The sequence below is a fragment of the Bidens hawaiensis genome, unplaced genomic scaffold, assembly GCF_021521415.1.
Source record: "Bidens hawaiensis isolate Kalapana, Puna unplaced genomic scaffold, B.hawaiensis_p1.1 tig00003356_1, whole genome shotgun sequence".
Lineage (NCBI taxonomy): Eukaryota > Viridiplantae > Streptophyta > Magnoliopsida > Asterales > Asteraceae > Bidens > Bidens hawaiensis.
In genome coordinates, this window is record NW_027491185.1 from 2,163,568 (window position 1) to 2,307,746 (window position 144,179).

The following is a 144,179-nucleotide window of genomic DNA, read 5'->3' on the forward strand; positions in this document are numbered from 1 at the left end:
TAACTGACAAAACAGGTGGTTAGGTGGGTCGAATTGGGCGGGATGACAGGTTAGGATGGCGTTTGAAAGAATTTTGACAAAAATGGGTAGGGTTGGAATAAACAGCTTATGAAATGTCTAATTTGGGTTGGAATTGGTTTAATAAAATTGCCGGTATCATATAAATATTATTCGGGATAATGCTACTGATTAAAGAGAAAATATTGAAAAAAATGATCAAAGGAGAAAAATCAACGTATTTAAACTAGGGGATAAATTAGGAAATTAATAAATGTTGTGTAAATATAATATGGCTATCAGTTGTTGATTGTAATCCTTAGACTAGTTTTTAGATGACTAGGAGATCATATTTTGTAAGTGGTTTTCTCACTTTCTGGTTTATTATTTTTTAAAAGATTAATGACATGTGCGGTTACCTACAATGCATGCCCAATCTCTATACCATCGAATTTCCAACAAATGGTATATGTAACACCCTTAAAATTTATGCTATTTTTTCCTGTTTTAAACCAATTAAAAAATAACACACACACATGTGTGTGAGAGAGAGATTGTTTGCTTACAATTTGTATTGGTGTGCCAATGTGCTTACGTGCCCATAATCATAGGTGACATATTAATCCATACTAGCTGAGTGCCCGCACAATGCAGCGAGGTATGTACGTAATTTGACATCGAACGTATAGTATGTGTCAGTACACACGTCATCTGATGACAGTGTGCACGTAGCCCGAAATTTGACACGCAACTCGTGCAAAGCCAGTCGCGTGTAATCGAAAATTGAACACTCGTAACCGGCCCGGAATGCACGTTACTGCCATTAAAACATGCTTAACCAACACCACGCGTGTAATTCATAACGATAACCGCTGCAGGGCACTATGTTGAGTACTTACCAAGATTTGGTTATGTGCGCTACGTGGTGTTGAACACGCGTTTATCTGACCCGGTACATGTAAACAACGACATCTGCGTAACCGGTGACAAAAATCAAGAAGCAAACCCGAAATATACAGTAATTTCAAATAAATCACTTTTGTAAACCAACCCGTTTTGGCCCTAAACCCGTTCCGACTCGACATCGGTCTGACCTGGCCCCTATCTACTCGAATCCGAACTAAATTAACCATTTTTCTTGTATCAACTTGTTAGACCCCAATCATCATCATCCTCATCATCATCGTACTCAGTATATCCCGTCAATAACAAAGCTATGGTAGGGTCTGAGGAAGGTAAGATGTAGACAGCCTTACCTCTACCCCATAGGGATAGATAGGCTACTTCCGGTGAGACCTCCGGCTCTATAGTAGTTTTGCATCAAGCCTTGGACATAAGACATGCCGTCCGATGGGTACACGAAAGTGACGAAGTTGCTTTGACTACAGAACCATGCCTGCCTGTTGGAGCGAATTGGATGATCGGGCCGAGGGCCGCCCCCTCTTCCCCTCACTCTCTTTTCCCTAATATGAACCTTGAGTCATCAAAGCCTTTCTGACTCGGCATGGCCCGGTCGCCATACGCGGCTGGCGCTTCAAAAGGCGAAACTCTCGTCGTAGTTTGGCGACCTAAGGGGCAGACATTTTTTGTTATCTAAAGGCGAAGACTCGGAAGTGGGCGAACACTCGGCCCAGCGGGCGAACATGCCGGGCTTCGGCTCCGCGCACCTGCTGACACCTTTCGAAGCACTTTCTAGACACATAACACTCAACCATCGGGACACCAACCGATTGGTGTATGTACCCTTGTCTTTTGGCTATCAATGCCACCACATGATGCCTGATTAACCTTCCGCTACTTTTAACGTTATTTTCACGAGATTAGTAAAATAACATCAAAATTAGTGCAATTTCACTTTTGCCCACCCGAGGGTTCACACATATATACATTATATGTGTGCACCGCAAGCAGGGCGTCACTTTTACAAATGACCCAAGCTCACCCGACTCGACCTGCTACCAGTTCTACACGGTAATCGCGTAACATGTTAACTTTTTAAAACTAAAAAACTATAGAAATACCATACTCAAATTAAAGAGAATAAAATACTCGTTTTTATGATGTAGTTATTTTAAGAAAAATATTAACCTGTGAAAAGATATGGCCGTTAAAAAGTCGATGGGTAGTTGGTTTTGAATTAGGGGTATATGTGTAACTATTATTTAAATTTACAAAAAAAGTAGTGAATTTGAGGGACCAAAGTTATAATTATATTTTAAAGGAATGAAAAAACTTAATTACCCTTAATTTTTATATTTTTGATGCATTGTGTGTTGTACATAAAACATTGACTTTAATACCTCTTAAAATTTAAGAGGTTCCTCACTCATGCTTTATATACAGTATATAGATATAGATATAGATAATTCGATGGGCTTGATATGATCCTGGCCCGATAGGATGAAGCCCTAAATAAAATGACTTATGGTCACCCTTCAAACCAAGACATCTATCATATATGGTGGACCAACCAACTTATATGTATGTGTATATTCACATAAGTTTGGATATACAATGTGAGAAATGACCAAGTTACATAATAATGTTATTATTGTAAAATTTAATGCAATACTAATTTAAAGAACCCGAATGATCAATGTGAAAAATATAAGAGTGGTTTAGTTTTAGTTTAATGGGATAACTTGGAGTAGTTAACTTAATTTTTATCATTATCTTTTATTTGAAGTTTGAAATATGTTTTGTTTATTTTAGTTGGAGTCAAATAAGTATTTTGAGTTTGAGTAGGATGCACTTTGTAAGACCTATATAAGCCCATTAGTGTTCTTTCGTTTTAGTATGTATTTCGTTCTTGTTTACTATTAATAAAAAGAGTAGCATAATGTTTATGTAATATCGCCTTTGATGTTCTTGATTCATTTGTCTAAGGTTTAACAATTATTATAGTTGTACCCTTTTAGTGGTGACTGGTGAGTAAACTTTAAACCCACACTAAGTCTTAGCTTCGACCCAATATGTGATTTATTACAGAAAGCCCAATTCAAGAAACATAGTGTGGCCTAAAATACATAGAAGCTGGTATAGCCAAATCGAGCGAAGGCTTGCTTATTACTTGACTCGTTTATACCTGAACCAAACGAATAAAATTGGAACCGAGCAAAAATTGAAACGAGCCAAAATTAATCGAACATTTTTCGTTTGAACATCGAGCGATTTTCGAGCGTTATTTGTTTCTTTTTTACTTTAAAAGTTACAATAAGAAACATGTTTTAAAGGTTGTAAATAATATATTTTGTAAATAATTTAGTAGTTTCTTGACACACGTGCAATAAGCTGTAAATTTTTATAAGAAAGAAGTTTAAAGTGAGATATAATGAACATGTAAATAAACTTCTAGTATTTTAAAAACTTGAAACGAACAAATGAAATTATAAAATAGACGAAATATGAAAAATTTTAAAAAGTTAAAAAATTGTAAACTTATATTTATGTAGGTTGTCTATGTATTTATATATTTCTTCATATATAATTATATATAAAATAAATTAAAAATATTCGAGCCGAACCAAACCGAGTAGACCTTTGCTCGTTTACAAACCCGATCGAGAAGAGTGGCTCGTTTACAATCGTGCAAAAAAAAATGAGTGACCATTTTTCAAGCAACTTTCGAGCGAATGACAAGCGAGTTCAAACGACGAACGATTTAGACGGTCATCTATAGAGTAGACACTAGACCCACACAGATTAAACTATTTAAAACTCATTATGATTATATGTTCACAAGCCCAATATGCTTGGTATTGGCACATGACCCAATTGTAACTCTGGCCCACAACCCAACGGACTTGCAACCCAATTACCCCATTTGCTATACTTAGTTATCCTATCTAAGTTAAAACATTTATTGGATTAGTTTTCAAATCCTAATCCATAGAGTATACCCCTCATTAGGATCATGTACATATGATACCTAAACCACATTAATAATAATTGACTATATATTTGAGCTAAAACATTTAAATTGAATTGGCTCTATAATCCTAACTCTCATGGGTTTGGATCAGATACAAATAAAATTAACGTGTTAAATGTGAGAATCAAGTAGAGTAAATATATATATATATAAGTAGAGTAATTATGTAATTATATCATAAATCCGTTTAAGTTTATGTGGACAATTATATCCCCAAATAGCTGTTAATTGGTCAACGATCCATTAGTATTTTGTCCCTTGCGTGTTTACTATTACCATTGAACGGCTTTAGTGGCTTCTGTTAAACCTTAGACAAGTGAATCAAGAACACCAAACACGATATTGCATAAAACGTTTATGCGACTCTTTTCATTAATAGAAAACAAGAACAAAATACCTTCTACAACCTTTCTACTCTACGCAAATAAAACATTTGATGGGTTTATATAACACCCACAATCTAATTCTACTCAAACTAAGAATCACATTTAAACTAGACCTCTAATTTATTTAATAATACATAAAAGATAACTAAGACACCAAGTTATTCAACTTGGTCCCTGAAATTTGGATCTCCACCAAACCGCCCCTTGAGATCTTCCGTACCACCCTTACACTTTTCGTATTAGTCATTCGGGGTCATTTAAGTTGGTATTGCTCCAAGTTTTACACTCCCTCTCAATACCAACTTCCGTTGTTCCTCCAAGATTCTTCACACCTTGTAAAGCTCTAACTTCTTTGAGCTTTATTCTTGGATTCGACTTCATCACACTACCTTCAAGTTTCTTTTTCCCGTTATCAATTGAGCTCATTTCGAGATTATCACTGTTTAGAACTGCATCACCCAATTTTAGATAGGAAACGACTTTTGCTTTCTTAATTTCATGACCAACTATCATGGTACTTAAAGCAATTCTTCCATCTTCACTTAATGCATGCTCCCTCTCGAACTCAACTCCTTCATTTGTTCGTTCATTCGGATAACCTGAACTTTGCATGAACCTCATGCAAACTCCAACAGCAACTTTGCTGGTTTGTTGATTTTAACGCTTTCTATTCCACCATGACCACTCGTAACATGAGACAGAACTAACTGCTCGTGCACTTCATCCAACACGGTTTCTTTTTCGTCTTGATCAACCGTACTTTCTTCTTCAACCATGATTTCCTCATCATCTAGATTCAAAATAACAATAGATGATTCTATGGTTACCTTTAACGACGACTTTGGCACCACTTCATGATCTGTCCACCAACAGGAGCCTTCTTCAAACCATTCATCTACCAGGTTTGGTTTGAATTCGGTGTCAACTGTGTATTTTCCTTGAACCTCGGCCATATTAGCCTCCACATCCCACGGTTCTTCTTCTTTAACAACAGCTGCATTACCTTCCTCCTTAGGTTCTCGACAGTATTTTGCCATATGCCCTTTTTGTCCGCATTTATGGCACCTAAACAAAAACTTTTTTGGTTGGTACCTTGATTCCTTGTCTCGGTTCTCTTCGTCTGATGAATCTTCTTCAGAGTTGTCATCTCTGCTCTTTCGGCTCCATTCTTTCTTCTTCGATCGTTCACATTTCTCGTTCTCCCGATACTTACTCTTGCCTTTCTCGCTATAACGGTTCCTATTTTTGTTGAATTGATGCTACTCCTTTCTTCCGACATACAAGGCTTCGGTCTCGGTTTTAACTGACACCCCGATTAACTGTTTTGCCAAGGCTTATTGTCCAGCAAGAATATTCTCGAACTCGATAATACTCGGTTGGGTCGCCCACCCTTGAATAGCGGTAACAAAGCTACATACTCCGGCCTTAAACCATGAATGAGTATCCGCTTCATACGAGCATCGTTAACCCGAGACTGTGGATTGAGTTCTCCAATCTCGTGACACAAATTCTTCACTTTACGAAAATATTGTGCGATTGGAAGATCCCCTTGGTAAACCATCATCAACTCACCTTCGACTAACTGCAATCGAGCATCGTTCTTCTTCGTAAATAAGGTCTCCAACGTATCCCACACTTGCTTTTGGTATTCGAGATATTGAATGTGATCAAGAACATCATCATCCACCGTTGTCTTGATGATAAACATCGCCCAGCCCGCTTTCACCTGCCACTTTCCGATACTACCGTTAATATCGTTCACAGGTTGTCTCGTCTCGGTACCGTTCGTTACCTTCCAAATATCTTGACCTTGAAGATACGACTTGATGCATGTCGACCATTGTTTGTAGTTACTTTGGTTCAATTTCTTGATTCCTCCAACGACTTGAAATTCTGCCATCGTTTCGGTTACGAGATTCTAGATAACTTCAACTCTTCGATAGGATTTCTTTACTTCAATCGGAAACTTTACTACTCGAGAACGGTAACACTTGAACCTGATCCGACAAATAATACAACTGCCAACAACGTTGCCTTTGGTTCGAAAATATATCGAAACCACCATATATTTTTTTATCGGCCGGCTATGAGTTAACTTCCAATAATAATAATATGGAGATGATGACAATATTAAATGGATGTAACATGTATATTCTCACGCGACACACAAATCCAAGTTTGCAATTAAAGTATGTGGTAGTAGGTTAATCTCAACCACAACGTCACAAATAAACAAATAAACGATTGCACTTTTGTGTGTGACGGCAATAACTATTCACCACTATTTATTCATCTTTAAATCTTAACTCTGCCCGACCGAACAAACAAAAATGACTTGACTAACCTCAACTTCAGGAGGTAAACAAGGACCTTTCCTTGCTTCGGATATCGGTTTCTTGGCCTCTTATGCCTTTGATTGGAACTACTACCGCAATCAACACTTGCCACCGTTCGGAAACATGAGCCTGGATCGTTAGGCTCTGATACCACTTGTTAAACCTTAGACAAGTGAATCAAGAACACCAAACACGATATTGCATAAAACGTTTATGCAACTATTTTCATTAATAGTAAACAAGAACAAAATACCTTCCACAACATTTCTACTCTACACAAATAAAACCTTTGATGGATTTATATAACACCCACAATTCTAATCCTACTCAAACTAGGAATCACAATTAAACTAGACCTCTAATTTATTTAATAATAAATAAAAGATAACTAAGACGCTAAGTTATTCAACTTGGTCCCTGAACTTTTGATCTCCACCAAACCGCCCCTTGAGATCTTCCGTACCACCCTTACACTTTTCGTATTAGTCATTCGGGTCCTTTAAGTTGTTATTGCTCCAAGTTTTACAGGCTTCTCCCAAAAACATATGTGTGATTGTTTCAAGTTGACTAAATGCTGTATATTCTAAAATAAATTTTGACTTTACTGGTTTGTTTTTGACTTGTTAATCATTCTTATTGTAGCTAGCGATCATGTCAACATGTGGGTTGTTGTCAAGGGGCGTATATATGATTAAAGCCTAGACATTGTGACATCAACCTATATAAACTTTGACTAACTAAATCTTAAAACATGGAAAGGCTTACCTGAGAGTACCGGATATATTCCGTTCAATAAAATCGAAAGGGAGAGAAGCAAAGAAAGATCTGATACTGCATCTGCAACTCTTTCGTCACTCGTAAACAAGTATGCAATGTTTTTCCGGAACACCAAACAGAGAACAAAGAAGAATGCGCCTATCACGGTTGAAATCCCCATCACCAGTATTATAGAAAATTTCACTGCTTTCGGGTTTCCTTGCCCTAACTCATTCGCCACCCGGACACTTTATACATGTTAAAGTTACAATATAAGGCGTGTCAGTCAAAAAAACAAAAATCAGAATTTAGTGCATGACACGGAGTTTAATTTGCGTCATTTTTGCAACGTAATTGTTTGATAACTAACCATGAGGCAGCGAAGAAGCCTAGGCTAATCATGAACTCCCATGAGTTAATGTTCAAGCTGTAGAAGAATTTCAAAAAAGTGAGTTAATAAGTTTCTTGTGTATAAAATGACACGTAAGGGAGAAATAAGAATATATATGTGTCGATACCAAATGGAGAAGGCGGAGATTGCGACCTCAGCATTTGGCATGTATCCAGCAAGCAAGACCAAAATGGCATAGTACCATAGCTGCAAGCTACATATGTATAATGACCGTTAGAGTGCATTATACATTTGAAGTTAAAACAACATTTAATTTATCATCTCTATATATGAACAAATGCTCCCATTACGAATACGACCCTCGTTGTGTATCTTGATTAATAAGTCCGAAAAAGTAAGCAACAAACTTGTAGTCATTTATCAGCTATATATTGACAATCACAAAAACTTACCAGAGCATCGCACCACAAGATATTGAAAGCTTCACAAGAGGCTTCAGATCCTTAAAAGCAGCAATTGTGAATCCTTTCCAAGAATCAGGGCACCATCCTCCAAAAATGTATACCAGTTCTCCGATTACAAGGAACCATGAAGACACCGAGAGTGCAATCATGGCACCCGAGACCCCCAAATTCAACTTATACACAAAAAGCAATGACAAAAGTATATGGATAACGAATTGAAAAACCGAAAGCCATGCGATAATCATGTTCTTTAACTGTGCTTGTAGATACATTTGTATAGTCAGGCTAAAAACATAATTATAGACATAAGGGATGAACCATAAAGATATGTATCCACCACTGTTTGCTATTGAATCTTTCTCACCAACAAGTTTAAAGATTTGGGTACCAAAGATCAAGATTGGGAGCAAGATGGTCAAAGTAATGAAGTCAACGATCCATGATCGTTGTAAGTGAATGCCCATCATGTGGTGTTGGCCGGCTCCAAATGATTGTCCACAAAGGGTTTCGGTTGCACTAGACATCCCTAACTGCCGATCAAATCAAAACATAAGGTAAATGATAATCACGTTACATTGATATCATATATATGGACTTAATTTGCTACTAATATTATGGAGGACAGAGTATGGTCACGAACTTACAAGTATTCCGTTGATAAATCGGACGCTAAGTGTTTGAACAAGTGCAAAGCCAGCGAGATCTATGCCGCTGACATGGCCAATACATGACTGGGTGACAAGGATAGTTCCGAATGAAGAAACTCTTGATATAATGCAAGGCAATGCGACCCTCCAAATCTTCTGTGATTCTTGCCATATCCTTTGTTGCAGGGGACCTTGTTCTTCTTCTTCTTTATGTCGAAGAAGATTTGTCTCTTTCTCATCATCCATCCTGGAAACGATAATTGCACAGACTAAGGCTTTTGAATAACCCAAATTAGCATGACCAATGTGGGATGGAAAATGACTCAGGCTTTTATCGAGCTACATGAAGTTAGTTTGTTGTACTCGAGCTTATATTGAGTTCAAGCTCGAGCATACAAACAAGTTTGAATCAAGCTCGCGCTTATTAGGAGTTGGTGTGAGATTTTATTGAGTCTAATTAGCCATTTGGGGTTCAAATATACATGTGTGCATACACTTATAACTGAAATACAATTTTGAATTATTCAATTAAAGTAACTAAATGTTATCTAAAATAAACATTTCAGTATTGCGTAAACTTATTTATAATTCAAATCATATATAGTTCAACTAGCTTTTGAATCCGTGTATTACACGAGATTTGTTAAATGATAAAAAAATAAGTGTTGCTATTTGAAATAGATAAGCAAAATTAAAGGTAAAAAGAAATGAAATATATTGTATAAATAGTAACAATCAAAGCTCAAACTAACTAAGTAGGCATTGACAACGTATTATTGAATAAAATATGTAATTTTAAATTTGACATTAAAGATATAAATAAACACGGAATTCATATAATTAGTGTTTTAAGTGTTTTTATTATATATAAAAGATGGAATGATTGAAAATTGTTACAATCAGGGCTCTAAATGATAGAACTCGGGATTCACTGTTTGCATGCATGAATAATAATAAAATAAAATAAATAATAAAAAAAGAAACGATGAAGAAACTTACTAGCTAGTATAGGAGAGAAGAAGCCACAGAGAGTGTTTTCGGTTCCATATATGTTGAAATCATGTTGTACTAAATGCATAGTGAAGGAGATGGTGTGGCCTTTGCTCATTCGGCCACTCTCTTTCTTGGAGGGATTGTGCTTTTGTGTTGTCTAGTGCAAATATTTTTGTTTTCATTTGCATCAACCAACATTCAAAAAAGAATATTGCCTGCTTGTTTCAGGAGATGATCATGAAATAAAAAGCTAGTAAAAGTTCTCAAAAATTACAAAGAGATATTAATTATTATGCCAAAAAAAAGAAGTTAAATACATGAAGTTATGAAGAACTATATATTATTAGAATGAATAACGAAGACCATATTACGGTTTTAATCCTTAATTTTAAGAAATTACACATCTTGTTCTTACTATTTGCTCGGTTGCTCCGACCACCACCACCACCACCATCTTTGGTTAACTCTTCGGCCACTACAAACGCCTCTGATCATTTTTCTTGTCATATCCTCACTAGAAAATTCAAACTCTGGTCTCTAGATTCAATTTCAACTGGCACCATGTCCAAAACATCAATCTTGAACCCCCAAAAAAATCATTTTACTAGCAAAATCATTATCAAGTTAATTATAACCAAAATTTAAATTAAAATCAAGTTAGAGTTACAATATTTAAAAGTTCAAATCTTTCTTGTCATTTTCTCCGTTTATTCTCGCTAGAAAATTCAAACTATGATGTAGATTGAAAGGTTACATTCTAAGCCTAGTAATACTCTAATTTGATTATCTTTAAGTAGCTGGTTTTTTTAGTTGGCCTCCTGGTACAATGACGTAGGGTGATAGTTAATGCTTTAGATCTTATGGTCTCATGTTCGAAACGTGATTCAAGGAGTTTTCTTACGGTGATGGATTTTCTCATTGTTGGTGTTCGTGAGTGAGTGAGGCCTAGAATCTCAAACTCAGTATAGGCGGTTAATAATGCTAACTTTGGTATTAGAGGTAATTCCAAACGATGTTTAAAAAGGGGAAAAAAGTAGTTTGGTTTGTTTGATATTTAAAGATATACCTTTTTTTTTCTATTCACATTTCTTCTACTTTTTAATAGTTATGTAGTTGCTTAGCCAGATTTTGAGGTATGATATTTAGTTCAAAAGCATTTGTGAAGGAATTGAAATGTTTTAATTTTCAATTTGAAGGAAGTAAACTCAATACGAGTGTAAGGCCGGGTGTAGTGAGCGTTTTGCCCATCCAAAAAGCACCCGTGCACACAGCCCTTGGGGCGCTTTAGGCTATTTGTGGTGGGGAGTGTTTCCCACAAAGCGCCGGGTGTGGGTGTTTCTGGTCAAACTAGCCGTTTGACAGTGGCTTCTTTATTTAAAAAAATGAATTAATATTCCTATATAATCACCAAAACTTCTCATACTTTAATAAAAGTTCTATAAATCCTACAAAACTCTACAACAATCTTCATAAATTTTTATACTTACTCAAAACACCAACAAAAAGGATTCTCCATTTTCCTCCGACATAATCAACCGATATTTGGAGAATAATGAGTACACGACAAATGACAAGGCAAAGAAGGCAGTTACGAGTATAGTTACGATCGCGTCAAAGTATATGCAATCTCTTGATTCTCCTCGCATGGTTTTGAGAAGAGAATATATTGAACGAGATCGTTTGGGCGCGAATGATCGTTTGATGAAAGAATACATGATCCGTCGAGATACAAGAACCCGGAAATTTTTAGATGTCGCTTTCGGATATCTAAACGTTTATTTTTGCGCATTGCAAAAGATTTCAAGCGCGAGTTTGACTACTATAAGCTGAAAAGGGGTGCACTAGGATTATTATGATTCACCAATATCCAAAAGTGTACGTTAGCGTTACACGTGCTCGCCTATAAAAACACGACTGTAACATTCATTAATTTTTCAAACTCGAAAACTTGACCCGTTTAATTTTCGGACCTTCTTTTAATTGATCGTTAACCTTATTTTACATATTTTATACTTTAATCAAAGTGTAGGGGTTAAAACTGTCAGTTTTTAAACTTTCTACGAAAACTTATTATTTGCGTAATCGCACGATCAAATATAATAAAGTTCTTCATTATTATTATTATTATTATTATTATTATTGAATCAGAAATTATTCATTTCAAGTAATTAACATTATTTTCATATGTGCAAATACTTGAATTTATATTCGTTTCATTATTTAAATATGTAATCGTTAATTTGACAAGTTGATCCGAGTATGTCTAGATAAATATTTTAACATGTAACATAAATAGTTATAGTCATCTTAAATTAATTTTTATCCTAAGTATTTTACTTGGCATATTTTATTAATAGAAAAACATCTTTCTAGCTAATTCCAAACACAACTCTCTCTTCAAAACTTACCAATTTAACCAATTTCTAATCACAACTATAAATACCTTTTATTTTCATCAGATTTCCTTTACTCATTCATCTCTTCTTCTCTCCATAAAACATTTTTCCATGTAAGGGTTTAATTTATGTTTGCATATTTTCTTTGTTAGTGATCATGTTTATGTGTTTTTCTTATTATGCTTTATCTTTTTTTATTCTTCTCTCCCCCTCTCTCTCTTTTTGTTTATATTCGTTCTAAAACCATTATATAATCATTTCAATGTAAGGCTCCAGACTCAAGTGTCATACTTTAACGTTGTATTTACTCATAAACATAATTCTGAATATCATAGTGAATTAAAACTTTTTGCGGAATATAAAAACATCAACTATTCATTACAAAATATTCAAATCTTGTCTTTATACATAACATATGACATCATAAATGCAACATTATAACAATCCCTCATCCGATGCCAACCTCTTCAGTTCATGCCATGTGGCTCCCTCAAGCTAGCTGATTTAACCTATCTACTTGCGTGAGTACTAAAAGTTAGCTACGCTAAGTGAGTTCTATTTAATCAGGCAACATATATTACATTCACATTCCTACATATACGTATCCGAAGATACATATTACATACTTAACCTGTTTTCTTTCTTTCATACATGCATGCATACATACACACATACATACATACACACATACATACATACATACATACATACATACATATATACATACATACATGCATACATAGATACATACATGCATACATACATACATACATACATAAATTCATTCTTTATACTTTCATACTTTCTTACTTTTATACTTTCATACTTTCGTGTTTTAACTTATTTAATACATACATAATTATCTCTACGTTTTAAAGAGCATTTCACCCTACTTCCTCATTATTACAGTACGGTCCCTCATTCCTTGGATATTATCATGGTCCGGTCCTTACATGCCTCAGATATTATTAGGGTTCGGTCCCTATATGCCTCGGATATTATTAGGGTCCAGTCCCTACATGACTCGAATTATTAGGGTCCGGTCCCTGCATGCCTCAGATATTACTAGGGTTCGGTCCCTACATACCTCATGTATTATTAGAGTCTGGTCTCTTCTTCTCGTTCCATACAACCATATATACTTTGCCTTACAACCATGCATACCATATATACTTTTAGTTATATATATATATATATATGTGTGTGTGTGTGTGTATTCATATACAACTACGTACATACCCTTGACCCTTTCTATATCATTCATAAACATTCATATAGCATACGGTTACCACTTAAGGTAAGTGTATTAACTAGACGCATAGGTGTATGCACACAACCCTTAAAAACATAATAGAGAATAGGGGATACAAACTCACAAGCGTCCTAATTCTTTCTAAATTGATTGTAACACCTTTCTTCAGCTGAGCATGGATATCTGCATAACAAATATACGTGTTAATTAACTTCTTTCTATCTAAGTCTTACTACCTTAGTCAATTGGGGTCACTATTTATTTTTTCTTTTTAACCGTATTCACATGGTAACCGACATTCACCAAACGAATCCAATCAAGATTCGCCCAACGAAACAAATCGACATTCACCAAACGAATCGAATTGACATTCGTCAAACGAAATAAATCGACATTTGCCAGGATTGCGATTCAAACTGAGTTTCTTTTTCTTTCCGTTTTAATCGTCTCCATCAACCCCTTATGACATGTTTTACCAATATAACGAGTTCCAGGCTATAACAACATCTTATACTAGTTTTTACTTGGTCCGAACGTCACCTATTTGTCCTGAATCGCACCCAACGGAAATCCCTAACATGTAGGAAAGCATTTATAAAAATGATGAATAGGGTATGTCGGCCGATGTTAGACTAATCAGTTATCGTGTTCATTGACGATATATTGATTTAGAAATCGTGTTCATTGACGATATATTGATTTATTCTAAAAGCGAGTCTGATAATGCTGAGCATCTAAGAGAAGTGTTGAGATACAGAAGCAAGAGAAACTGCATGCTAAGTTTTTGAAGTGTGCATTCTAGTTGCGCGAGGTACAGTTTCTAGGTCACATAATCAATCCCGAAGGAATTACTGTAGACCCCGCTAATATTGAAACAAAAAATAATTGGAAGACCCCACTAAGATTGAAGCAAAAAAGAATTGGAAGACTAATGAGATAAAAGTATGAGTAGTTGGATGTAAAGCCCGTTCCCGGTGCCCTACATTGGACGTTGGATTTACTCATAAACATAGCTTTAAATATCAGAGTTAATTAAAACTTTCACGGAATAATAATAATAGTCAACCATTCATTACAAACATTTTTAACTTGTATTTTAAAACATAACATAAGTGGTAATATCAAAACATCATGACAAAAGTTCAGAGGCCAGCCTCTTCAATCTCTCCATGTGTCCTGCTCAAACCAGCTGTCTCAATCTGTTAACCTGCGTGCATACTCAAAGTCAGCTACGCTGAGTGAGTTATAGTTAATCCCGGTTTATCATAATAATAATCATGGTGTTTTTATAACTCTGATCATTTTTCTTAACTACGGTTCTGATGAAATTTTCTGCTGCAAAATAATTTAATAAACACCGATACCACCAATCAATGTTCATGGCTCCCCTCCCGGGGTATAGGGGTCGGGGTTGGGACAGCTGAAGTGGTATCAGAGCCACTGGTTTAAGAAATATAGGTATTTTAATAATACCTAATCTTAGAAATTAATGTTAGGAAATACATGCATTAACCTATGTGTTAACTATAAAAATAAGATTTTAACCACACGTGAAAATAAGTACTATTCTCGTTTGGAGTTCGTTGTTTTATGTTTTTGATTAACAGCATGAGTGAGCTAGTTGATGCCTTTGAACACAAATCCGTTAACTCCACGGATATAGAAGAAGAAGAAGCTAGTCAACAACAACCTGAACCCATGATCTTTCAAGCCCTACCTGCAGAAAAACCAAAGCTTAAAAGAAGAAGAAGGCTCAAATATTGGCAACGAGGATTGAGAAGAAATAAGAAAGGAAAAACCACAGTCAAACAACCAACTCAACCACAACCTGAACAACCAACTCAACCACAACCCGAACAACCAACTCAACCACAACCAATAGAACCACCACCAACTTTACCACCACTCATGTCAACAATACCAATGGAGGAGCGACTAGGCACATGCCTAGATGAATGTGAATTATTTCAACCCATATTCAATGATATAGGTGCAGGAAGCTCCAGCAACCCGAATATAACAACTCAAAACCCAAAAATACATTTCCCCATGATGATATTATCAGTCAAGCTCAAATGGAAGAATGGTGGACGAATGATTGGCAATATCAAACAATGATGTCAAATCCTTATGCCCCATTCCAGGCTGAAACCACAAACTACCCCACCATGACACTGGAAATGACGGCTGAGCTCCGCCATTACGGGGAAGAATTAATTGATACTGGGAATAGAATAAGAAATATGGGGGAGAACTTAACCTGGAAGTACATATGCGTCACTACACACCTTTCTTACATACATACACTCTATTTTTTATCAAAGAAATTACGATAATTAACATATAAATATGGGGGAGAACTTAACCTGGAAGTACTACGACCAACAACCATACATATAACCCATATATATAATATTTATATGTTAATTATCGTAATTTCTTTGATAAAAAAAGAGTGTATGTATGTAAGAAAGATGTGTAGTGACGCATATACATAGTGTGTAGATGTAAAATATAGTGATGCATATATATAAAAAGAGTAAATGTCGCAAAGATCGACGATTTTGACATATTTTGTGCCTATGTGTTATTTATGCTTATGTGTTATTAATATCTTACTTACCTTATTATTTGATTACGATATTAATAATTCCTTTCTCATATGTAATTCAGATGTCGAATGAGCATAATCACGAAAATGAGCACAATCACGAACATGAGCATAGTCACGTAAATGAGCACAATCACGGAAACGAGCATAATCATGAAATTCATAATCAAGAAGCTCATCTGAATATGAATGCTATTGAAAACATGATATCTCTAAAAATCACTGAAGCAATTCCTTTAATTGCTGATGCTATTAGGCAACCTGTTTCTGTAATTAGGCATAAGACCGAGAGTAATAAATGTAAGTCTAACAATGAGGCTAGTCATAGCGTGAATGGAGAAAATAGCAACCCATTACCCAAACAGTCAAAAGTTCATGGTTGTACTTACAAGGATTTCTTGGCTTGTAAACCAACCGAATTCTCTGGAAAAGAAGGACCTATATCACCACTACGTTGGTTAGAAAAGACAGAAGCTATTATAAGAATCAGTAAATGTGCTGAAGAAGATAAAATATTATATGCTTCTAACCTCTTCATTAATGAAGCAATGGAATGGTGGAACACGGTCCTCCAGTCAAAGGGAAGTCACATAGTTTATACTATGATCTGGGAAGAGTTTAAAGAAATAGTAGAAAGAAAATTTTGTCCTCCTCATGAAAGAGAGAAGATTGCTACTATGTTCTTAAACCACAAGACGGAAGGTGTGAAGTGTCGTGAGTATACGACAAAATTCTTCGAATATGCAAGAATGGTACCGGCTTTGGCTTCGGCAGAGTCAGTACTAATTTCTCGTTATATTTGGGGATTAGTAAGTGAAATCCGCTATCTGGTAAAGTCAGCCAGACCTCAGACTATTGAAGAAACAGTTGAGCTAGCAAATAACCTGACAGACGGATTAGTCCGAACTCAGGAAGAAAACAAAAAGAAAGATCTAGCCCAGAAGATTACCCAACAGTTTCAGAAGAAAGGAACAGGGCAATCCTATGCTCATCCTTTCTGTAGAACTTGCAGAAAAAGGCATTCAGGGAGATGCGCTTTTAAGAAAACTAAGTATTGCATTTATTGCAAAATGGCTGGACATACGGATGAAGAATGTAGAAGAAAGGAAAGTCGTGTTTGCTACAACTGCGGAGAACCTGGCCACATCCGTCCAGAATGTCCAAAGCTGATAAAGGCGCCTAACAGCAAAGAAAAGAACACAGATGGACCTAAGAAGAATGCACGAGCTTTTCAGCTTACTGCACAAGAGGCAGCAATGATCCCAGACGTCATTGCGGGTACGTTTCTTATCAATAACGTTTACGCTAAAGTATTGTTTGATTCTGGAGCAAACCAAAGTTTTATAAACACGAAGGTTTGCCAAGCCTTAAATCAACCATTAACCAAACTCCATCAAGTCTGCACAGTAGAAATGGCCGATGGAAATTCCATTCATATTCATGAAGTACTCCAAGAAGAAAACATAAACTTACTAGGCCACCAGTTTAAAGCAAATTTACTCCCAATGAATCTGGCTGGATTTGATGTTATATTAGGAATGGACTGGTTAGCAGCCAATCATTCTCGAATCCTCTGTAATACGAATTCTGTTGAAATTCGCTCACCAACAGGAGAAATTATTACAATTCAAGGAGATAAGATGCTCAAGCTTAGAAAGTTTATATCAGTAATGAAAGCGACTAAGCTATCTAAGGAAACAAGGCATAGTATATATGATTTCTGTAATCATTAGCGCCAAAGGAAAAGAGCTAAAAGAAATTCCGGTAGTATCGGAATATCCTGATTTATTTTCAGAAGATTTACCTGGGCAACCACCTGATCGTGAAGTTGAATTTAGAATCCATATAATACCAGGAGTAGCGCCAGTTGCTAAAGCACCATACCGATTAGCGCCAACAGAGATGTTAGAATTAAAGAAGCAATTAGATGAATTGCTAGAAAAAGGTTTCATACGACCTAGCTCATCACCCTGGGGAGCACCAGTACTGTTTGTCAAAAAGAAAGATGGGTCAATGCGTATGTGTATCGATTATAGAGAATTGAATAAAGTCACAATTAAGAATCGGTATCCCTTACCTAGAATTGATGATTTATTTGATCAACTCCAAATAGCTCGATATTTTTCTAAAATTGATTTAAGCTCAGGATACCATCAATTAAAAGTTCAAGAAGAAGATGTTCCTAAAACAGCTTTTAGGACAAGATATGGTCATTATGAGTTTATAGTCATGCCATTTGGTTTAACTAATGCACCAGCTGCATTCATGGATATGATGAACCGAATATGTAAACCATATTTGGATAAATTTGTAATCGTTTTTATAGACGATATACTTATTTATTCCAAAACCAGTGAAGATCATGCTAAACATCTTCATACACTTTTGACACTATTGAGAAAATAAAAGCTTTATGCTAAATTCTCAAAATGTGAATTTTGGTTACAAGAAGTACAGTTTCTAGGACACTTGATTAACCATGAAGGTATTCACGTGTACCCTTACAAAATAGAAGCTATTACTAATTGGGAAATTCCTAAAACTCCTACAGAAATTCGAAGTTTCTTGGGATTAGCAGGATACTATAGACGCTTCATTCAAAATTTTTCCCGAATAGCAGTTCCGTTAACCAAGTTAACGTGTAAGAATGTCAAGTTTGAATGGGGACCTAAGCAAGAAGAAGATTTTATAACTTTGAAGCAAAAGTTAACAAATGCCTCAATACTTGCGTTACCAGGAGGAACTGAAGATTTCACAGTCTGTTATGATGCTTCTAAATCAGGATTGGGATGTGTACTAATGCAACGTGAAAAATTAATTGCTTACGCATCTAGACAATTAAAGAAGCATGAAGAGAATTACACAACACATGACTTAGAATTGGGAGCAATAACTTTTGCCATAAAGATCTGGAGACACTATCTATATGGTAGTAAGTTTACTGTATTCACAGATCATAAAAGTTTAAAATATATCTTTGGGCAAAAGAAGCTTAACATGAGGCAAAGACGCTGGATGGAAATTCTTAGCGATTATGATTGTGAAATCCTATACCGTGAAGGTAAGACAAATATAGTAGCCGATGCATTAAGCAGAAAAGAGCATGAGAAACCTAAAAGAGTACGAGCTCTAAGGTTAGAACTTCAAATCAATTTAATTGATGAAGTAAAGAATGCTCAGAAACAAGCAATAGAAGAAAATAATATTGCCGATGAGAAAAGAAATGGTACCATTGATCTACTTGACAAAGGAAATGATGAAATTCTCCGAATGGGGAACAAGATCTGGATACCAGTTATAGGAGGATTACGAGAAAAGATTCTCGAAGAATCCCATAAGTCCAAATACACAATGCATCCTGGAAGAGATAAAATGTATCAAGATTTGAAGAAAATCTATTGGTGGATAGGAATGAAAAAGGACATAACTAGTTATGTTTCAAATTGCATAACTTGTTCACAAGTTAAAGCAGAACATCAAAAACCATCAGGATTACTTCAACAATTAGAAATGCCATAATGGAAATGGGAATTAATAACAATGGATTTTGTTACCAAATTACCTACCACAAGAAAAGGTAATGACACAATCTGGGTGATTGTGGATAGATTAAGAAATCAGCTCATTTCATACCGATGAAGGAAACTTTCAAAATGGAACAATTAGCTAAGTTGTATGTAGACAAAGTTGTCTTATTACATGGAGTTCCATTATCCATTGTATCGGATCGGGATAGCCGTTTTACTTCTCATTTTTGGAAAAGTTTTCAAGTAGCTATGGGAACAAAATTAAACTTGAGCATAGCATACCATCCACAGACTGATGGTCAAAGTGAAAGGACCATACAAACACTGGAAGACATGCTAAGAGCATGTGTAATATATTTTGGTGGAAATTGGGATGACCATTTACCACTAATAGAATTCTCCTATAATAACAGTTATCATAAAAGTATTAATGCTGCCCCATTTGAAGCCCTTTATGGACGAAGGTGTAGAACACCAGTGTGTTGGGCAGAAATAGGAGGAAAACAATTATCTGGTCCTGAAATCATACAAGAAAGTACTGATAAGATAAATCAAGTTAAGGAAAGATTAAAGACCGCACGAGATCGTCATAAAAGTTATGCGGATCAACGACGCAAACCATTGGAATTACAAGTTGGAGACAAAGTGCTACTGAAAGTATCTCCATGGAAAGGAGTAATCCGATTCGGTAAGAGAGGAAAGTTAAGTCCAAGATTTGTTGGACCATTTCAAATTATCAAACAAATTGGACCAGTAACCTATCAGCTAGAATTACCAGAGGAAATGTCAGGTATACATGATGTATTTCATGTAAGTAACTTAAGGAAATGTTTAGCTGATAAAACACTAGAAGTACCCCTTCAAGATATAAAGGTAAATGAAAAGTTGAAATTCGTTGAGAAACCTTTGCAAATTGAAGATAGAAAGATCAAGAATCTCAAGCATAAAAGAATAGTTCTGGTCAAAGTGAAGTGGGATTCAAAACATGGACCAGAATATACTTGGGAATTGGAATCCAAAATGAAACGGAAGTATCCACACTTATTCCAACCAAATCTCGAGGACGAGATTCAAAATAAGAAGGGGAGACTATAACAAACCATAAAATGAAAGTAAAGAGATAAGTGAAGGAAATTTCATCCCACATTGGTGGAGGAAAGAAATGGAGAAGGAACCACCATAGTATAAATAGGTTTGTAAACTCTTGTCCCACATCGCTAGATTAACAAACTAGTGAGCTCTTTATAAGAAAGGAAATTTCTATGTTAATGTTCTTATAAGACATATCACACCCAGTGGTCCTAGCGGAGGGTGTGAAGCACCCGAACGCGCACGTGCACGGGCACGGGCTCAGGAGATGGGCGCAATGTGGCGCTTTGATGGCGCACTTCGCTCGCATCGCCGCGAGCCGCATTAAGGGCCGCCTTAGTATTTTTGTTGGAAATTAAAATAAAATAAAAATCCTTCCATCGCGTACCGCGACGGGTTTGGGTTACCCATCGCGTACCGCGATGTGGAGGTTATGTAGAGGACACGTAGCATGCCACGTACCAGGCCTAGGGCTGACTCAGCGAAGCTATAAGATGCTTCGCGGTACGCGACGGCTTTCTATTTATGGCCATCGCGTACCGCGATGGGGTCCGAAACTTACTATAAATAGAAAGGCAACGGGACTTCATTTCTTCGCTCAAAACTTTCTTTCTCTCTGAATTCACACACACATATAATTATATATTAATAGTATTATACCGAGTTATCGCAACGATATCCTATCCGATCGAAAGAAGCTTATATACATGAATCCAAAAGCTCTGCCTGTTAAGGTATGACATTGTTCCATCGTGTAAAGTTTCTAATCTCGTGATTATCGTTATGATTATTGGTTTTATACTAACTTAGACATACTACATTGTGTTTATCCTAGGTGCTTAATACCAGGAGGTGTTCTTTAATTGTAAACTTGCAAGATGAGACATTCGAGTTTTTGTACAACTCACATTTGTGTGAGACAACTATTTTTTCGACACTGTCATGGTGATTTCAAAACCTACAAAACCCATGATAGATTGTCTAAATGGTTTCAAATATATTTTTAAAAGTATTTTAAATATATTTTTAAAAGTATTCTAAATGGTTTCAAATATATTTTAAACATGTTTCAGGTGACTTGTTAGGGACAAAGGAGTGATGCCTGCGGGCTTCCAGCTTAAATAAGTGGCTTGTCACCAGAATAAAGAAACGTGTTTTGTGAATTAGGGTTTAACCCTATAAAACTTATGTTTGTATCAAAAGGGATTAAATTCCCGGTTTATCATAATAATAATAATAATAATGGTGTTTTTATAACTCTGATCATTTTTCCTAACTACGGTTCTGATGAAATTTTTCGCTGCAAAATAATTTAATAAACACCGATACCAGCAATAAATGTTTACTGCTCCTCTCCAGGAGTATAGGGGTCGGGGGCTGTGACATAGGTGGTGTATGGAATATGTGAAATGAATGGATTATGGAGTAATTATTGTTTATATTTGATGGGTCATGGGCTTAAGCCCATGGTCTTTTCTTCTTTCCTTTTTAACCCAAGTCCATAACTCATATCTATTTAACCCAACACAAGCCCAACTCATAATAACTCCTATTTTATTTATTAAACGAAACGAGAAAAACGGGATGTTACACACCACATATGATTAGCTCCAACAAAACATATAATTCAATACAAGTTGAGGAATGGATAGTTGGAGTGTCCATGGGTTCCATAGATTTTTCACCCTACTGACCATTTAAAAATAATAATAACACAATAATCGGAATCAACAAATTTAGCCACGAACCACCATGAATTCAGTTTGTAAATAAGGAATGCAACCGCTAATGTGGTTCGTTTGACCGCTTAGGGTGTCAGTCGTATGATAATCGTGTTTCTCTTTGGCCTATAAGATCTAGTACTATGTTCTGGTTATCCTCCAGGTAAGAAATAACGTCTTACCTTGGGTTCTTGGAACCGTTTTGCCAATGCCCGACTCACAGTTCTCTCCCCATTCTAGTTACTACATGAACTTGTCGTAATACCTAGCCTTAAATTGAAAGAGTAAAAACAAACACTAGGGAGTTCTTAAAGAATTTCCCAACAATAAAAAGCAATCTACTAATTTAAATCAAAATATTTTGAGGATGAGACATAACCTCGGAGTTGTGTTTGTGCATGATAATATAGATAAACAAATAATTTATTAATTTACTAGGTACGTTGTAAACACATAAGTAGAACACATAAGGTAATGAAATAAGCACGTATAGGGTCCTAAGCATGTTACTAGGGCACCACTAACGACATATCTTAAAACCTTTGGCTCTAATACCAATTTGTCACACCCCAACCTACGACAGAAATTCCAAGTGCGAACCGCTGGTTCACAGCTCACAATGTACTATCATGTAATGTTATTAGAATGTGAAAATATCTATTTAATAAATTTAATTAACCAAATATCCAAACATCAATCATGTACATCAACTTTTAATAAATGGCAAAACAATCCCAAATAATAGAAAACAAATTGTCTTGTAAAAACTTTTATAATTTATAACTTAAAGACATCTCTATGTTTTTCTTCACCTTGATAATTAAGCAACCTGAAAAACTACGAATGCATACAAAATACATATATATGTCAACATGAGGTTGAGTGAGAAAATAACTGTATTTGATATAATATAACTATAAAAATGCAAAATGTCTTTTGTGAGTATAAGCAATCAAACCATGAGCAAATATGGATGTCGGTAAAACCATTGCCTAGCGAATCGGGATTTGACTACTACGAAGTCGTATGATCATACTATATGTGACTATGATGCACCTCTTCGAATGCGATCAAATACAACAAACAAACATATATCAATTAAGCATTTAATTGTTACACACACAGATTCACAGTTTGCTAATAAGAATACTAGGTATTAGGTAAATAATTTAAGTATGCATAAGTTCCCAAAAGATCTAAAGTAAGTAAAATTAGGAGAGTGATTACTCACCTTATCAAATGAACAAAAGAGACAAAGTGATGATAAAATAATGAAACGTTCAAGCTCTTCAAGATTTACCAACAAGGATCGATCCCTAGGTAAGAATGATAAAATTAAATATAAACTCCATAGGACTTACAATGGATTTGGGTTTCAATGATGTTCAAGTAAGACTTTTGTTATTTGAACTATTATTTTATATTATTGTTGTTATTGTAAAAATATCATTATTTCTTTTACTAATTGCAAAATCTTGATATGAGATAAATATAATATATATAGGATAATTTATACCTAAAAATTTAATATACTTATAGTAAAAATACTTAGGTTAATATAATACAAATATTACTATTTAACTAAATAGCTACAATATATGACATATATATATATATATATTTGATAATAGTGAAATAAATATTTATTTTAAATATATAACGAAACTTTGCTTAATAAAAATTGATAAAAACACGTTTATTTTATTTATTATGACCTTTATTTAAAACATATTACACACACACACATATATATATGTATAGTTTTGACAAAAAGAAATGGAAAACGTCAACTCTAAAGTGCCGGTTTCGTAAAATATTACTTATTCATCAATAATATTGATTTTTAATAATTAAAACATATAAAAAGATCAAATTACCCAAAATACTTGCACAATTGGGCTGGTGTCTAACTCAGTTATAAGATGAAAACAATTATTTATAACACATATGTTGTTCATCCACAAATTCAAAACAAAACCCTTGAATTGGGTTTAACTTATTTGTTCATTGATTGGTAAAATTGATTTATGGCTAAAACTTATTGATTAAAAACGACCTAAAACCATATTGCAATTGCCAGAAACAATCACGAATTGAGGGTGAACAATGAACACCAACCTTGCGGCCCAACTTAGAACAACTTAGAACAGGGCGCTAGGCTACTTCTATGACACAATTGCTTGAGAGGTTTAGGTTGCGAGGTTAAGATGAAGGTGTAACTGATTAATTATATTATTAACATTTTTATATAGAAGATTACAAGTGCACTAAGTCGGTTTTGTTATTTTGATAAACTAAATCAGTTGGTGATCTCAATTCCTAATTAACGCGTCAGTGTAGGCCGAATTAGGTATGTAAAAGATTTGCCAAAATCAATTTTGATTATATTACGACAATTAAGGAACAAGAAATTGAAAAGGGGATGGGGGTATTTGCGACGGGGGATGATGATAAAGATGATATAGTATCTTCTGTTAATTTTTGCAAAGAAGTCCCTCAAGTTTGGTTGTGGATACATAAGGTGGTTAGAGTTAGTTCAGGGGTTGTTTTTGCACAAGATTAATAGTTATAGCCAAATAAATATTAAAAATGAATAAAATAAAACATAATTACAAAAAGTGCGGAATTTATTAATTACGCACTAGTCAGGTAACGGCTATAAACATAAAACGAAAACAAACGAAATGTAACAAACAATAATACGAAATAATACGAAACATATTGTTGAACGAATATCTTGCATAAGACTAGGTATCTTCGGCCCACGTGCTTAACTTGATCAACTTTACTTAAAAAGCTACTTGTTCACATGTTCACTAGGACAATTACTCCAACAGGTAACACTTAATTTGAAATTTGCTCAGAATTTTCATCTGACTTCACGTAAAACCGCATGAGACGTTCTGAAGCCTTCTTCACCTATGATTGTAAAGTAGAAATGCCGATTTTTGTCAAATATCGAAAAAAGTAGCTCAAAATGGAAATCCAATTAGTTTATTGTGAATCTACCTCATCATTCCAGTTTGTTCTCCAAATCATATATGAAAGCGCAATAGTTTGAGCTATATAACCTCCTATCATTCCAATCCATATACCCTATATCAAGTAAATCAAATTAATCATAAATAATCTAGACTATAACATTAAGATTTTGGTTTCTAAACATTGAATTTTATTTATGTACCTTAACTTGTAGAGACGTTAAATATCCAAGCAAAGCTGCCAACGGAACACCAATCAAGTAAAAGCAAATGAGGTTAATGATTGCTACACTTGACTGCATACCAGCTCCAATTGCCACCCCTTGTGAGTTGTGACAGTATACATTTTTTTCTTTAGATAATGATAAAAAAGAAATACATAATGCTAAAAAAAACCTTTGCTTTAATGCGGGTTAGAATATTTGTTAATAGAAAATGGGTACGAGTCAGAACGACTATATATATATATATATTCTCCTAAAAGCCATTAAAAAGTTGACTAAACGTTGTATATACTATATTCTACCATGTACTTTGACTTATATCGGTTGTCTTTTTACTTGTTACCCAATGGTTATTGTAGTCAGTGTTGCAAAAATCCTGACTAGGCATCGATTAATCACTAGTACTCACTTCACTGATTAATTTTGGGTTAATTGACTAATTAATCGGTCAATGGTCAAATCCGGCCAAAATCAGGATTAATCGGCTTTTTCTCATGATGTTCTGGCCAAAATCGGTGTTTTCGGCGAGATTCCGGCCAAAATCAGCTATTTCCGGCGAGATTCCAACAAAAATTAGCGGTTTATAACAAGATTCCAGCTCATATCCGGCCAAAATATGTTTGTGTATGTATAAAACTGAAAAATTACATAAAAAATGTGTGCGTATATATAAAACGGTAAAATATACATTAAATTATGATCCAATTAATTCCGATTAATCTCGAAACATCCCGATTATTCACTAGCCCCCACCCCACCGTCGACTAATGACTATAGATTTTTACAACCATGATTGTAGCTATTGATTTTGTGAGCACGGTGAACTTTAACGTATGGGTTGTTTTCAAGGGGCATATTTCGCATGTACCTAAACTAAAAAAACATTCCTGAAAATTTAAGTGCGTGTGTGTGGGTTGACTAACTAAATCTTAAAAATGGAAGGAGTTACCTGTAAGTATAGGATAAATGCTATTCAACATAATTGAAAAGGAGAGAAGCAAAGAAAGATCGACTACTGCATTTGCGATTCTTTCATCATTAGTAAACAAGTACGCAATGTCGTTCCGGAACACTAAACAGAGAACAAAGAAGAACCCCCCTATCACGATCGACGTTCCCAACAACACTTTTATAGCAAACTTCACTGCTTTCACGTTTCCTCGCCCTAACTCATTCGACACCCGGATACTAATTTATACATATTAAAGTTACAATATAACCCGTATCAATTATATGAAAATAATTCACATGTTTCTATATAGTAACACAATATTGGTTTTCTCTATTATTTTTGGCCATCATATTGCAAAGTGTTGATAACTTACCATGCAGCATCTAAGAAACCAAGGCATATCATGTACTCCAATGTGTTAATGCTCAGGCTGTAAAACAACCACAAAAATTGAGTTTAAGTTTTTGTAAAATGATCCATAAAGGGAGAAATAACAGTGCATGTGTTGATACCAAATGGAGAAAGCTGATATTGTGACTTTCGCGTTCGGCAGGTATCCAGCGAGTAAGGCCAGAACACCAGAGTACCATAGCTCCAAGCTATACATAATAATGGTTATTCATAAGGGTTCTTGAATCATATGTTTATCATAAGAACTTACCCTATCATAACACAAGAGAACACTGAGAGCTTCACAAGAGGCACCATATCCTTAAAAGCAGCAACTGTGAATCCTTTCCAAGTATTCGAACACCATCCTCCAAAAACGTATATCAATTCCTCAATTACAACAAACCATGATGATAAACAGTATGCAAGCATCGCACCAGCGACTCCCAATTTCAAGACAAGCACGAAGAGCAGTGACAAGAGTATGTCGTTTACTAATTGAATTGCCGAAAGCCATGCAACAATCATGTTCTTTAACTGCGCTTGGAGATACAGTTGTATAGTTATAGCAAAAACATAGCTATAGCAAAAAGGAATCATCCATAAAGATATATATCCGCCACTGTTTGCTGTCGCTTCTTCCTGACCCAAGAGTTTGAATATTTGGGTACCAAATATCAAAATGGGGAGCACAATGGTCATGGTAATCAAGTCAAGGATCCATGATCGTTGCAAGTGAATGCCCATCATGTGGTGTTGGCCGGCTCCAGATGATTGTCCGAAAAGGGTTTGGGTTGCACTAGACATTCCTATCTGTTTATGCATTCGATTAAGTATGCCGACTTTGTTATTAATAATACAAATAAAAGTGCATGGTCAACTTACAAGTGTCCCGTTGATAAATCGATAGGTAAGTGTTTGAACAAGTGATTAACCAGCAAGATCTGTGTCGCTGACATGACCAATAAATGATTGGGCGACAACAGTAGTTCCGAATGAAGTAACCCTTGATATGACACCCGGTAATGCAATCCTCCATATTTGTTTTGATTCCACCCATATCCTTTGCGTTAGGTCACCTTCCTCTCCTTCTTCACGTCGAAGAAGCCTTGTCTCCGTCCCATCATCCATTCTGAAAATCAATCAATTATAAATAAGTCACTTGGGTTCCTGGAAACAATATTTAGAGGTTGTTAACGAGTTAAGCTGAGCCGATCCAAGGCTAGCTCGAGCTTGACTCGAACTCCATATTGAGCTAGCTCAGCTCAAAATTGAAATCAAGATGAAATCTTAAACTCGAACTTGACTCATTTAAAATCGAGTTGGCTCGCTGAACCAGTTTGACTCATTTTTACAATTTATTTACAATAAGGGCCAATCATATGAAGGACTAAAAATAAAAGTTTGCTTAGTCAAAATGTCAAGTATGTAAGTTACAAAATTTATTAATTCTTTCATGGGATTACCCCTTTATAGGGTAGGAGGATTCTCCACCTTCATTCTTCACGTGGGACAAAGAAACAATGAATAATGTTTGAATTTTAAACAAAAAAAAAAGATAATTGTTGGACGTTTTATAGGATTATACAATGCGTCTTAACACTTGTGATAACTTAAATGTTGTTAAAATATATGATGACAATTCAATATCAAACACATATATATGTTATAAATGGGCCTGGATTATATAAATGGGCTTGCACTTGGAGTTGGACAACCGCTGATGGGCTTGGACAACTAACGGGCTTGGAGTCTAGAAGGTGGGCTTGAACATGTGGAGCATATAAAAAGGAATTGAGAGACGTGTTAGAAAAAAGAGAGCTCATATCGTCTTTACGAGTTGTTTCATGATCTTTCACTCTCCAAATATTGTTTCTCTCAAGTTAGGGTTTAACATCGGTTACACTGAATTATATTCGATTAGTATTGTTTCTTTGTTGGGTTGTTTAGTTAGCAGATCATCTTGTTAATGATCTGTGTTGGTTTATGTATTTCGAGGGTGATCGGTTTTGTTTCATCTTGATTTCAGATTTTAATCAAGAATTCTTTTAACCCTTTATTATTTGAAGAACAATAAAGGTTCATTTGTGTTTTGTGACATGGTATCAGAGCCATGGTCGGCTCACGTCTACTCGGAAGAGAATTAGGAATCAGGGTTTCGTGTTCCAAGAGTTTGGGCTATTTGGGTGTATTCTGTCTTCTGCTGTGTTGGTTTATTCTTAATCATTGTTTTCTTCGATTCTTGGTATCCATGGTGTAGCAATCAGGTTTGGCTATGAGTCGCTTCATCTGGTGATTTTGAGATTTGTTCTCTACGATTGGGAGGAAAGAACCGATGATTTAAGGTACTTTTCTGTCATTGTCCCTGAATCATTGTTGGTCACATCATATATGTGGAGGATCACCTCCGACACATCCATGTTTTTAATCTGAACTAGGCCTTGAAATCCTAATCCTAGATTCTTAGTTGCTTTTACTGTATCAATTTATGGTTAGTTGTCGCCTTTCAAATTGGAAAATTGGCAAACACATAATTAAGTTTATCAAGCGGAAGTTTATGGTTTTCTAAGATTAAGTTTATCAAGATTTTGATGATTGTAATTTTATCCGCTGCGTGTTAAAAGTTGTGCTGAAGCTATCTATAAGCATTGTTGCTAAAGTGTGTTCTTCAAATTTGGGGCCAGTTCTTATAGCAAATTGAAATCCGGCCGAGTAGAAAACTCCAAGATACATTGTATTTTCAGTTGGTCTCAGTTGACTTATTTCTTGGTGATTCTTGGATTTGTGTTTGATTCACAAAATTTGTAAAGGAAATTGCAGTGGTGAAACTTCAGTACTTGATGATCATGATATTTTCATGTTTGATGTATACACTCAAAAGTCAAACCCAACCACTGTGAAGATTGAAGTGGCTCTTAAAATTTGTTTTCTATGTGCCTCTACATTCATATTACTGTAAGTTGTTTGCTTGTCTTAACTTTGTAGGAACTTGATAATGCTTGATCGATTAAACTAATGGTTTTCTTCTGAAATATAAAAAAAAAGGTTTTAAAAAGGTCAAAATATCTTTCTTGAGTTTTTTATTATTGTCTAATATGGACTCTGTCTTTTTTTTTGAAATATTTATGTTAAATTTGTTTTCTATAAAAATGTTTGAAATGTGTGAAAACATCAGAGCAAAGTTATAGTTTTCGTTTTGAGTATTTTTTTATGACATGTTCTCTGATTTGTTTGACATATTTGCTGAGGTGCTGGTATAGTCTATCGTTACCGTTGGTACTTTGGGGAAATGCATAAATATATACGTGTTAAAGTGTTATTCATAATTTCAAGTAGACAATTCTTAAGGAATGGTTTTTTGGTAAGTTTTCAAGCATGTAATCTGGATGCAAATTGGTTGTCGTGTGCTCTAGGTTTGTTTTTCTTTAAATTTAAAAAGAAATAATAACAATTTTGTTTTTAAAATTTATTATTATTATTTTTTAAACATAAACTTAATTTGTATCTGTACATGAATTTTGTAGGCCTATTTAGTTTGTATTAGGTTCTCTTCATTGTTATGATTTAGTGATTCTTTTTGAATGATGGTTGCTAGTATGATGTGTATTATGTAAAAAACATGTAATGGTTAAATACATAGACACTAATGATATTTTAGCTGTTGTTTGATAAAATTTCTTACTTCACTAAATATGTTAGGTTGTTACTTGGTGAACTTGGATGTTTTATATCTGGAATGTGAACTCCTCAACTTTGTATTCAAAGTTTGTTAACAAGTCCAGTTCCTAAATTTTTTTAATGAAACTGTGTTTGAATTTGTCGCTACAACTGTTTTCTTTGTTGTTTACCTGGTCTTCATGTCTATGTGTCATGGTTGTAGAATCTTGTAAACTTTGTTTTTTGGTTAGTCGAATTGTGTGGTTCATATATTTTTTTTAACCAAGTAGTGTTGTCAAGATAATTTCTTGAGTGTTTCTGACAGCCACAAGCGATGTATATTTTTCTCGTATGTGAGGTATGCTCTTTCTGGCTGTTTCTTTCTTGTCAGATATTTCTTTCTTGTTTGATATAGCTTATGCTTTCAGACTTGTGTTTTGAATTTTGTGATTCAGTTTTTTTTAGGTTGTAAAAGTTTTTGCTTGATTCAAATTAGTCTTTATGTTCTTTACATGTTTTATATGTTTCTTGTGAAGTTGTAAAAGTTTTTGATCAAGTCAAATTAGTCTTTATGTTCCTCACAAGTCTTTCAGAAATGGTTCTGAAATCTAAAAGTCGTGTTGACTTTTTTTTTTTCTTATAAAATCTTTTAAAAGTCGTTTGACTTTTGTCTTATCAGATATGTTTCTATATGTTTCTGATATTGTTATTGAATCTTGAGATTCAATGTTTGTTGTGAAGTTGTAAATGTTTTTTTCTTGTGTCAAATTAGTCTTTTTGTTCTTTACAAGTTCTTCCTTTTTGTAAAGTTGTAAAAGTTTTTGGTCAAGAGAAATTAGTCATTATGTTCTTCACAAATTTTGTATTCAGACGTGGTTGGTCTTGAAAGCTGTGTGGCTTTTATTTTTTTATCAGATATGTTTCTGATTATCTTGTTGAATCATATGATTCCTTCTTTTATCTTAATCAGAATTTGTTCTTCTACGCCCTGCTTGCGGTGCGCGCATATAATGTATATATGTGTGAACCCTCGGGTGGGCAAAAGTAAAAGTGCACTAATTTTGACGTTATTTTACTAATCTCGTGAAAATAACGTTAAAAGTGGCGGAAGGTTAATCTGGCATCATGTGGTGGCGTTGATAGCCGAAAGACAAGGGCACATGCACCAATCAGCCGGTGTCCCTGATGATTGAGTGCTATGTGCCTTATGTCCAAGGCTTGATGCAAAACTACTATCGAGCCGGGGGTCTCACCGGAAGCAGCCTCTCTATCCCTATGGGATAGAGGTAAGACTGTCTACATCTTACCCTCCTCAGACCCTACCATAGCATTGCTATTGGTGGGATATACTGAGTACGATGATGATGATGATGATGATGATGATGATAGAATTTGTTCTTCTGATTTCTGTATCTGTATTGTTACAGAAAGTTTGTATGTATTATAACATATCTTGGTCTTAAAAGTTTTTTGACTTTTTTGTTTGTTGAGATCTATGTCTGGTATGATATTTGGTATATAGTCGTACAATTCTATGATGATTTGTAAAATGTGTATGGCTGTTTCTATTGTGTAGTATTTGTTGCATGCTATGGTATATCATGTGACTTTCTTGTGTTTGCTCTTTGTCAATGATGAATTCAAAGTTCATTGCTTGATTAAGAATATATTTGTGATAACTGTGTCAAGAGGGAGTTATTCCATTAGAAGTTTTAATAGCTTGTATTATATTGGGTGTTTTATAAATAATTAGAGATTGGTTCTTGCTACCTTTCGTTTGTAATAATTGCAAGCTACGTATGATTCGTTTGCTAAAACACCGAGTTGTAGTACTAGTCTTGTTTTTCATATATTGATTAAAACTCTCTCAAGTTTTGTTATTAATGTCTTCTATACTTGAGTATTAAATTTGAAGTGAGCATGGGTGGTTCTTGTTTCATGTTTTTTATGTGCATATTCTTATCTGTGTCACCACTTTGTTTTTAATCTCACAAACTGAAACTTGTTTTTTAATTGGGTTCTTGTAATGTCAAATATTTCTGACTCATTAAAAGTTGAAAGTGTGCTGATTTGAAGTGATCATAATGTTTTTGTAATTGTTTCAAAGCTTATCATGGTTTAATGTTGATTTTTGACCAGCAAGTTGGCACAGACAAGTGTCTTCCTAATTCATGTGTTCTTGGTGAATTTGACTTACATGTGCTGTCAAACATATAGAGCTTTTTTAAATGAAAACTGAGTTTTATGGAAAGAAACAAGTTGTGGTTTAAATGTGATTAAATTCATTTAATGTGTTTGGTTATTGAATTGAGGGGGATGTTAAAATATATGATGACAATTCAATATCAAACACATATATATGTTATAAATGTTTCTTTTATAATGATCGTTATTTTTGTATTTTGCATTTTGTTAATGGGCCTGGATTATATAAATGGGCTTGCACTTGGAGTTGGACAACCGCTGATGGGCTTGGACAACTAACGGGCTTGGAGTCTAGAAGTTGGGCTTGAACATGTGGAGCATATAAAAAGGAATTGAGAGGCGTGTTAGAAAAAAGAGAGCTCATATCGTCTTTACGAGTTGTTTCATGATCTTTCACTCTCCAAATATTGTTTCTCTCAAGTTAGGGTTTAATATCGGTTACACTGAATTATATTCGATTAGTATTGTTTCTTTGTTGGGTTGTTTAGTTAGCAGATCATCTTGTTAATGATCTGTGTTGGTTTATGTATTTCGAGGGTGATCGGTTTTGTTTCATCTTGATTTCAGATTTTAATCAAGAATTCTTTTAACCCTTTATTATTTGAAGAACAATAAAGGTTCATTTGTGTTTTGTGACAAATGTGAATAAGTTTTTCATACGACATTGCTTAAAAAGATCACACCATGATGACAATCATTTTTTATTTTATTTAGGTGTACATGTCATCCTCCTCAGACCTTATTAATGGCATTTATCCTTGGTAGGACTTATGACTGGGTATGGTTGTTTGTTGTTTTCTTTTTTCTTTTTTTTTTTGGTATTGTATTGTTTTCCATTAAAATGAAAAATTGTGTTGTTATAGCATTTATATTGTGTTGTTTTACCATATAATCGTGTAGCTTTACAATTATAGTGAAGATTGTGATGTTTTACCATTTAATGGTACCAACACAATAATAAATGATACAACAACATATTAAACTTACACAACTTCCAGTTAGCGAAATCAAATGAGCATTTTCCGAACATTTTTCTATCGAGCATTTAGTGTTGGGTAATTTGGGCATCCCTTATGTAAGCACTAAGGTGGTTAAGTGTGGCTAGGAATTGAGTCCGAACAAGAGTGGCTGTGTGAGGTAATTTGTTTATGGAACATGGGTTTTGATTTTTTACAATTTACACAATTAGCTAGGTAGTGGGCTTGGCTAGTAATTTTATTGTATTGGTAGGAAGCATGGGTTTCTTAATGGAGACCCAAATTTAATTTCCACTTACAACACTATGGAGGGGACATGGATGGCTTAATGAAGGAAGAGTACTGAGACCTTCAATCTTGAGGGCGCCCGACTTTCATCTCAAGTGGGCCTTCGGCATGTGGGTTTTCCCTAGAACTGGAGATAAGCTGGAGGCGCTTAAAGGCTCCCTACGGTTGTCAGCTAGCAGTGGCCTTTATACCATTGGGTTACCTAGGCATTCTATGTTTATGCTTGTTGACCGTTCAACATTTTTGTTTATTGCATTGGGCCAAGTTTACAATATCCAAAATTAGATAATGGTTTAATGTAATTGTATATTTGCGTATAAATAGTAGTTATAGATATATTATACAAATATGTAGAGTAAATTAAAAAAATAATTCGAGTCAAAAGAGCGAGCGTACCTTGGCTCGTACTCGACTCGTTTACAAATCGAACCAAGCCACTCTGCTCGTTAAAATACCGGCCGAAATCGATTAAGCATTTTCCCTACATTTTTTCAATTGAGTGTCGTGCAAGCTTCTAACTTCGAACAATTTGGACAGCACCAGTTCAATATATAACCACAAATTGTGCAAAAGCTACTGCAACCAATCTAGAAGATTCATTTATGTGTGTTTTTATTTGAGATTCGAGGAGAAGGATGAGGAAGAGGAGGAGATATAACTTTTAAAATACATATTGTTACGATTCATTAAAAGATATGATATTCTTACTTGCTAATCAAGAGTTTCCTCTTGGGTGTATATAAATATATGAAGAGAATTGTTATCATAATAAAACCCTAAACACACACATGTGTTGGTGCATAATGTCAGTAGTTCAGTATCTCGTGTTTTGTATGTGTCTGTAATCGTGTTAGATTGTTTGTTTTGGTTTTGAATATTGTTTTACACAAGTTCGCCTGGGATGTAGGCGAACTTGGAGATAAGCGAAGTTATGACAACTTCGCCTAGTATGTTAGGCGAAGTTGTCGAGGTTTATTTAAACCTCACTTCGGCTTATCTTGAAAAAGTTTTTTCCGAACGTGTATTGGTGATAATTGAGATCACGTGTTGAAGTGTTGCAATACAATCGTGTTTATTAGTATTGTGACGTGTGTTTGTTTATCGGTTCAACGTATTATATATCTTACGCTCGTATCGTATTACTTGGGGATTCCGCACCCTTGTGTTACGAGATACTCCTGTAAAGATCCGGCTGGGAACCTACAATTGGTATCAGCGCAATTGCTCGTGATTGTGTGGTTCGGGATTATCACACGGGTGTTAAGATCGTTCCGTTCGACTATTCGCGGAACGAGTTTACGTTGAAATATCTAGTTTTTATGTCTTGCCCATCTCCCACCATCAAATAAACCCCAAAACACCTTCGCATACCTCACAATACATCCAATTAAAACCTGCAAAAACTCGTGTTCATCAGGCGAAGTTTCCGTCATCTTACGTAGGGTTTAAGCGAACTTATAAGGTTTAAGCGAAGTTATAGTGAAGGCGAAGTTAAGTACAAGCGAAGTTAAGACATAAGCGAAGTTAAGACACAAGCGAAGTTAAGGCACAAGCGAAGTTAAGGGATAAGCGAAGTTAAGGCACAAGCGAAGTTAAAGCACAAACGAAGTTAAGCACAAGCGAAGTTATAATAACTTCGCTATCTGATCACTGTTTACAAAAAAAAAAACTTTCTTTGTATTTCGAGTCGCGTTTCTTTCAACTATGACTTCAATAAACATCACAGAACTGGTAAAAATGGAGGTTGAAGCCGGTTCAGCAACTAAAGCTCCAAAATGCTTAAGGGTACCGATTTCGTTGCATGGAAAGATCGGTTTGAACAGTATGTGAAGTATCAAGATGCTAAGATGTGGGTTTGTATTCAAGACGGATACATTCCATCAACATCCTTGTTTGAAGGTCGTGAAAAAATTAAGAAGTACAGTAAGATGGAAGAGGAGGAAAAGAAAATGTATGAGGCAGAGAGTAAAGCTCATGCAGCAATAACAATGGCTCTTCCACAAGAGATTCTTCATACCTTCAAGAAGTACAAAACTGCTAGAGAGCTATGGGAAGCACTAGAAAATAGATATGAAGGTAATGTGGGGATACGTGCTTACAAGACAAAGCTGCTAAAAACCCAATTCTCTGTATTCAAGTATTTGAAAAATGAATCACTTGACGATATCATCACAAGATATTATCACTTGAGACCGAACTTAGTAATTACTCCATTGAATACAAGGAAGAAGAGATAGTAGAGAAACTTCTTGATGCTCTTCCACCGAAATGGGAAATGTACACTGTTCTGATGAGAGAAGATAAAGACTTTTCCAAGATTGATTTGGAAACAGCGGTCAATAAGTTACGAAATTTTGAACTTAATATGGTTCGGAAGGAGACACCAACTGATCAGGTTCAGGATCCGGGAATGTATGGTGCGAAAGTCACTCCAATCTCAAGTTCAAAATCAGAATCCTCTGCCTACTACTCAAAGGGAGAATCAAACTCAAACTCAACTCGTGATGGTCATGTGATTCTCAATATGGATGGCGACGTATGTTTCATAGCTGGAGGTAGTAATCCTTCAAAACCTCAAGCCACAACTGGAAATTTCTCATCAAATGTTCCGAGCTACAACTACTCACAGATGCCCATGAGTGTTAAATCAGCTGAACAGCAGTTTGCTCTCTATGCATCCTTCATTGCATCTTATGAGAACTACATCAAAGGTAAAATAGTCGACCCTGCAACGTTGGATGAAGACTATGATCAGATCGATGCTAATGATTTGGAAGAGATGGACCTGCAGTGGCAGATGGCTATGATAGTAAGAAGGGTAAAGAGATGTAGGTTCCTGACGGATCGTACACGGGATGTCTCTAACAACGCAGGTGCGGAATCCCTGCATAGATAGATACGAGTGTAGAGTATGTAGAGATCGAACACGCAAGCAATAAACCAACCACGTTATATTGATAACAAACACGTGACCCGAGGTCACTGTTACAGACTATGACACGAAACACGTTCACTGAACAACTGAAACAAAAACCTAAACGACCAACCCATAAACTGTTCCGCTGAACAGTTTATATATACGACAACTTCGCCACAGGCGAAGTTGTCAATAACTTCGCTGATTCAACAAGTTCGCCATAGCGAACTTGTTGACAACTTCGCGTATTACACAAATAAACATAATCAAAACATAATTGCATTACAGACTCGATTACAAATGCTAGACTATGAACTACTGACACACATGTACCAACAGACTCCCCCTTGGCAGTAGCTTCATATCTTGATCTTCAAATCTTGAGTCTTGTAATCTTGCATCTCTACGCGTGCGCTCCTTCTCTAACACATACCGATACCACCCGTTGATATTTCCTAGCTTGATCCTTCCAAGCAGGAATGTAGAAGATCTTCTTCTCGTTGAGCACTTTCAGATCAGCCTGCGATAGATTAACAAGATGCATCGGGTCGTAAACCCGAAGTACTTCTTGTTCATCCTCATCTTCCATTACCGCCTCAGCTGTCTCACAATCCACGTACCACCATTTTAGATCTTTGAGCACGTCCTTGGGCATGAACTTCATCGGTACTTCTTTAAGGCACCGGATCGGTTTGTATTTCATGACCATCCAAGGTTTTCCATCAACTCTCAGACCTCTATTCTTGTCTTCGACAAGTTTCCCCTTTTGTGGTTTCAGTAGCTCAAACTTTTTCTCTTTAACGCACTCTTTCCACACGATCTTCGCAATGATTCTAGCCATGTTGTCTTCACCTCTGTTTACCAATCCCAATCTGGCTAAATCTTTTACTTCACATTCTGGCAGTGTGTTTAGAGATCTCAACTTTCTCTGGAAGTACTGAATGCCATCGTATCTCTTGATCACGAAGAGCCGCAGCTGCTCGTCGTATAACCAGCAGATAATACCTTTCTTGGCTTCCGCGTATCCCTTAATATTGTAACTTTTTCTGAACATCTTAGGGACCGCCGGCTTCTTCGTCTTTACGAACCAGTGGGCACAACCCTCCTTCCATTTCGGTTGTTCCTCCCACTCAGCATCTTCCTCCACGTTCTCATCACCCAAACCTGGTCTCTCAACCTCCGGAATCTCATGTTCCACGGAGTCATCAACAATCTCACCTTCTTCCAACACGTTTTCAACCGTAATCTGCTCTCCAATCCTCTCGATCTCATCAACTGGCAACACATCATCTTCAATCATAAACTCATCATCCTCCTCATCCAACTCTTTCAATGCGTCGATTACATCTTCAACATCAGCATCATCATCACCAGCTACCACGTCGTCACCAGCTGCATTTGTAAACTCCCCCTCAGCTGTGGAAGCCCTAAGAGCCTGAGAGGTTCTTGGCAGCTCACCACCTGCACCTTCCGGTGCATTGGGATCATCGTCAGGATCTTCTCTCCGTTTCGTCCTCAACTCATCTCCCCTACACGTCTTCTCCCCCTGAGATGCCAAGAATGCCTTGAAGGCATCTATCACCTTTCCGTGTTCAACCAGGAGGGCTGCTTGTAGTCGATTGGATTCCACTAGGCTCTGAATGGTCTTTGTCTGATCAGCAACAATCTGCTCTAGTGATGTAATCCTCTCGGAATCTGAAGTAGGCGTTGGAGTTGGCGGGACATCAGCAGCAGAAGTGACCGCAGGTGGTACACTTGGTAACCCTGCAGTAGTAGTGACGGTCGACTCCACAAATCGTGCAACCACCACCGGTGTAGTAAGCGATTGGGGTGGTAGAGACGCAACTGCTGGGGCCGACGTCTCGACAGCAGTAACCTGTGCTGTAGTAGGAATAAGAGACATACCAGACAAGGCAGGTGGAGCAAAACGTACTAGCCTCGAAGATTCTCCAGCTCCGGAACCCATACCTGTCCGTTCTCTTCGTGAACGTCTGAGCACAATCTGCACCGCCTCCTCTTCATCAATTTCGTCCTCATCCTCGTCTACCGTTCTCGGCCTCTTTCCCGTAATTCTCTCCCGAGACACCATAAGTCGTCTCGCTTCAGCAAACGTTTCGTCTAGATCGGAGTCAGCTACCGAAGTAACTGCTCTAGTAACATCCACAAACTGAGGACCCGAGACATCCATATCAAACACACCCTGTACGCCAAAGGCAGCAGCAAGATCAACGTCTTCAGCAGTAGACACAGCAGGAGATACCGCAGCTGGCACATCAGCAGAGGCAACAGTAGATACAACAGGCGCAGCTGATACAGCATGTGGTGCTGCCGCCTGATGTGGCTGTGGGTCTCTGAACTCGTCCCCTCCTGCAGGAACATACCCCGGGTTGATAAGATACCCGAATAGTGGAGTATGCCTGGGACGCAGCTCAGGCTTGCTACGAGTGCTCGAGGTGCGGCACTGAGCAAAGATACGTTTCGTCACGCATTCGACGTATCTTATTGGGCGTCTTTGCGGTAGCGACGGAGCGACATGATTCAAAATCATTTGTAAGAAACGCGGATACATAGTGAATCGCTCGCGCGCCACAGCCCTTCGCTAACGATCGATCTCGTAGAAAATTAGCTGACTAAAAGAATATCTGCGGTTGTAAGCCAGCGCTATCATGGCCGACTGCATCGTCGCGCCCATCCCATCTGTTCCTGCCTTCCTGCCGGACATGCACACAATCAACACATGCATCAGGAAGCGCCACTGATCCAGCAGAAACCCTTTCCTCCTCTGCGAGTCCCCCAGCGGACCCGAATAACCCATCCTCAAATAAGCTCCATCCCGGAAAGGAGCTACGAACTCCGTTGGGTCATCTATTGTTTCTTCACCGAACTGCAGAGCCAACCGTATGTCTTCCGAGGAAAACTGTATGTTATGACCATTTACGGTTGCTCGCATCACCGGAGGCTCAGGCCTGCAATCATAGTACACTGTCTGCCAAAAGTCTTCAATGTTAGGCAGAGAAATGGGCAGTGTATTTGTGAGCGCGTGAAAGACTCTTGATCGCAGGAGAAACGTGATAATCTCCCTGTAGTCTTCTACGCCTCGTGCGTCTGGATCTAAAGTGATGTACTGGTTATGTGCTGGAAAGAATTGTCTTTGATCATCACCGTCGTCACCACCAGCACCTCCAACAGCAGCCATATCTGCACAAAACAAAACAAGTTAGAGAACAGTTAAGCAAGTAACAAGTTCGCATTGTACCACGTGCGAAGTTGTGATTAAACCTGTACAGGCGAACTTATAGGTGAGGCGAAGTTGGGAACAACTTCGCGTCAACTGTAAGTTCGTCTAAAAACTGTTAAGTAAAATGGTATAGGCGAAGTTGATGATAACTTCGCCTTATCACAACATCGCCACTGGCGAACTTGAGTTCAAGGCGAAGTTACGGATAACTTCGCCACAGGCGAAATTAATCTCCTGGCGAAGTTGTGGACAACTTCGCCTAAACCTTAACTTCGCCTGAATCTGAAACGGCGACTGTTCAGATTCAAAGGTTTAGATCCGATGTTTTCGGACCGATTTGACGATCCCGCAGTGAAGAACAACATAGATTAATGATATTGAGACGTAAAGGACGTCCATGAACACGTAATACTCGGTTGAAAAACTAGGTTTTGAAGGTTCGACGACCCGAGGTCTCGAACCGGGTACAACTATAAAGAACGAGTATGTTTGGGAATGATATTGACAACACATACCGTGAATTAACACAAGAAACTGGAAACAAACGATCGAAATCGGAATGTAAACAAGATCGCCGGAATACTTTGGTTTTGATAATAAGTTCGCCGGAATTTCGAAAATAATGATACTGTTACTGTATCAAAAGCCTTATATAGGGCAGAGTTGGTTCAGGCGAAGTTACGCTTAACTTCGCCTAGGCGAAGTTAAGCACAACTTCGCCAAATTCAACAACTTCGCCCGTAATTTCAAAATCAGCCCTTTAAGTTTGAATAATCTTGCACTTAACATTAGAAATTTCCAAAAAGAGTTAAACAAAAATGATCATGTCCAAGTAACCAGTTTTACAATAACACAACTACAAAAATAGAAAAACTTATAAAAATTTTAATGAATTAAGGGATCAAATTTCAGTCTAGTCAGGGACCACTATGTTTTAGAAAAAATCCTAACAGGAATCATACTAACTATGTGACTGTCACTTGGATCCGTGTTTAGCTGTATTATGACATAGAGAAATAGGTTGTAAGCATGTAAATAATTTAAATGGTTTTCATCGTTTCTGTGATACGGATTAAGGTTCAGTTAAGCTCAAAATTTTAAGTTGGCAACAACTCAGAGATAATGATGTCTTCTATCTATTCTCCAAGCGTATTTGGCTATACCCAAGTCACCCCGAATTGACTTCGACCCATAGTGTCTGATTAACTTGTATATACTCGTTGTCTGCTTCCCGTTCTTTTCTTACTCCAGAATTGAGAAGTCTTGATTATTACTATGTCTCATAAGTAAAAATATAAATTTTTTTTTTTTTTTAGGCCAAACATTCTTATTGACTTCGGAGTCCTAAACCACTGCAAGTCCCGAATCTGGATCACTGCAGTGTCTTGAAATGCTTTCTTCACGGGAATCAGAACACTCACGGGCTCGTGTATGACTGGGTAGTCGCTTTTCTGCCTATCATTCGGAAAGATATGTGTGAAGACATTCAAAACTCTTAAGGAGTTTCCACGTAAATTCGAGTAGTTTAAGTTAGTATCACATACACTATTACGCACCATGAAAATTTACCATGACATACAATGACTGTTCTAACGCCTTTTAAGCCTAATAACTTCACTAGTTAAGCACACACAATCAGTATATATATCATTTTCCAAGGTTGGATCAATTTTCTGTTAAACACAGCAAAGAACTTCATACGAAGTATTAGACTTGAAAAGTAATTTCATTTCCCTATAAAATTTTGATTTCAATCGCCCCGATCACGTCAAAGTCGTCAGGTAAACGGCTATCCTGAAGATCCAATGGATCAACTGGACCGACCACATACAAGTATGTGTCCTTCTTACTAAGAATGACCGACTAATTTTCAGCAACTGAAAGAACACATGTCATAACTGCCCCGGTCACTTTCAGTCTTCCGGTTAATGGCTATCCTCATTCTCTAAGTCGAAACGAGGACCAAAACATATCCGAGGATATGTCCATCAAACTGAGGTAACCGACTAATTTTAAGCAATAATGACACAAAATTTTTAATAATTTTTTTTTTTTTTTTTTTTTTTAAATAAACACAAAGGCCTGGTTACTCGGGATTGATCATCCCGTTCAGCTCAATTAGGTTTTGAAATCTGGATTTATCAAACGCTTTTGTGAACAAGTCAGCAAAATTTTCAAGTGTATCAACTTTTTCGATCTTGATCAGTTTCTTCTCAGCACAATCCCGTATGAAGTGATGACGAATGTCAATATGCTTAGTTTTACTGTGCTTCACGGGATTGTTAATTACTGAGATGGCGGCAGTGTTATCAATTAAAATAGGAGTGAGTAAGAAATTCAGACCATAGTCGCGTAATTGTTGCTGAATCCACAAAACCTGAGAGCAGCAGTTGGATGCTGCCATGTATTCAGCTTCGCATGTTGAAATTGCAACTGATGTCTGTTTCTTGCACTGCCAGGAAACTAATCTTCCTCCAAGAAACTGACAGCCTCCTGTGGTTGACTTCCGACTCTGATTGCATCCCCCATAATCAGAATCTGTATATGCCACCAGTTCAACGTCTCCTCCCTTCGGGTACCACAACCCCAGCTTCGGCTTGCCCTTGAGATACCGTAGTATCCTCTTTGCACCTTTCAAATGAGATTCTTTCGGATTTGCCTGAAAACGTGCACAAAGACAAACAGCAAACATTATATCAGGCCTAGAAGCAGTTAAATACATTAATGAACCTATTATTGCCAGATACAGAGTTGGGTCCACATCTGCGTCACCATCTGATTCAGCACCCAATTTGTGATTGACGCAGATTGGAGTATCATATGGAGAACTGTCCTCCATCTTGAATCTTTTCAGCACATCATGAACGTACTTCGTTTGATGAATGAACATCCCATCCTTCTTCTGATCAACCTGCAATCCTAGAAAGAAAGTTAGTTCACCCATAGCACTCATCTCGAATCGTTTCTTCATGACAGCTTCAAAATCCTGACACATGGATACTCTTGATGCAGCAAAAATGATATCATCCACGTAGACTTGAACCAGTAGGAAGTCACATCCTTCTCTCTTCACAAACAACGTACTGTCAATCAATCCCCTTTCAAAACCATTTTCCAGCAAGTAGTCCGATAACGTTGAATACCAGGCACGAGGTGCCTGATGTAACCCATATAACGCCTTGCTCAACCTGTATACGTGATCAGGAAAGTCTGGGTCAGGAAAACCCGGAGGTTGCTCAACATACACAACCTCATCAACTTTCCCATTTAGAAACGCGCTCTTCACATCCAACTGAAATACCTTCATCTTTTTAAATGCAGCAAACGCCAAAAACAATCGAATCGCTTCTAACCGGGCGACAGGAGCAAACACCTCATTGTAATCAATACCCTCTTGCTGATTAAAACCTTTAACAACCAGCCTCGCCTTATTTCTTACGATAATTCCCTTATCATCTCTCTTACACTTGAACACCCATTTTGTGCCTATAGCATGCACATTTCTTGGTTTTTCAACCAAGGTCCAAACTTCCATTTTCTCGAACTGAGCCAACTCTTCTTGCATGGCCTCGACCCACGAGCTGTCCTTTAAAGCCATTTGATAATTCTTTGGTTCAATTTGGCTTATAAAGCAGGAGTACAAACATTCATTCATTATACCCGTTTCTTTTATGCTTGTAAAAACACAGGTGTGCTCATTCAAGCTACTTCTGGTTTGTACACTGGAGGACACATCACCTATAACGTTCTCCAATGGGTGATCTTTGTGAATTCTCGTGGTCGGAACAGCACCGACATGTAAATTGTCTTCCAAGTTTGAAGAGATCTCATCTATGGTTGTTTCTGGCTGAGAGTGAAAAGGATTGATAAACTCATCTTCAGTTGAGGCCGCAGGGGTATCGATAGGGTTTGATGTGGAAGGTTGAGATTTCTCAAACATCTGATGTTGCAATAGATTCTCTTCCTCATCAAGTATCATCTTCGTCACAGCTCTTTCGTCTTCTTCAGAAATTTCCAAATCAGGTACGTTAAACGACTTAAAAAGTTTAACATAGTCGAAAAGCTCAGCAGGTCCATTGCTTGGTTTTGGCGGTTGGTAACTAGTAATGTCGGTGTTACAAACCACCTCCACCTTGCAAGTCGACGTATTAAAGACCCGTCTGTTGGGAGTCCCAACAACATAACCGACTAGGATTCCCTCATCGGCTACTTCACCAAATTTCGAGTTAGTCTTCAAAATCGAACAAGGAGACCCAAATGGTTCAAGACCGCACAAGTTGGGCTTCCTTCCGTGCATAAGCTCGTAACAAGTTTTTCCAAGTCTCTTAACGGTTAACACCCTATTCAGAACATAGCAGGCTGTAGCAACTGCTTCAGCCCAGAACATCACAGGAAGCTTCGAGTCTGCCAGCATAGTTCTGGCTCCTTCAATTAACGTTCGGTTCTTCCTTTCAGCCACTCCATTCTGTTGCGGAGTATACGGAGCGCTGTATTGATGTTCAATTCCCTTCTGAAGACAGAAGATTTCCATTTCAAAGTTCTTGAACTCCGTCCCATTGTCACTTCTGATGAATTTAACTGATTTACTCATGACGTTCTCAACTTTTGTAATTAGATTCTTCACCATTTGAGCCGTCTCATCTTTCGTTTTCAGAAAATATACCCACGAATATCGCGAGTAATCATCAGTGATCACCAAGCAGTAAGAGGTACCTCCTAGACTTTGTACATTCACGGGACCGAAGAGATCCATATGAAGTAGTTCTAGAGTACCGGCAATTGAGTTAATCTTCTTGGTGAGATGGGATTTCCTGTGTTGCTTTCCCTTCTTGCATGCTATACATTTGTCTTCAAAGTTAAAACTTTTTAAGGGAACGCCCATCACAAGCCCATTCTTGACAATGAAGTTCATCTTCCGAAGATGAATATGTCCCATTCTCCTGTGCCATAATTCTGATTCTGATTCGCTTGCTTTTGTCATTAAACAGGATTCTCCAGTGGCCATTTCAGTAGACCTCATATCCATCACATATGTATTCGTTTCACGTGGAGCTTTCATTACTATCCATTCGTCTGGTATTTGAAAACCAGGCTTCAAAACGATCGCCTCATTCTTTGTGAAATGGACAGTGTAATCTTTATCACAAATCTGCGACACACTCAGCAGATTGTGCTTTAATTCTTCCACAAAATTTATATTCTCAAGTGTCATTCTCCCATTCGACACAGTTCCTCTACCAGTAATCCTACCACCGCTCTCACCAGCAAAACTAACTCTTGCTCCCTGAACAGGTTTTAAATCTTGCAACAAGTGTTTGTTGCCTGTCATGTGCCGGGAACAGCCGCTATCTACAATCCAAAGATTGTTGGCAGCCCTGTTCAACTGTTCCTGCACAATAAAACAAAGAGTTAGAATCTTGGGACCCAAGACCAATTGGTCTTGGATCGATACGTCCCGTACCCTGGCTTTCTCAAGTTAGCATCAGGATAATTTCTGTAAGTCCTGTAAGGGAATCTCCTTGCAGATTGAGGGTAAAGCCTCCCAAACCTTTGAGAATTGAAAGTGTTATATCTCGTGGTTTGGTTGTAAAACTGAGGTCTGTTTTTATGAAAACTTGAATTCGTCACATTTTGGCATTTTGTAAAGTTTTCATTTTTAGCAGTATCAAAATGACGCTTATACTCAGTTTTGTTTGACTTCACACCTCTGAATCTCGGCTCCAGAGGGCAATCTGCAACTAAATGCCCTAATTTGTTACATCTAAAGCAACACCGACTCTCCATTTTCTTGTCAAATGTTGGTTTGGATGTAGAGGCAGTGTTACCAGCCGTTCGTCTCACATAAGGTGGGACGTACGGATTGAGTGGAGAACTCTTTTTAGAAACTTTATTTTTATCTCCATCGGTGGGTAACCCTACCTTCTCTTTTGTCTGACCAGATTCGGACAACTTATCCGAATCCGATGAGACTGGACTTGAAACAAAAATATTCACATTAGAAACAGGCGAACTTGTTTCGCCACAGCTAACACTTGGTTTTACACTTGTAATCTTGATTGGAGTTGTCTGAGGAACTTCGAAATCAACAGATTTCTGAACACTCGGATTATAAGTATAGTTGTGGTTAAAGGGTGGTGGAACTTCATTATATCCGATTCCTCCCCTCTTTGCAGAGGTACCTGGATCACTCACGAGGTGATCAAGGATGGCCGAGGAATTCCGGAACTGCTCAAGTTTGCAGTTCAGTTCCACCACCTTCACCTGGTGGTCAGCAATCTGTTTATCTCGATCAACAATCAATTTTGTTTTTTCCTCTAAAACTTCATAACTAAGATCAATTATTTCAATTTTCTCAGCAAGTTTAATTTTTAAGCTTTGAATGTCTTTTTCACATGCTTTTATTTTAATTTTATAACTCGTTTCTCTTGCTTTCGTAAAATGGTGATCTTCTTTAATAGTTTTAAAGTCAGCATCTAAATGGACATACTGATCAGTTATCGTTTTAAGTTGCTCAGACAAATTCTCACAACTAGTACAAATATTCTTAGTACATATCTCGGAGCGATTATCCTTGTCATCTGCCATGAAAGCTGTTTCTTCTTCAGTAGCTTTCTCAATTCCATCAACCTTCTCACATTCTTTAACTTCAGCCTCAGCCATGTTCGCTTGCTCACCAGAACCACTTGAATGCGAGTTCCAGTTGTACTCACCTGCTTCTCTGGTCAACATGGCGTTAATCTCTCTGTTAACTCCAGAGTGTTGTGTAGGCCGACCTTGTCCTCGTTCAACCCTCTCATTTCTGCATTCCTTGGCAAAGTGCCCGTACTGTTGACAATTATAGCACCTTACCTTGGATTTGTCGAACCCGGGCCTACCACCAACAAACTTTCTCCCAGTTTTGTTCATAAACCGTTTTACACGCCTCACAATCATTGCCATTTGCCATTGCAAATCCATCTCCTCCAGATCATCAGCATCGATCTGGTCGTAATCCTCATCTAGAGCAGCAGGGTCCACAATCTTCCCCTGAATGTAGTTTTCGTAGGAAGCAATAAATGATGCATAGACTGCAAACTGCTCTTCAGCAGATTTTACACTCATAGGCATCTTGGAATAATTATTGCTTGAGGCATTTGCAGAAAAACCACTTGAGGATGCTTGAGGCTTTGAAGTACTTGATCCTCCAGCAACGAAACAGACATCACCATTCGAGTTTACAGAAACGTTTCCTTCATGAGAAGAGTCAGAACCTGACTCCCCTTTTGAGTAATAAGCAGTAGATTCAGGCCTCGAACTTGAGCCTGAGTTAACCTTTGCACCATACATACCAGGGTCTTGTATCTGATCTGTTGGTGTTTCTTTTCGAACCATATTAAGCTCATAAGTTCTGGGCTTGTTTACTGCCGTTTCAAGATCACAATTTGGAAAGTCTCTGTCTTCCCTCATAAGAACGGTGTACATTTCCCACTTCGGTGGGAGAGCATCGAGAAGCTTTTCAACGATCTCTTCTTCTCGGTAAGCAATTGAATAATTGCTAAGCTCTGTCATTAGATGATAGCATCTGGTGATAATATCATCCAGTGATTCATTCTTCAAAAATTTGAAGACGGAGAACTGGGTTTTTAAGAGTTTGATCTTTGATGCACGGATACCCACATTCCCCTCGAATCTATTTTCAAGAGCATCCCAAAGCTCTCTCGCAGAAGTGTACTTTCGGAACGTATGGAGAACCTCTTGAGGAAGTGCCATTGTTATCGCAGCATGGGCCTTGCTTTCGGCCTCGTACATTTTCTTTTCTTCCTCCTCCATTTTGCTGTACTTCTTAACCACATCGCGACCTTCGTATTGCGCAGTTGGAGGGATATATCCATCCTGGATGCACACCCACATTTTGGCATCCTGGTATTTGATGTATTGGATGAATCTGTCCTTCCATGCCACGAAGTCAGTTCCTTTCATCAGCCTCGGGGCCTTAGTGGCAGACCCCGCTTCTACTTCCATCTTGACCAAATCGGAGATGTTAATTGACGACATACTTGCGAAAACCTGAAAAACCTGAAAATACAAAAAAATATTAAAACAGCTCAGTAGGCGAAGTTAAGAATAACTTCGCTTGAAAGTTAACTTCGCTGAAAAGAGAACTTCGCTGAGTTCTTAAATTCGCTAGACTTGGCGAAGTTAAAAATAACTTCGCTTAGAATGAGCGAACTTAGGAGGTAAGCGAACTTGGGTGGAAAGCGAAGTTGCGGATAACTTCGCTAAGGCGAACTTATGAGGTAAGCGAAGTTGTGGTTAACTTCGCTAAACCTTATATCTTCGCCGAAACCCTAATTCCAGTGACGGCAACTTCGCCTGAAGAATGGTAACTTCGCCCGAAGAACGGTAACTTCGCCCGATGAACAAGGAAACTATTCAGATCTGTTTTCGTCAATCCAGCAGTTTCCGATCAATGTAATGGCTTGAAAATGACTGTCAAGCACGAGCAAAACTCAATCCCAACAAAAACACGTCCCGCGAATAGGTCAAACGAGACATTTTCTACACCCGCGTGAAATCCCGAACCTCACAATCGAGCCGATGGCTCTGATACCAATTGTAGGTTCCTGACGGATCGTACACGGGATGTCTCTAACAACGCAGGTGCGGAATCCCTGCGTAGATAGATACGAGTGTAGAGTATGTAGAGATCGAACACGCAAGCAATAAACCAACCACGTTATATTGATAACAAACACGTGACCCGAGGTCACTGTTACAGACTATGACACGAAACACGTTCACTGAACAACTGAAACAAAAACCTAAACGACCAACCCATAAACTGTTCCGCTGAACAGTTTATATATACGACAACTTCGCCACAGGCGAAGTTGTCAATAACTTCGCTGATTCAACAAGTTCGCCATAGCGAACTTGTTGACAACTTCGCGTATTACACAAATAAACATAATCAAAACATAATTGCATTACAGACTCGATTACAAATGCTAGACTATGAACTACTGACACACATGTACCAACAAGAGATTCATAAAGAAAACGGGTAGAAAGTTCGTTGGAGAAAGACCAGGGTTTTGATAAATCAAAGGTTCGATGTTACAACTGTCAACAAAATGGTCACTTTGCTAAGGAATGTACAAATGAGAGAGTCGAACGAAGTCAGAACAGACCTGCATAACAGAATGGGGGTGGTAGTGAGAATAGGGCTATGTTATCTAGACAGAATGGTGGATACAACTGGAATATACAAGTTGAGGAAGTGTTCGAACAGGCTAATTTGGTAAACATCAAAACTGGAGGAAGTGAGAAGGAGACGGGAGAAAATCAAGCATATATGGCAGAAGTGAACGATCAACTCTCTGAGGTAAGTTCTGAACTTCATTGTGTACAATGTGAAAATCTGTCTGAACAATTGAAAACAATAACTGATCAGTTTGTTAGTTTGGACACACTATTTAAAACGTTAAAAGAAGATCATCACTATACTAAAACTAGAGAAAACAGTTACTCGGTAAAAATAAAAGCTAGTGAAAAGGATATCAGAAGTCTTAAAGCCAGTCTAGCTGAAAAAATACAAGTAATTGATCTTAGTTATGAAGTGTTAGAAGAAAAAACCAAACTAATTGCTGAAAAAGATAAACAGATAGCTGATTACCAGGTAAAAGTGGTGGAACTAAACAGAAAAATTGAACAATTTAGAAATTCTTCAGCAATGCTAGATCACATCATAAGTGTTCAACGTTCCCCATTTAACAAAGGGGGAATTGGATTTTCTGAAGTTCCACCACCGTATAACAATAACTATACTTATAATCCTAGTAATCAGCAATCTGCGAATGTTGAGATTAGTCAGACAGTTCCAATCAAAATTTCTACTAAAGAAACTGAAGTTAATAAGAGCGAGACGAGTAAGTCAAGTTCTAATATTGCGATCTCTGTCCCTAGCTCTGTCTCATCAAATTCGGACAAGTCATCCGAATTGGGTGAGATAAAAGAAGAGGTAGTGTTACCGAAACGTGGGGAGGAATATAAGCCCGATGAAAAGAATTCTTCCTTAAATCCGTTCGTCCCACCATATGTTAGACAAACGGGTAGTAATGCAACCTCGACATCCACAACAACTGTTGAGACGAAAGTTCAAAACAGAAGTTGTTTCAGATGCAATCAAGTAGGACACCTTATTGCTGATTGTCCTCTAAAACAGAGAAAATTTAGAGGAATGAGGCCTCCGAAAACTGAGAATAAAGCGAATAATAATTATGATACTGGTAAGAATGCGAACACACCAAATTTCAGACATTGGACTAATCCAAGATTTCAAAGAAATCGGTCTCATTTTTCCCAGTTAACTACCAAACCAACAATTATAATTCAGTTAATTCACTAAGGTTTGGATGGCCTTATAGCCAGTCTTCTAGAAGGTTCCTTTCAGAACTTACAGAAACAATCCTCAAACTGACTTTGGGCAACCAAAGTACTGGATGCCTGTCAACAGATTTAATCGACCCAAGACCAGTAGGTCTTGGGTCCCCAGATTTTAATCTATTTATTTAATTGTGCAGGAACAGTCAAACAGAGCTGTAAACAATATGTGGGTTGTTGACAGTGGCTGTTCCCGGCACATGACTGGTAACAAGAATTTGTTACGTGACTGGAAATCTGTTCAAGGAGGAAGGGTTAGTTTCGCTGGAGAGATTGGAGGTAGAATCAGTGGTATTGGAAATGTGACAAATGGAAGAATGAAGTTAGAGAAGGTGAATTTTGTGGAAGAATTGAAGCATAACTTGTTGAGTGTGTCTCAGATTTGTGACAAAGAATACACGGTGCATTTTACTAAAAATGAGGCAATCGTTCTTTATCCTGGTTTCAAGATACCAAAGGCCTGGGTGGTGATGAAAGCTCCAAGAGAAAAGAACACGTATGTGATGGATATGAGGTCAGCTGAGATGACCACAGAAGAGTCATGTCTTCTGTCAAAGGCAACTGAGTCGGAGTCAGAGTTATGGCATCGAAGAATGGGACATATACATCTTCGCATAATGAATTACATTGTCAAGAATGGGCTGGTGCTTGGTGTTCCCTTGAAGAATTTTAACTTTGAAGATCAATGCTTGTCGTGCAAGAAAGGAAAGCAACACAAAAAACCTCATCACTCCAAGAAAGTTAACTCAATTGTCAGTACCCTAGACCTACTTCACATGGATCTCTTTGGTCCCGTGAATGTAAAGAGTCTAGGTGGAATGTCATACTGCTTGGTTGTAACCGATGATTACTCTCGATACTCTTGGGTATACTTTCTGAAGGCAAAAGATGAGACAGTTCAGTTGGTAATTAACTTGATTACCAAGGTTGAAAATATTGTTGGGAGAAAGGTTAAGTACATCAGGAGTGATAATGGTACAGAGTTCAAGAACTATCAGATGGAGATGATTTACTTACAGAAAGGGATATAACATCAGTAAAGCGCCCCGTATACTCCGCAACAAAATGGGGTAGCTGAGAGGAAGAATAGAACGCTAATCGAAGTTGCCAGAACCATGCTGGCAGATGCTAAACTTCCCGTGGTGTTCTGGGCTGAAGCTGTTGCCACAGCTGTTATATCCTTAATCGTGTTTTAACTGTTAAAAGATTAAATAAAACTTGTTATGAACTCATGCATGGTAGAAAGCCAAACTTGAATGGTCTCGAACCTTTCGGGTCCCCATGTACGATATTAAATACAAACTCAAAATTTGGTGAGAAAGCCGACGAAGGTATTTTAGTCGGATATGTTGTTGGGACTCCCAACAGAAGAGTCTTTAATTTATCGAACAGCAAGGTTGAGGTGGTATGTAACACTGACATTACGAGTTACAAATCACCAAGGCCTAGCATGGGACCCGCTGAAGCTTTCGACTATGATAAACTATTCAAATCTTTTAATATGCCTTGGATTTTGCAGAAGTTGATGAGAAAATTGTTCACAGATTCTGTATGACGAGGAGGAGAATATTGTGCAACGTCCGCGATATGAAGAAAGTCAACCTTCCTCGTCAAGTGCCGTTGATACTCCTGCTGCCTCTACTGAAGAAGAATTCTACAATCCATTTCACTCTCAACATCAATCACCCACTGATGAACTCTCTTCGAATTTAGAAAACAATCTAGAAGTCGGTCAGGTTCAGACTACTGGAATTCACAAAAATCACCCTTTGGAGAACGTGTTAGGTAATCTGTCTGACGGTGTTCAAACAAGAAGAAGTTTGGATGAACACACATGTGTTTACGCAAGCATTAAAGACACGGGTTTCATAAATGAATGCTTGTACACCTGCTTCATCAGCCAGATTGAACCGAAGAATTATCAAATGGCTCTAAAGGATAGCTTGTGGGTCGAAGCCATGCAAGAAGAATTAGCACAGTTTGAGAAGATGGAAGTATGGAAATTAGTTGAAAAACCACAGAATGTAATTGCTATCGGTACAAAGTGGATTTTTAAATGTAAGAGAGATGAGAAAGGGATAATCATACGGAACAAGGCAAGGCTGGTAGTAAAAGGGTTTAATCAGCAAGAAGGAATCGACTACAACGAAGTGTTTGCTCCTGTGGAAAGATTGGAGGCAATTCGACTATTTTTGGCATTTGCTGCACACAAAGAGATGAAAGTGTTCCAGTTAGATGTGAAAAGTGCCTTTCTTAATGGTAAAGTCGATGAGGTGGTGTATGTTGAACAACCTCCGGGATTCCCTGACCCTGATTTTTCTAATCATGTGTACAAACTGAGTAAAGCTTTATATGGGCTACATCAGGCACCTCGTGCCTGGTACGCAACCTTGTTCGTTTACTTGCTTGAGAATGGGTTCGAAAGAGGAAAGATCGATAGCACGCTGTTTGTCAAGAGAAAAGGGGGAGATTTTCTACTAGTTCAAGTCTATGTGGACGACATCATTTTTGCTGCATCAAAAGTCGCCATGTGTCAGGAATTTGAAGCAGTCATGAAAAAGAGGTTTGAAATGAGCGCAATGGGCGAATTAACTTTCTTTTTGGGATTGCAGGTAGATTAGAAGAAAGATGCGATGTTTATTCATCAAACAAAATATGTCCATGATGTGCTCAAACGCTTCAAGATGGACGATAGCACCCCATTTGATACTCCAGTTTGCGTCAACCACAAACTGGGTGCTGATTCTGACAGTGATGAAGACGTTGATCCCACCCAATATCGAGCAATCATAGGTTCTTTAATGTATCTAACTGCATCTAGACCTGATATTATGTTTGCAGTTTGTCTTTGTGCTCGTTTTCAGGCAAGCCCGAAGGAATCTCACATGAAGGGAGTGAAGAGAATATTGCGGTATCTCAAAGGCAAGCCTAAGTTGGGATTGTGGTACACGAAAGGAGGAGAACTGGATTTGGTAGCTTACACAGATTCTGACTATGGAGGTTGCAATCAGAACAGGAAGTCAACAACCGGTGGATGTCAGTATCTGGGAGGACGATTGGTGTCGTGGCAGTGCAAGAAGCAGACCTCAGTAGCCATTTCCACCTGCGAAGCAGAGTACATGGCAGCATCAAACTGCTGCTTCTAGGTTCTATGGATACAACAGCAATTGCGCGATTATGGTCTGAATTTCACTCAAACTCCTATTTACATTGATAACACTGCTGCAATCTCAGTAACTAACAATCTCGTCAAATACAGCAAAACTAAACACATTGACATTCGTCATCATTTTATACGGGATTGTGCTGAGAAGAAATTAATTGTGCTTGAAAAGGTTGATTCTTTGGATAATTTCGTCGATCTTTTTACTAAAGCGTTTGACCGATCCCGTTTTCAAAATCTTATTGAGCTTAATGAGATGATCAATCCCGAGTAACCTTGTTTTCCATTTTATTAAAAAAAAAACATCACTATCGCTTAAAATTATGTCGGTTGCTTAAATTTGAAGGACACATCTTCAGATATGTTTGGTCCTCACTTCTACTAGTAGATTATGAGGATAGCCATTAACCAGATGACTGAAAGTGACCGGGGCGGTTTATGATGCGTTTTTATTCTTTCGCTGAAAAATAGTCATTCATACTTAGTTAGAAGGACACATACTCGTATGTGGTCGGTCCAGCTGATCCAATGGATCTTCAGGATAGCCGTTTACCTGCAGATTTTGACTTGATCGGGGCGATAGAATTTTAAATTTTTTTTTGGGAGATGATATAATTTTTCAAGTCTATAACTTCGTAAGAAGTTTCAATACAATGTTTAAAAGAAAATTGATCCAACCATGGAAAGTGATAGAAAAACTAATTTTGTGTGCTTAACTGATGAAGTTATTAGGCCCATTGTATGTTGGGTAGCTTTCTATGGTGCGTAAAAGTAGAAGTGATAGAAACTAAATCTCCTCGATTTAATGTGGAGAATCATTCTGAGTTGTGCATGTCTCCATATACATCTTTCCGAATGATAGGCAGAAAAGTGATTACCCAGTCATACACGAGCCTGTGAGTGTTCTGATTCCCGAGAAGATAGTGTCAAGTACTTGCAGTGATCCAGATTCGGGACTTGCAGTTGTCTATAAGTTGAAGCTGTATTAATGTCTTTATTAAAAAAAAAAAAAAAAAAAAAAAAACATATATGTTGTTAAGCCTTCTGAAGCTTAAGTTTGTTTCAAATATCAATAAAGAGGCAAGAAAGAGAAAGGGAAGAAGACTCTAAAGATCGATGTGTGCTTACTGTTTAATCAGACACTACGGGTCGAAGTCAACTCGGGGTGACTTGGGGAAAGCCAAATACGCTTTGAGAATAGATAGGAGGCATCACAATCTCTCATGTGATGTCCATCTAAAGTTTGAGCTTAATTGAACCTAATCCGTATCACAGAAGCGATGAAAACCATACTAAGTTTTATACCTACTTACAACCTGTTTCTTTATGTCATAATACCGCTGAGCATGGATCTATGTAACAGCCACTTAATTAGTATGATTCCTGTTCGGATCTTTTCTAAAACATGCAGGTTCTCGTCAAGACTGAAATTTGATCTCGTTTATTTAATTACTAATACTTTCATTGCATATTTTGGTTTATGGTTTAAAACTTGGTTACTTGGTTCTTAAAAGCCAGTTGCATTTTGATCAAATTTATAAGGTTTTGTTTGTAAATTAAAATAGGCGAACTTACTGATAAGGTAAAGAGGCGAAGTTGACCACCTGGTTGACCATAAGCGAAGTTAATGGTAAGCTGTTTAGGGGCGAAGTTGTTCAGGGGCGAAGTTGTTTAGGGTTGTCACAGGGGCGAAGTTAACCTTAACTTCGCCCATGTATTTTCAAACCTATATAAGGGGTCAACTTGGTCAAACACTTTTCAATCTCTTAATCCTCGGCGAACTTATACCAACACTCCGAACCTCGGCGAAATTGATCCTTGAATCGAACCTCATTTTTATCTATTTCTTGTCCGTGATAAAGGTGTGTAGGATTGGTTTATCCTATAATTCATATTAATGGTGTTAATCAGAAGCCTTTGTATCATCTGGTTTGCGCTGTTTCAGTTACAGGCGAAGTTAGGATTAGGCGTAGTTATATTCAACTTCGCCTTAGGTTTAACTTCGCCTTAGGTTTAACTTCGCCTGCTCAAGCTTATATTATTTAAAAGTTCTGGTTTGTTCTCAGGCGAAGTTAATGTTTAGGGCGAAGTTGTACTCAACTTCGCCATATGGCTAACTTCGCCTGCACATTAGATGTTATCATAACTTCGCTCATGGTAACAGGCGAAGTTATGATCTGCTACGTCAATGCTCTAACTTAGATCGTTTGTTGTGCAGATATGGCTGCTGTAGCAGGGGCTGGTGGTGCTGGTGGTGACAAAGGTGGTGACAACAACCGACAGTTCTTTTCGGGTCACAACATGTATATCACTTTGGATCCGGATGCTAGTGGTATCGACGACTATCGCGAGATCATATCCTTCCTTGTTCGCTCACGTATTTTTCACGCCATCACTACTACTCTCCCCATTTCTCTACCAAATATTGAGGACTTTTGGCGAACGGTTGAATATGACTGTAGAGTTGATCCTCCAGTTATGCGCGCTACAGTAAACAATCAGGTGGTACAGTTCTCGGCAGATCAAATAAGGGTCGCTTTGCAGTTCGGGGCTGAAACTACAGATGATCCAACAGATTTTCCGGCTCCATTCAGAGATGGTGCGTTTCTACGTATGGGTTATTCAGGTCCGTTGGGTGACACTCAAAGGCGAAAGGGATTTTTATTGGATCAGTGGCGTTTTCTGATGCACGTGATGATAGTGTGCATGTCTGGTCGTAAAGCTGGTACAGACGGTATGGGGGCAACGATGCAATCTGCAATGACAGCACTGACTTACAACAAGCCATACAACTTTAGTCAGATGGTGTTTTATGAAATTGATCGTCAGAGACGCGCGGTCGCCAGGGAAAGATTTTTAATGTACCCGAGATTTTTACAGATGATTTTGAATCATTTAGCCCCTACGCTGCCTCAACGACACGTCTGTGGCGGATTCTGAGAGAACCGAATCTGACTCTTCCACTGATGATATCGCTGAAGCACAACAGATTATGGTCAGACAAGAAAGAATACATGGCAAGAGAAAGAAAGACTCGGATGACAGTGAATCTGACTATGAGGAGGAGTTAGACAAGTTGGTACGAAGATCGAAGAAGGTCAGAGCTGGTGAAAGTTCGGGAGCTGGTGAAAGCTCAAGGGTGGTTCGTTTCTCTCCACCCTCATTATCTGGTATGACTATGGTTCCTGCTTCTATGACTGTAACAGTACCGATTACCTCCAGTGTTCCCGTGGTGACAACGTCATCATCATTTGGTATTCCACCGACCACGTTTCAGTTTTCTGCTCCGGAGATAGTTTCCTTGCCACCTCCTACTGTTACTCCATCGGAGGTTGTTGCAAGATTTGTTGAGTCAATGTTGGTTGCTACTGCGGGGTTATCTGTCACAATACCACTCGCGGTTACTGTTCCGCCTGCTTCTGATACTCCAGCCAGTTTGGGAATACCTCCACCTTATGCTCAAGATGTTTCTCACATGCGTTTTGATTTTGATGCTACCTTGTCTGATTCTGAAAGGATAGCGGCTCTTGAACGGGTAGTTGCTGAACAGTCAAGAATCAATCTAATCCAGACTCAAGCTATCCGGCGACTTGTAGCAGAAAATCAGATCCAATCGTCCATCCTTGTTGAACACGGTAAACTATTTGACGCTCTAAAACAGTTCTTAGCATCTCAGGGGGAGACGAGCTGCAAGGGCGACGAGTTGAGAACAAAGAAGAGTCAAGATAGAGACGATGATCCCAATGCATCGAAAGGTGCAGGTGGTGAGTTGCCAAGAACTGAACAAACTCTTGGGACTTCCACATCTCAGGGGGAGTCAACCGGTACGGCAGGTGGATCAGGTGGTGAAAATGTCGTGGTTGTTGATGATGAGGAACTGTTGGGTGATGATGATGGGTTAACTATTAAGGAGATTGAAAAGATAGGAGAACAGATTGTGATTGATAGTGAGATAGAAGAAGGTGAGGTTGTGGATGATAGTGTAGAACATGATATTCCAGACGTTGACAAGGTGAATGTGAGTCAAGATATGGATGTGTCAGATGAGTCTGAGTGGGAAGAACAGCCGAGATGGAAAGAAGGCTACGCTCAGTGGTTTGTTAAGACAAAGAAGCCAGCAGTTTCAACAATGTTCAAAAAGAGTTACAATATCAAAGGGTATGCTGAGTCGAAGAAGGGTATTATTTGCTGGCTGTATGATGAGCAGTTAAAGTTATTTGTGATTAAACGCTTTGATGGGAATCAGTATTTTAAGAGGACGTTGAGATCTCTCAATACCTTGCCTGAGTGTGAGGTGAAGGATTTAGCTAGACTGAGATTGATTAACAGGAGTGATGACAATATGGCTAGAATAATTGGGAAGATTGTGTGGAAAGAAAGTGTGAAAAAGAAGAAGTTTGAGTTGTTAAAACCTCAGAAAGGGAAGTTAGTTGAAGATAAGGAAAGGGGAATGCGAGCTGATGGCAAACCTTGGATAGTGATGAAATATAAGCCGATTCGGTGTTTAAAAGAAGTGCCGATGAAGACAATGCCTAAGGATGTTTTAAAGAGTCTCAAGTGGTGGTACGTTGATAGTCAAACAGCTGAAGCTGTTATGGAAGATGAAGACGAGCAGGAGATTCTGAGAGTGTATGATCCCATGCACTTGGTAAATTTGTCTCAAGCTGATTTGCAGGTACTAAACGATAAGAAGATATTCTATATTCCTGCGTGGAAAGATGAAGCCAAGAAGTACCAGAGGGTGGTCTCTGTCTGTGTAAGACAGGGAGTTCATGCTTGAAGACGGGTGACACGAGATTTTTGGGATTACTAGACACGAGAATGAAGATAGAGATATGAAGCTACTGCCAAGGGGGAGTCTGTTGGTGCATAATGTCAGTAGTTCAGTATCTCGTGTTTTGTATGTGTCTGTAATCGTGTTAGATTGTTTGTTTTGGTTTTGAATATTGTTTTACACAAGTTCGCCTGGGATGTAGGCGAACTTGGAGATAAGCGAAGTTATGACAACTTCGCCTAGTATATTAGGCGAAGTTGTCGAGGTTTATTTAAACCTCACTTCGGCTTATCTTGAAAAAGTTTTTTCCGAACGTGTATTGGTGATAATTGAGATCACGTGTTGAAGTGTTGCAATACAATCGTGTTTATTAGTATTGTGACGTGTGTTTGTTTATCGGTTCAACGTATTATATATCTTACGCTCGTATCGTATTACTTGGGGATTCCGCACCCTTGTGATACAAGATACTCCTGTGAAGATCCGGCTGGGAACCTACAACATGCAATTTTCCTCTCTCTCTCCCCATATATTTGGTTTTCTCAAGAAACCTAATCTCCATCATTAACATGAATCCTAAAGAGAAACTCGAAAAATTTGACAATCATGTCGCCTAATTCATTCTCATTAGTCGTGGCTACTCTCTGTGTTGTAAAATGTATGCTTTAGTTATAGGTTTATCATATTATTCATGTTTTTCATTACTAATGTGAAGAACTAATCAATATGTCAAGCCGCTCATGAACTGCTTGAGATTGGCTTGCTTTTCGATCCAGCTTAAGGAGACTGAGGCTAAAAATATGATCATTTAATAAATGACTCCAGGATCCACTTATCAAAATCAAATAGTATATATTTCAACATTAATAGTTAGTATATATAAATTAGAGTTAAGTGTCATTTTAGTAGCGTTTTTGAATTTACTATAATGACTACTTCGTTTTATTTAAAACTTACAATTTTAATACTTTTTTTTATTCCTGACTATTTTGTCCATTAAGTCAAATGCAAACTGATAACTTGTTTATTTTATATATTTTCTCTTTTGAGCCAAGTGCTATTTTCATACCCGTGGCCTTTTTCAATTGGACGGCTATATTAATTTTTTTGAATTCATTGCAACTGGATACTTGAATTAGTTATGGGTAAATAGACAAACCAAAAGAGACTTTACATATTACAATTAAAAAGTCAATAAAATACTCCGAGAATTTATATCCCTCGGTCGAGCCGAAATAGAAAGGCTCATAGCCCGTAACGAGTAACGAAATATACGACATATAAGCTAAAACTTTTAAACGACATAAACGTTATAACAATAAAAATAGCAAAAATTTAGTAATAAAACATAATATAATAATAGCACCAGCTTGAGACTCTTTCATTGCATCATCTCATTTTGTCTTTTTACGGTTTTCAGCACCAAATAGTTGTTTAGGATGCATAATTGATTAATTGATCGCTAAAAGCCTAAAAATAAAATATAATATGTCAATATATCCATATAAATAGACTAATAGTTTTTTCACAATTGACATAAATCCCTAAAACTAATAAAGAATATATATATATATATATATATATATATATATATATATATATATATATAAAGAATATATATCAGCATATCAATAAAGAAAAATAGACTAAATGACAAATAGTTATAATATTGTAAGTATTAACTCAATTAATAATTAAATTTCGAATAGTTAAACTTAATTATCCAATACATTTGTGTGGCCGGTGGTGGACTGTTGCCTGAGTGTTTTGGACGGTGGACTAAAGAAGCCAAGAAGGATTCCTACTATGCGTGGTTGGAATTTGAAGGAGGAATAACCAGACTAAGCATAGAAGCCACTGGACTTTTAATCGGTCTTTTTTAAAAGTGTCAAAATTACTTTTTTTTATTTATTGACTTTGGTTCAATGGGTTGAGCCCAATAACCTAAAATTTACCAAATGGATTATGAATAAAAAAAATTTTTGGCCACTAATTTTTAAATGATCAAAATCAATTATATTACATTAGATTTATTTTTTAAAATATAGATATAAAGAAATTTGTGCCCCGACAAAAAAGTGGCTCGGCCGAGGTTGCGGCTTGTACACCTCTTTTGCCTTCCATGTAAAAGATGAAAACAACCATGAAATACATAACATAATTTTTAGGACTTTGTTCTTGATTACCAATTTTCTTCCCGTAGCTTCATGAGCTAAGCTCATCTTAGGCATTGATCTTGCATTTTCTTCATGTGCGTTAATTTTGTTCAAAAGTATGGGTGGGTTTAATAAAAGTAGCTTTACACATCAGAGGATCAAGTCAAATAACAATACTACATATTCGCATCATTCAGTATAACATCAATAGTTAGAAATTGGGGACCAACGTCGATTAAAGATAGTATAACATACCAAGGTTTTTAATTAAAAGCTTTGAATATTTTTTATACATGTTTACAAGAAAAAACAAGCCTAAATACGTATTACATACACTAAGGAAAGGGAAGTAACAAAAGTGAATCAAAATGATCGGCTGGAAATATGCATGGATATTTGATTGGGAGTGAATCAAGGAGAGTGAAATATGCACAAAGTAATGAATTCTTAATACTCCTCCTCAAGGTAGAGTGTGCAGATTTTGCATGCCCATCTTGACCGCCAGAAGCTTGAGTTGTTTGGACCCCAAAGCCTTTGTGAGAAGATCAACTATTTGTGCCTTCGTGTTAACATAATGTGATTCGACTCGTTCCTTGACAAAATAGCAGTCCATTTCTACGTGCTTTGTTCATTCGTGGAAGAATGGGTTATTTGCGATATGCCGAGCTGCATTGTTGTCATAGTTGAGTGGTGTAGAGTCACGTTGTTTTGTTTCTAGTCCCTCTAACAACCAATGCATCCACATAATTTCACTAGTAGTGTTGGCCATTGCGTGGTATTCGACTTCAAATGAGGAGCGAGAAATGACTGACTGCCTCTTTTATTTCCATGAAATGGGAGCTCCCCCTAAAAATAGAACGTATCCAGTCCTTGAACTTCGTGTAAACGAGCAGCCCATCCAATCCGGATCACAGTATGCTACCAAATCTGTACCACCTTTTTTCGGGGAAAAAAATACGCCACCCAGGGTGTTGTCTTTAGGTAGCGAAGGACTCCCATGGAAACATCCATGTGTCTCTGTAGAGGGTCTGACACGAACCGGCTTATAACATTTACCAAGTAGGCAAGATCTGGTCTAGTGGCTTGGAGATAGAGTAATCGTCCAACCAATCTTCGGTACTTACTAGCATCGACACGAACATCCTCATCTCCTTTATCAAGCTTCATGTTCCGTTCCATAAGGAAGGTACACAGTCGACATCCTACCATTCCACTGTCCTCTAGGATGTCAAGGGTATATTTACGTTGACTTAGCACTATCCCATCTTTAAATCAATCAACTTTTATTACGAGAAAATATTCTAATGGCCTGAGATCTTTTATTCTTTGTTTCTTTGATTTTGTCTTCATTGTTTCTTGTCATAATTAATGACGTCGTTTACATATATGAGGGTGGTGACAAAAATTTTCTCTTATTTATAGATGGAAAGCGAGTGGTCATCAGATTGTTTATAATTAAGTTGTAAGAGGGTCGATGTAAATTCTTTATACCAATTTCTCGAGGCATGTTTCAACCCATATAGTGACTTCCTTAATCTGCATATCTTTGTTCCTCCCCCTTTGTCATAGCCCTGTGGTATTCGCATGTATACCTCTTCATGCAAGATCGTGCAAGAATGCGTTATTCACGTCAAGTTGATGAATTCTCCAATCCTTTTTAAGGCGATGGCAATGAGACTCCTTACAATTACCAACTTCGCCACTGGTGCAAACGTGTCGTGGTAATCAACACCTTCCATTTGTGTATTATCATTTGGCAACGATTCGTGCATTGTACCTCTCGACTTCACCATTGGGTTTAAATTTCGTTTTATATACCCACTTGGAGTCTATGACTCGTTTCCCGCTAGGAAGATCTTCTATGGTCCAAGTTCCATTTTCTTCAAGAGCCTTTATCTCACTTTGCATGGAATACCTCCAATGTTGGACCTGTAGGGCTTGTTTGAAACTTTTTGGCTCATCATTTGTGGTGATGGACGCAAGGAAGGCATTATGTGGTATTGAGAAATTTTCATAAGAAACAAAGTTAGCTATGGGACATACCGTTGAGGATTCTGGACTGGAGACAGTGGGCGCATGGATGGGGGAAGCTCCACATCATAATCTTTGAGGTGTGCGGGTCTAGCTCTATTCCGTTTCTCCCTGCCTTGTGGAATATTTTCATAATTTTGATTTTGGGCTTCACAAACAAGTCACTTGGCATTTCTGGTTGAGGAAAAATATCCATTTGTACTTTCAACTTGGGTGGCATCATCCACGCCCAATGATTGTTAATTTGTTTTATATGCCCCACCTATGTTTGTATTTTGGTCATAAACTTCTTATTGACTTCATCCATTTCCTTCTAATACAAAGGAGGAAAATCAAAAAACTTTTCATTTTCTTCATTGTCAATGTAGTCCATGCTCTTGAAAGGAAGGGCCTTTTCGACAAATTTCACATCTCTTGACACCACTATTTTGTCATTGGTAATGTCATATATTTTGTACCCTTTTGTTCAAGTTATTTTGTACCCTTTTGTTCAAGTGGATAACCCAAAAATACTTCGGGCTTCCCTCTCCATTCGAGTTTGTCTTCCCTAGTGTCGGTATCCCGAAAGTAAGCAAGTCAACCAAAAATCTTCATATGTTCATAATCAAGTTTTTCTTCATATGAAATTTCAAATGGGGTTTTGTTGTCAATGGCTTTCGATGGGAGACGATTGATTATGTAGGCGGCTGTCAAAAGCTTCTTTGGAAGATTCGCCTCAAATCTAAGGGGTCATGCATTCTCGAGCAAATATCTATGCTTGTGTTCCACAACACCATTCTGTTATGGTGTGTGTGGGCATGTGGTCTTGAGAATTATGCCCTCTTCGGCATAAAAGTTATGCATTTGGTGCGAGACAAACTCTCCCTTGTTGTCACACGGATTTTTTTAATATATTTTCCGAATTGCGTTTGACCATTTTGTGAAAAAAAAGTTATTATATGGCCACCCGCATCAAATTTGTGCTTTAGTAAAAAACCCCAAACGGATCGACTATAGTCATCCACGATCATTAAAAAATAGTTTGCCTTTGAAAGTGAGCGGGTTCTAAACCTTCCCCAAAGATCACAACGCAACAGTTTGAAAATTCTTTTCTTCTGATAGAACTTGTAAGAAAAGGCAACCAGGTGTGCTTGGCTTTAGCACACGACTCACAATCAACAGTTCTAACTTCTAAAGGAAGCATTCTTGACAAAGTCAAAGCGAGAAAGTTTACCGCTAGAAGCATGACCGAGTCTTTTATGCCATATTTCCACCGAAGCCGAGATAGCCTTTCTTTCTTGTCCCTTCATCTTCATCTGGTATAGACCGTGTTGGCGTTTACCCGTTTCGATCAGTTTTCTCACAGTGGAGATCTCAAGTTAGTCAACTGACCGATAATAAGTTGCACGTAAATTCAGGAATGTATAGGACATACTGGACTTCAGTTACATTTGGTAAGGTGCATGATCCTTTCCCTGTAACGAGTATCGAATCACCGTTAGAATTGTAACAGGCAGTTCAAGTGTTGCTTTGATACTACCGTGGAACATATTGAGAATGTGAGTTATATACTCGGTATATCCGAGTCAATTACTGAGTTGCCATCATCGTCCAATCTACCTCCCATATTCACCATTAGTTGGGTTATCTCACGGTGAACATGTTGATAAACTGCTTGTATTGTTCACCGCTTAATCCCGGAATAAGATTTGACTGATTTTGGTTTTGGTTGACTTGGGATCGGTTTTGGTTGTCGGTAACACAGCAACTGGGTTTGGTTTAATTCTGGTCGTCGCCTACCATGGTGGTGTATATGGTTGTTTGATGAATCTCGCCTCTTTGTTCTTTTTTTTTACTGGTAACAAGACATAGTTTGGTTTGTTTTTGGGTTTTTTTAAGGTTTCATCAAGAACAGAATGTCTCAAGCATCAATAACATTGCTCTGATAACATAAAGGTTTTTGATTAAAAACTTTGCATATTTTTTTGATACATGTTTACAAGAAAAAACAAGCCTAAATAGGCAAATCATGCACTAAGGAAAGGAAAGTAATAAAAGTGAATCAAAATGATCGGCTGGAAATATTTAGGGATCTTTGAGTGAAAGTGAATCAAGGAGAGTGAAATACGTACAAAATATTTCATTCTTAATACTTTCTACCACAACAAAAGAAATGTCGATTGGTGTTAAGTGATGTCCAATATATTCCAACGATGGTTAAAGAACATGGAAAAGCACCATATCGTAATTCATTGAACTTGAAGATGAATAATGGTTGGTGGGTGATTTGTTTATTAGGGTTAGATAGGACCTTTCTATTATATAATATCTCTTTTGGTTTGCCTCTTATCCAAAACTAATCCAATTATCTTATATAGTAAAAAATTTAAAAAAAGATACTAATGTTGTATAATTGAACAAACCACAGGTAAGAAAGTCACACCTAACTCAAAAGAGAAAATATATAAAATAAACAAAATAATCAATTTAACCCTAACTTAACGGACAAAATAGACAGGTCAGCAAAAAGTAATAAAATGGAAAATTTTAGAAAGGTGAAGTGGTCATTTGCAATGAATTCAAAAATGGTATTAAAGTTGTGAATTTGGATAAACCACTTGTACTAAAATGACACTTAACTCTATAAATTATGATACAAATATTTAACTGACGATTGCAATCTTTTGTAAGTCAAATGAGCTTGGGCTCATCTTGACTCGTTTACACCTTTACCGGTCAGGTTGAGCTACAAACACTTTTTGTCAATATTTTAAGATCGAATGCATTAGATTTGCTTACAAAAACAATATTATGATTTTAGTTATTCTATTTATGAATAAAACACTTTAGGAAATAGGATCCACTAATTTTCAAGTATCATCTGAGGATTTTTTTTATGTTTAACTACAAACCATTAGGTATAAATGTGTTTACAATTTTTCTTTAGTATTTTGCTAATGTTTTTATTTTATGTTGTTTCTATTTTTTTATGTCTATATTTTCTTGTAGTTTTTATTCTTTTCTTTTTTCTTCGTTTTTATTGTGTTCCATTTTATGCGGATTTTATAATGGTATAACACACCAACTTTTATGTAATCAATTTTAGGGTTTCATTTTCTTATTGTGTATTGATCTTTAGATTGTTCATTAGCAATCAATTCCAGTCTTTAAAAACTGAACCGCTTATTTTGTTTGTATAAATGAAGAATGGTGGATGAAGTAGTGGTGCAAATAAGTCGAACCCGACTAGGCACGTGCTAAGCTCGTGACTTATAAGAGCTAGAGCCTCTATGGCTTTTATGCAACATGTTCGGTTGACTATTGCCATCTATGACTTTCTCTGAAGTCATATTATATATTATGGATTGTTTTTTTATAACTATTTGCCATGCTGGAGTGCTAGATATCATTGTAAAGACATAATTTTCTATACCTCTCTTATTCTTACCTTGAATAGTGTAACATCCTATTTGATAAATAAATAAAAAGGAATTTTTGTTAGTTAAGAGTGTGTTATTATTTAGTTAAGTTAAATAAATAATAGAGTGTGGGCTTTGTTAATAGAAGATGGAATAAGGGATGGTGATGGACCTTAAGTTCGTGGGCTTAAGGGTATATAAACCCATTAAACCTCTCTAAAACTTAAAACCCTCATTCTTATTCTCGAGCCTCCCTACACACTCAAAAACACACACAAACACTCCTCTAACCTTACGGCTTATATCCGAATCCAAAAAAAAAAAGAATTCGTGTAAGATCTTTGATTATTCAATCAAGAAACTAGTCTGGGTCATGTATTGAAGCTAACCCGTAGCTCGAAGTGAACCTAAAAGGTACGTTTTAGCTTAAAGATTTCATTTATAAAGTTTGTTTGCCCTAAGGGTTGATACGAAGGCAAATCGGGCATGTTTATGCATTAAAAATGTAAATTTAATGTTAAAAATGGACTTATTCAACTTGTTAATTAAGATCTAGCGAGATCGGGTTTTGAAATCAATAAACGTTTAAACTTTATTGCAAAACAAGCTAGATCTTGGTCGAGGGTAGAAATGGGAATGGTTAAAAGATGAAATAATGGTAGATATGATAACGGATGATAAAATATGAAATAATAATAATAATGATGTTACTATGCTACAATGGTTTAGCAAAAGGAAACAACTAGCAACAATGAAATGTATTCGAATAAAAAGGTATTCGAATAGGAAGTGATACGAATGGAAACATATGAATCAAATTCTTAAGAAATTGATTCAGCAAAGTTATCTAATCGAATAGGAAAGTATTCGAATAGAAAAGTGTTAACAAAGGGAAGCGTAATTGATTCAAATGGATGTTGTAATCGAATCCTGTTGAAAAGTAATCGATTCGAATCTGTGGAAAAGTAATCGAATCGAATCCGTGGAAATGTAATCGAATCGAATATGTGGAAATGTAATCAAATCGAAACTATGAAAAACGTAATCGAATCGAATGGCCATTCGATTAGAACAGCCGTTTGATTAGAAATTTCCATTCGATTAGAAATTGTCATTCGATTAGAACTATCATTCGTCAGAATTCGATTAGATTAGTTCATACTTAGGTTTCTCGGTTGAAATTTTTCCAAGCTGACCTAGCAGCTCGACCCCAGCTAAGGGATATACCCCTTAGACCTGCTAGGGTCTGCTGCCCCTAGACCCCGATGCGAGGAACACTGCTCCAGTCCTTGTAGCTAGGGGTTTCACTAACATATAAATATGATAAAGTTAGAGTTAGTTAATTATCACTGAAACTTATTACACGTTAGTCGTTCCAGCTAAGGAAGAGTGTTACCATTAACTTATAGAAGAACAAGACCAGGTGAGTTTCTAGCCCCATTTCCTTGTTATGTTTTCAGGGTTGTGTGCATACTCGATGTGATTAGTTAGTACATTTACCTTAAGTGGTAAGTGTATGATATGTGATTGTTTTATGAATGATGTATGAACGATATATGAATGTTATAAAAATGAGTAAGTGTATATGTGAAAGTACATAAATATAAATATAAAGAAGATAATGTATGGTTGTATGGTTGTATGCCTAAAGGATTGCAGACCCTAATAATATATGCGAAGGTTAAAGGGTTGCAAACCCTAATAATATATGTGAAGGTTATCGGGTTGCAGACCCTGATAATATCTGCGAAGGTTAAAGGGTTGCAGACCCTAAAAATATCTGCAAAGGTTACAGGGTTGCAGACCCTAATAATATATGCAAAGGTTATAGGGTGAAATGCTCTTTAAAACGAATAGATAGTTATGTATGTAATGTATAGGCTAAAAGAATGAAAGTATGAAAGAAAGGAAGAAAGTAAGTATACATGTATGAAAGAAAGGTAGACAGGTTAAGCATGTAATATGTATCTTCGGATACGTATATATATGAGTATGTGAATGTATTGTATGTTGCACGATTAACTAGAACTCACTCAGCTACGCTGACTTTTAGTATGCACGCAGGTGAATAGGCTAAGACAGCTCGTTTGAATGAAGACACATGGCATAGGACTGAAGATAGTGACATCTTAAGAAGAATGTTGTGATGTTTTAAAATGACTTTTAACTTATGTTTCAAGATACAAGTTGTGTATTTTGTAAAGATTTGAATGATTATGTAATATATGTTTGAAGTTTTCTATTATGTGAAAAGTTTTTAATTAACTCTGATATTTAGAACCGTGTTTATGAGTAAATCCAACGCCAAAGTAGGGCACCGGGACCGGGCTTTACAAATAGCATCTTATATTACTAAACTATTAAAGCATGCAAGAATTTCTACATGACATCATTCTAGGGTGTCCACCTTGATGCCAACTAAATGTCAAGTCACATGTTGTCTTTCCTATTAATGCCAAATCACCCGATTCATATCAAATAAACCTTAACATTACAAACCATAATAATCATTTTTATTTCTCTCTCTCTCTCTCTATCTCTCTCTCTCAGATTACCCATCTCCGCCGACGACCTCTTCCATATTTATGGTAATGGTCGATTCTCATATATTATTCATTATTGTCATTGTCGTTTCATTTTCTTTGTCGTTTATATTGTTTTTAATTTTAATATGATTTGCATATAATCTATTTAGGTTATACATCAAAATCCAAGATTCAATGGACATGCCGACCGTCTCTTCCATATTTCTGGTAACGGTCGATTCTCAATATTATTCATTTACATGTCCTTGTCATTTCATTTTTTTTTTGCCGTTTCTTGTTTGTATTGTTTTAGTTGTAATATGATTTTTGTATAATCTATTTAGGTTTTACATCAAAATACAAGATTCCGGTTACATCCATTGTTAACTCTTAATAAACCAAAATATACGTTTTTATTTTTTTTTAATTTAGCCGAAATAATATATTATGTAACATTAACTTAATTTTTAATCATTTCAGCTTATGGCGGCCTAACTTGGTAGCATAGCTAATTTCTGGAAGGATTATTTGTTGCACACTGAAATAGCTTTATTTTTGTTCTTATATGGATGTTAAGTTACTATTAGTTATGTATTTATGTATGTTAAACAGTTCATGTAATTTAAATCATTTTTATATGATCAATATTTATTTTGACCGTTAACATGGGTGAATTTTATCTTCTAATTTTTATCAGTTTTGTTATTTTCTTTTTGCATTACTTAATTTTCATTTTATTACCGACTTCTATTTAAAAATAGAAATATTAAAATTTACCCTTAATTTATGCTTAATGTTTCAAAAATAAAAAAACATTTCCAAAATACAACTTTGTTGGTCAAATTCGATTAATAATATCTGATTAAAAAGTCATTGAATGTAACTAAAACAATATTTAAATTAAAATTCCTTTATAATAAAAAGTGCATTTATTTATTTCGGTTTTTATATAATACCCTTAATTTATGGTTAATATTCATAATATATTTAAACCCGTTTTAAAAACAGAAGTCGACCAATATTACAAAAAAACTATTAAAGATTTTTATACTCTCCAATCTCAACAAGTTTTTCATTTTTTATATTTGATCATTTTTTAATTATGACTAAATGTCAAAATTTATTTATAATATAAACACCCATAATCGTTTCAAAATTAATGCATAACTATTCATTACAATTAACTGGTGCTAAGTTTGAGCATAATTATGCATATTATATGATAATTGTGACTTAATATTATTTAACACAAAAAGTCGTAACAAATTGATGTTAAAAATATCGTATTAAAAGTTTTTCAATCTGAAAATACTTTCTAGATTTTTAATAAATTTTCGATTAAATAACAATTAATGGTTACATAACGTGATTTGAATTTGAATTCAAGATTATATTAAAATATTTTAATTATTTGAAAATACATGCTTAAATAAAACCTCTATATTTTTATGGGTTCTTAAAATACTTTCCATTAAAATACGTTCCATATTTTTATTAAAATTCCATTAAAATACCGTTACATCATTAGATAATAGTTATTTGAATTTGAATTCAATATTATATTAAAATCTATTTATTATATTGTCACTATAAATTAAAACCGATCGCCTTCCATAATTTATGCATACATAGAACCACAATATATTAAATCGGTCCTTAATTTAAGCATAATTATACATATAATAGCATACTTATGATTTAATATTATTTAATACAAAAAATTTGATTCAAATTTAAGTTAAAAATCTCGCACTATAAATTTAAGCATATTACATAGACATTTTTAGAAAAATCCAAATACTTCTATTTCATTGTGAATATTTAAATTTGAAATCAAAATTATATTAAAATGTTATAACTATGCCAAATTTAATGTTTAAAATAAAACTTATATATTTTTAACTGTTCCTTAATTTATGCATATAGCATTGAACATATAAAAATGTTTCATTTATTCTCATTTCTATTTCTACAAACTTTAACAAAAATAATGTCGTATGTAACTACTATTTAAGCGATACATTGAGCTTGCATTATTCACATACATTAAGCTTGCATTCTTTACTATTTAGAAAAAATGAAAAATTACCATCTTACGTATTAATATATTTATTAAAAAGTTAGCTGAAAATGTTGGTTTACCATATATAGCTCGGTCAATACTTTTATAAACTTTTAAAGCGCACATTGTTATTCCTTTTCAGTTATTTGGAGAGAATTCAATTTTATAATTATATATTTTTAGTAAATATATTTTATTATAATTTAGTTCCAAAGATAATTCAACATGATTTCAACAATATAAAACATCAATAATTCTTTCATTATTCACACTGGTTATCTAATGTTGTGGTGTTATGTTTAGTTATGTGAGTTAAAGATGATTTTTTTGAAACTACAACAAATTGAAGCATACTATAACTATGTTCTTGTAAAACAACTTAATATGTATGTTAATTTTGTTATTGTATTGTCAATAGAATGTTACTTGTTGCATTTATATCTCATATCGGTGAATTTTTATACTATAGATTTCTCAATTAGTTAATGTTGTGCGTTTTTTTATTAAATTTAATGCTTGGAATTTGACGCAAGGTATTAGAATTGAACATGATTTTTACTATGATTATGATATCTAACGGTTTGCCAATAAAGACTTCAATAAGATTACAAAAGGAGATAGCATGTGAAACCCGTTTACCTTTAAGTACCTAACTGTGTTTTGATTTATGTTTTATTTGAATAATTGCATGTCTTTGTTTTTGATATTTAATCGCTCGTTGAAGATATGAATGGTTTATTACTTGCAGGTACATGTGGGTAATTGACGAAACACATTTGTAGGATTTGATGACTGACTCTTACCAATGCATTCCAAGATGTTGTATGTATTGGTTAAAACCACGCATTCCAAGATGTTGTATGTATTGGTTAAAACCACTTTTGAACAATTACCAAATGATTATGTCTAGGCTAAGAGAGTGTCAATTTCTTTTTTATTATTTTGGTTTTGTGTAGTGAGTTTGATGGGATATTGTTGGAATAGTCAAGAGAAAGGGACATTGTTAATATGTTTATAAGCTTTTTTCTTAGTGGGAGGGTGTTATCTATGCGAAGAACAAAATTAACTCCCGAGTCTCTAGAGGTTTGCATTTGCCTAAAGGACCATTTGGATGCGGTGGATCGTGTACAACACAAGGCGAACTTTGAAGACGAAATACCAATAGAGCGTCATATTCATGATGAGGAGGCGGAGGACGGGGTTTCTTCCGATAACGAAGACGAGAATGAAGACGAAGAAGAGTTGTAATTTGTGTTTTTTATTTGTTTTTGTAAAATTATTTGTAACTTGTTCAACTAATATTTAGTTTTGATTTGTTTAATTATAATTACTTTTGTTACTCATGATTAATTTTTTGTTACTTTCTTAATAACGACGAACATTTTATTTATTTAAACAATAACTATTACAAACATTATTAAAACATAACAACTAAAACTTAAAAAACAAAGTCCGTCGTTTTAATTCGGGAATACTTATTTTTGGGTTGTAGAGCCGGACGATTCTCCCACTTCCACTTTTTTAGCATCCAAACTTCTTTTCTCTCGACAATACTTATTCGTATGTTTTCGTAATGTCGAGTTGGACCCTGCTTTAAGAAACTTCGAGCAATATTTGCAACGTGCCATCTCATGTGAGTCGGTCATTAGACACAAATCGTAATGAACCCAAACATCGGGGCATCTTGTTGTTTCGATCACCATAACAACGTCGTCATTAGTTGCCATTTGTTGCCGGTTTAAGCTTAATTGTGTTTTGAAGTGTGTTTTATATTTTTGAAAGTGGTTTAACAAGTACACCCCATACCTTGCTATTTATAGAATGAAAATAACCTAATTATAGTAAAAAAAACCGGTTCCAACGGTCAAAAACGGCTATATAGCCGTTGGAACCGGTTTCTAACGGCTATAATTTTTGAATTTCAAAAAAAATCGGTGGAACCAGTTTTTACGTAATAACCGGTCCCGGTTCCAACCCTACCCGGTTCCTAAAAGTTTGCATTTCTGGGCATCGGTTCGGGTCGGGAACCGAACCGGTTCCTGACTGGAACCGGTGTCATTTTCTACTCGGTGTAAAAAAAAACCGGTTCCGAACCGGTTCGGGTTTTCAAGTTGAACCCGATTTGTGCACGTCTAATTTGCACTATTTCCTTTGATTGAGGATAATATCACGACATTGTTATTGTATAATAGGGAAATATGTTCTAATCATCTTATTTCCTTATGCAGGAAGAACATCTCAAAAAAATGATTAATAGTATGTTCATTGGAAGCATGTAAGTAAATCTTTGAACTTTAATTTATTGTTATGTAACACTAAATGCAAGATTTTTTTAATAAAACACCAATGTTTCCCTATAATTAATGTAACATTATTCGTTATTAAAATAAGAAAATTACAATTTAATAAAATATATAGCATATACATGTATATGACATTTTTTATATCTTCCACTCTTCTGTAGCACGAGTAACTAACCTAGATTTGTTAATATAGTAGCAAGTGCTATTACCTATATGCATCTACATGCATGGGGGTGTGATAGAGTCGGTCACTGCCATCAAGGGCAACAAGATATTGATCGCAATCGCATGATTTTGAAGATGATGCTAAATTGTCGGATGTCTTGCGACTTTTTCAGTTTGATGGTGATGGCTTTTGGGAAGATTGTTGGTTTGATGGGAATAATGTCACTATATCTTTTGATAACGTTTTGGTGACTTTCTTTTTATTCTATTAACTGTTTTTCAATTCTCTTGTATTTCATTGTAGTTATAAAATTGAAGCTCATGTTTATTCAGGTTTCTTATTTAGCTTGTTCAGAATTTGAGTACAACTCGAAACGCCACACTGTTTTGTAAATGGTTACATCATGTAATTTTGAGGATAAAGTTAAAAGAACACGTTCTACAATGTTCAAAGCAGTAATTGTTTATAACAATGATGGTAGTGGTCTCATTGAAAGTGTGACCATATTTTTGGATTTGCTTTTGCATTATTAACACATATTTTATACTTTATGCAATGAGAAAATTAAGATTTGCCTCCCTGAAAAATATCTTCGCGAGATAGATTGACCACTGAAAAAGAATTTGCGCATGATGTAACAATGTGTTTTTAATAATGATCACATGGGCCATGGTTGCGCGTATTGAGCCTCTGTTTTTTGTTGACCGTTAGTTGATTGTTAGTTGACCGTTTGGTTCAAAGGCACTTTAGTAATTTGATAAATAATAATAATAATATCTGTTAATAATAGTTTTTCTCTAATATTAATAACAATAATATGTAATAATAATAACAATAAGAAGAAGAATATTAAGATATATGAACTCCATATCATCATCATCATCATCATCATCATCTCATAACCTTCAAAACTCTCATCCTCCTCCGCTGCCACCGCTGCCGCCGTCCACCGAAAAATGAACTCCACCACCAAACCCAAACTCAAACAAACATCAACCAACATATTTATCATCTTCATCCAGATTTAAACCCCTAACCACATGGGTTTTATACAAGAATTACATAAAAGCATAGATCTAAGGTATTAGAAGCTACGGCGATGGCGACGGGTACAACTTAGAAGCTACGGTGATGACGAAACGACGGCGGAGACGGGTTACGGGTGAATAAGATGGGTGGTGGTGATGAAGATGAAGATATGAGTAGTGGGTATGTTGATTTTCGGCAACGTGTTCGTGATTTTCCAGCTACGGTGGCGAAGGAACGGCGGTGATGGCGGTGGTGATGGGTTACGGGTGAAGAAGATGAAGATGAAGATATGAGTTTGTGTTTGAATGATGATGCTAATTTATGTGTTTGTATAATTAGACAGAGATGATGTTCTTGATATTTTGGGTTTGTGTTTGTGTTAGGGTTCTTGATGTGTTTGAATGTTGATGATGAAGATAAAGATGAAGGGTATAATGGTCATTTAATCAATTATTAACACTGCAGGGAGCATTCTGATCATAATAAACACTGGAGGGAGCATTCTGATCATTATAAAAAACACATTCTTACATCATGCGCAAATTCTTTTTCAGTGGTCAATCCATCTCCCATCGATATTTTCCAGGGAGGCAAATCGTAATTTTCTCTTATGCAGTTAGCTTCGGATAAAAGGGGTCTAGTAATCTAGGATTCTTAAATTTGCGGTGCCATGGACTTCAACGAGCTATGCGTTCTCCACCCACAAGTAATGTTATCAGTTTCTTATTAAATTGTAACTTGTTTTTGTGTGCATTTAGAGTTTATCATGATTATCTTTGATCCATTTTCACTTAAAAAAATAAATTATGTAATTTTGTTTAATTTATTTTGTATGAAATTGTTATATAATTTTTTTTATTAATTGTATCGTAAAGTATACATACCGAATATAAACATTGCTCTACCAAATTCCAGTACCATAACTAGCCGAACCCATACCTACTTGATCTCCATTACATCTCCGTTGTAATGAGCGGGCTCTATATATCATTAGTTTTATATTTATACATGAATGCCTAAATTTATTCGAACAAGTCAACAAGGTGCATGTGCAAACTATTTATACTAATAATTAACAGAATAATTTTAAATAAAAAAGAAAAAAAAAACAAAGCCTTGTGACCACCCGGAAAACCCTGATTTTCAGTTGATCTTTCAAACAATATTTCAGCATCATTTGATTTACTAGTTGATTTACTGATGTATAGATTTCCATAATATTACTGGTCAACAATTTACACCTAAGAGCACTAACAATATTGGACCTCCACAAACCGTCATATTATCGCTGCATTGGATTTCAAAGTTTTCTAAAAAACATACCTCTACAAACCCATTAAAAATTATTTAGATTATATCTATAAGGGTTAAGTTATAATAGGAAATTAGTTTTTTCTAAGAAATTTAAGAAGACTTTGTAGCTATTAGATTTAAAAATGGATGGCTAGGATTAATTGGGGGAATTATTCTAAAAGCGAAAGAGAATGGTGGGGTTTTAAGGATATTCTAGTCCATGCAAGGAAAAGGTTTTTCTCTCATCCATTTCCCCCGTTTTATTTAAACGTTAATAATTATTTCATACAACGTTATTTTAAAAAAAAAATTCATCATAAAAGCGAGCAGTTTCTATCTTTAAAACGAGTATACTATCGATATGTACATATGAAAAATAAAACACAATGAACTCAGTTATAATTGTGTTTAAGCGTAGTCTTTTTAAAGGAAAAACACAATTGTTTTTAGATGAAAGAAAATTTGTGTTTTCCACTTTTCCTAGTGAAAAACACAACTCAATGAAAGTAACACCTAATCAAATCTCTAACTTAAAAGACACAGACTTTGAAAAACACATACAAGTACTTTAATGGAAAAACACAATTAAGATTTTCTTTAAAACACGAGAAAGAAAAACACAATGAGAAAAAAGATTTTTTTTTCTTTTGCAACCCTAACCGTTGACCAAATTCATGTTGATGGTAGCTCAAATTCCATAGTCGTCGTGAAGCTTCTGCAAAAAGAGCCATCTCTGTCGCAACGTCATCACCATCATCAACATTCGGCGGTCGCGGGAGCAATGGCGGTGGATGATGACGGAGGATGTCGGTGACGGCTTGATTGGACGATGACAAAGCCGACTCGACAAGGATCTTCGGCCGTGGTCAATAGCGATTTATGACGACTAGCAGCGATTTACGGTGGTGGTGGTGGTAGGTAGGCAGTGGATCGGTGACGATGGTGATTGTAAAGACCAAAAGGGTTTTATTGCATGTAGGTTTAATTTGTATGACCAAAATGCCCCTCTTCTTGTTTTTTCTAGTTTGCCACGTTTCATTGTATTACGCCTTTTCAGCCTTCCTAAGGCTACTTCCATTCACAATTTAACCCAAAACAACTTTTTATTAAAAATCTAATTTTTCTCTCTTTCACATACACAATCAAACAAAACTTAAATTTTCACTCCCATTCACAATTAGATCAAACCGATTTTATATTAGATAATATATATATTGATTACTTTTTCTTGTATTAAAAATAATAGAAAATCAGCCTTTATATATTTAAAAAAAATAAAAGTTTTCATCATATTGAACATTCAAATAATCTTTTGGAACCTGGAGGTTTCTGTGGGTGCCTTGTTGGTGTTTGTGTTTATAAATTAGGTAACAGTTCTAAAAAAATAATCTTTCAAACCATCAATGTTGATATAAAAACTTCGATCCATAGTCGAAAATAAAAGTTTGAAAGACATTAAAAGTACATGATCGAAAGCGATGGAGGTGGTATCGAAATACGTACATATTATACGCTCTAATAGAAAAAAAATAAGAATTTTGGTATTTTTTTTATCAATGTGTATTTTAGATAATAAACTTTATTATAACAATATATACTCAACCAATGATATATGTACATGTGATGATATATCCAGGGCCGTCTCCGAGAATTTAAATACATCGGCCGAGCCATAATAAAAAGGTCCGTAGGCCTTAACGAAAATTTTTCATTCACTAGCGTACATGGATAAAACTTTTATTGACCTATTTCTTATAAGCAGAAAACATTCTGAGCATGTAATTATCTCATAAACCATAACAAATAACATTTTCAACACCAAAAAACATATATATGTAATATGTATAAAAAATTTATGCCCCTGAAACTTATGTGTCCCGGCCGATGATGCGACTCGCACAGCCTCCAAGCGGATATATCCAGAAACAAAATGGAAAAAGAAAGTGATAATGGAGTGGGGCCACTAATGATCCTCAGGTTGGCCATGCTATTGGAGTTTTGCTTTTATTTGTAAATGAAATGGTCCGACCGACCGAACAAAACTCTCCCAATGGGAGTACTGGTTTAAAAAAGCAATTTTCCTATTTGAAACCAACTCATATATATAATATGTATGCATGCATGTGTTGTGAGAGTCAGCACCACTCTCTCCGTCCGCTCCACAGTCTGCAATCTGTATAGACGGACGTAACCGGCCAGACTACCTCTACAACACTATCGTGTGCCACAACTTCCCGGACCTCTGAATTTGGTGCACATTGTTGGCGCTTTATCGTTGATCTATCGTTTGAGAAATGTTTTTCTTCAATGAAGCATGTGAAGACGAATTTCTGTAATCATTTGATTATATGAATTTTTCTTGTATTTGTTATACTGAAAATAAGTGCTTTTTCAAAGTCGCGATTGAAGATATCGTCTTTAAAACTTGAAATGCGTATGGAACAACTATAATATGTAATATCTTATTATTTAATATGACATTGTATTTTATTGAATGTTAAAGATATATTTATGTCATGACAATGACCAGGCCATTCGGACCCGAAAACTTCGACACGGAAAAAAAAATCAAACATCGAAAACTCCATAACCCATAGGAAAAATTTCCCGACTCCGCACCGGCTCTAATTGAAAATACGTGCTCGTTTGGAGAAAGTTAAAACAGTAAAAACAAAATGGTGAAGAAACTTACAACAAGATTCTGAAAGTGAAGCCAGAGAAGCACGGAGAGTGAAGGAGACAATGTTGCGTTTGTGCACGCTCTCTTGAAGCACGGAGAGTGAAGGACACAATGCTGCTTTTGCGCACGCTCCCTTTTGGATACTATATTTTTCGTTGTTTTGAAGAAGTAATAGTGTTTGGTGAATCTTATGGACACAAGTTGACGATGATAAAGTGATTGGTGAGTCGCTCATAAAAGTTGATGTAACCTAAACTTCAATATATTATTTGAATGGCAATTTTTGTTCCTATGTACAATGGTCATGATACCGTTAAAAATTGTGTCGTTGGACGTTTAAAAAAAAGGAAGGAAGAAGAAACGTTTTAATTGAGTCTTGTTATAAACCACATATACATCTCCACCTATATAACTGTTTGGCAGTTACCTGGGTTGATGATTTCTATTGATTCTACAACATTCTCCCAGGTATCTCTCATATTTAAACGTTATCAGGAGGTATCGCTCAATAATGATCATCTTCTGTTTTACAATCCGGGTACCGAATGTCAAATACTCTGTTTTGTTTTGTCATTCGTACGAACAATATTATGATTTTTTTCTTGAAGTAGTAGGTTTATTAAGAAAAAAAATGGTTTTTAGGTCCTTGACAGTGGACCAAAATGAATTTTAGGTATCTAGACGGATTGATTTTATTACTCCTAGTGATGTTCCATATAAGCGACGACGGATCGGCTGTCTCAGATGGCTGGATCCATATTTCGTCACATAGCAACGCAAGATGAGACCAACCATGTGAGATAGCTGGATTGATCTCCTAAATGCTCCATGCCCTTATCTCCTCATTTAATTTAGTTGAAATGTTGAATCATTGATGCACAAGGCCTGGTGTTCATTCGATTAAAGCCCACGACCCCACGTTTCGCTAACATGATTTAAAGCCCATATATTGATTTAAGATGTTGATAACTAAAAAATCAAAGTGGACAAACTAAATTCATGTATTTAAAGCCTATCTATTGTTTTATTAAAAACAATCTTTGAAAATATATTTAAATCCCATATATTCGTGAACATGGGATTAGCCCACTTGGTAGAGGCATATGCCTCTTAGAAGAGATGTCCTAAGTTTAAACCTGAACAAATACGTATAATATTGGTGTAGGTGTAAAGTCTGAGTAAGAATTTGCGTGTTAAAAAAAACATTACGATTCATAAGCAAATAAAAATAAATAAGACCACCTGTTTGAATTAACTTAATTCACGGGGAAAATTAACAACTTAATAAAATGTTGAATATATAACATGTTGTACTATAAGTAACACATGCCGGCTCTGAGAATTGAAAAATAAATTTGAGTCGAAGACGAAAAAATATTTTGATATTTTTGGCCTTAAGTGAAAAGAGTATTTTGTTAAGTTTAAACAATTTAATTTTTAAATTGACTTCTTTGGTTATGATTTGGGTTGTTTAAAAAACTAATGTATAAAAAATAGGATTAAACATGTCTCAAATGAGAATATAACACACAACCTTTTGGTTGGGAGTCATACCCATTTGCCACTAGACCAAGTTAGCTATTATGTAATTGATTTTATTCATTAAATATACATATATTTTTTCATAAAAATACATATAATTTTTTTAAAAAATTCGGCCCTAACGGGTAGTCGGGCCTACGGCCGTCGAACACTATGCCATATGTCATGGCCGGCCCTGATGTAACATAGCATAATCATTGTGTTATAATATGTAAATGTAACATACTCATGAAATTAAAAGTTGGCGTTGGGTTGAACTCTATATAGGTGTATCATGGCCATAGTCGATCATATAAGTGATTCCATTGTGATGCAATATGGTGGTGGTATATAGATCGTATAACCGAACATCTTTTTTGTGGAACATATTTGATTCTCTTTTGGAGATCGATTATGATGGGGGGATTTGTTATTAGCAGTTGGATATTATTTAATTAGTGTAGCGACATGCAAAATTTCATGTTCTTTTGCAGGAGATGATCATTCATATCTTTTAATAACAGGTTAAGTTTGAGAATTTTGTATATTGTTGAAGAAGCTCAGATATCCCAATGTTCAGTTGTGAATGTATTTAGTATTGCTGAAATTGATAATATGTTATATTATATGAAAATGTAATTGAATATTACGTTTACATGAGTATCCCTAAACGATTACAAAATGAATGCCTGAAGCAGTAAAACCAATAAAGAAGGACATGAGTTTAATATTTTATCTATCAAAATTTCACTCTTAAAAGTTCATATAGTTGCACGTTACAGTGATGATGTCCTACATTATCGAGATCTGTCGAACTATTTAAGAGAAAATTTTGATACGAAATAACTTGACACAACTAAACTAATTCCTACCATAAGTTCGAGTATATGTGTAATTGCATATTTATTCATCAATCAATTACATTCAGAAGATGTTATCATATTTATATGAGCAAAGTTGACTCACTAAGCACACTCGTTATTAGGCGATCGCTAGATATACACATGGATCCTAACTGTCCCCAAGAAGAGGGCGGACATGTACTTGGTCCAGAAGAACCATGGTTAAATGTGATCGATGCTCTAATTAATGTATCTTATAATTCACGAGACTTAACATTGCATTCTTAATATATATGCCAGTGAAATATAGTTTTAATTCAATGTAACATTCGTTAATTTTCAAACCCGAAAACCCGAACCCATTTTAAATTTTCGGTTTTGTTCTACTTAAATTTATATATCTTTATAATATTATTAATTAATCTCAATTTTCGTTTCATGTATTTTATGTGATCATTTCTATGCAAATATACTTTTTTACCACCCTTGTAGTATTGCATACTCATTTAAAACATTCATAATCAAGATAACTTATTCATAAACTTTTCCCATGCAAATCATTATAATAAATCTTGGATTATTATTATTACCATCTTTTTCATATTATGTTTTTTTAATTAACTAATAAAAATAAAGCAATGAATGTTTTAATTAAATAAAATTTATTAAAATAGTTAAACATTTTGAAAACCTTTTAAACCATTTTAATTTTTGTTTTTAATTATATTAAATATGATTAATTTTCATAAATTCCATAAGACATAACAACTTCATATTTTCACTATAAAAGGAGGACAAATCCTCCATTATTTTCACACATCAATTCACTATTTTCTTAAGATTGAAAGCACTAACAAGTAAGTTTTATGATTCCATGCATTTTATAGTTTTTGTTTTGATTTAATATTGAATGTTCATAATTTGTTCATCATGTTCATGTTACAATTTTATCATAAAAATATTATATTTTGGTTTTAAGATCATGGATATCCAAGATAAACACTTTGAGTTTTCTAAATCTTAGATCAAGCCTAGTTATTTTGCAAGAACAAGCATGAATATATATTTATGTAAATCTTATGATTTGTTGATCATCGTAAACTTATAAACTTTCTTTCATATAAGATGATTTATAAAAATTTCCCTTATTTAAAATATTTTACAATAGATATAACATATTTCATATCTTTAAATTAATAATTGAGTAAGTTAATTATTGTTTATCTTATTTCCACATAAACTAATATTTATAATTTCTTTAAAAGAATTCATGCAAAACATTTAAGTTAATTAATTAGTAAATTAATTAATTATGTTACTATAATAAAATAAAATATTTAATCATTAATTGTTATTAATATTGATATTTAATCTTATATTAACAAGTTATAATTATTTATCTACAAATCATCTTTAACTAAGAAACATCAAATGATTTATATAAACTTTATTCATTTTTGTTAAACTCATCAAAAATCCCCAAGTCCCCATTTTTCACAAGTTAATGAAATAGATATTTCAATAATGCATAATTTCTAAAACTAATATTATTTAAATTTTATAATCCCGATAGTTAGTCTTTAAATTTTGTATTCCCTTTTTAATTATAGTTTGTGAGGTTCGATCGTTTCAATTTCCTTAAACGCGCTTTTGGTTATTATTTCAATTTGTCTTCAATCTCAAAGGTGAGTTTCTCACACCCCCTTTTTACTATTTTGGGGGTATCATATATATATCTTATCAACAATTAAATTTCGTTTATTTATTACTACAAACTATAATTCGTTACATGGACTTGTGTGTTTATTTGCTTACTTGCTCAAAGATTACGTGCTCATGGTTTCCTCATTAAGTATCATCATACGCCCCCCTATGCACTCAGGACCTCGATGTTATGAGTGGAATAGGGACCCCCGATCCGAGTACGTTGGTTGTTACCAACAGAAAAGACACTTACTTGCGCTATTATCCGAGTACATTGGTGCACAATCCCAATTAGAAAGGACTTTACTTGATCATTTACACTTGTTCATGGAATTGTAGATTTTTATGTACTTATATCAAAACTTGTGTGAACTCACCAACTATTCATTTAGTTGACATTATTTTATATATATGCTACAGGTACCTTACTTAGAGAATGATGCCGTGACGAGGACACTAGAACTTAGGTTATACTAATAAATGGACAAATTGTTAATTTTTCTTGTATTTCCCTTATATTTCTTGTTACAAATTACTTGTGTACTTGATGTTTAAATTAATTAATGTTAATATTGTCACTTAATAGTGTCGCATGTGTTTTGAGCAATCTGTACGTCACACTCGGGCGTATCCGCTTTAGCCGGGGTGTTACATTCAACATGTTGGACTGTTTTTCCCTTGACTAAGTGTTGCTCCATTAAGTTTTCTTAGTAAGGTTTTTAGAGAGGCAACATAACTGATCCAGTAGCGTCAGCTTATCTTACATGTCCAGAAGTACCAATTTAACATCATCGAATCATGTTTTTTATTACGTAAAATACGCAATGCACTTCTTTTTTCCTTAGCTATGGTTTTGTCTCATCGGATTTTCCTAGTAAGGTTTTTAACGACACCATTAAGCATATTAAATGATAAAATTGTACAGAGCCCGACCACAAAAAAGATTTGATTTCAGTTATGGAGGTTCACGATCCAAAGTAAAGAAGATGCATGCAATTTAGACCAAATAATGAAGAACCCAAATATGAAGACAATATAACTTGCATAGTTCCTATTGGAGACAATTATATCAGAAATCATGTCTAGCAATAACAGTTGAAGGTTGGCTTCTATACATGTAGGGATTATGTTCAATTGAGGAGGAGAAATACATGCATTGTACTCTTTCTCCGTAACTAAGTTTTATCCTACTAGATTTTCTTAGTCAAGTTATAATCCAAAAGTATTAGTTAATACTGGCCCAGAAGAACCAAAGCAACATTATTAAGTAGTATAATGTTGATATTGTATAATTATTTAATGAACAATAATGTGTATCTAAGAGGGAGTTATAAACCAGATATACAGCTCCACCTATATAACAATTTGGTAGTTATTTATGTTGATATTGTATAATAAATAGGAATGTTGATATTGTATAACGAACAGTAATGTATATCTATGGGGGAGTGTTATAAACCAGTATATTTTTCTTGTACCATTATTTTTTTTTTGCTCCGACATGAAATTTTGGTTACCTCCCACTTCGAGTACAATGATTATGAAAAATAATATAATAGTTAGGGTTTTTTATAATTATCTCCATCGTAATTCCTTCTTTCTTATTATTCACATATCATCCCTATATGCAATTGATTAATATAAGTAACACATACAATTTACAGAATTTATATAAATTGTAGGTACTGTAGACGGATTAAACAACAAACAACTAGTGTTCTTCGATCAATCTGACTACTAGCTAGTGGAAATCACTAGTAGAGAACCGATATCTCGGATCTTGTTTGGTTTGTTATTACCCGAAGAGGAAGGTTGAGAGGGAGAGGACAGAGTAGGTGAGTGGATAAGATATTTGATTTGCAAAAGGTTAATGAGTGCATGGACATGCCATCCTATATATAGGAAAGGCGTGTCATGCCTCTTTGTATTATAAACGGCCCAATGGGCTTAACATTACATGGTCTCGGCCGTAAACATGCAATAAAGAAACCAATAAGCTAACTAATATACATCGTGAATAGTTCATGTAAATATAAAAGACTAATAAACAAAACAGGGACCTACAATCTCCCTCTAGTCTTTCGTATTTAATCTATTAGCTCTTGTCTTCAGTCGGTCTCGTAGTCAAAGCCGTGCTCGCAGTTAAATAGTTGATTGTCAACAAGATAGTGTACAAACTTATTGAACGTTTCAACTATTCCATCGTTCTTGTCACATCGGACCTCTTCAGCTGTACCCAATGGCAAGTTGTTCAGCTTCAAGAGATCTTCTTTGTTCAGCGTTGCAAGCTCATGTTCGTCAAAGAAGCAGAGGTGGTGCATGTCTTCACAATGGATTACCACATCTCCTGTGTTGTTGTCAAACTCCCAGCAGATGAAGTGCTCGAACAAGTTGGGCAAGAATGGTTCACCGTGATAGATTGCTCGCCCTTCCTTGTGAGTCTTGTATCGTCACATCTTCTTTATCTTTCCGGTGGCTGGATCAATCTCCGTTGGATGACGGAAAGCCTTACCCTTGTTGAGCTTGAAGTCAGGGTAATCCTTCTTCCACTGCTTGCTCAGAAACCGGTTAAACCATCCATTGAGCTCATTCTCTATCACGTAGCTCCTTCGCCGCCTCAGAGCTTGAGACGATTCAGCAGCAACAGTAGTAGTAGTGGTAGTAGTGGTAGTAGTGGTAGTAGTGGTAGTGGTGGTAGTGGTAGTGGTAGTGGTAGTAGTGGTAGTAGTGGTGGTAGTAGTGGTAGTGGTGGTAGTGGTGGTAGTGGTGGTAGTGGTGGTAGTGGTAGTAGTGGTAGGAGCAGGAGTAGGAGGAGCAGGAGTAGGAGGAGCAGGAGTAGTAGTAGCAGGAGTAGTAGTAGCAGGAGTAGTAGTAGCAGGAGTAGTAGTAGTAGTAGTAGTAGTAGTAGTAGTAGTAGTAGTAGTAGTAGTAGTAGTAGTAGTAGTAGTAGTAGTAGTATGAGTATGAGCAGGGAGAGCCACCACGATCTCATCACGAACCGAAGTATTCGGGTTCAGAGAGTAATTGATCCCATCATCGTCTTCTTTATTTTCTTACACGGCTTCTTGAACTACAGAGTCGGTACCTGCAAAAGAATCAACATTAAAGAATGAGGAGATCTTAGCCTACAGAGTAGTGTCCGCGTCTCTAGCGTTTCCTACGGGATCCTCAGAAGCTTCACTTGGCGAGTCTTGTGGTTCACTCTCCTTATTTCCTCCAGTGGCACCATCACCACCGCTTTCATCATCACAGGTATCATTACACGGCTCGTCATAACTATCATGAGGATCATCAACCTCATTGCCTTCATCATCTCTTTCTTCATCATCACCATCATAGTCATCATCATCAGACTTGTCACCATCATTTTCATCACCATTATCATCATCACCATAGTCACCTTGAACTACATTATCTCCAGCAGCTGGAGAAATTACTTGTGCGGCAGAAGTGATCACAACAAGTGCAGTTGTAGTGGCACGAACTTGACTTGTGCTTGCAGTAGTGGTACCAGCAACAGCAGTGCTCACGATGGTTCCAACAACCGTGATTGGTTCATCGGCAACATCATCAACACAGCTACCACTCGCACCCTTCTTTGACGATCCAAAGACAGTCCCATCCAGATTGCTTTGATCTCCAAGTCTTCTAGCGTCAGAAGAAAGGTTAGAAAAAGCATATCATTTCTTGTTGCTTTGCTCAGTGCCTTGTTCTCCACCCTGTACCCATCTTCTAAATGTCTCCATCAGACGTTTCCTCAAGTCCTCAACATCGTCATCAGTCATTCTCATTACTTCAGTTGCAACAAGATCACGATTCACAAGACCCTCGTTCATAAGATCTTGATCGTTGCTGAGACTTCTTTTCTCTTCAATTACTTTCTCCAACCGCTCGATCATAGATCTGAGCTCCACGTTCTCACCAATCAGGGTGCCCACATTCCTTGAAGAAGCGGAATCACCCTCCAACAAACCAACCCGTGAACTAAGTATCTCGCATTCGATCAAAGCATGATCCACACTTGACTCTAGCTCCCTCCTACTATTTGAGCAAAGTTGGAGAAGGAAGGAAGATCAGTTTCAAGATGTGAAACCCTTGATTGAAGTATGATAATATCATCATGATGTTCAGCGTTCATCAGAGACTCTTGGTTAACCAACTGTTGTTGATTGTCCATATGCCTTTGTAGGTTTTCAATCCAGAGCCTTTAGCTCTCGATCAGGGTTCGATCCTCCTCCTTATCTTGCTCCAGTTGAGCTACCCAAGCCGCCAGCTCATCACTTTCTTTCACAACCCTCTCGTTAACTGCTTGTTGATCATTGACAAAATTGATGAACATGTGTTCCTGTTTCACCCTATTTTCGTTTGATTCTTCCAGTGCCTGAATCCTATAAAGGATAGGATCCCGAGAACCTAGAGATATCTTCGATGTTCCACTTGACTAGGGAATGGCAGATATGATAGAACTTTTCGTGGTGGAGGGAGGTGTGATTGAAAAGGTTGGTTGAATGGTTGTTTGAGTAGGCATGGTAATGGTTTGGGTAGGTAAAGGTGTGGCTATGTTTAATGGTAGGCTTATGGGTTGGGTTGGGTTGGGGTTGGTATGGTTTGTGAAGTGGTTTGGGTGTGAATTGATGAGGTGAATGTAGAGGTCCAGAAAGATGTACCTTTGATAAGGGAAGTAAATTGCTAGGTGGATGAGCTAAAAGGTGAGGTGGTCCTGGGTAGTGAAAAGGTTTGATGTGTGAGTTCGGTTTCAGTTTGGGTGGTGGATATGGGTAGGTTTTCTAAGATAGATGGCAATGGTTCATCTAACTTAGAAGGTGAAGTCTCGAGAGGTGTGACTGGTTCATCTAAAAATGTCCTAGAGGTAGTAGATTTGGTTTTGGTTTTTGTATTTCGTTTGGCGACATGTATTTGTGTGGATTTAAATGCTTCTAATGTGTGGGCTTGGGTGGTAGGTGAGGCTTGGTGTGGGTCATCTTGTGTGGTTAGTGGTGTTTGTGTCATTAATGTGGAAATCTAAGGAAAGATTACCATAACTAACGTAGGCATCTTGGAAGGGGTAGACTTCGTGGAGTCTTTCATCTTCTTCAAACGTTTAAGAGGGCGCTCGGGCTCCTCTTCTTCTTCAATGCTTCCTTTGACGAATCACCAGCAGAAGGCTTGCCGACAACCTTCCTTTTCTCCTTATCATGACGTTTCTTGGTCCTATATTCACCCTCAACGTCATTACTCTGGATAGACTGGTCTTGGAATGTTTTGCAACAAGTCATCCAGAATTAATTGGATAATCGAGGATATATTCTCCAGGTTTTCTTTGAGAGCATATTTGATTGCATGCACTTGAAGAAAAACCTTGAGAAGTTATATCTCACTTTGTTTGTCATACAATCCATCACCCCGACCCATTCAATCTTTAGCTTTTCAAAACCTCCCTTTTGCTCAGATAGACAGTGAGCAATTTTGCCACCTCAGTTGTGATTGAGTTTTCCGTTCTTCTCCATCTTGGCATTCAACCAAAACTCTTCTACCCAATTGTTGTGTATCTCTGGGTTAGCGAAGATAGCAAACATCAAAGGACATTCCCGCGGTCCCTTGATAATAGAGGTGAATACCTTGTGCCTCCTCTTATTTGGAAGATCTAGTGGTCAATACATTTTGTGTTGATACATTAAATATAAGACAAACATCAGCATTGATCATTGAGTTAAAAATATACAAAAATATATACAAACACAAATTGCTTAAAGAAAATAAAATGATTAAATAAATAAAGGTGAACTAAACAGTAAAATAAGATTATAATTTAAAATGTGAAAATAAAAAATAAAATTCAAAATAAAAGGTAAACTAAAATGAACATGAAATAAACACAATTTTGAAAAAATGCCAAGTATAGAGGATTCGATCGAGTTTCTTAGAAAAGGATTCGACTTGGATAATACTAATGAGAATACTTAAAGTATGAACATTCGAATCGAATATAAAACCAATTGAATTAAGTTTAACGCAATCTAATATGTTTTAGATTAAATCTAATCGAATCTGGTGATTCGATTTAAAGTAAGTAAGATTGGATTTGTATTATAACAATTAGAATAGATTTGAATTATAAGCAATTCGAATGCTTTTAAGTCTGTTAAAATTGGTTTTGTCCATGTGTCAACCAAACGAATCGAGTTTCATACAAATCAAATCGAGTCTCAAACCAATCAAATCGAGTCTGGAACTCGATTCGAATGGTTTTAAATTTGATTCGATTGGAATCAAATTCGATTTTCTTAGTGGGTTCACTGTTTTAGTTGCTCTAATTTATATGACCGGGCATAAAAATTTTCAGGTTGGTTCAATGGTTCGTTTCGGGTAAGGTTCATCACGTAATATAAATACATACAATAACAAAAAAAACATCGTCATTAGATATCAAAAAACACATTACATAAATTCGATTCTTTTGAACTAAAAAAACTACATATGGTTTGACCATATACCCTACTGATTCAAATCAAAACCAAAATTATATTATAGCTGAATCGCCCTAATTAAAGTTAATTTTGTCGATTTTTATTAAACAAATTTCTATAAAAATCATAATATTTGGAAAAAAAATGTTCATTAACAGAGTACAAATTAATATATGAAATACAAAAAATTGATAGATGAAAATGGAAGTGATAAAGAAGAAACTGGTTTGAGCCTTTTCTTAAGGTAAAGCATGCATATGAATTTTGGATCATATTACAGGTGACTTGATAGATTAAACAAAAAAGAAAACAAGGAAAAAAATTACTATATGCCTATAGGGTTTCGAACCCGGGTTGTCACTTTGTAAGGAGTAAAGGTCTTTCTCACTAGACCACAATTCACTTTGCTTATTGGTTCATTTACCATTTTATTTGTGGGTTAACTCCAATATTTTATATAGGCATTCTACTAAAAAACCGAAACTCAGTGGGTTCCCGTGAACCCGCAACTTACATACTAGATCCGCCCCTGTTTATGGGTTCATACAACCCCGATGATAATTTCTGGGCAGTCCTCATACATTTTCAAACACTTAACAAGGGTCAATTGTACCCTAAACGATCGGAAAATGATCTAAAATCTAAAAACTTTACGAACCACCGTAAAAACTCAATTAAATCAACATAACATTCATCAAAATAGCGATGATAAGATTATATCATCCATATCATCAAACAACAACATGAAATGAACCCTTTTAACTTAAATAATTCCGTCTAAAACTATTAAAGAACAAGGTCAAGATTCAACCAAGATTTCACCATGTAAGGTCTATTACCGTGGGTGAGGGATCCATTTTGATGTTTATCAAGTGTAATATCAAAGGAGATAGAAGATTTGCTTGTTCTAGGGTTTAAAGTTGGATGGCAGTGGAAGGATAAAATAGAGAGAGAAAGTAGAGAGTGTTTGGGAAAGTGAAATGTGATAATGAAATATATTTGGGTTGACCCTATTTAGGGTCAGTCTATCTCGTGATAGGGTCAAAACTTCTCGAGTTTTAAACGATTTAACACTCTCGACCTCTGAACTCTGAAAATATTTACAAATGTAAACCCGAAAAATATTAACCTACCAAATCCAAACACTTATATATATATACAAGACATATTTTTGTCGGTCAATCACTTAACAAATTTTGCATAGTGGACTGTACCATAAACCCATAAACTTTTCAAAAGTAAATTAAATTTGAAGGATAAAAAGAAAGAAAAATATATAAAATAAAATAAAAATTAAAACATACTTAAGAATTTTAAGTTTAAAACTAAAAAAATAAACAAGACAAAATAAAGATAAAAATAAAATTAATATAAAGTAAATATGAAATTAATATTTAATCTAATATAATAATTATAAATATTAAAAGTTTACATATTTTTGGTAAGAAAGATCACGACATGAAATCACATTATCTGTTAACGTCCAAGATCACACTTCTATTTCTATATCATGCCAAGAACCCAAGGTTGATCGTAGATATGATTTTTCCACTTTAAGCTTAACAAGTATTTTGATGTCGATGTGATACATTATGGTATTTATTTAGCACGATACTTATGCGGTCCCCATTCCATTCTACAAGTTACTGACTCCATCATACCTTAGGCATAGTTTGTGTTTACCAGATCACCTCGAATTGACTCTGACCCCCTAATGATTGATCAAAACATTTTAAGCTTATTTAAACTTTGTGCAAACCTTTTCAAACAATAAAGGTTGAACCATGGACTTACTTGCAAAGTTCGGACTTACAAGCCTTCATATAAGGTGTTTAGAACTTAATTGTTTGCCCCCAAGTTACGTGGTTCTAATATGCCCCTTTTTGTTTGTTAAGTTACCACATTTGTGTTGAATATAAATTCTTTTAAGCACTTTGTAGTTTTCTGAGTTTAGCGTTTTCATTTTCAATATTTGTATTTAAAGCAAGAACAATTTTATAGTGATCAATCATTAATGGGCTCGTGTATGACTGACTAATACATTTTTGCCTTCATTGATGTGACTTATATTGGAGTCGGCATCCGCTTCATGAATGTGCAATCATTAGCATATGCAGGAATTTTAAACTTATATCACTATGACATTTACTTATTTGTCAAGCCTATCTACATATCAAGCGATGATATTTTTGGCTTTTGATCTACTACGTTCATGTGATAGGATCGTTAAAGATAATTTCTTATCATTTTTCAAAGGTCAAATCGATTTCTCAAAATATATTTTATATATTGTCAGACCCCATCTTAGGCCTAGGAGTGTGATCAATAGTTGGTACCACATTTAAATAAATCAGAGTTACAGGTTATAGCGGAAGACTTTTATAAAACATAAGGATCAAACTTTTAAATATTTACATTACAAAAAGACGAGACGGAAGTCTCGTTTAGTATTTACTTGTTTATATGTTTTACAAAAACATCATATTTTAATATTCAAACAAAACTATCCGAGCCATCGGATTCTTGAGCCCTTCGTCCTTCAAGCTCTATTCTTGGTTACCTGCAAAATGTTATAAAATACGTCAGCAACGAATGCTGGCGAATATGCTGACGCTAAAAATATTTTCTTTACTTAATTACCCCTCGGGACCATGTAAGTCTCGGCCCATCTTGGCTTAAGAATAATCAAGTTAAACAATCATCATAAACTCGAGTCTCTACACTAGGTCACCTCAACAAAACACCACAGCGTTTCGACATAACTTAGGTACCATAAATATAAACATGGCCAGTCTCACTCGGACGTAACTTAGGTCCGGCCCATCGTGGCTGGAGGTCGTGACCAAGCGTGGTGCGATGTGCCCACCCCGTTCCACATATGTAAGGATCCAGACAAACGTATACCACGGCGTGAGGGCTAGTCTTATACTCTTATTTACAATGTTTTTAGAGACATGTAGCCTCATGTAAAGTTTTTACAGATAACACGTTTGATTGTTTGAAAACAAGTTTGTAAAAGTGGGGCGTATTCACCTTTCAATGGAATCGGTTTCCAACACCGTCTGTGAGTCTTTCCTTCGCTATCTCGCATCTATAGTACGAGTACAACCTTTGTTAGTCGGATATACAATCCGGCTTAAGACGTTTAGTCTTATTTACCTCGATGAACCTTTAGTTCATAATTTCTTTTACTTTAAAACCTTTAGTTAAAAGGTAATATTTATAAACCTTTAGTTTATTTATAAAACCCTACGTTTCTTCTTCTATAAGAAACGTATTTCGTTTCTTTTATTATTTAAGAATATTCATTATACTTAAATAATATTTATAACAAAGAATTATATTCACACATATATACAATTACTTTTCTTTCTTTTTCTTTTCTTTGTTATATTTCTTTTATTCTCGAGGTATCGAGTATAATCTCGACTTAGGGTATTAAGCCTTTTCAATATTTTATTATTATTTTATTCGGGCATTATGCCTACCTTTCTTGGCTCAATAAACCCTACACACTCAAGCAGTACTTCGACGCCATTTCTTTCTTTTCCAATCTTTCTTGATCAATCACCTTCTTTTTGGCACGCTTATCGAGACTCATACTCTTCACGGCACGCACTTCGAGGCACCAACACTTCTTAAAAAGGTACGGAAATCGAGGTAATGGATACGTAATACGAGGAATCGGGACGCGGATTTAGAGATATATCAAGGGCACGCTTTTCGAGGTCTAGAGAGAAGTTAGAGAGAGAGTAATATATGTGATTTGAGGTGTGATGGGAATGAATCCGTGGCCTTCTATTTATAGCCAAAATTTGGATCCCGTCGCGGTACGCGAAGGGCCTTGGCTTAGTCTGTTGCGTACCGCGACATAGGCTCGGCTAGTCACCCACTAGACCTGCCACGTGGCAAGCGTTGCGACACGTGGCGGCAAACGGTGCCACCGTGTGCCACGTGGCACACGTGTCACAACGTGTCAGGTAACCCATCGTGCTACGCGATGGGTCTCTCTTCTGATCCATCGCTTATCGCTTTGGGTCAGGAAATCAAAATTTACAATTTAGACCCTAGAGTTTGGAATTTGGCAGAATTGGTCCCTTGACTTTGGAATATTGTCATTTTTGGTTCGAAATTCCCTTGAAGTTACACATAATCTGACTCCCTCTAAGAATGAGCTCCCCCTAATTGAGAGAATATCTTAAATCATTTTCTAATTTTTATAAAATGTAAGACAAGTAAAATATATGGAGTAAAGCACAAAATATATTTGATAAGTTAAGAGACTAAGTTTTTTGTTTTTCTTAAAAAATAAAATGAAAATTTCTTTGGTGAGTTAAACTTAACTTAACTCAATTTCTCCCTCTAAAACTGTGGCATATTTAAAAATACTTACAATTTAAACATATAAAAAGATAAACTAAGTTTGATCAAAAGAAATCATACCCAAAGATTATACAAGATATAGAAATCGGGTACGATCAAAGGCTTTAGTGAAAAGGTCGGCAAAGTTGTAATCTGTGTGGATCCTTTCAATACAGACAAGTTTCCGGTCATAACAATCACGAATGAAATGAATTCGGATGTCAATATGTTTTGTCTTAGAGTGTTGGATCGAGTTTTTATCCATAGAAGTTGTTGCTTCGTTATCACACTTAATATGGGTGTTAAAGAAATTCAAAACGTAATCCAGCAACTTATGTCGGATCCATATCTCTTGTGAACAGCAGGTGGAGGCGGAAATGTATAATGCTTCAATAGCGGAGGCGGATACGGTGACCTGCTTCTTGCATTGTCAAGAGATTTACCGGTATCCCAAGAACTGGCATACTCCTGATGTTGATTTTCTTTCAAGGTTGCATTCCCCATAATCATATCAGTGTATGCGTGCAGTAATAAAGGGGATTCTTTGGGATACCAAAGACCTAAGCGAGGATTTCCCTTTAGGTGCCGAAAGATACGCTTGACAGCGGTTAAGTGAGACTCTTTTGGATTTCAATGTTATCTTGCACATTGACAGACAGTAAACGTAATGTCCGGTCTCCTGGCAGTGAGATACATCAGGGAACCAATCATAGACAGATAAAGGTGTTGATCGACTAATTTTCCCAGTGGACCTGGAGCTAACACATGTCGAGTAACCATCAGAGTGAGGAAGGAATCGGAGTCCTTGAACCCAAACTTCTGAACAATGTCACGAACGTATTTTCATTAATGCATCAAAATCTCGTATTGCTTTTGTTAAACTTGAAGGCCTAAAAAGAAAGTCATTTCCCCAACGAACTCATTTCAAACCAACTTTGCATGACCTTGGAAAACTCTCTGCACAGCTTATCACATGTCAATCCAAAGATGCTGTCATCAACATACACTTGGAAAAGAATCTGATCGTCCTTTACCTTCTTGATAAAGAGTGTTTGATCAATAGCGCCTCTTCTATAGCCATTCTTCAACAAATGTTCTGATAAAGTAGCATACCAAGAATAAGGTGCTTGATGAAGGCCATAGAGAGCTTTATCAAGACAGTAAACATAATTTGGATGCTCAGGATCTTCAAAACCTGGCAATTGCTTGACGTAGATTTCTTCTTTTACTTTTCCATACAATAACGCAGTCTTCACATCCATCTGATATACTTTGAAGTTAATGTATGAAGCATAGTCAAGAAAGAGAAGAATTGCCTCGAGACTAGCAACAAGAACATAAGCCTCATCACAATCAAGGCCTTCACCCTCTGAGAATCCTTGTACTGTTGGCCGCGCTTTGTTTCTTATTATCCATTATCATCCTTTTTATTTATGAACACCCATCTTGTACCAATCGGCTCCAGTTTCTTGACCAGCCTCCACACATTGAGCTTCTTGAACTGTAACAACTCGTCTTGCATTGCTTCAACCAGGAACTTTCCTTGAGAGCTACCATGAAGTCCTTTGGTTCACCCTGTGCAATAAAACAAGCATAAAGACATATGCTAATGGTACCATATTTACTCCTTGTTTGGATGTCGGCTGAGGGAGAACGACAGATGTTTTCAGTGAGATGTGTCCGATGAATTGGTAGTTGGAGAATGTCTTCAACAAGAGTGACTAGTTCCACTTGAAGATCGACTGTCAGGCTCACAACAGGATGGAATATGTGAGGAGCATTGATTAGAACATCAGTGGCTGTCTGAAATATGTCAGGTTGATCAACCACATGTTCTTGTGCAATGGGATCATCCTAGAGATTTTCAACAAATGGAACAATAATTGCAGGAACCAGAGTGGATGTAGTGTTGTCAAAATCACCAGCAATAGGTTCTTCAGCAGCAACAACTTGTACAATGTCCTTTGAAGTGGGAGGTGTGGGAACAAACTCTACCACACTTGGTGCTGCTTGAACGTTTGTTGCGGGATCAGTCTGAACTTGTTCCACATTGTCAGCTAACATGAAGAAGTCATCTAAAACTAGATCAGATGCATCTTCGATGGTTACCAAATCAATTGAATCAACGATTTTGGGAGCAGGATTGTTGAAAACTGGAGGAGTAACTGCTGGATGAGCATTTTTGTTGGAAAAACCAGCAGATAAGTTAACGTCATTCAGGCTATTGAGAAGAGTTTGTTGTAAAACTAGTTTAGGTATAGAAGTTGGAACTTAAGTGCTTGTGGGTGGGTTAAACATGCCACGAAACTGGTTGAACAGGTAGTCATAGTCAAACAACTAGCCGGGTACCGTGCGAGCATCAGTAGGATTTAGCTCTTGCCAGTCAACGTTGAAGGATTCCACAATCACCATTTTCTTCTTTTTGTAGACACGATAGGCGGTTTTGTTAGGTGTATATCCAATAAAGTAGCCCTAATCTGCCTTTTCGAAAAACTTAGGATCTTGGTGAGTACATGTATGGAGTAAAGTGCATGGACATCCAAACGTTTTGAAGTAGTTGACCTGTGTCTTAGTCTTATAGTAGACTTCAAAAAGAGTCTTCTTTAAGCGTTTGTTGATGATCACATGGTTTTGTATGAAGCAAGCAACGTTGATGGCTTCCCCCAAAAGAACAAAGGAAGTTTCGAGTCTAGCAACATGGTTCGTGCAGATTCAATCAGTGTTCGGCTACGATGTTCAGCGACCCCATTCTGTTGTGGAGTGTACGAGACACTGAATTGGTGCTCTATCCTATTTGAATGACAGAAGTCATCCACAACCTTGTTGCAGAATTCAGTTCTATTGTCACTTCTAATACATTTCACTTTCTTGTCAGTCTGCCTCACCACAAGAGTAATGAATCTGATAAAAAAATTGTGTTGCTTCATCCTTGTTCCCTAAAAGGAAAGTCCAACTGAAATGAGAGAAATTATCAGTAATCACAAGACAGTGGGATTTTCGGCCGATTGCCAATGGATGAATAGGACCAAATAAATCCATATGTAACATTTGAAGAATGAAATATATGGTATTGACAGTCTTAGGCCTATGAGGGAGCATGTGTTACTTGAATTTAGAGCATGAAAGACATTTTTCAATGCAAGAAAATTTTTTGACAGTAAAGCCCCTCACATGCTCACCTTTTACCAGTTTGTTTAAACTTTCGAAGTTTACAAGGCAAGACATCTATGCCAAAGTGATGAGTCGTTTTCCAAGGCTTTAGATCTTAAACATGAAGCGGTTTTACGTGAGTATGAACTGTTCATGTACAATATATAAGCATCATTGTGCATCGGAGTACGCATCAAAATCCATTCCTCGGGGACTTTGAAACCTGGTTTTAAGATCAAACATTCATTTCGGTGAAGTGAGTGGAGTACTGTCAATCACAAACTTGTGAGACACTGAGCAGATTGTGGTTGAGCTATTCCACTAGATTGACATCATCAAACGTTAAGATCTCGTTTCACACTCTTCCTCTCTTCGTGATATTTCCTCCCATGTCACCAGCAATGAAACATGTCCACCATCGAACGGTTGAATGTCAGACAATAAGGACTCGTGTTCAGTCATGTGTCGGGTATAACCACTGTCTAAGTACCAAATACTGTTGATAGGACTTCTTGACTGGCCCTACACACACTAGGAATTAATTAGACATCGGTTCCCGAGACTTAGTTGTCTCGGGAAGGTCAAACATGAAGTCACCAAACTTTATTTTATTTTCTGAAAAACAATGCATTATAGATGTATGATCATTACGCTTCAACCGGGTTATTATATTCCACCTCTTAGAAAGAAAAGAACTTAAGAAGCTTTGAGGTGTGTCAAAATCAGAACAACAGTCATTAGGAACCCATGCAAAGTCATATTTCCTGTTTTTAGAAGACTTTTTGGACTGTCTTCTTATGGATTTAAAACAAAATCCTCCGATCTCTCGATATTTGGACTTCTTTTCTCTTTTCTTTTTTGGTGGGTTCTTTGATTTCTCAATCTTAATTAGAACCCTTTTTAGATCTTTAATTCTTAGTTATCTAAAAAGGTTTTCTGGTTTTCACACTGTTTTTGGATCTCACATCCATTTTACTGGCAGAATTGTTAGATCAATCAGTCTTTGTTCTTGAGCTTGGTGTAGCTTTAGAACGGAACTGATTAAACCGATTGTTCATTTCCTTTTATTTTTTATGCCATTTCTTGCAATGTCTTGTAAGGTGAGATGGGTTACCACAAACATAACAACACTTTCTTCTAGAATCCTTATAGAACTCATTAGAACTATGAGATACACGATGTGGTGAGAAAGGTGATGCTTGGAAAGGGATATGGGTTATCTGATCTGTAACCTCGATCATCAAAAATATTTGAGTAAAATGAATTAACATACTCTTGTTGGTGATAACCATTGTAACACCCCGGCTAAAGCGGAATACGCCCGAGTGTAACGTACAGATTGCCCAAAACACATGTGACACTATTAAGTGACAATATTATCATTAATTAATTTAAACATCAAATACACAAGTTTGTAACAATAAATACAAGGAAAATAAAAGAACAATTAACAACTTGTCCATTTATGAATATAACCTAAGTTCTAGTGTCTTCTCCGTTTCATCCTCTAATAATTGTACCAGTAACATATATATAAAATAAAGTCAACTAAATGAATAGTTGGTGAGTTCACACATTTTTTATATAATACATAAAAATCATACAATTCCATGAACAAGTGTAAATGAGCAAGTAATGTCCTTTCCAACTGGGATTGTGCACCAGCGTACTCAGATAAGCGCAAGTAAGGTCCTTTCCAGTTGGGATTGTGCACCAACATACTCGGAAAATGAGGCCCTTTTCCATTCATAACAACAAATGTATTGAGCGCAAAGGGGGCGTATGATCATACTATCTTGAGGTAATCCATGAGCAAGTAATTTGTAGCAAGTAACAAGTAAACACACAAGTCCATGTAGCGAATTGTAGTTTGTAAATAATGAATAAACGAAATTGAATTGTTGATAGGATATATATGCTACCCCAAAATAGTTAAAATGGGTAAAAAGGGGGTGTGAGAAACTCACCTTGAAGTTGAAGACAAACTAAAATTTGCATATTTTAGTTTAGTATAAATGTTGTCGTTTGGAATTTATAAAGTTTTACGACGAGATTGTATATACATTTATATATTTATTACACGAGTTTTAACAAACGTTTCGGGTTGGAAAAAGCTTGGTTTTCGGATGAAATGGGTATAACATAAACTAAATCAATTTTATTTAATTAAAAATGATTTTATTGGATTATAACAATTCATATTCATAAATATATCTATATATAATTTATTATGTTTAAAAAAACATGGTTTGAAAAATATAAAAAGATGTTGTGGTGACCCGATTTCGAACCCGGGTCTCCATGACCACAACACACAAACACAACCACTGGACCACTTCAGTTTCGTTGTTGAAAGATGGAAATAAAAATTTATAAACACACTCTCATGTTCATCATCATCCTAACAAACCCTAGATTCAATACTTCAAATCCATTCCCTGTTTTCCCGATTTATATTAGGGGTTTTATCATACGCTTAAAAACAATAAGATTTCATATAACCATTACCTCTAAATGTTACGGATTGGTGGAGAACTAGACTTGGCCGGAATCGTACTTGGATGAACAGATTCGAGGTTATGGACATTTTGTTTGTGTAATTTTATGTTTGCTGTATGTTTAGATGACTATTAGGGTCATGCCAATAGTGTCAATTGGATTGCATAGTGTTTAGTTCGTGTTAATAGAGTTTTAATATAATCCGGCCGACTAGATATTTAATACGAGTTAATGGATTAATAAATGACGAAATAAATTACATAGTAATGTTTAGGAGTTGTGGAGACATCGTTTGGGATGATTAACGGATCAAAACGAACCATGTTTTGACGTTCTATATATCGCCAGCGCCGGAAATCCGGTCGCCGGACTCGTAGCCAGAAAGTCGTGAAGAGGACGAAGGGAATGCTACTGCATTCTTGTTTTCATTATTAATATTTTATGTAATTTACACTTTGGGCCCTGAACTATAAGTAACTTTATAGTTTGCATTTAAACTTTAATTACATTTTAAACCTTGACCTTTATAAATATATATAACTAGATAAAAATTCGCATACTTTAATATCTTTGGTTCGTTTACATTTTATGCTCGAATAGTTTGAAGCTTGATTATTTTAATAACTTTTAAGGCTCGGAGATTCATTACTGGAACTAAACGAAATAGAAAGTGAACGAATAATTACTATAAATCGTCGTACTTTGATTTACATTTATATATAAAAACCGAAAAATTTAAAATGGGCCGGGTTTTCGGGTTTGAAAAGTAAGAATGTTACAGGACTTACAACTTTTAGAAATTTCGTCCCGAAATTAAAATAAAAATAAAATTTAAAAGAGAACAACTAATATACGGAGTTGTTAGAAGTTTTAACAATTTTATATATTAAAATAAAGTAACACCGATCTTTGAATGACCTGAAAGAACGCCACAAATAGGAAATATGACAAGGACACTTATATATAGGATGTACCATCAGCGTATCCACCATGCTCTTATCATATTGTACTTGTCCCGTTCCCAAAATCATTCCAAGTTCCAAGTTATTTCACACAACCGGACTTATTATATTTTCCATGCGAGGACTTTGATAATTATGTGTCGACCCATAATTACCTCTATCGTCGAATGGACACATAACATGCTCTATTGTGTGGTTTTAAGACATAGATCTTAGATAAATAAAATTCTCATAAATAACGTTGGAAAAAATGAATTAAAAGGGTAAAAATAATACAAACACATTGATAGACCATTCAGGGCCAAGGACAACGCGAAAACACTAAATCAAGTAAATAAGATCATCGTGTCTAAACCAAGTAAACGATGTTGAAAACGAAATAGACGAGGTAATGAAGTTAAAGGATGAAACAATTAGAATTATGAACATCGTAACATATAATTGAAATAATGGGGTCGAGAATAACGTGGTAAGTAAACGTAGCATTTAACCAACGAAATATGAACACGTAAATTGATAACGCATTGGGTTCGAGAATAGCTTAGATAAACGAAACCTTTAAGTATCATAATTTCATGATGTTTAAAAAATGAAAATCTCAAATAAAACATCGACGTGCCCAATGGCAACGTTGAGATGAATAAACAATTATATCTTTCCAACATGTAAATTGATATTAACTTAAAATGAAATGGATAAACGAAATTTTAATATTAAAATATTAAAACCGATTAAGTTTGTGAAAAGAAACATTCCAGTAGTAACCTTGAGTTTATTAAAGTAAACACTTGAAATTTCGAAATCAATATAAAGCATTTGTTCCAGACTGATGAAATCAAGAACAACAAAATGGTTTAAATAAAACATCGAGTGAAAGAGAAGTACACTAATAAACAAACTAATTTGTGTAAAAAGTATAACATCATATAAACTTGGCATGTACATGGGACACAGTCCCGGTTCTAAGTAAATGAATTTGTTTGGAGAGAACCGGTCATCGATAGTAAAATGTAGCAATAAAATGAAAATACGGTTTCTACTAGTTAATTATGTACACATACATGTTCATAGTCCCAATTTCCACTTAACGGTTACGTTGATGGGAAATTGGTAATAGATCACAGAATTCGAAATAACAAACGTAAACCGATTTAATAAAGCGAATAAGAATGATGTACGAATTTACGTTTCGTAAAATACAAACGAATATGGATCAAAGATCAATGAACAATCCAAATAAACTTCGTAAACAATATTCTAAAGAAGTGGATAAAAAAATCACCTTGGGTAAGTTCTAAACATACGTGAAAGAGAAAATAAAGAAAAGAAAATGTAGCTTGCGAGGCTTGTCTTCTCGAATGTCGGTTTATTTGGGGTAGGAGAGGTTGACGTGGGAGGTGGTGCCATGATTACTTAGCCGAAACTCATTGGCGTTAACGAAGGGGAAAATAAAGGAAGGGATACAACATATATTTTAATTACAAAAATCGTTGTAAATCGTGGTGCTTTTTTTTATCTCATGATAAAATAAAATTTATTCTATTTTACTTAGGCAAAAAGTTTTTTTTTTTTTAGCTATCGCTAAGAGTTGAAAATTTTATGAAACTTTCATATAAAAACAAATGTTTTCTTTTGGCCCGCGACCTAGGTAGAAAGGAAAGAAATGTTCGTCAAGGTATCCGACTTGTTGAATGAAAAATAGCTTTAAAGGGCTTAAGACTTGTTTGGAACAAAAAGTTTACTTTAAATAAGGTTTGAATAAATAATTACGTTATTATTAGTGGTGACGATAATACTAGTAATAATATTACTAATCATAATAATAATAAAAATATTACTGAATGAAAAATAGTTTTCATAAGGGCTCAAAACTTGTTTGAAGCAAATATTTTACTTTAAATATTATTATATTAATAGTAGTGACGATGATACTTGTAATAATGATATTACTAATAACGATAATAATAAAAATATTAACAATAATAATAATAATTATTAAAATAATATCCATATTGATAATTACGTAATAATAATAATAATAATGATGACGACGATGGTACTAATAACAATAGTAGTGGTAGTAATATTAATAATGATGGTAATATTAATAACTTTAATAATAATAATAACAATAATAACAATAATAATAGAGATAATAAATTCTTTTTAAAGAAAATCAATTGGACTGAAATTTAAAAAAAAAACAACTGAAGATTTGGGATTAGGCGCGAGGTTTTAGTAAAAGAAATAAAATATGTAAAAAAAATATTAAGCGAGTTTGATGGGTTTGTAAAATCTAAGTCTTAAAACTGTAAAATCGAATAGAATAGACGAGGGATGCGCGGTAAGGTATTGCATGGCGGAAACAAGTTAGGCCTTCCAAAGTATGGCGAGTGTGCTTGGTCATCATAATGATGACAGGCTTAAAGCATGTGGTCAAACATATGATTAAGACAAATGGTTAGGTACAGGTCTTGCAGACGGGTGAGTGGCGTTGAGTTTGGGTAGGTTTACGAATAAGTGGTAATTGAATCTACCACAAATTGAACTATATCAACGTTTCAGGGAAGTAAAGTGGTGGGATTTACACATATTGTACAAAGGGTGTGTTTCAGCGCAAGGCTTTTCGGTTGGGTTTAGTTTGCGTTACCAAGAATGGTGCTGAGTTTGAGTTTGAATATACTATAGCGATGTAGGTGGGTGCGGTCAAACGTGGGGTGATCAGGATCGCGGAGGCCGTTTACTTGATAACTTGGATTGTCATTTCGCTGATTGAGTGCGACAACTAGGAAAACGAGAAGGCGTGATACGAAACGTGAGGAATTTGCGTGACTTGGGACGTAAGTATAAAAACGACTAATAGATGCATCAATGAAACAAGTAAAGAAAAAATATCTTATGAAAAAAAATTTGAAATCGAAATTGGAATTCCCATGAGACGTCATGAGTTTTCACATTCAACAACGAAAATCTAAGGAATTATTGAATAATCATATGGAATAAATATTAAATTTAACAATAAATTGTAGAAACGAATTGTAATCGAGTGTTCATGTACCACCAAAACTTTCTAAATTTGCAATTCTAAAACATAAGTGTAAATAAATATAACAATGAGGTAAACGAATTGAAATTCGACCATTTATATATCACCATGACCTTTCGAATTTTCAATTATAAAACGTAGTAGCAAATGAATAAAATAATATAGTAATCAAATCGAAATTCAACTATTTATATTTAACCATAACTTTTTGAATTTTCAATTTTAATACATATTAGTAAAATAACAAAGGAATCGTTTGAAATTCGGTTATTACTTTGCAAACTTTTAAAAGTTTAAGCCGTAAATGAGCGTATAAATAAAGAAAGCGTGTCACAAAATTTATTTTAAAAAAAAACTTAACTATTCTCGTAAAAAATGTGTAATTAAATCGAACCGAAAACTGGGTATTCGTGTACAGACTTCCAGTTAAAACACATTGTAAAACATAGAGGAGTGCAGCTATATTCTTTTCACAAAGAGAACATGGTCGCGTTTGAAAACTTAAAGTTGTGATTCATATGGCGTTAAAAGTGGTATGCTTTGGCTTAATAGAGTTCATGCTCTTTCCTAACTCTCCAGGTAAACAACCGGGTCTCGCGTCTGATTGGGATTTATACGCATTGCTTATCCTTAGGTTTCAATAACCTTGGTGTCAAGAGTTTCGGAAAACAGGCACATCCCCCTTACAATTACTACATACCCGCCATAACGAACCATCTTTAAGAGGAAGAAATATCGAACAACCAAAAATCAAAAATTTGATTATTGAAATTGAAAATCATTGCGTTAGGCATAAGCCTTGGACTTGTGTGTGCTTGTGTAATTGAAGTAATTTAAGTAATTGAATCATCAGTATAACAGTTATGCGTACATGGTGGTCTATCCCATTTGAATGACAGAAGTCATCCACAACCTTGTTGCAGAATTCAGTTCTATTGTCACTTCTAATACATTTCACTTTCTTGTCAGTCTGCCTCACCACAAGAGTAATGAATCTGATAAAAAAACTGTGTTGTTTCATCTGTGTGCCCTAAAATGGAATTCCAACTGAAATGAGAGAAATTATCAGTAATCACAAGACAATGGATTTTTGGCCGATTGCCAATGGATGAATAGGACCAAATAAATCCATATGTAACATTTGAAGAATGAAATATATGGTATTGACAGTCTTGGACCTATGAGGGAGCATGTGTTACTTGAATTTAGAGCATGAAAGACATTTTTCAATGCAAGAAAATTTTTTGACAGGAAAGCCCCTCACATGCTGACCTTTTACCAGTTTGTTTAAACTTTTTTGACATGTAATCCATGAGCAAGTAATTTGTAGCAAGTAACAAGTAAACACACAAGTCCATGTAGCGAATTGTAGTTTGTAAATAATGAATAAACGAAATTGAATTGTTGATAGGATATATATGCTACCCCAAAATAGTTAAAAAGGGTAAAAATGGGGTGTGAGAAACTCACCTTGAAGTTGAAGACAAACTTGAAATAAAACTGAAAGCGTGTAAAAGGAGCCGAAGCAATTGAACGTCACAACTAAAATGAAATGTACAAAATAAAATATTAACTAACCACTTATAAAAGAAAATAAATATATTTTCCGGAAATAAGAAGTGGTTAAATGTATGTTTTATTATTTTTTGGAGTTTGATATTATACTTTAACGGGATTTAGTTTTGAAATAAAAATAACTATGTTAGCGTGATATATAGTTTAACGAAATAATAGTTATTAATATAATACTACTTATGAGATTAATATTATATTTGAATATAATAATGTTTACGGGACTTTACCAGCATATTTTAGTTTAGTATAAATGTTGTCGTTTGGAATTTATAAAGTTTTACGACGAGATTGTATATACATTTATATATTTATTACACGAGTTATAACAAACGTTTCGGGTTGGAAGAAGCTTGGTTTTCAGATGAAATGGGTATAACATAAACTAAATCAATTTTATTTAATTAAAAATGATTTTTATTGGATTTATAACAATTCATATTCATAAATATATATATATATATATATAATTTATTATGTCTAAAAAACATGGTTTGAAAAATATAAAAAGATGTTGCGGTGACCCGATTTCGAACCCGGGTCTCCATGACCACAACACACAAACACAACCACTGGACCACTTCAGTTTCGTTGTTGAAAGATGGAAATAAAAATTTATAAACACACTCTCATGTTCATCATCATCCTAACAAACCCTAGATTCAATCCTTCAAATCCATTCCATGTTTGCCCGATTTATGTTAGGGGTTTTATCATATGCTTAAAAACAATAAGATTTCATATAACCATTACCTCTAAATGTTACGAATTGGTGGAGAACTAGACTTGGCCGGAATCGTTCTTGGATGAACAGATTCGAGGTTATGGACATTTTGTTTGTGTAATTTTATGTTCGCAGTATGTTTAGATGACTATTAGGGTCATGCCAATAGTGTCAATTGGATTGAATAGTGTTTAGTTCGTGTTAATAGAGTTTTAATATAATCCGGCCGACTAGATATTTAATACGAGTTAATGGATTAATAAATGACGAAATAAATTACATAGTAATGTTTAGGAGTTGTGGAGACATCGTTTGGGATTATTAACGGATCGAAACCAACCATGTTTTGACGTTCTATATATCGCCGGCACCAGAAATCCGGTCGCCGGACTCGTAGCCGGAAAGTCGTGAAGAGGACGAAGGGAATGCTACTGCATTCTTGTTTTCATTATTATTATTTTATGTAATTTACACTTTGGTCCCTGAACTATAAGTAACTTTCTAGTTTGCATAACTTTAATTACATTTTAAACCCTGAACTTTATAAATATATATAACTAGATAAAAATTTGCATACTTTAATATCTTTGGTTCGTTTCCATTTTATGCTCAAATAGTTTGAAGCTTGATTATTTTAATAACTTTTAAGGCTCGGAGATTCGTTACTGGAACTAAACGAAATAGAAAGTGAACGAATAATTACTATAAATCGTCGTACTTTGATTTATATTATTATATAAAAACCGAAAATTTAAAATGGGTCGGGTTTTCGGGTTTGAAAAGTAACGAATGTTACAACCATAGTAGTTATTATCAAAATGATTGTACAGTTGAGGATGTTCATAATGATTAGTTGATTGAAAGAAAGAGCTTTTGTGAAGTGGAACATATTTACTTGATTTACTAGCCTTTTCATTTTCAAAAACTTTTCTTTTATTAAAATCTTCCTCAACCTTACAATATTTTGATGAGAAACTAGTTATGTTTGTCTTATCAACCACATTTGCATTCACGTTACTTTTAATGAAAGTTTCATTTTAAATAGTCTCACAATCACAATCAGAAACAAAACTATCATTTTCATTCAAAGCATTTTGAGAAGTGCCAACATTAACACTCTCACACATTACATGATCATTAAAAATATTTTAAAGGTATTATTATTACAGACTGAGTTAAAAAATAATCATTTAAAACTTTTTTATCTCCATTACACATGTCCTTTTCCACACACTTACTTTCTTCTACATGACCTGCCGAAGATGATAAATTATCATTAGAACTAATTGATATTGAAATGGTTTCAACAGTTTTGGAGATATGAGGTATAAATGTCTTGGGTTTTGGCACATGACCAATACCATAGACCATTTCGTCCTCAGGTGGGATATCAAAACTAAATTGGGGCAGGCTAGTATAATTCTCATTGAATTGAGGTGGAACTGTTGTGTTATCATACCAATACATGTCTTTTGTTTCACCCCAATCTGTTCCCTAATAATCCCATTCAGTTTATTAGAAGCCAACTCAAATTTTTCCATGGCTATCTTTCTTGGAGCTAAGTATAATTCTAGCTTCTCTATTTTAGCATTTAATTTTACTACACGTCTTTCATGAAACTCAGATAGTTTGTTAGACTAAAACAGTTTCTCATTTAATTTAGCCATATCATTATTATGGGTTTTAATCCTAGTGGCAAAAATCTTCTCAGCCTTTTTGTAATCATCATTCTGACATTTAATGCTTAGATTTTCATCAATCAGGGCAACATTATGAGGCCTATAGTTCTTTATTTTGTCAATGCAAGCTTGAGAGCATAGTTTGTATACCTCGGGAATGTCTGAGACAGTTTGGTATGCCTCAATAGCAGAGCTTAACGAGGCTTGGTCTTCATTTACAAACGCCATCCCAGCGAAGGTCAATGGATTGATCTGCTCAATGAATTAGTAATCTTCCCAATCTGGGTTTCTTCAGTTGATAAAGTGATCATGACCTTTGAACTAGATCCAGAGTTCCCTTTTGTTGAGTTGACTTGACAAATTCGGGGAACTCTTGGTTTAGAAGAGAAGCTCTGATCAGGCCGTTTTTCAATTCTTCTTCCACCCTCGCTATGAGACACTTTAGTGATCTTGATGTCGTTTGCAGGTTTGGATGGGTTTGTGCACTCCCTCGCGAAGTGTCTAGTCTCATTGTAGTTGTAGCCCCGAAGTTTGTCCTTGTCAAACCCAATTCCATTCCCATCAGAATCTCTATCTCTGAAGCTATTTTTACCATACTTTTTCATGAAGTTTGAAGCATAGTGAACAGCCAAGGCCATCTGATACTTGATATCAAACTTTTTGAGATGTTTCTTGTTGATCTCTGGAATGTCTCATTGTTGAAACGAATGAGGTAGAAGATTTCCTTACAATAATTCCTCATGACTTGCCATAAAGGCATGAAATAATGCAACATGTGATTCATCAATTTGAGGAGGGGAGTAGGAAGAACAACTGGCAGACTTGTTTACCCCATGAGCTTTCAGTGCTTGCTCAATAGCTTTATCAACCGCTTATTGAAAGTAGCTTAATCTAGATGGTGCTTGTTGACTTGCCGAGGTCTTGAATTCTGAGTTCTGTGTTGGTTGAGCAGTAACGGTCAGGTATAAATGGTGTATAATATTTATTTAATTGTATAGTTTTCAATTAGTTTTTCGTTAGAACAATGGTACTTCAAGTATGCCTTTTGATTTATAGGTTTGTGATAGTTAAAGATACTATTTGGAGGCATTTATGAGCATGATTTGAAGTCTCAGGAAGATCGAAGTCACTACACAAGTGATGGAAACAAAAAGAAACAAGTTGGTTGAAATTCAGCTCCCAGAGTAAGCTACTCCGGGATCAGAATAACCTACTCTGGATGCCAAACTAACTTAGAGTAAGGCAGTCAGATTTAGAGTAAGGAAATTAGATTTCAGAGTTAGGGATTTCCACCCAGAGTAAGCTACACCAGTGGTCAGAGTGGCTTATGCTGATCCACGAAATTCAGATTTAAAGCATAGGCCCGGCTGCTATATAAGCCCTGAAACCCTAAATCATAAAAGGAGATATTCCAACCGTTTTTGGGACAAACTTTGTCCATTTTGGGAGCTCCATAACACCTCCAATCACTACAAAATTCATGTTTCATCATCCAGAATCAAGAATTGAAGATCATATGATGACCATGAGTGGCTAATCTTCTAGATTCATATCCTGGATGTAAAGTTTGTCTTATTTCAGTTTTCTCATGTGTTAAAGAACAACTTGATAATATTTATCTTTGAGTAATCTATGAGTATTGATGTCTAGTATTTCCTTGTATTCAGTCGGTTTAGGTTTATATCTATCTGAATGATGGTTGCTATGATAATTGCTTATAGGGTTGTTTGACTAGTATGAATATGATAAAGCATACAGTTGCCCTTAGTTGGATCACACTGGTAGGGATTGTTTGATAACCAGTGTCGTGTGTTAGTGATTGTCGATGCCAAAGGTTTGTCTAGTTAATCAGTCTATGTTGGTCTTTGATAAATAATCTGCTAAATTAACATGAGATTACTGTTATATGCTTACTTGAACCCCGGGTGTGATCTATTTCTATTAATTGTTTGAGAGAATGTTAATTGCTTATTTAATAATTAAAACCAAACTTGTTTGCTTGTGTGATCTGCACGACAATTAATTACTTCATAATCGTATAAAATATGTTACACGTTACACTGACCACATACTCCTCGTGGTCCGACACCCTACTTACCATAGCTTGCTTAGGTGATTAGGAACTTGATTTAATTGTTTTTTACTAGATAGCGACAGTCTAGCATAAAAAATCATAACTTGCCATAAAGGCGTCAAATAATTCAACGTGTGATTCATCAATTTGAGGAGGGGAGTAGGATGAACTACTGGTAGACTTGTTTACCCCATGAGCTTTTAGTGCTTGCTCAATAGCTTTATCAACCGCTACATGAAAGTAGCTTGAACTGGATGGTGCTTGTTGACTTGCCGAAGTCTTGAATTCTGAGTTCTGTGTTGGTTGAGCAGCAAACATCTTTACCCCATAAACGAGATAAATGGTGGGATGTGCTTGGCTAAAAAAAAGTTGTACCGGCTCCAGACCTAGTTGAAATTCCAGCATGGTTCAGAGAACTTATGTGGTTACTCAATCTGAGTTTATCATCCATTGAGGCTTGATGGTGGATATCAAATCCGAAAGAGAAGTTATTTGAAGGTTTGTTGTTCTCTTGATGGTGATCACACTACTATTCCAGGTGTAAGGTAGGGAGTTCAACAACTTGTTAGTTATTTCAATCTAACCATAATCAATGTCGGCACTCTTCATCTTGGTGATCAAAACATATGAATAAGATTCCAATAGTTTCTCCTTGCATGTGGTTGAACATATTGAATTCACCCTGAAACATGGTTGTAGTTCCTCATCTCTACATTTCCTTCAAACTTGTTAACCAGGGCATCCCATAAACCTTTAGCAGTGGTGTGTTCTCTCAAAGTTTGGTCTATCTCAAGTAAAAGGCACACACTTAGAACACCGTAGGCCTTTTGATCATCACCCAACATTTTTCTATCATCTTCATTATAGGCAAGCACAGGCTTGGGAACTGGTCCATCAACAATATCAGTGATAGGAATGTGAGGACCAGTCTCAATAGCTCTAAGATGAGCATAATCAGTTATTCTTATGTAATTCTTGAAACGCCACTTCAATTCTTCAAAGGTATTATCTCACTTAAGCAGCTTAGAAGGTTTGTTGGTGGTCCCGGCCTCATTCTCAAAGATTATGAAGTTCTTGATCTCCTTAGTTTTAGTAGTCATCATACAAATCAAGTCTTAAGTACAAATAGTTCACAAACTGGTTATGTTGAAGGCTTTAAGTACAAATCAATCGAATTTTGAAAGGATTCGAATCGAATTTTTATAAATTAATCGAATAGGATTTCAATCTAGTCGAATTGGATATTGAATGGAATCGAATTGAAAAAGCAATTGAATCAAATCGTGATTCGATTCGATTGGTTTTGAATTTCTATTCGATTGGTTTCTTAATTCGATCTGAATGGTTTTTGTATTCGATTTGAATTATTTTTAATTTGATCAGATCTGTTTTTTAGAAAGTACGGATTGTACTTTTGCACGTCTTTTCTCACTTTTTTTACTTTTGGAAACTCGACTAAAGCACTTGCAGATCCACAAAATACCAATTTTAAGGCCTAAAACACACAAATTCTTGTATTCTAACACTCTTATCAACACAAGAACACACAAACAATCTTTAAAACAACCCAAATGATTGGAACACACTTCTTTCAAGCTTGCAAACACTCTTTTAACAACAACTGAATCCGTAGACCCACCTCAAACACTTGAATACAAGTCTTAATCACACAAACAAGACTAAAATCCAAGGTTGTAACCCAAGAACCACAACTAGTAAAGCCGAAAGCTCTGATACCAATTGTAGGTCCTATAGACGGATCAAACAACAAACAACTAGTATTCCTGGATCAATCTAACTACTAGCTAGCGAAAATCACTAGTAGTTTACCGAGATCTCGGATCTTGTTTGGTTTGTTATTACCCGAAGAGGAAGGTTGAGAGGGAGAGGAGAGAGTAGGTGAGTGAATAAGATTTTGATTTGCAAAAGGTTAGTAAGTGCATGGGCATGTCTTCCTATTTATAGGAAAGGCATGTCATGCCTCTTTTTATTATAAACGGCCCAATCGGCTCAACGTTACATGGCCTTGGTCCTAAACATACAATAAAGAAACCAACAAGCTAACTAATATACATCGTGAATAGTTCAAGTAAATACAAAAGACTAATAAACAAAGCAGGACCCTACATAAATATAATTAGGAAGTTTGGTGTGCAAACAACTGATTATAGAATGTGCTACGTACTTTAATGTTATTATCATTTTTTAAAAATAAGTTCTTTTTGCTTTTAGCTGTAAGGCCCCGTTACCGGTAGCCCTACTTTGGTGTTGGATTTACTCATAAACACAGTTCTAAATATCAGAGTTAATTAAAACTTTACGCGGAATATAACTTCAACCATAACATATTACAAAACTGTCAAATCTTGTCTTAACAACATTCAAATTTATTTAAACATAAAACATAGTCTTTTAAAACATCATGACATTTTTTTGAGATGCCAGTATCTTCGATCCTATGCCATGTGTCTTCAGTCATGCGAGCTGCTTCAACCTATTTGTTTGCGTGCATACTAAAAGTCAGCTACGATGAGTGAGTTCTAGTTAATCACATAACTAACTTTAGATACACATATACGTGCCCGAAAGTACGCATTACATACTTAACCTGTCCATCATTCATCATACACAATCATAACTAACCTTACGTTATAAAGAGCATTCTCCCTACATACCTCGGATATTATTAGGGTCCGATACCCTCCATCCACGGATATTATTTGGGTCCGGTCACCCTTCATCCTCGGATATTATTAGGGTCCGATACCCTCCATCCTCGGATATTATTAGGGTCCGGTACCCTTTCTTCCATACCTCTTTAACATACTTTCTATATACATAATCGTAAGTTTCGCACATACATACATCATTCGTTCTTCATCTTACAACATACATATAACATCAACCATTTCCTGACAGTACATGCAATTCCGAAGATTGTTCATGTACTGGCAAGAAATCATTCATACATTTCACATAATACATATATGGCATACACTTATCACTTAGGGTAAGTGTATTAACTAATCACATCGAGTATGCACACAGCCCCGAAAACATAACAAGGTATGGGGCTAGAAACTCACCTGAATGCGGTTACGTTCATGGTTTATGGTAACTCCTTTCTTGACCTGTGCACGACTAACTGTATAACAATTACACGTATCAATTAACTATCACTACTTATATCGTCTTTCTAGTCTTAATTATTACCCTCAACGAACGGGGTCCGGGGGCAGCGCCCTTGGCAGCGGGGTCTAGGGGCGGCAGCCCCTAGCAGAGTCCAAGGGGCAGAGCCCCTGGCTGAGGTCGAGCTGCCAGGTCAGCTTGGAAAAATTTTATTTCCATTAACTGTCGTAACACATTTTCCATTAGAATTTTGAATAATTATAATTTGCTAACTTAAAAAGTTCAAGGCTTCTTTGTAATTAAATCATTCTTTTCAAGTCCAGGGACTGTTCTGTCATTCTATCAAACTTCTGGTTCGTTACTTGGTTCTTAACGAATTACATTATCATAACGAACTGATCCATGTAGCGAATTGAACCATTTAACGAACTGGTTATTAAGCGAACTAGACCTTATAACGAATCAGTCTATAACGAACCAGTCTAGGTAACGAATTGGTCCCTCCAATTCGTTATCTTTTTCTAACGAACTGGTTATACGAATCAAGGGTAATTCGTTACCCTTTTCCCTTAACGAATTAGTTAAGGAATCACCTTTAATTCGTTACATTCCCGTTAGCGAACTAGGGTTAGGTCAGAGAATGTCAGAAACATTCTCTGACACCTTAACCTCGTACCTAACTTTTCCGGCGCCGCCATTGCCGGAAAAAGCTTAAGTGTGTGTTTTGGTGGTGTATGGAATATGTGTTAAATGAGGGATTTAATGGTGATTATGGTTTATATATTTAGGGATCATGGGCTTAAGCCCATGGTCTTTCCTTCTTTCCTTTATAACCCAAGTCCATAACCCATATCCATTTAACCCAACACTAGCCCAACTCATATTCTATTTATCTGAACCGATAACGACCCACTATAAAATAGACGAAGTTTATTTTATTATTATAACCGAAAGTAGGATGTTACATTAGCCCTACGCTTTTCATGTTTTATTTCTAAACCTTATACTTTTCATTTTCTACATTTTACCCATATTTTTATATCTTTACAAATATGTCATAAAGAATTTTCTATTTTTAACCCCAAAATTTATTCACTTTCAACTTTTGTCTTAATACTTTTCATCATTTACAAAATTTTCATTTGACCTTTTTGTCTAAATTTTACGAGTTAACACGCTGCAACACGTGTGTGTGGTTCAACAATTTACGTTTGTTTTCCCGTTTAAATACCAAGTCGCAAAACGCTAGTCCTAAGTCAACTTAGTTATTCTTTTCTTTGTTTTACGTTGCGGTCTTGTTTTTGTGTGTTAACACACCTAGATATGCCAAAAAAACGCAGTCTCGATAAATATATCTGAAATATAAGGGACATGTATACCCGAAATCCGAAGGGTATAAGCCTGATATGGGATTAGGATTTAATTTTTTTCACGAGTATGGGGTTAGATGATTCTGGGCCGATTACCTGAAACCACATCCCCGTTACTTCAAGACATATACCTAGAGTTTTCATTTATTTTAAGTTATATTTCCCCTTAACCCATGTATATTATTTACATTTCATTTTAGTAGGTTCAAATTTATAAAACTAATTGTTTTTCCTATGGGATATGTAATTATTGATATCATTTATATATTTTTTGTTGTGTAAGAACTCTGAAAAAGTTAAGAATTCTTAGAAACTCATACAACTAAAAAAATTATATATTAGCATTATTTAAGAGTAGTTTTATCATTTTTTATATGCAAAGTTTTGATCGCATATATTAATCACAAGTTTACATATGTAAAATTTATGTACTAACAAACTTACAAAATGTTTAAAAAACATAAATATGTATAAAACTAATTTTCAAAACTATAATCGTATATGTAGATATAAAAAAAGATAAAACCACACTCAAATAACATTAACATACAATTACTTTTTTTTATAAAAAAACGTTAGTTTTCAAGGGTTCCTTCAGGTTTTTAAAAACTATAAGAGTTTTGTAATGATATTCATCATATATATACTAGTCAGGTGCTCGCGCGATGCAGCGTGAAACAATACGTGAAGGTTGTTAGCAAGCCAAGCCTAGCTCGAGCTCGACTCAAACTTCAATCCAAGCTCAACCTCAAGTCCGTCTTGATTATTTTGATATTATATAATTTAAGTTCTTTTAATCATATGTTTATAAAACACATGGAAGAAAAAAAATTTAAAGTTGAGTAATATTTAGATAATAATAGGTGGTCAAAGTTGTAAGTATTTCTTAAACTTTGAATTGTAATAAGTTTGATTATGTTTTTTATTAAAAAGATAAATGGCTAGATATGTAATTAATGAAACATGAGATTGTAAATTTTATCCATTAGAAATTTGTACATTCATGCATAGTTTCATGCAGTAATGACTTATACATTTTAAACCGTTCATCTGTTTTGATAAAAATTTATACTTAAACGTTAACAGAAATAAACACGTTTAAATAGGTATGTTCGAAAAAATTTTAATCTTATTTTCGTAAGGCATATATGAAGAAAACCAAATAAATTAAAGTTGAGTAAAAATGGGTAATCATGAGGGATCAAAGTTGTAACTATTTTCTTACTTAACAAAATCTAAGTAAAGTTAAGGTACCATACTTGTAATTATTTTGATAAAAATCAAATGAACGTGGGTTTTATGGGTGTAAAAGACAAGTGTATCCTTATTTAGAGATGTACAAGTTAGTGTCTTAATTTGCCCTTATTTGGTGTATTATATATAGTATATATATATATAGAGAGATAGAGAGAGAGCAAAGTTATAATAAGTAGAGTTTTCCTAAGAAGTGCAAGAAGTGTGTTTTTACCATTAGATCTAATAAAACATACCGCACAATAAACACACTTTCCATATCCACCGTCAGATCAACAAATCTAACGCACCAGATTACTTCTTACAATTCTTAGACATACCTCACTTTTTTATTATAACCCCTACCCTATATATATGTGTGTGTGTATGTGTGTGTGTGTGTGTGTGGGCATGTTCAAAAAAGAACTCACAAAAGGTGGGGAACTGAGGAACTTTTTATTTTACATTAAAAAAATAATATAAAGCTCGATTCACATGTAAAAAAATTAGTTTTAGCATAAACTTTTTTAAACTTGTTGCTTAAAAATACATGTAGAAGACATTCCAATAAAAAAAGTAAATTTGTAAAAAAAAATAATTTACCGTTTTTTAACTGAAAATTAAGAAAAAATAAAAATTTAGAAACGGCTTCTACATGTGTTTATATGTAAAAAGCTCTAAAAAGATTATGTAAAAATGTGTTTTTTACATGAAGAATGAAATTTTTTTAGTATTTTTTTTTACATGTAAAATGAAGAGTTCCTCGATTTCCCACTTTTTTTGAGTTCCCTCTTGAATCAGTTCCTATATATATATATGTATATTACATTGATATTATATATATTTGTTTCAATGCTTATATGTTAGTGTATCGTATTTTAATTTGTAAGAGTTGTTATATGAATAAAAGGTATAATTATAATGGTGAACAATTAAATGTATTTAAAAATCTCAACATGCATTTTTTAATAAAATGATAGGTATACCTGATACCCGACAGATAATTACGCGACAAATACACAACAACTAATGGTCAAGTATGGGACACGGTTTTAAATCGAGTATGGAATGGTATTACCAATACTCTGCCTGACCCGGCCAATTGCCGGCCTTAATTACACGTTGTAACGGGCGTGCGTTGTTGAACATCTTTACGTCTTTAGTTCAACCATCCCGCATCAAAGTGTAACACCCCGACCAAAGGCGGATTATACATCGGGACGCCACATATTGTTTCATTACTCGTGACACTATTGGGTGTCAATATTTAATAAATACATTCATTCGCGCACGCGCAAAGTAAACACAAGATAACATAAAGCAACATAATTCAATATATAATAAGGCAAAATATTCGAACAACAATAACTTGTCTTGATACATTTTAATCTAGGTCCAAAAGTAAAAACGTCCTACGTGTCCACAAGCTCCAAATGTAGCTACAGCAAACCTGAACATGTGTTAAAATAAAATGTCAAACACTTGCGTGTTGGTGAGAAATCAAGTTTAATACAATACATAGATAACAATAAATCTGCGCGCAACATGTGTATGTCTGGTTTTCAACAAGGGTGTAATCTGATCGGGACCAACTCTAAGATTCATAGACTGCCAGTGCTCACAATTGAGCTCACAAACAAGAAAGACTGTGCAAGTGTAAACAAAATAGAAAATCATAAACGATTGTTCTCCCGTGTTCATCTAATGGTACCATGAGAACTGCGGAATAGACCGACAAGACGGTTAATGATCCACACATACAAATAAACAGCCAAGTCTACGTCCTCAACACATGGGATACTGCGCGACTAAAGTTCATAAACAAGTTTAAGACTCTAAGTTTGTATGAACACATGAACATCCCAAAACATTAAAAATAAAAAGGGATTAGGTACGAGATTACTCACTTGATAAACGATGCGGCGTAAGATAAAGCAAGAACCAACTTTAAACAAGCACAAGTTAACCTATAATTAAAGATTATTGTTTTAATCGATTGGTTTTAAGTCTTGATTATAAGTTAGCATAATTAATAAGTAAATTATTATATATAATATATATTACCGGAAAAGCAGGGCAGAATAGGGAGGAAGACGGAGGCAGAGAGGAAGACGGCAGAGAGAGCAAGGAGGAGGAAGATAATAAGTGTTTGTGTGTGATGTGTTAGAAAGAAAATAAGATTATTATTTATAGAGAAACCCTAGGGAACACAATCCCTAGAAAAGAGGAAAAGATCTCCAAAAAGTAAAAGATTCCAAAAGCAAAAGATATCAAAAGATATGGCAGCTGCAGGGGACAAGGAAAAGCTGACAGGTAACAGTAAAAGCATGGGCGGGTCAGATAAAGGTACTGGTTAAGCATGGAAAAAGCAGATCTCAAAAGATAATGTCAGTCACTTTTTCTGTCAACCAATGGGGTTGGCGCGCATGCTGCGCCGAAAGTAACTTTTCAGACATAAGATAGGTCAGGTCAACAGCACAGAGGATAAGACAACACAAAAGCAAACGGCTAGATTAAACAGAAGAAAACTCAAAGGGTTTAGCGCGAGAAGGCTCGAGCGCACGCGCGAGGGCGAAGGCTGACAGAACAAACCTTAGCGCGCCGCGGGAAGAACTATTATCCTTAGCGCGCCGCGGGAAGAATTACCATTCTTAGCGCGCCGCAGGAAGAACTTCCGTTCTTAGCGCGCTGCGAGAAGAACTTCAATTCTTAGCGCGTCGCGGGAAGAACTACCGTTCTTAGCGCGCTGCGAAAAGAACTACAATTCTTAGCGCGTCGCGGGAAGAACTACCGTCCTTAGCGCGCTGCGAGAAGAACTACAATTCTTAGCGCGCTGCGAGAACAGTTCGCCTCGCGTATCGCAGGAACAACTGGTCTTCGCGCAGGCTTCCTTGTAAGGAGTCTGGCGCGTGGAGCTGCGCAGACAACCTTAGGCGGGAAGAAACAAAGGACAAAAAAATAAGAGAAGGGGTTCAAGGCTTAAGGGCGGGATGGCGACAAGAGAGAGAAAGAGGCGGGACGGCAACAAGAGGGAAAAGAAGGCGGAGAGAAGAAGAGGGACGGGACGGAGGAAAGGAAAAGAGAGGAAGAGGCGGGAAGGAAAATATTATTATTATTAAAAATAAAGTATAAGTACAAATAAATATTAAATCATAAAAGAAAGAGATCGGATCGGAGAAACGGGTACCTGGGTCGGGTCGGATCGGGGCAGATGTCACACAAAGTGCGGGTCCAATGCCCCCCCCCCCTCCACTCCACTCCACTAGACGTGCTTGATAAAACATTTCAATGGTACTATTTTCATGCTTTATGCCCTTGTCATAAAGCGAGAACCTGAATATTAGTTTATTAATATTTTATATATATTATGTACACATATCTTGTCACATTGTATGTTTTGCTTTACGGTTTCAACCTCCTTATTTAATTCAAAATAAGAAACAATCAATGGACTTAAGTCCATAAATTCGTTCATTAGATATAGAATTAAGAAAAATGCAAATAAAAATGAAATAGATATGTACGGACAACCAACCACGCATATGCTTTTTTAATTATTATAGATTGTTAGAAATTGGCTCTGGATAATCGGACTTAAAGTAAAACCGAGTGAGGCGTTGTGAAGCCCTTTCGACCTGGATGAGGCAAAGAATAATCCTTGTTAATACGAAATAATGAAGAAAAAAATTCTAATGCAAGGTGTGACTTCCGGTTCATTTCTCATGTATGTACCTGATCGTCCCAATCCGTTCTCCAAGTCATATACACAAGTGTAATTGTTTGTGTCAATACACCACCAATCATTCCGAGCCATATACCCTGTTAAGTAATAAAAATTAGGCTCCTTCCAACCAGACACGTACTACCACCTTATATTCATACACCATGCATCATACAACTCATATAGGGCAATATAAGTCGTATTGGTGATGGTCGGGTAAAAGTCATGTATATTATTATATTATTTGTTTACTTTTAGTTTAAATATTATGTGAAATTTTGTACTTCAAGTGTGTTTATGTGTTTCAGGATACTTGATGTTAAGGACGCTTATCGGCTTGATTTATGGGCTTGGAACGAAGATGTAGAAGACTCATGACAATTGGCACATTTTCCTATGCAAAGTAAAAGAAGAAAATAAAGAGGATGTGTCAGATACCCCTTAGCGCGGCGCTAAAGGGTCCTGAGTGTGATCTTAGATATACTCTAAGATCGGGCAATTTAGTCCTTAGTGCGGCGCTAAGGACTCACCCCTGTGATCTACGCTAACATCATTCCAGATTGGAAAACTAACCTAACTTTAATATAATCAGTTTTGAGCCCCTATTTCGACATATCCTTCGTTCTAGAAACCAAGTACATGCCCTAGGATAATTTTCTATCATCCCGAAGCTTCCGGTTCATCAGTTCATCGCATGTTTTCATCCTTTCATCAGATAAGTGAATCCTTCATGATGCCGATGTCAGGCTAAACCATTGTATTCACTTTAGGCTAGGGTTTTGTGTAAACTAACTTTGATCAAATTCAATGTTTTGAATGAATATGAACTTGATTGAATGTCTTTAATCTTGTTTTACATTAGCATTGATTGTTTAAACAGTTTATGATTTTGGTTATCAAACTTTGCATCACTTTAATAGGTTGTGTTCATCACATGTAGGCTTAGCTCTTATGTCATTGAACCAGTAATCGCTAGTCATTGCTTATAATTTATTTTCATATATTAAACTGGTAATTGGGTAAACCGGGGTTCAGTTGTGTCAACAATTCGGTTAGGGTATCGTTTGTCCTCATATTCCAACTGTTAGGTTTAGTAATTACTACGCAAGTAATCTTTATGAATCTGTGATTAGTCGGTTATCACCTTACCAGAACCTAAAGTGAATCATTCTCTCATAATTGTTTACAGTTTACTTAAAGTAATCGTGTTTTATTAAATCATCTTTTATAAACCGCTTGACATCGTTTCTCCGCTTAAAATAACAATTAATAATTATGAACTTTGCTTGCGCTTTCCACTGATTCCCTGTGGTGACGACCTTACTTACCCATACTAGTTATTGGTATTTAAGTCTTATAAATACTTGTTTTTTATTAGAGCACGACATCTACATAAAAAATGGCTCCGTTGCCGGGGAATCAACGCGCAAAGTGCTAGTTTTAGTTTTAATTTAATTTTGCTTTAGTTTAGTTTTTGTTTTTTCTTTTTTTTTTATTTGTTTGATTTTACGCAGGGTATTCTTGTGTTTCATGTGTGTGTAGGTAACTCACAATGACAGGGAGTTGGGTCTATGACCCACATGAAAGATATAATTTTGTGGAAGATGCTGATTCGTACCATTCATTTCCACATCAAGAACCACCTTCATACAACCCCCAAAGCTATTACGAGCAATATAATAATAATCAAAGGAACATCAACTAGCAGGGCCTTAATAGACAATACCAAAATTATTCATCGCCTACACCTAACTATCAGGGATATTATGAGTCAGATGAGTATGATAGTGGTGGGCCCGATACTCCAACGTTTTTGAGTTATAAATAGGAGGAGGACTTCTACTACCATGAACAGCCTCAACCAATATACGATGAAGTCCCTCAATATTATAATCATTGTGGCACATATTAAAGGAATTATCAGCAAGATCAAGAAAATTCCTCGGGTAACAAAGAAGACTCTATGAAAGACGTTATGGAATTTTTGAAGGAGATAAAGAGAGATCAAGAAGCTCAAAATAATGCTTTAAATCAAAGGTTAGATCTTCAAGAAACGTCTAATGCTGCCCAAGATGAACCTATGAGTCAACTTCTACAAGAGGTAACCCAAATTAAAAGAAAAAGAAAGAAGTTGGCTAGTGGTGTCGTGGTTGATGAGGGAGTGATAGAAGAGGCTCTTGATGTTTCAAAGAATGGATTTGAGGAGGTGATTGTGGAGAATAATACCACACCAATTCCTCTAGTTACCGAAGAGCCAATGAATGCCTCGGTTGTGGTTGCTGATGAGGATGTTGAATGTGTGGACCGAGTTGAAGACAAAGTACATTTCAAGATATTAGACACTTAAATAGTCCCAAGTTATTTTGTTTATCCCCGGTTGCATAATCCTTAAACTGATAAAGTTGGGTATGTTGGTTTGAACTCAAAGAAGATGAAGGTAGAGGTGAAGGATAATGGGCAAAGTAATAAGAGACGGTCTGATATTGGTTCTACTGACTTATCCATCAAAAGAAAGAAAATCTGGACACAACACCTCAACTACCAAGCATACATGGGAAATTCTGTGGGAAAATTTTCAGTTAGACCACAATCGAATCCTAGTGTTTTAATCTCAAGAAAGAGGGTGTGGGCTCGATGCGTTAACTACCGGGCATATGTGGGAAACTCTGAAGGTAAATGTACATTCTCATCGGCCAGTATTGGGTTATTAGACATGCTGAACATGATAGAGGAAACAGTTCTGAGGCGTGTTAACTACCAAGCTTTTATAGGAAATTCGGTAGGTAAATGTTCCATTAGGCAACCATCACCGCCAATTCAAGTAACGGTTCGGCTAAAGACCTTAACAAAAACTTAGCGCTAACCAAGAGGCAACCAGATTTTATTTTATGTTTGTGTTTTATTTTATTTTTGTAATTTTTTTAACTGTTTTATTTCACGACTACCACTGTAGCAAAATGTATGTGTGGGGATGCCACATGGGAAAAGTCGGAGTTTGCAATGTTGCAGTAAAGACTCATCTTGACATTAGTTGCAACTACCCGACGGGCTTTCATGTTCCGTTAGATGTGGTTAATTTAGGCACATGTATATTTTTATTGTATATGAACTTTGTGGGTGTAGTTCACTATAAACCCTCACGAGACCTCACTCGTCCACCCAGGCTACCGGGGAGTTTAAAGGGCTTGTTTCATACGCTAAATGCAATCGTGATTCCTATGAAAGTGAGTTAGGTCATTTAACAATTTTACTAGTTTAACAAATTTAATTATCAAATTTATTTAATTTGGCTTGGTAATTAAAAGTAACAGTTTTGCAAACGGTATAAAAGACATATCCTAACAGTTGTGTGAAGTGTGCTTCTACACGTGTGAGAGTTTGCAGATTCTGTTGAGTGAATTAAGGAGCCGGGTTCGTTAAGCGCACGCACGAGCATATTTGAGTGGCTTATTTTTCTTATCAGGTTATTTCGTTTTCATAATTTTTTTTGTTTTATTAGTATTATTGTTAAAAGTGTAATTGTATGAACTGTTAGAAAAATTAACCTAACTTCAATATAATCAGTTTTGAGCGCCTATTTCGACCTATCCTTCATTCTAGCAACAAAGTAAAAGCGCTAAGACGATTTTCTACCATCTCGAAGCCTCCGGTTCGTCAGTTAATCGCATGCTTTCATCATTTCATCAGATAAGCGAATCCTTCGTGATGTCGATGTCAGGCTAAACCATTGTATTCACTTTAGGCTAGGGTTTTATGTAAACTAACTTTGATCAGGTTCTATATTTTGAATGAATATGAACTTGATTGAATGTCTTTAATCTTGTTTTACATTAGCAATGATTGTTTAAACAGTTTATGATTTTGATTATCAAACTTTGCATCACTTTTCGGGTGGTGTTCATCACATGTATGGTTAGCTCTTATGTCATTGAACTAATAATCGCTAGTCATTACTTAAAATTGATTTTCATACATTAAACTGGTAATTGGGTAAACTGGGGTTCAGTTGTGCCAACAATTCGATTAGGGTATCGTTTGACCTCACAACCCAACTGTTAGGTTTAGTAATTACCACGCAATTAATCTTTATGAATCCGTGATTAGTCGGTTATCACCTTAACTGAACCTAAAGTGAATCATTTTCTCATAATTGTTTACAGACTACTTAAAGTAATCTTGTTTTATTAAATCATCTTTTATAAATCGCTTAACATCGTTTGTCCGCCTAAAATAATAATTAATAATTATGAACTTTACGTGCACTTTCCACTGATTCCCTATGGAGACGACCTTACTTACCTATACTAGTTATAGGTATTTAAGTCTTATAAATACTTGTTTTTTATTAGAGCATGTCATCTACACCAGTAGACTCAGAGTTTTGTGAGTTATACATGCTGTCGTATAGATGTATCTGAGTTGTACACACCTATTCGATATATATATGCGAGGCATATAGGGACTATACGGGGCATGTAGTTCTTCAGTGATTAACTATACGTATAGGGCCTATATGAGATATATAACTCTTTGGTGATGAACTCTATGCATCTTGACTATACAATCTGTCAAGTTCTATATGGTCCGTAGAGGCCTATACGAGGTATATAGACAGGTCAAACCACAAGTCTAGCATTTCCATACCATTTTCCGTGCATGCGATCTCTATTTGACTCATATAGGCTTATACGACTCATGTAGGTCATGGAAAATCGGTGTCAGTGAGATAGGGTTGGTGTCTAGTTATCACATCCCTACAAATTAATAATCGAAAAAAATGGGCCATATAAGAGTTTCGAGTTTTAGAACATTATTTTTATGTACCTTAACTTCTAGAGTCGTTACATATCCGAGCAATGCTCCCACTGGAATACCAATCAAGTAAAAGCAAACGAGGTTAACGATCGCAACAGCTGACTGCAAACCCGCTCCAACTGCCACACCTGATTAATAACAATATATATCTCTATTGAGTATTTACAAATTACAGTTAACATTGTAAATATTCCCAGATATTAGAGAGCGCTTGAAAGAACCAAGTCGAAGGAACTAAAATGGAAGGAGTTACCAGAGAGTACAGGATAAATGCTGTTCAACAGAACCGAAAAGGAGAGAAGCAAAGAAAGATCTGCTACTGTATCCGCAACTCTATCATCATCCGTGAAAAAGTATGCAAGTTTTTTACCAAACGCCAAACAAAGAACAAAGAAGAACAGACCGATCACAGTGGAAGTCCCCAACAAGACTTGTATGGAAAACCTCACTGCTTTTGCATTTCCTCTCCCTAATTCATTTGCCACCCGAACACTTCATATACATATATTATATATATGTGTCCAAGTCACAACACAAGTTGTATTAGTCACATACACGGAAAACAGAAGATTCTCATGAGATCATCGATGACTTACCATGCAGCACCTAAGAAACCGAGGCTTATCATAAACTCCCACGAGTTAATGTTTTGGCTGCAAAAAGTTTTGAATATAAAAATATTGACCTTCTACTGACATTAATCAAAACATGATAAATAATAACACGAATTGATACCAAATCGAGAAGGCGGATATTGCAACCTCGGCGTCCGACATGTAACCAGCAAGTAAGACTAGAACAGCATAGTACCATAACTCCAAGCTACACATTAATAACAATGGTCAGACCAACTTGACTTTCAAAGCCAAACGAATGGTTTTCTTAACTTAATTACCTTAGTTAGCAAAGAATTGAATGGTGTGTCTAAATGTACCCTATATACACTAAACATACCCCAAAACTTTGAAAGATGCTTTTTTCAACAGGGACGGACCAACAAGTTTGTGAAAATGGCCGAATGAGTACGTTTATCAGCACCGTAATAATGATTTCAAATCATTTTTTTTTTGTGATAGAACATTCTGTTTGATGTTGGATAGTCAAAATTGTAAAGGTTATGGCAGATACTTACCAGACCATCACACCAGATGATAATGAAAGCTTTACAACAGGAACAAGATCCTTAAAAGCGGCAACCGTAAATCCTTTCCATGAATGCGGGCACCATCCACCAAAAATGTAAACAAACTCTCCAATCACAAGAAACCACGAAGACATCGAGAGTGCAAGCATGGCTCCCGGGACCCCCATATTTAGCTTATACACGAAAAGCAGTGACAAAGGTATATGGATGGCAAATTGCAAAGCCGAAAGCAATGCAATAATCATGTTCTTTAACTGTGCTTGTAGATACATTTGTATAGTGAGGCTAAAAACAAAGTTATAGATGAAAGGGATGAACCATAATGATATGTATCCGCCACTGTTTGCTATCGAGTCTTCCTCACCAATGAGTTTATAGATTTGGGTACCAAAGATGAAGACCGGAAGCAAAAAGGTCAAAGTAATAAAGTCAACGATCCATGAGCGTTGCAAGTAAATGCCCATCATGTGGGTCTGTCCGGCTCCAAATGCTTGTCCACAAAGGGTTTCAGTTGCACTCGACATTCCCAACTGTTGATACATTAGAATATGATCGAGTAAATGGTCAATTATTAAAGTCAAATTTTTTTTGTTCCAAAGTGCAAACTTATCATGATTTGTAGGTGGTTTCTTTAAGACTAATAAATGTGAATGAGTTCTCATTTTAAATTCAGTTATCATCATTTTTCTTCATTTAATATCAATATATATGGGTAGCTGTATGTTAGTCTAATGAGTTCCCATTTAAGCTCAATTGAAAATAACTGTTTATAAGTTATAACTAAACAACAATGGTTGACTTACAAGTATTCCGTTGACAAATCGGACACTAAGTGTTTGAACCAGTGCGTAGCCAGCAAGATCTATGCTACTAATATGTCCAATAAACGACTGGGTGACAACAATAGTTCCAAATGCACAAACCCTTGATATGACACTCGGTAATGCAACCCTCCATATTTTCTTTGATTCGACCCATATCCTTTGTTTTAGGTCACCTTCCTCTTCATGTTCATGTCGAATAAGCTTTGTCTCGATCCCATCATCCATCCTTAAATCAAATAATAAGAAAACTTATTAGTCATGTACTCATGTTGGTGTTGGGTGGAGAAAAGGTGGAATATAGAGATGCTTGGTATGGATATGCTTGATTTGGATCAAACAGTAAACTACCCAATCCAATTGCTGATCACATTAAAACCGGAACAACGATCTCAAATGTAACTTTTGATATCAATCTAACGTAATTAGAATGACCGGACATGTCAAATTGATATAAATAATAGCAGCCAATACAACAACTGTCCGGTGTCCCTATTTCATAATACTTTATATATATTTGAAGAACATTATTCCAAAATCCACATCCCTCTTATCTTGTTAGATTATAATCCACCAAATACTTGAAATCACGGTTGTCTAAAAAGCTCGTGACTCATCCAAAATCTGCTCATTTTTAAACGAGTTGAGCCCAAGCCAAAATAAGCATCTTGTCTGTCTCATTTAAATTAAGTCTAAATTGTAATGTTTGTAATTTATAAGTAGATTCCATTTTTACAAATAAACTCACTAGCTAAAATGGTAACCCTGATATTAATTTAAATTATATCAAGCATAATTAATTATAAAAGCTAGGCAGCCTTAACAGGAACTCTTGATTGGGTCTACAAATTTTCTTAAAGTAAGATTTTGTTTTTGCTGTCTATTTTATAATCAATTTACATATTAAAACGCAACGTGGCCATGACACACCCATATAGAGTTCAACCCAACGTCAACTTCTAATTTCGGATTTATCTCAACGCCGCTATCCAGTAATTCTACACCAAACAAATATGCAGATAACAAGATAACAAAGAAACGTGTACGCTATTCATAACCAATATTACCTACGTACGTCTCAAACTAAAAAATAAATATTATAAAATTATCAGAAAGTGATGAATACATATCAGGCACCACCTCCATGATTTACCTAATCAAACACATGTTTTGAAGCATTATTAATTTAATTTGTATTAGATTTTTTATAAACTGAATATACAATTCTAAGCTACTCACTTAATTTGACTAAGAAATAAGAACATTGATTGAAATCTCAGACACACGCTCACACATGCTCACACTCACACACATATGTGTAGAGGGAGATATATATATATGTCTGTATGTATGTGTGGGTGCGCGCACGTGTATAGAGAGAGAGAGACTTACTGTGTGAGGAAACGATGATTTGGAAAAATCAGTCACAAAGCATAGCAGGAGATGGTGTGGGGATATTTGTTTATTGAATCAAGAGGCAGCAATTTGTCAATTTATAGTGTCACGAATACAACTTATGCAAGATTACACTATCTATCCTTGCTATGGCCTTTGTTCATTATCGGGTCTCTATCAAATAGGTTGTGTGTTAATTTGTAAATATAGTAAATCGCTATTTTGTTCTTTGTGGTTTGTTCACTTTTATCATGTTTATTTAATGGGCTAATTATCAAAATAAACAAGTTAAACCTAAATTTTATCAAAATAGACATGGCTAATTTAGCCTACATCTCTTTAATCATTAAGTTTTTAACCAATAAACAAGTAACACGTCAGCGAAGCCGGCTAAGCCTTGGCCGTCACTTTATGGACACGGAATTTTGTGAAAAGTAAACAGAACTCATCTTTAGCCTATAAAAATTTGACACATGTCAAAAGCGACTAAACTTAGCCTACATCTCTGGTTATTTAGCCGCCATCCTTGACTCTTAAATATTTAGTCAGCTCACATTTTGTTTCTCTCTTAGCCGTCATGTTTTAGCCGGCAAAGTTAACTATTTTTACTTACCTAATAAAGCACTTTGCTCGTTTTCATTCTTTTTTACAACTAGGATAGAGTCTATGTAATACACGGGTGGTTAAAAAAATACAACTTTGTTATTAATTCTATAAATATTAATAGTATTAATTGACATCCTAGTTGGCTAATCTAGTGAATGGCATGTTAAAGAATGATTTTTTCTTTTTTAATAATTATTTCCTTATTTAAAAAGTTTAATACAAACATAAAATTATTATTTTGTTTTACAAAAATATATTGTATTAGTTATTAATATTAAGCTTTTATAAGTAATCGATTTTCATATTGATTATTAATAATTATTTGAAAAATAAAGGTTTAAATATATTATATTAGTTAATTAATATTAATGTTTAAGGAATGATATCACTGGGTGAAGAGCAAGCTTAATTAAAAATTAATTTTTTCAATAAAATTTAACTTATTAAAAATATATTATTGCTTACTAAATTACAAGTTTTTTCATTAAAACCTTTAAGAGATCATTTCACTATTTATGTATTCTCATTGTTTATGTTAATTTAACGAACGGGTTTCTTTAACCGGTTAAAGGATCAAACATGGTTCAGATCAAAACAGTCTTTGATTAGAATGAGTTTCGATCTACAGGTTGGTTTAAAAATGTATCCATTTACAACTACTATTGTTTATTTATATATTTAATCAACCCATCATTTATGTTTCATCATCATAAAAATCCACAAAAAAATGTAAACACTAGACTACATGTTTTAGTTTTTTAGGTGGATAAGACAAATTTTTACTCTAGGAACATAAAATGTGAGACTTAAGCACACTGTTAATCAGATGATAAATTGACTTTATATATCCTGATTTAAAAAATATAGATTTCTTTAGTGAACGAGTAATACTTGCACCAAAAAATGAGTTTGTTCAAGAAACTAACAATCGTTTACTATCCATGTTTCCGAGAGATGAAAAATATTACCATTGGTTAAATGGTATCTGTCAAAAATAAAATTATACGTTAAAACAAAGTATTACCTTCCTAATGTTTTAAATGGCTTCAAAATCTATGATTGTCATAGGTTAGTCTCAAAAGCTGATGTTGAAGTGTTACTGCTTAAAATATTAACTAGAAAAGTGACATACGCAATGAAAATAAAGTACATGTGAAAATATAACATGGTAGTCGTGTTATAGAATCTAAAATCATATTTGAAAGCAAAATTGAAACTCACATTTTATTTTGAAAAAAAAAGTTATATACCTTTAGATAGAATGAAATTTTCACCTTATGTATGTTTTATAATAAAGATAAATAAAAACTGATGCCAATCACTCTTGGTTTATTTCTTGGACAACCTATTTTAACTTATAGTCAGTTATGTATTGCATTTTAGAGTTAAAAGCAAAACAAAGTGAAACTATTAATTAGGATATAGAGGGTAAAGTTACAACTAAAATTACATATATTGTATACAAAAAAACATTTAGAGATTTATGAATTTTCAACAATTTTTAATTTCTATATTATGTAATGTGAAATTAGTCTATCATAAACTATATCTTTATATATGTTCAACATATTTTTTGTATTTCACATAACGTTTTTATTTAAAAAAAATTATTTAAATTAACCTTTGTTTCACACGGGTACATAACCTTGTCTTAAATATATATATAAACGAAAGCTCCCTAAATTCTCTAAAGGCCCAGTTTGCTTTATTTTTAAATGAAGACTTCTCATATATTTAACCCGGATTCATGGGTATGGTCTCACAAACCCAGATAGCCCTTAAAAGGGTTATAACATCTCACTGTATTAAAAAATAATCTAATCAAATATTTGATATGAAAATCCTATAAAATATGGATATACTAAAAATTAATATCCATTTTTTAAAATATATTATTTATAATTAATAAACAATTTTATAGTAAAAAAAATAAGCGGATCATAGGTCGCACAAAACCCAGATAACTTTTATACCTGGTATAACATCTCATTTATTTATAAAACTTTTTATCATTAAATCCTAAGTATATTATTAAATTTTTACAACAAATAAAATTAAAATCCAAAACAATATATAGATATTATAAACGAATAATATAAACCAATATATAAGGATGTAAATAAATTACAATACATGCTGCGAGCAAAAAAAAAGGGAGAAAGAAAGAAAAAAAAGGAAAAAGAAAAGAAAAACTATAGAACTAAGAATCTTAATCTTATATATATATATATATATATATATATATATATATATAAAACAAAACCTTTAAAAGCTCTCTGGTTGCTTATTAAATTCTCTCAAGCCACCAGATTGTTTTATTTGTAAATGAAGACTTCTCATGCATTTGACCCGAATTCACGGGCATTGGTCTCACCAAACCCATATAACCTTAAACAGGTTATAACATCTAATTATATTAAAAATTAATCTCACAAAATATTTGATATGAAAATTTATGGGGATATACTAAAAATTAGTATCCAATTTTTTTAAGAAAAAAATATTATTTATATTAAGAAACAATTTTATAGTAAAAAAAATAAGCGGGTCATGGGTCTCACCAAACCCATAGCTTTTAAACGGATTATAGCATTTCATTTATTTGTGAAACTCTTTTTTCATCAAACCCTAAGTATATTATTAACTTTCTTACAACAAATAAATTAAAATCCAAAAAAAAATATTTAATATTAGACACGAGAAAGAAACACAACCCCGTAATATGAGGGGTAAAAACTAGTGTGTATATATATATATAAAAAATAAAATACAATGTGTAAACCATCAATAGAACCTAAATTAGGGATATAAACTTAAAATCAAACATTAATATCGTTCAAATAATAGTATTTGAATATTAAAAATTGACAATGGCCATAACGTTTTTATGGAGGTCCGTCATAAGTTCTTTCTAGACCAAACTTCATATTTCTCTTTACATAGCTCCTAGATTTTGTATAAAAAACATTTATGATGAATTCATGTGATGAAAATAGTAGAATTATTATGTTTAATCAAATCTAAGGGGTTTAAAATAGTAAGAATATATAGAATCAAGTTATTCTATGAAAAGAGACAAAAGATAAGAATGCTGAAAAATATTTATGAGGAAAAAAGTAAAAAAGAACCACCAAAAAAGCAATAACAAAATCATAGTGAAATTAGAAATAATGAAACAGTAATTTGAGAGGGAATTAAAAAAAATTAATAAATAGTAATTAATAGACGTAATATTTAGGAGGGAATAACTAGATGGCAAATATTAAAAAATTAATATAAATAGACAGTTTCAATAAAAACTAGAATTTTGAAGCCCCTTGCGGCGGGACCGTTAAACTGAACTGAAAAACATACGTAAAACTTTGATCCACGCAGTCATGTTGCTATGTGTAGTGCTGTCACTTTTACCCGAAATCCGATCCAAGAAAACCTGAATCCTAAAAACCGTGAGAGATTTGGGTTTGGTTTCATATCTAAACTCAAACCTTTGAAACCAAAGAACCCGACCTGAAAAACCCAAAACCCGAATAACACCCTAGCTACATGTTAACTCATAAAATTTAGATCAAGACGTAAAATATTTTCGTAATCGTATCCGTAATTCAGGTAAGTCACATGAAATTTATTAACCAAAATCTTTTTTATAAATTAATTTTCCCTTAGCTTCTTATAAAAAAAAGGTATTAACTTGCCCTTAGCTTCTTATAAATTAATTATGCTTTAGTAAACCTAAATCTAAAAATAGAAAAGAAGTTGTAATATATATAATCCTCATTTCACCATCTTAAACAAAACCAAGTAACCCACCACCCCTTCCTCAAATATCCATAATTCATTTGCCTGCTTTGCATAGTCCAACCAGTTATGTGGTTGAGGATAGAGGTGCACAAAAAACCTGTACCTGGAATCGGACCCGAAAAAAATACTCGGAACCGGCTTTTTTTATACCCGGGTATTCTATACCCAAACGGAACCGACCCTACCCATAGGGTATGGATAGGGTATGCATTTTTGTAACATCCCAATTTTTTCGTTCGGATAGTAATAATAATAATAAAATATGATAGGATAAGTAGGCTTTTAGATGGACTTAATTATGGACCAAAAGGGAAATATGGGCCTTAGGTCCATGGGCTTAAGGGAGTATAAATACCCCTTAAACCCTAATCCTTTCCATTTTTATCCTAATCTACACACTAGCCTATACCTTAGAAAACACACACAACACCATCTTATAACCCGAACCAAGATCCGAAGGCGAAAACCCGAGCTTGTTGGTGCTGGAACGTTGTGACGGACCAACACAACATCAAAGCTTAACCGTGTTCGTAGTTCGACTCGTTCAAGGTACGTTTATAGTTAGAAATCGTTCGTATAGGTTCGGTTTGATTTAGGAAATCATAGATCGGTGTTAGTTTGTTATAAACGAACCCAAAACAACAAATATTACTGGAATTGATTAGCATTTGATAGGTTAATTGTTAACCTAAAAGAACCCGTAACCTATATGCCTAAATCGCACCCCTTAAACATCGATGTTAGGCCGATTTGATGGTTGGGGTTTGTAGGCGCTGGTCAGACGATTCCGTTGATACCAAAATAGTGATATTTGGTTAAGAAACGAAGGTTTAATTGCAGATCTAAGATCTGTTGACTATTTGCTGTTCTTGACGAATTTGACTTTGACCCTTGAGTCAAAGTCTGGATAAGAACTATGGGTGATTCGTTATGGGTGATTCTTTAGCTAGTTCGTTATGGGAGCTTAGCGAATCAGAGGGTGATTCGTTAGCTAGTTCGTTATGGGAGCTTAGCGAATCAGAGGGTGATTCGTTAGCTAGTTCGTTATGGGAGCTTAGCGAATCAGAGGATGATTCTTTACCCAATTCGTTAAGGGCAAAGTAACGAACTAGGAGTTTAATATAAAGACAGAATGGTCCCTGGACTTAGAAAAGAATTATATAATTACATAACAGCCCTTGGAGTTTGGCAATTTATGAAAGATACCTTTAAAGGTTAATGAGTAACGATTAACTAACTAGGTAATGATTTAATGAAGTAAAACAGCTTAGACGTGTATGACTAATAAAGTAGCAATGAGATGACTAGAGCGGTACTTAATACTGTAATTATTAAACAGTTAGACGCGCACAGCTCGAGAAGGAGTAACCGTTAGCAGAAGAAGTAACCGAGTTCAGGTGAGTTTCTAGCCCCATTTCCTTGTTATGTTTTCGGGGTTGTGTGCATACTCGTTGTGATTAGTTAATACACTTACCTTAAGTGGTAAGTGTATGCTATAGATGTTATACGAGGTAGCTATTATACAATGTTTGTCGGTACGTGAACGATCTTCGGATATTGCACGTATCGCCAAGGATAGTGATTGCCAAGTGGTTATTAGTGTGTATGAATGCTATGATGTGACTTGCTTATTATGTAAATGATATGAAGCGTGTTGTAGACAAGTAGAGTAGAGTGTGTTAGAAGTGGCAAGAGTCTAGTAAGAGTGTTAGTGGCATGACGATAGTACGTGGTAGGGTAAGCCTATACGTGACTACGTCATTAAAGTGGCATAACGTTATACGTTATTAAAGTGGCAAAGTGGCAAAGTGGTAGGTGTAAATAAGAGGCTAAGTGGTTATGTGAGCAGGTTAGATAGTGGACTACGTGTCTTCGGATACGTATATGATGCATGTAGTGGTTGTATGATAAGTTGCTTGATTAACTAGAACTCACTCAGCGTAGCTGACTTTTAGTATGCACGCAGGTGATCAGACCAAAGAACTAGCATGAGGATTGCACATGGCATGGATTGAAAGGCTAGCATCTGAAGATGGAAGAAAAGATGTTTTAAATATAATGTTTTGTGTTATGGTATCAAAGAAAAGATTTAATGTTTTGTAATAAATTATTTAAGTTGACGTTTCCGTGAAAGTTTTAATTAACTCTGATTGTAAGAACTGTGTATATGAGTAAATCCGACGCTAAAGTAGGGCTACCGAGTACGGGGCCTTACAATTTTGAGGTCAATACTAGTATCCGGAACCGTACCCGATTTATACCCGTAAATACCCGGACCCGGTCATACCCTATACCCGATACCCGGTTATACCCGATACCCGGTTTTCTAATACCCAAAATAATACATGAGTTTTTATAGTATATTTTTATGTTTAATTCACAACTTTTATGTTTAAGTTTTTGTAAAATGCATATTACTAAGTAAATAATTTGTAATTAAGTGGAAATATGGTTTTTGTAATATAGTTTAATTATTTTTAAATTACAAAGCAAATTTAAATTTTTAACAAATTAAAAAATGTATAAAAAAATTACAAATTCAAAACCGGGTATTCCCGGTTTCAATACCCGAACCCGATCATACCCTACCCGGGTACATAGGGTTGAGTTTTTCTCCTCAATACCCTACCCGATTTCTCTCAATACCCGATTTTCCAATACCCGATCGTACCCGAACCCGGTTCCATACCCAAACCCGGGTATTAGAAAAAACCCGATTTATGCACCTCTAGTTGAGGATATAGCCACATATAAAAGATAGAAAACATATGTCATGCATTAGACACTTGTAGAATATGCATGAAAAGTACCAACAAAGTTGCATAGTGTTTTACACTCACAAACTATAGGTTGCCATTTAATTAATATATACATATATATATATATAAAAGGGTTAAAATAAAAATAGATAGTTTTGTAGGAAGAGTAGGAAGGGCATCAAATTTTGAGTTAGGAAACTATGGAGCCTAAATCCTTGATTCTAGGAAACTATTTGCTATTTTGAAAACTACCAATCTCAACCACTAGATCCTAGATCTAAGGCCATAGATTTATTCTTACTCTTCATAGAAAACTATTTCTTTTTATTATAACTCACCCCTATATATATATATATATATATAGGGGTGGGATCTAGAGAGAACTCCTTTTAAAGAGAGAACTAGTAAATAATTATTTTTAACTATTTTTAAAAAAATATTTTGTGATTTCTTTTTCTTTACTCCTTCTAATAAGATGATATTTTTTCTAAAAAAAAGTAAAAAAAAAATAAAAACTTGTCGGTGTAGTACTGTAGTGCATATGTGCACTAATGCTTATTGCATATATACAATAGTGTTTTATTGCATATAATACAACATAATTGCATTATCCAATACACACTATTGAATATATGCAAATACGACACTAATAATTGTATGCAAAACACATTATCGCATATATGTAATGCAACACTAATGCACAAATGCACTATATTGATTTTTTTTTAATTTTTGTATATAATATAACACTATTACAAATATACAATACAAACAACTATATATATGCTATTTAATACTATTTAAAATATCAAAATGCACACTATTGCACATATGCATTATAAAAAAAGTCGGTGTATTGCATATATGCATTACTCGTTAATTTTTTTTATTTTTTTTTCACTTTTATATTTTTTTGTGTTGAAGAATAACAACATATAAGAAGGATGAAAGAAAAAAAATTTAAAATATTTTTTTAATTAAATTAAAAATACTTCATTATTAGTTCTCTAGTTCTCTCTATAAAATGGAGTTCTCTCATGATCCTCTCTCTCTCTCTCTCTCTATATATATATATATAATTTAAAATAAATACTAAAAGTTTATATAGGAAAACGTATTAACTTGGCCTTAGCTTCTTATAAATTAATTATGCTTTAAACCTAAAACTAAATATTGAAAAGAAGCTGTAATATATATAATCCCCATTTCACCATCTTAAACAAAACCCAGTAACCCGTAACCTACCATCCCTTCCTCATATATCCATAATTCCCCTGCGTGCTTTGCATGGTACAACCAGTAATGTGGTTGAGAATAAAGCCACATATAAAAGATAAGAAAACTAAGTCCTACATTAGACACTTGTGGAATGTGCATGAAAAGTACCAACAAAGTTGAATAGTGTTTTACACTCACAAACTATAGGTTGCCATTTAATATATATATTATTCAATATAACAAATGTTTGTTACATGCATGTTCTTTTGGGACATATATTAGAAAATCACTAAAACATTAGGTGAAATTTGAGTAATCTAACTGATATAAAAATAAAGTTTGCGAGTGACCTAATTAGAACAAAAAAGAAAAATACGTGACCTAATTAAGACAAGAAAAATATATGCGGGTGACTTAACTTGTACACTAGTGAAAGTTTGTTACTATTTAATAAAGTTTTCCCTTTTCGTATTCTTTGTTTTTTAGGATTGTATGTTCTTCTTATAGCATCAATGTTTTTCGGTTCAATCAAAATTGCGGTTTCCTCTTATTTCAATTGCTTGATTATTAAATTTTAAATATTGTAACTATCTCACCCTTTAATTTATTCAACATAAGCAAGAATTAATGAACTTTTTACACTAAAAAGTCCATAAATTCATTCATTTGGTTTGAAATTCTGAAAAATGCAAATAAATAAAATCAATATACACGAACACCCAACAACTGAGCATGCTTGTTATAACTCGTTAGAAATTTGCTAGGGATTTTCATCTGACTTCAAGTAAAATCGCGCAAGTCGTTGTGAAGCCTTCCTGACCTACACGATGCAAAGAATAATCTATGCTCATATGAAATAATAAAAAAAAATCTAATGCAAGATGTGACATCCAAATTTTTTTTAGTGTACCTGATCGTCCCAGTCAGTTCTCCAAGTCATATACACAAGTGTAATTGTTTGTGTTAGAACACCACCCATCATTCCAAACCATATGCCCTGCCACACAGTACAAACCAGATATCCTAAAAATCAACCATATAACAAGTTTTTATTTGCTAGACATTATTTTAATGTACCTTAACTTGAAGACTCGTTAAATATCCGAGAAAAGCTCCCAATGGAACACCAATCAAGTAAAAGCAAAGAAGGTTAACAACCGCTACAGTTGATTGCAAACCCGCTCCAACCGCCACTCCTAATGACAAAATTATATCTCTATTACAAATTACAACTAATTAACTTTGTAAAAATTTCCAAACGTAGAGGTTTCATGAAATAATTAAAGGTAGATTTTACCGGAGAGTACGGGGTAAATGCTGTTCAACAAAACAGAAAAGGAAAGAAGCAAAGAAAGATCTGATACTGTATCTGCAACTCTATCATCATCCGTGAACACGTATGCGAGTTTTTTACCAAACGCCAAACAAAGAACAAAGAAGGACAACCCGATTGCAATGGAAGTACCCAACAAGACTTGTATAGAAAATCTTACTGCTTTTGCATTCCCTCTCCCTAATTCATTCGCCACTCGAACACTTTATATATGTTCAAGTTACAACCATAGTCATATCAGTCACATATGCATGAATAAGAAAAAGATACTTGGAAGGAATAAAACAAGTAATCGATCAATTTAATCGACCGCGTTAATTTATCTACACATAATAGAATGTTGGTAAAAGGTTGGTATAAACGATTATAATAGAATGGCAGGTAAACAAACACAACCCCATTTTGAATAATAATGGGTTAAAGTATTGGGTTAAAGTATTGAGTACGATGAATGGGTTAAAGTATTGAGTCAAAAAGGTTCGGTTCAGGTTGTATTAGTTTGTTAAGTCCTCCAACAGTTTGTTTTTTATTTTTTTTTTCTTTCTGTTATGGAGTTCTTTACACATTCTAAAATATCAATTAAAGGTATATAATTAATTAATAAAACAATTTATGAGGTTTTAAACATTGTGTTTATCAACTTTCTACCTATTAGCCGAGTTTATTATATTATTATTTGTTCATCTACCATTTATTTTTAAGTTTGTAATTTGAATGTTATGATAGTCGCTAATGTTTGTCATTATGGTAGTTGGTTAACTTTATAGAAAGATCGATTTTCAGATATCCAATAGATAGAAAAATGTTACTAATAAAGCTTGCAGTACTTTTCATATTATTCAATACCCATTTAAACACTTTAAATTTAGATAAGTGTCATAGCAACTATTAGTTACACATTGTTAGTTCTGGCATTGTTGTTATTTGTTAGGGATTAAACAACATAATTTTGGCAAAGCTTACCGAAATGTAACAATTATAAACTTTTCAAGTAACCAGCGATGACTTACCATGCGGCACCCAAGAAACCCATGCTTATCATAAACTCCCATGCGCTTACGTTCAAGCTGCCAAAAGGGTTTAACTTATAAACAAGTTTTTATCTCCTAGTAATAAATCTAATCAAAATGGGATAAATAGTAACACGAGTTGATACCAAATGGAGAAGGCCGATATTGCAACCTCGGCATCTACCATGTATCCAGCAAGTAAGACTAGAATAGCATAGTACCATAACTCCAAGCTACACATTAATAACAATGAATATTTTGTACATGAGTCAAAAAAATAAACATAACCACATTCAAAGTAGTTGAATAATCACAATATATAGTCAGAAAAGATTTGAAGTGTTTATGTGAATCATTTCATAGCATTTCTAAATCTAAAAACATCCAGTTTAACCTAGATACTTACCAGACCATCACACCAGATGATAGTGAGAGCTTTACAACAGGAACAAGATCCTTAAAAGCAGCAACCGTAAATCCTTTCCATGAATGCGGACACCATCCTCCAAAAATGTAAATGAGTTCTCCAATCACAAGAAACCACGAAGACATCGAGAGTGCAATCATGGCCCCTGAGACCCCCATGTTTAGCTTATACACGAATAGCAGTGACAAAGGTATATGGATGGCGAATTGAAAAGCCAAAAGCCATGCAATTATCATGTTCTTTAACTGTGCTTGGAGATACATCTGTATAGTCAAGCTAAAAACAAAGTTATAGACAAATGGAATGAACCATAGTGATATGTATCCGCCACTGTTTGCTATCGATTCTTCCTCACCAACGAGTTTATAGATTTGGGTACCAAAGATGAAGACCGGAAGCAAAACTGTCAAAGTAATAAAGTCAATGATCCACGATCTTTGCAAGTAAATACCCATCATGTGGTGTTGTCCGGCCCCAAATGCTTGTCCACAAAGGGTTTCGGTTGCACTCGACATTCCCAACTGTTGATACATTCGAACAATAAGGTAAATGGTCACTTCTTAATTTCTTAAGGATAAAATTGTAATTGAAAAGTCTATATCGATCTTGATTAGGGTTGTAAACAAGATAAGCCGCTCGTGAGCCGAGATTCGAGATTGGCTCACTAAAAGCTCAAATCAAGCCAATCTTAAATGGCTCGCGAGCATAAACAAGCATGTTATTTATATCATTCTTATTTAGCATATTACACACACACACACACACACACACACATATATGATGAATATCATTACAGAACTCTAAAATAATTTAAGAACTTGAAGGAACTATTGATAACTAACGTTTTTTATAAAACTTTTTGTATATTCATGTTATTTGAGTGTAGATTTATCATTTTTTATATCTATCTTGACGATTACAATTATGAATATTAGTTTTTTACACATATTTAAATTTTTGTTTACACATATGTAAGTTTGTTATTACATAAATTTTACATATATGTAAACTTGTGATTTACATATGTAATGTAAATTTTATTTTAGAAATACGATAAACTACTCTCTAACAATAGTAATATATAAAAAATTTCAAAAAATTAGTTGGTTGTTATGAGTTCTCAAAGTTCTTAAGTTTTTTGGAGTTCTGTAATGAAACTAACCCTATATATATATATATATATATATATTACAAATACTATTAGTGTATATAAAATTATTATAAAGTAACCAAATATATATACACACATTGATTAACTTACAAGAATTCCATTGACAAATCGGACACTAAGTGTTTGAATAAGGGCGTAGCCAGCAAGATCTATGTCACTAATATGTCCAATAAAGGATTGGGTTACAACAATAGTTCCAAATGCGCAAACCCTTGATATGATACCGGGCAATGCAACCATCCATATTTTCTTTGCTTCGGCCCAAATCCGTTGTTTTAGGTTCCCTTCGTCTTCATTTTCATGTCGAAGAAGCTTTGTCTCGATCTCATCATCCATTGATCTAAAAGCAAACAATTTATAAACATATTGGTCATATTGAAGTTCAGTACAAGGAGGTTGATGTTGGGTTATCGGTCAATTTTTCGTATTTGGGTTCTCAAGCTTTGACAAATTGGTTATGTGTTGGGTCAATGTAATCATAATAACAACATAAAACACAAATTTTGATTTAAAGTGTACATACAATGGCCCGATAATCGAATTGATTTAAATAATAATGGTCCAGAGAACAACTGGTTGGTGTTCATAATCCTTGATACTTCGTATAAGTTAAAAAGACCACTTTAGGGTTGTTTAAAAAGTTCATGACTCAATTTGTGAATGAGCTAAGCTCGATCCAAGCAAGCTCGCTTGTTTGTCTCATTTAAGTAGGTCGTTGGGTGAGTTTCTAAAACTTGCTTATTTGTTTGTTTGCTTGCTTGTTGAAAAGCAAAATGTGTTTGGCAAAGCTCCTAAAAAAGTTTCAAATTGAAGCTTTTTTAAATGTTGCTTTTGTTTTTCTAAAATCAAATCAGCAAAAAAACAATTTTAAAAGCTCATCCAAACACCCCTTAAGTCATACTTTATTATTTATAAGTGCAACTTACAAGTAATTTCCATTTATAATAATCCAATGATTCACAAGTTCACTTGAAAGCGGTCTAATATTTTTTTTATACAACCAACACTTCTAATCTTGTAAGGGGAGCTGGCAAATTTCCCCTTTTCTGGACTCAAACTCATGATCTCTTCATGGAGGAAACCTTTAAGCAAGACCCGCATGACCACTCCACCAAAGTGGTGATGGCGAGAGCACCCTAATATAAATTTTGTTTTAATTTTTTACTTAAACAATAAATATAAATTATAAAAGTCACCTTTTACGAGTCAAACTCATTTCAACTCGTTAAAAATATATAAAAAAGTTAATCTATCTTGTTTAAAAGCCCTAACTAAAGCTAGCGTAGCTTCGTTTTAACTCGTTAAGCAACGATGATTGTAGGGCCGCCCGGAGGACATGAAAGCCTCAGTCGCCATCTATGGCCCATTATCAACAGCGGTCCAAATTTTAATCTGATTAATACGAACTAAAACATGACAACGTCATTGTAGGGCAGATGGTCTCCCGCTTTCTTAGCAATGAATAGGTGATGAGTAGAGGTGAACAAATCCGGTTTTTTCAGATACCCTGTTCCGGGTATGGAACCCGGCTCGGGTATGACCAGGTATTGGGAAACTGGGTATTCGTAATTCCCGGATCAAGGCCGGGTCAGGGTATTGTATCTAAAAATCATATCCTATGCATCAGGTTCGAGTCGGGTATAGAATCGGGTATTTTAAAACCGGGTATTTGAATACCCTAGAGCTTTGGGAAAAAAAAAACCTATTTTCGGATTATTTTTTTTAAAGGTATTGAGTGGTTTTTAAGGATTTGCATATTTTTGGTATTTTTTTGGGTATTTTTCATTTATTTTTCTGGTAATTTCGTGTATAGATCATGTATTTGAAAAAACTCTATTTCAAGTATTGGAAAAACCGGTTTCGGGTATGAAACCGGTTCCAGTTTTCGGGTATTAACAGGTACAAGTTGGGTCAGGTTCTAGGTGCGATTTTTGGTACTTAAATGCATTTTCTATCCGTACCCTACGGGGATTCGAATGGTAAAAAACTAGGTATAAAAAAACCAAGTTTCGGGTTTATTTTTTGGGTCAGGCTCCGGTTTCAAGTTTTTTTTTGTACACCTATAGTGATGAGTTCGAGCAAAGTTTATTTGTATAACTAATGACTAAAAAGGCCCCTCAAATCTAGTCCACGTGTAAAAGGCCCAAAGCTATACCATGCTAGTTGAATCTTCTTCACACATTAGGTATATGTTAAAATACTTGGATTAGATACATATTTTTCTTTTAACTTCTGTTTCTTAAGTTTAACAAGTTAGAGAACTCGTGTGTTGCAATGGTTTGAACTTAACTCGCAAAGGAAGTCTAACGCTAACGTCGAAGCCTGAAAGGATTCAATCCCTCTCCTTATAAATGCTTTAAACTGGCGTGTTGCGGCAGGGTTGGGTGCTAACTTGGTCGGTATTGATTCGGTTAGTTACAGTATTATAAAAAAAAGTTTTATGGCCAAACTAAAAGTGCTAAAAGTCTTATGCCAAAAATGTAAATACATGAAAGTTTGCTAAAGTTTATAGGAGCAAATAAATAAATAAATTTTGTGACCAGAGTTAATTACCTAATTAATTTAATATATATATATTTATAAATGGTAGTTGTCTCACAGTTGTCTAATATTCATACAAATAATAATTTTCTATTACATGTTAGTTGTTAAAATATTTATTTCATACTTTTTAAAAAGTAATTGAAAAAGTTATTATAAAGTTTTTTGACTTTTATAATAGATAACGCAAAGACATCGACTTGGTTCAATTACGATGGTTTCACACGGTAGTGCAAAGACGGTGAAGAAGTAGACATTAGGGGCGTGACAACCGCATCCCCTACCGCCATCGGCGATTACGGTCATTTATGTCAACTAGGTTAAACATACATAGTCTATATAAACCCACCGATATACAAATAAGTACATCATACCAGCATCTCTTTAAGTCCTCTTCGCGAAACACGAGTTGTATTGCTAGTTAATATTAAAAAGCAAGTAGGGAAGTTGGAAATTTTCCAACTTTTGACCATCAAAACTTTTCAACTTGCATTTTGTTGGGCCAAAGTTGGAAGTTTCAAACTTTCACAATTGCTTAAATATAGGGAGAATGTCATACAATAGTAATCAAATTTCAAAACTATTCCAATTAGGACACACATGCAACTTTTCCCCAAATCAGGTCATTAAATCTTCAATTCGAGTCTCACCGATTTTTTTGTGCATCGAGAAAGAAATTGAGGATAAGATGTGGGGAGTCGGAATTTGCAATATATGTAATTCATTTATAAAAATAAAAAAAACGTTAATTATATATATTAATAATTTTGTTCGAGAAATTAGTTTTATGTTTAATTTAATTTGTTCTTTAGCTTATTTAAAATATTTTATGTTTTGATTTTATAAAGTTTTATGAAGTAGTTATCAACTTAATCACATTCATAACTCTCATAGCTTATACATGTCTATTATATTTCTGTTTCATTGTTTTGGTACACACAATTAATGAACAATGATGTATAATTTTTAAACTATCATCTCAGGTCGCACAAATGTAGCTATATCATGTATGCAACTTCTTATTTAGCTCGGTCTTTATTTTAATTGGGAATAATAGGATTTTACTTTATTTATTTGCTACTTGATCAAGTTAAAGAGGTTGACAAAATCAATCAATCATAACTAGTAAATCTCACAAATAGCAAAAGATATTGATAGGGAATAGGAGATGTGATGTAGGTAAACCTTACCTATATCATGAGAATAGAGAGATTGTTTCCACATAGAGCCCCGGCTCCAAAGTAAACATACAAACAAAAGATCTATTTTGCAAGTTCATTATTATGGGTAGTTCAAGTGACATAGTAAAAATAAACCCCTATGACATCATAGAACACAAATAACCATAAAACATGCAAATAATCATATGTTAAATCCAACTAAAATATAGGAGAATCTAATCCCATGAGATAAAGGTATTCCACAAGTGTCAACTCTTAAAATTCCTAAACCTTAATCATATGTCTCAATGAACTTCTATCATGGATCATATTCTTAAAGAGGTGCAACTCCAACAAATTTTTCCTTATCCGCTCCTCCCAAATCAATTTAGGTCTACCTGACTTCTCATCCCCTGTAACATCCTAAATTTTATAATATTTAATAAAGAAAGACTTCGTTAAATGATTGAGCGTTTAATGATATTAGTTAATATTAAGCAATAAATGATCATGGACTTGGATTTAATTAAGATGGATTAGGGGTAATGGGCCTTAGGTCCATGGGCCTTGAGGAGTATAAATACCTCCTTAAAACACCTTTAAACCCTAAACCCTCATTATTTCCATCTTATTCTCTAAACACTCCAAACACACACACCACCTCCTACGGCCGAGAGAGAGAGAGAGCGGATTCGAGTCCGAAGATCAAGCCAACCACTATTGGATCTTCGCTATACGAACTAGATACAATATACCAAGCCAACCGCTACCGCATCGATCGCATAAAGGTAAGCCTTTACCTTAAAGTTTATGTTTTTTTGGATCGGTTAGCCTCGAAACTTAGAACGGAGATAGATCGAGTGTAAACAAAATGTAAAGTTATAAACTTGATGTTAAAACGAACCGAACGAACCCAAGAACATAAACGGCTCGTTAAAATGGAACCCTAAGATCTAGTGTTAAACGTTCTAGCTTAAAGGTCCAAACTTTACACTTATCCGAGTCAAGTCTTGTCCGAGGTTGGCTATGGGAATGTTTACGAGGACGGTTAAAAGGTTTATACGTTGAAATATAGCCGATTAGCGGAGTTAAAACCAAACCAGTGGCCGTCACCGGATAACTTCGCTGTAAGCAGGTTCATGGTAGGCAACTTCGCCTGCAAAGCTAAGTTCACTGGATGATAAGTTCGCCTAAGGCTAAGTTCGCCAAACTGTAACTTCGCCTGGTGATAAGTTCGCCCATGATAACTTCGCCTAAGGCTAACTTCGCCAAACTGTAACTTCGCCTGGTGATAAGTTCGCCCATAATAACTTCGCCTAAGGCCAAGTTCGCTAATGCTCAACTTCGCCTGGCATATGTTCACCTAGGATTAACTTCGCCGAACACTAATTTCTCTTATGTTAAGTTCGCTTATTGTTAAGTTCGCTTAATGATAAGTTCGCTGGAGTTAACAAATTAGAAAATAAATTAAAAACCTAATGGAAAATTTGTTAAGACAGTTAATGGAGTTAGCAAATTAGAAAATAAGTTCGACCCCAGCCAGGGGCTCTGCCCCTTGGACCCTGCTAGGGGCTGCCGCCCCTAGACCCCGCTGCCAGAGGCGCTGCCCCCGGACCCCCGTTCGTTGTGGGTTATAT

General features: G+C 35.3%; 4 protein-coding genes across 4 annotated transcripts in view; all 4 read right to left on the minus strand.

Annotated features, from left to right (window-relative positions):
• The window catches only part of LOC143623281 (protein DETOXIFICATION 24-like), a 9,858-nt gene extending 671 nt beyond the window's left edge, over nucleotides 1-9,187 (minus strand). The window contains exons 1-5 of the mRNA XM_077094230.1: nucleotides 8,867-9,187; nucleotides 8,211-8,752; nucleotides 7,925-8,011; nucleotides 7,777-7,833; nucleotides 7,416-7,654 (exon numbers count right to left, since the gene is read on the minus strand). Coding sequence (XP_076950345.1) covers nucleotides 7,416-7,654; nucleotides 7,777-7,833; nucleotides 7,925-8,011; nucleotides 8,211-8,752; nucleotides 8,867-9,115 — 1,174 coding nt within the window. The 5' untranslated portion in view covers nucleotides 9,116-9,187. The remainder of the gene's footprint in view (nucleotides 1-7,415; nucleotides 7,655-7,776; nucleotides 7,834-7,924; nucleotides 8,012-8,210; nucleotides 8,753-8,866) is intronic.
• A 15,988-nt stretch (nucleotides 9,188-25,175) lies between these two features.
• Nucleotides 25,176-78,613, minus strand: LOC143623283 (protein DETOXIFICATION 24-like). The gene is made up of 9 exons (XM_077094232.1): nucleotides 78,302-78,613; nucleotides 27,891-28,137; nucleotides 27,277-27,818; nucleotides 27,128-27,214; nucleotides 26,989-27,045; nucleotides 26,613-26,851; nucleotides 25,643-25,761; nucleotides 25,468-25,554; nucleotides 25,176-25,377 (listed from the first exon to the last, which is right to left on the minus strand). Exons 3-9 carry the CDS (start codon nucleotides 27,810-27,812, stop codon nucleotides 25,303-25,305), a joined length of 1,200 nt encoding a protein of 399 aa, XP_076950347.1. The 5' UTR covers nucleotides 27,813-27,818; nucleotides 27,891-28,137; nucleotides 78,302-78,613; the 3' UTR covers nucleotides 25,176-25,302.
• Nucleotides 78,614-118,037: 39,424 nt separating this feature from the next.
• LOC143623278 (protein DETOXIFICATION 24-like) lies at nucleotides 118,038-126,708 on the minus strand. Its single transcript, XM_077094226.1, has 9 exons — nucleotides 126,517-126,708; nucleotides 125,107-125,353; nucleotides 124,292-124,833; nucleotides 123,895-123,981; nucleotides 123,756-123,812; nucleotides 123,413-123,651; nucleotides 123,169-123,287; nucleotides 118,356-118,442; nucleotides 118,038-118,258 (listed from the first exon to the last, which is right to left on the minus strand). The coding sequence occupies exons 2-9, from the start codon at nucleotides 125,350-125,352 to the stop codon at nucleotides 118,181-118,183; spliced, it is 1,455 nt and encodes a 484-aa protein (XP_076950341.1). The 5' UTR covers nucleotide 125,353; nucleotides 126,517-126,708; the 3' UTR covers nucleotides 118,038-118,180.
• Nucleotides 126,709-135,511: 8,803 nt separating this feature from the next.
• The window catches only part of LOC143623282 (protein DETOXIFICATION 24-like), a 16,026-nt gene continuing 7,358 nt past the window's right edge, over nucleotides 135,512-144,179 (minus strand). Inside the window, exons 2-9 of the mRNA XM_077094231.1 lie at nucleotides 138,932-139,181; nucleotides 137,650-138,191; nucleotides 137,390-137,476; nucleotides 137,244-137,300; nucleotides 136,198-136,436; nucleotides 135,978-136,096; nucleotides 135,811-135,897; nucleotides 135,512-135,720 (exon numbers count right to left, since the gene is read on the minus strand). Of these exons, the coding sequence (XP_076950346.1) occupies nucleotides 135,661-135,720; nucleotides 135,811-135,897; nucleotides 135,978-136,096; nucleotides 136,198-136,436; nucleotides 137,244-137,300; nucleotides 137,390-137,476; nucleotides 137,650-138,191; nucleotides 138,932-139,177 (1,437 nt within the window). The 5' untranslated portion in view covers nucleotides 139,178-139,181 and the 3' untranslated portion in view covers nucleotides 135,512-135,660. The remainder of the gene's footprint in view (nucleotides 135,721-135,810; nucleotides 135,898-135,977; nucleotides 136,097-136,197; nucleotides 136,437-137,243; nucleotides 137,301-137,389; nucleotides 137,477-137,649; nucleotides 138,192-138,931; nucleotides 139,182-144,179) is intronic.

Excerpts from the sequence above, each read along its gene's own strand:
- LOC143623278 (XM_077094226.1), bottom strand. The coding sequence starts at position 125,352 with ATGGATGATGGGATCGAGACAAAGCTTATTCGACATGAACATGAAGAG. Across the intron at positions 123,813-123,894 it reads ATATCCGCCTTCTCGATTTG|CCAAAACATTAACTCGTGGG; the intron begins GTATCAATTCGT and ends AACTTTTTGCAG. Across the intron at positions 123,288-123,412 it reads CATTTATCCTGTACTCTCTG|GTGTGGCAGTTGGAGCGGGT; the intron begins GTAACTCCTTCC and ends GTTATTAATCAG.
- LOC143623283 (XM_077094232.1), bottom strand. The coding sequence starts at position 27,812 with ATGTCTAGTGCAACCCAAACCCTTTTCGGACAATCATCTGGAGCCGGC. Across the intron at positions 27,215-27,276 it reads TTCTCTTGTGTTATGATAGG|CTTGGAGCTATGGTACTCTG; the intron begins GTAAGTTCTTAT and ends TATTATGTATAG. Across the intron at positions 25,378-25,467 it reads GAACAAACTGGAATGATGAG|GTGAAGAAGGCTTCAGAACG; the intron begins GTAGATTCACAA and ends TTACAATCATAG.